The 144,179-nt window shown below is 41.3% G+C and overlaps 4 protein-coding genes, 4 non-coding genes and 1 pseudogene across 9 annotated transcripts; 2 read left to right on the forward strand and 7 right to left on the reverse strand.

Annotated features, from left to right (window-relative positions):
- Nucleotides 1–22,582: 22,582 nt before the first annotated feature.
- Wdr43 (WD repeat domain 43) lies at nucleotides 22,583–60,199 on the reverse strand. Its single transcript, XM_027424420.2, has 18 exons — nucleotides 59,933–60,199; nucleotides 54,223–54,360; nucleotides 51,267–51,388; nucleotides 46,979–47,099; nucleotides 44,893–45,029; nucleotides 43,252–43,354; nucleotides 41,540–41,604; nucleotides 39,864–40,035; nucleotides 38,446–38,532; nucleotides 37,365–37,499; nucleotides 36,075–36,206; nucleotides 30,862–30,948; nucleotides 29,670–29,701; nucleotides 28,419–28,482; nucleotides 26,543–26,656; nucleotides 26,077–26,146; nucleotides 24,202–24,251; nucleotides 22,583–24,117 (listed from the first exon to the last, which is right to left on the reverse strand). The coding sequence occupies exons 1-18, from the start codon at nucleotides 60,155–60,157 to the stop codon at nucleotides 23,932–23,934; spliced, it is 2,040 nt and encodes a 679-aa protein (XP_027280221.1). The 5' UTR covers nucleotides 60,158–60,199; the 3' UTR covers nucleotides 22,583–23,931.
- Nucleotides 37,117–37,194, reverse strand: LOC113830811. The gene has a single exon (XR_003487012.1). It is a non-coding gene; the product is annotated as a small nucleolar RNA SNORD53/SNORD92 (small nucleolar RNA).
- Nucleotides 37,826–37,903, reverse strand: LOC113830809. Its single transcript, XR_003487011.1, has one exon. It is a non-coding gene; the product is annotated as a small nucleolar RNA SNORD53/SNORD92 (small nucleolar RNA).
- On the reverse strand, nucleotides 45,840–45,924 carry LOC113830803. Its single transcript, XR_003487013.1, has one exon. It is a non-coding gene; the product is annotated as a small nucleolar RNA SNORD53/SNORD92 (small nucleolar RNA).
- Nucleotides 60,200–68,058: 7,859 nt separating the features above from the next.
- On the reverse strand, nucleotides 68,059–68,130 carry Trnac-gca. The gene has a single exon. It is a non-coding gene; the product is annotated as a tRNA-Cys (tRNA).
- A 689-nt stretch (nucleotides 68,131–68,819) lies between these two features.
- Nucleotides 68,820–73,302, forward strand: Trmt61b (tRNA methyltransferase 61B). The gene is given in 8 exon segments (XM_035447611.1): nucleotides 68,820–69,129; nucleotides 69,132–69,191; nucleotides 69,194–69,256; nucleotides 71,790–71,876; nucleotides 72,075–72,090; nucleotides 72,179–72,303; nucleotides 72,306–72,386; nucleotides 73,298–73,302. Coding segments are annotated over 8 exon segments (747 nt in total).
- Nucleotides 72,398–101,149, reverse strand: Spdya (speedy/RINGO cell cycle regulator family member A). Its single transcript, XM_027424421.2, has 7 exons — nucleotides 100,533–101,149; nucleotides 98,151–98,400; nucleotides 96,297–96,355; nucleotides 93,769–93,854; nucleotides 87,889–88,060; nucleotides 80,717–81,014; nucleotides 72,398–73,437 (listed from the first exon to the last, which is right to left on the reverse strand). Exons 2-7 carry the CDS (start codon nucleotides 98,380–98,382, stop codon nucleotides 73,346–73,348), a joined length of 939 nt encoding a protein of 312 aa, XP_027280222.1. The 5' UTR covers nucleotides 98,383–98,400; nucleotides 100,533–101,149; the 3' UTR covers nucleotides 72,398–73,345.
- A 6,303-nt stretch (nucleotides 101,150–107,452) lies between these two features.
- On the reverse strand, nucleotides 107,453–142,718 carry Ppp1cb (protein phosphatase 1 catalytic subunit beta). Of its 2 annotated transcripts, XM_027424422.2 has the most exons (9): nucleotides 142,576–142,718; nucleotides 142,284–142,420; nucleotides 123,277–123,408; nucleotides 119,978–120,208; nucleotides 117,512–117,616; nucleotides 115,064–115,135; nucleotides 114,131–114,282; nucleotides 112,860–112,994; nucleotides 107,453–109,247 (listed from the first exon to the last, which is right to left on the reverse strand). In XM_027424422.2, exons 2-9 carry the CDS (start codon nucleotides 142,333–142,335, stop codon nucleotides 109,143–109,145), a joined length of 984 nt encoding a protein of 327 aa, XP_027280223.1. In that variant the 5' UTR covers nucleotides 142,336–142,420; nucleotides 142,576–142,718; the 3' UTR covers nucleotides 107,453–109,142. The 2 variants fall into 2 exon arrangements, with proteins under 2 accessions (XP_027280223.1, XP_035303260.1); XM_035447369.1 differs by lacking the exon at nucleotides 142,576–142,718 and having other exon boundaries at nucleotides 142,284–142,470.
- On the forward strand, nucleotides 121,403–121,752 carry LOC118239131 (annotated as a pseudogene).
- Nucleotides 142,719–144,179: the final 1,461 nt, after the last annotated feature.

Genomic DNA, 144,179 nt, shown 5'->3' on the forward strand with positions numbered 1-144,179 from the left:
TTGCTGGGCCTGTGTCAGGGTGTCAACTGGTCAGACAAAGAAAGGCATTCCAAATCCAGGCATGGAGAGACGCATGTAGTTCTGGGTCTGTCTGTGGACCCAGAGGCCAGCCTGGAAGGCTGTGGTGACCATGGCACAGATCCTGGAGTGGGCCCCTGGAAGCACATACTCAGGAAGCAACGGTTTTGGCAGAATCAAGGAACAGAAGTTTATAGACCCTGTACTAGGACTCTGGCTCAAATGCAGAAAATTAAAAATAAAAATAAAAACAGAGGATGAAGACTTGCCTGATAGTATGGACAGGGCATAGGCTGAATTGAAGACTTTTCCTTGCATCAAGCAAGGGGGTGAGGAGCAGCCACCCTCTGATGACATATACCTCAAGCTGCTTCTCAGAAGCAGCCCAGCCGCAGTCCTCCAGAGAAAACCCTAGTGTCCTTAGGTGGCCTGAGGACTCTACTTTCCTAGCTGTTGCTGGAGGTCTGGCATCCACTCCAGTCCACCACACCCCAAAGACCAGGATACAAAGATGAGGCCTCTATACCCCAGCGTCTGTAGAGAGAGGTAACCCCTGACAAGCCCAACACCTATTCAATAAACAGAGATGGCCACTTAATGCGGTGTCTGGCCCCTGGTTAGTGATCATTGCAGCTGGGCATTACTGCACCTGCAATTAACAAAGGCACAGCAGCTGGATGGGACGATGGCTCAGTGGGCAGAAAGCTTGCTATGGAAGCGTGAGGACCTGAGTTCCAATCCCCAGAAACTACATAAAAACACCTGGGCATGGCAGCACACACCTGTTATCCCAGAGCTGGGGAGGCAGAGAGAAGGATGTCTGAGGCTTGCTGGACAACTGTCTAGACAAATAGAAAGCACCGTGCTCTGTGACAGACCCCATCAGAAGAAAACATGGCAAGTGACTGAGGACATCCAATGTCAACTGTGCATTTGGGGACAGGGAGTGATGAGCCGGTGGGAGAAAAAGAAGCTGATGTGGTAAGCAGACAATTCCTTGAAGTTTGCATGAGAAAGTTGCGGGGGGCACAGAGACAAGGGGAGGGAGGGAGCCCTTCAAGGAATCAGGCATTGGCAGGCAGTAGTTCATTGAGGGAGTGACCTTGAAGGGATATTGGGACCTCAGCTCCTTTCTCACAGTGTCTTCTGGTCCCCATCTGCCATGAGGTAAGCAGCTTTGTCCCACCCTATACATAGTGCCATGAGGCTCCCTTCACCACAGGTCCAGAAACAACAAAGCCAGTGGCTGTGGACTGAAACCTTGGAAACAATGAGCCAAAAACCAACCTGTCCTTCAAGTCAGTTTCCTCAAGTATTTTGTCATAAGGATGGAATGCTAACTAACACAGGTCCCAAGTCACCTCCACCCTCACCAGGGAGACTTATGCCCTCACCCACCACACCCTGTGTGGAGGCATCCCAGGTCAGACCACCCACTCAGGGCTCCTGGATCATGCTGAGACTGGCTTGCAGACCAACAAGAAGATGGTTCAGAGAAAGGCCCCACACACGACTGTGGCCCCCTCCTCTTCTCTGCAGCCACTCCACTGCCTTATCTCTCTTATCATGAGAGAAGATGGAACTGATACTCCTGTAAGCCCTCTGCCATTTAGATGACATGAGGTGTGGGTCAGCTAGCAGCCTGCAAAGTCTAAACAAAGTCCTGGGGAGATGGCCTGGTTGGGAAAATGCTAGTATCAAGCCTGAGCTATCAGCAGAGCATTTATAATTAATAATAAGTCTAGTTATTATTTAGTTATTATTAACTATTATTAAATAGTTAGTTATTCAGGAGCCACTGCTGTGACACAGAGAAACTCTGCCTACAATGAGAATCCTAGTTCAAACCCCCAGAACTCATTAAAGGTGGGGGGCAGGCACAGTGACTTCATTATCCCAGTACTGGAAAAGCAGAGACCTGTGAATCCCTGGCACTAGTAGTCACCCAGCCCAGCCTACTCAGTGACCTTTAGGCCAACAAGACCCTGACTCAAAACACCAAGGTGGACAGCACCTATAAAATGAAACCTGGGGTTGGTCTCTGGCCTCCACATGCACCCACACACAAGAACACACCTACACACACTTTCACACACACACACACACACACACACACACATGTACACACTCACCAGAGCCAAATGCAGCACCTGGTGCTTAGTAATAACTCAATAAATGTTAGTAGTGTCACTAAATGAATGAATTCATGGTAGAAGTGTGCCATCATGGACAGTCTTGCAAGGAAAACTTAAATGAAGGAACTGAATGTCCCTCAGCCCCATGTTGCTGTGCATCAAGGCTTGTACTACCATGCCTCCAAGAATGCTATATACCCTGAAATAGTACAAGAAAGTAGACGTTATGACACCCACTTTATAGGTAAGAAGACTGAGGCTCAACGAGGCTAGGTCATGAACCAGGGCCACAGTGCTGCATCGGAAGAGTCAGTGGTTTCTGTGGATGCTGACACATTGAATTTCAGACTGTTCACTCAGGAGCCAACAGACACGCCACCCGCTGACCATGTGGCCTCAGGAACATTAGTAAACCTCTATGAACTTCTGTTTCACAGCAAAATGGACTTAAAAACATCTCTTTCGCTGGGTTACCAGGAGTACTCATAGGGCTGGAGAGCTGGCTCAGCTACTAAGATAAGAGTGCTCACTGATCTTACACAGGACTCAAATTCAGTTCCCAGAACCCACAGCTGGCAGTTCACAACAGCCTGTAACTCCAGCTCCAAGGGATCTGACACCTCCTTTTTGGCCTCTCCAGGCACGAACATACATGCACACAGAGATAGACAGACAAATAGACACATACAACCACACACACCCCTAAATAAATAATAATAAATCTTCAAAAAACAGAAAAGTACTCAGGAGATACAATAGGTCTTGAGTGCTCAACCCTAAATGAGACACCCACGGCTCAGGCACATCAAAGAAGGAAAAGGAAGACTGTAAGAGCTGCAGGATGGGAGAAGTACTATGAAACACATTTCTGTAGCTGTTACACTCAAGAATTCTCTATAGCTATGGTCACCTGAACAAGATCAAGTTGGCAACAGCAGTCAACATTCCAGCACAGAGTGGACTCAGTGGGTCATTGGAAAGGACATGAGGTCAGGCAGTGGTGGCACATGCCTTTAATTCTAGCCCTCAGGAGGCAGAGGCAGGAGGATTTCTGAGTTCGAGGTCAGCCGGGTCTATAAAGCAAGTTCCAGGACAGCCAGGACTGTTACATAGAGAAACCCTGTCTTGAAAAACCAAAAGAAAGCCGGGCGTTGGTGGCGCACGCCTTTAATCCCAGCACTCGGGAGTCAGAGGCAGGCGGATCTCTGTGAGTTGGAGGCCATCCTGGTCTCTAGAACAAGTGCCAGGATAGGCTCCAAAGCTACACAGAGAAACCCTGTCTCAAAAAAAAAAAAAAAAGAAGAAGAGAAGAGAAGAGGAAAGAAGGACATGAAGCAGGCAAGGGATATATGCTGGGAAATTGGGGGGAGGAAGGAGGTAGTTGGGGGTTATCTATCCCCTCCCCTTGTAGAGGGGCACCAAGTATTGGCTGTCTGCTCTGGTGAAGCCTGCAGAGAACAGCCTTAAACAACAGATAGAATTTCACATGGTTTCCACTGCAAAGGCCAAGGTCAAGGAGGTAGATGACTCAGGGCCTGTTAAGGACTTGTTGAGCTACAGATAGCTCTTCTTGTTGTGTTCCCAAATAGCAGAGAAGGAACAAGCACTCTGGTCTCTTGTGGGGGTACTCGTCCTCTCATGGGACTCCACTATTGTGACCTTCTCTGAATTTAATGACCCCCACAAAAGCCTTCCTCTAGCACTAATTTATGGGGAGGGGTGTCAGGGACTCAGCGTGAACTTCAGAGGGAACACAGCATTTGGTTATCAATGCAAACACAAAGCTATGGGCAGCTGATGCCTATCCTGGGCATACTCCCTGCCAGACATGGAGTGGTCACCAGCCTGCAAGGCCTAAGTGGGAATCAGGGAACATCCTTCTCTAGCTCCCACCAAGGCCACTGCAATGATCACCATAACACAGCAGTACCTGGCATGCCTTCTACATGGTTTGGCTGTCCAAGTACCTCATCCAGTCTCTGGGGCTCAAATCATCCAGCTGTGGCCCGTGCTGGGGCTCAAATCATCCAGCACGGCCAGAAGCTTGGGAGAGGATGAGAAGGGATGAAACATCTATCCGAGCAAAGTCAGAGCAACTTGCATCAATTAATGATTCTGAATGTCTGCCTGTCATAGCCCAGGACTCTCCTCAGGACCCTTGGGGAACTTTGAACTACAGCCCTGTTCTTTAACCAAAGGCCAATCATGGGGAAGAAAGTGTTGAGTCAACTTGATGGCTCAGAGGATAAGAGCTCTTGCAGCACAAGGCTAACGACCTGAGTTTGATCCCCAGAATCTACAGTAGAAGGAGAGAGAGCTCCAGCAAGTTGTCCTCTGACCTCTGCACATGTGCATGGCACATTGACACTCACAAGTGTATCATATACATACACATAGAATAACAATCATAAACAAAATTTTAAAGGAGAATACCAACTGTCCTAGCAGGGGCCCACTTGTCAAAGGCTGGGGTCTACCTGGAACACTGAAGGCACTTTCATGGAATGCTGCTGTTTTCTAACCTAGGATGGAAGAGAAATCCCAGAGTGAGGAGGAAGATGAGTGGACCCAAGAAGCAAAGGGTTTGAACCAGGCCGAATGGAAATCGAATCTTCCAGGCAGCTACCCTGGAGCCCAGGCCTGCAACAGCAAAGAAGCAGCAACACTGGCTGGTGATTGGCCCTCCAGGATGGAAGAGCAGGTGGGGAGGAAAACATCAGCCCACAGCTGCACACAGGGTGGGGCTAAGACAGCAGAGTGGAGGAAAGCAGGACCTCCAGGCAGAGGAAAAATGGGGAAGAAGAAAAGCTAGATGCACATCCCCCTGGTGACCATGGAAACGCTAGAAATGTGGTATGGCCACTGCTCTACATTAAGATGAGAAGAGGTACCCAATGCTGGCATGAGTGGAGAGTGGTGGGAACCCATGCTGGCTGCGAGCAAGTTGCACATGGGCCTTCACCTGGACTCTGGCTGGCTTTCTCTACCAAAGCTCAAGACGTATGCACACCATGCCAGCAACTCCAGTCCTGGGTGTCTGTCTACCCACAGGCAATCCTGTGCCTACAATCCAGGGGACAAGTGGGAGAGTGTTCACAGCCACCTGAGAGGTGGCTCAAAACCGAATCTGGAAGCAATCCCAATGTGCACCATTCACATGTCAGAGCAGTGAAAACAAATGATCACAGGATCCAGTACCAAGGATGACCATAGCAACGCGTTTAGTGGAGGAAGCCATTGGGAAGCCAAAAGACGATGGGCTATGGCACTGTCCACAAAGCACTAGGAGGAAGGCAAGAGTGACCCGCGTCCTTGGGTCCTCTGGAGTGCATATGTGGGTAGTGGGGCTTTGTAGTAAAACAAGGAGAAACTAGCAGAGTAATGAGCCCTGGGAAGGAGGTAGCTGTGACAAGGAAAAGGTTTCATGGTTCTGGGATCTGTGATGTCTGTCTTGACACAGGCAGTAGCCCCATCAGCATTCACTTTGTTACTGCTTGTGGATCATAAGCTATATCTCTCTATCTACAATGACGGTGGCCCTGGGGAATGATGGGTGGGCTATTGCTGCTTCAGAGGCAGGTTTCTCTAGATCCCAGGTCCATGTCCTTTATCCTCCACCTCATTCTCCCTGTTTCAAATCTGCTGCTCCCGGACTGAGCTTCAGCCAGCTGTGCAAACAGCATAGGACCTGCCTAACTCAAGACGTCCCCACTATGGGCCTGTTGCTTTCCCGCCTGGAGCCAGGTGCCTGTATGGCCTATGGTGGCCTCACTGATGCTGGAACAGATGGAAGCCCTGTTAACCCTCTCCTTTCTGAGAAAGACCCAGCCTTCCCAGAGTCAGGCAGAGTGGCACACACCTGTGTTCACAGCACTCTGGAGGTAGAGACAGGGACACCACAAGTTCAAGGTCATCCATGCTCAGAAATTTCATAGAAATTTTTAGGCCAGCCTGGACTACATGAGCCCCTGCCTCAAAAAAAGACAAAAGAAAAATAAACAAATCACCCTTCCAGATCCCCTACCGATGTGGGTCTTGTTGAGAGACCAAGATGAATCCAGCAAGAAATGAGCTGATTGCCACTCTTATGATGGCATCAAAATTAGAAGTTTCATCCTGTCCATGACCTAGCTAAGTCCCATCCCCCCACTCCCATCGCCATTCTCAAAAGCAGGGTCAGGAGAGGCTTAACATGCAAGGAAACTGAGGCTCAGAAGGGCCAAGCCAAACCCCATATATCCAGCAGATTGCATCTGGTGTTAGAATTCAAACCTGGAACAGAATCGTTCCAAAACCCTCACTGTAACCTGGTGCCCTGGTCCCCAAGCTCAGCACTGTCCCCACCCCTGCTGGCACCATCATTCTCAATACCCCCAGGGAATCTAGCCCAGAGAAGAACCAGCCACTGCCTAAGGTCACGACCCTGGGGAAGGGAACAAACCCAGGGCACCCCTGCTTCTGTGATTCCTAGTCAGACAGCCTGGCCTCATTTAGCAAAACCCAGAGAGGGGCAAGGACCTCCTAAAGTCCACAGCTCTCCTTTTCCCTCTCGACACGCTTTGTGCTTGCTCCAGGTCAGGGTCTGTCCCTCCTTCCAAGGACTTCAGAAGCTCATACCCCGGTCCAAACCGTTCAGTGAACACCATCATCTCTCACCTCTCCATCCAGAGGCCAAACCCCTGTCAGTGGCGGAATCCAGGGTCCTTAGGCTCCCTGGAGACCATGCTGTCCCTGCACCTAGGGAGGCAGGGTCGGGCAGCACCCACCTGGCCTGCCTTGGCCCTGGCCCAGCTTAGGAACCCTAGGCCACGGATTCGTGTCCAAGCAGGCTCAAGGCCACTGCGACGGGTACACTCCTGCTTTCTGCCAGGTTCCTCTTGAATAAACACCGCTGCATGGCAACCGCTCTCTGAAGGAGTCCAAGTCCCTGTGGGGAAGAAAAACAGAGCTGAGTCTTTCCCCTTGGTCTCCTTTCTCCTGTGGCTCCCCCAGGTGCTCCCATGCCCCAGTGGCCAACCTGTCTTCTAGGCCCATGGGGAATGGAGGGAGGGGGTGCCACACGAGCATGCTGGAGCCAGCTGGTCTCCACTGTGTGGTGGCTGCATCAGGAAGTGTACAGCAGAGTGAGGCAGGAGCCACAGGCAGGTGAGCCTCTACACATGGTCCTGGGCCCCACGTGCCATTGCTCGCTAGCCTGCCTCCACAGACAGAGGCCAAGTAGGGTAGGCAACAAGCAGAGCCAGGTCCCACCCTGATTGGTGTCTTGTGCCCCTCTTGTGCCAACTTAACCTTGCTCAATCTCAGTTTCCCCATTTATAAAATGGTTATAAAATGGTACTTGCTCAGTAGAGTTGATGTCAGGGTTAAATAGCTGCCAGGAGGAAGCATGGGGTTTGTCTAGATCTAGTATGAAGTCAGCCCTATGTCAATCTCTCCAGAAATATTTACATAACAGAAAGCCATGGTCTCCTCCCAGTCACAGAAAGTCCCTAGTCCTGTGTGTGCTTCCTCACTAAGCCCCCACACTGGTGTCAGCCTCTCAGACTGCAGCTAACTGCTTCTGCCCCCTTGCCTTGCCCACTTCTGACCCTCAACACCAACCCCACCCCCAAGCATACAGAGGAGGAGCAGAGGTCTCATACAGCTTATCAGAGAGCTGCTGGCCCAAAGACTAAGGGTTTGTTGTTTTGTTTTTTTGTTTTTTGTTTTTTTTTTTTTTATTTAGGCGAGCCCCTTCAAGTTCTCAGGGAGGAGTCAGCTTGGCAGACACAAGAATACAGAAGCAAGGGAATCTGGAGCAGGCTGCCTCGCCTCTGCCTCCGGGAAGCCTAGCGGCTGAACAGCTTTGCTCCCGGTGGCCTAGGGGCCACCCTCGGGCCTCTCTAAGGAGCAGCTTCCTGAAGCTTGCAAGCTCCAAGGGAGGCCAAGGGTGACTTGCCGAGCTGGGTCTACCTGCACAGAGCGCTGGTCCCGCCAGAGGGCGCCAGCGGGCCTCCTCTAAGGGAGAAACCTGCAGATGCCCCTAAATGAGGCTGAATTTGGGGTCTCCGTGGGAGGTAAATATGAAGGAACCCAATGTTACACATTGGGAAACTGAGGCCTGGTAAGTTATGCAATTTGTAAGTGAAAGAGCCTTGAACATCCAGAACCGATGGGCACGGAACAGGAAGGACTCTGTGTCCTGTAGGTGGAAGCCAGGTATTTACCTCCCCAAACTCATCCCACACCCCAGTCTGGATGGCAGTTCTAGAGCTCTGGACCGACCGTACCCCATCCCCACCCCCGCCAGGATCCTTCAAAGTCCCAGACCTTGAAGGCAGGCCACACAGCACCCCTGGCTCTACTCCCCTTCCACTCTGCTCCCTTTGTCTTCTGGGAGCACTCTCCTCTGCGGACCGGAGCATCAAGTTTCCCTAGGGTGGCCTGAGCCACCGGGTGTTCTGCAGGCACAGAAGACATGGAGAGAGCACAGGCTGCCCCTGAGCAACCGAGAAAGACCCAGAAGGTTTTCTATCCGTGCAGACCTGCATCACCTCCACAGTACCCGCCCGCATCACCACCGCAGTAGCTCCTCCCCGCCCGACCCCTTCTTTTTTAAAAGACAGGATCTTTCTATGTAGCCCTAGCTGGCCCAGAACTCTCCATGTAGACCACTCTGTCCTAGGATTATCTATGTAGATCACGCTATATTGGGACTCTCTATGTAGTCCTGTCTGTCCTGAAACTTTCTTTGTTACCAGACTGGCCTGGAACTCTCAATGTAGCCCCGGCTGTCCTGAACTCTCTATATAGTCCTGGCTGGCCTTGAACCCACAGAGAGACACTCATAGTCCTTCTTCCCACATGCTAGGATTAAAGGTGTATGCCATCAAGCCGGGCTCACAGTAACTTCTGTATGAATGAAATAAATTAAGAAAGATCTTGAAGCTCACTGCCACATTCAAGAAGAACTTTGTCCCTTCCTACCTTGGAAGGCTCTCAAGAAGGTCTCAGTGATCAATACCTTGTCACTTCCCAGGCTGACAACTCTAGTCAGTGGCAGACAACTCAGTGCTGACCCCAGTCCAGTGGTTCTCAACCTTCCTAATGCTGCCACCATTAATGCTTAATACAGTTCCTCATGTTGCTGTGATCCCCAAACATAAAAGTATTTTCATTGCTACTTTATAACTATAATGCTGCTACTGTTATGAATCGTAATATAAACATCTGAAAAGCAGGGTATCTGATATGCAACACCCAATGGGGTCACAACCCACGGGTTGAGAACCACTGGCAGGGCTAATCCTTCAACAAACATGTCACCAAGGAGCCTCTTAGCCAATCTGGGAACTGGGTTAGTATCCATGTCTAGCGACAGGAAGATGTGCCCTACTGCATGGCAAGCATACCACCTGGAGTACAGTGTAAGACAACCTGTGAATCACACAGCCATGCTCAGCCTAGGGACTATGCTCTGCCCGGCTGTCTCTGGGGTATCACTGCACAGCATCCTTCCTTCCACCTGAAGACCCTTCCTACATAAGGAACCTCCCCTCATCCGTTGGCTCCAGGCACAGCCAGCCAACCACACGTGCTATAATATGAATCATGGGGCCTGTGTCACCTCTTGTATCTCTTGAAGCCATCACTCACTATCCAGGCTCTCATAAGAAAGTTCCAGGACAACCAGGGCCACATAGAGAGTTCCAGGCTAGCCAGGGCTGTATAGAGACACAGATCTGATTCCAGTGGGAAAGGGGACAATGAAACCCAGAGAAGTCTTCTCTAGACACAGTGCTGTCCCCAAGAACAGACTGTGTCTCCAACCTGCACAACCTGGGCTCTGAACACTGTGGGTTGTGGAGTTCTGACTCACTTGACTTTTCCCATCACAAACCAGGATGTTCTCAGCCATGGCTGGAGAGGACATGAAACACATGGTGCAGAGGCATAGAAAGTGTGGGATATGTCTCCTCACGCCTTTGTCTCATGTGATACCTACCAGGGACAACTGAGGACAGATGAAAAAGAATATACAAGTGCCAGACAAGGGGACAGGAGGGATTCTACTCCAATTCTGTCACTGATTTTACTCTGTGGTTTCTGATGAAGCCCCTTACCTTCCATAGGCTTCCAAACTGCCATTCATAACTAAGAGCCTCGGACACTGGGTGACCTCCAGTGGCTGACCTTCTTCACTTCCACATGCCACTTCTCAGGCAGAGAGAGACAGAGACAAGTGGCACCTGGCACCACCTCAAGACTGACTTTGTCACTCATGGTCTCCAAAATCTCACTCCTGCCCCCAAACACAGCCCCTTCCTTCCGAGCCTGGCCTATGAAGATAACTGCTTGTCTCTATGGGGTGTGTGGGATGTATCTGTTCTCCTTTCTTCAGACCCTCCAAATGGGGTGTCAGAGAGGAGCAACGTCCATCCCACAGCCACAGGAAAGGGTGTGAAGGAGGAAGCGTCCCTCAGCTTCACACAGGGCTGGGGATAGCGTGGGATGGAATGGACTGTGGAATAGAATAGGAGAGAATGGGATGGACAGATGGATAGGGTGGTATAGATATGATAGACATGATATAATAAATAGATGAGGTGTGATGAGAAGGAAGAAGACAGGAGGATTGTGTTCATCAGAAAATTATGGGTGGGAAGAAGAAATGAAAAGGAGGGATACTAATATGAAATCATAATTAATACATAAATGAAAGTTGAACAAAAGTAAAGAATGAAGGTGGAAATCAAGAGATGAAACCATTCTGAGCCACTGGATCAAGAATGACTGGTGAACAACTAACCATTGGGCCAAGCTCCTGGAGTACAATCGGAGTAACGATAATATGAGCAAAGGAATCAAGACCATGATGGTAAAACCCAAAGAATCAGCTGACCCAAGCTAGTAAGAGACCACTGACTCCAGTCTAACAAATGGGGAACCTGCATAAGACCAAACTAGACAACCCTTAACATTGGTAACAATGGTGCGACTGGGACAATATATGAGGCCACGGGCACCGGGTCCAAGCTCTAACTCTAATGCACAAACTGACTTAATGGAGCCCATTCTATATGGAGAGATACCATGCCCAGCCTAGACACAGGGATGTGGGGGTGGAGAGGTGCCTTGGTCCTGCCTCAACGAGATGATGGGACAGTCTTAGTAGACTTCCCAGGGGAGGCCTTACCCTCTCTACGGAGCAGATGGGGGATGGGAGGAAGTGGGGAGAGTTGGAGCAGAGGAGGGAGGGGGAACTGGGATTGGAATGTAAAACATAAATAAATAAATAAATAAATAAATAGTGAAGGCCTTCATTACCGTGGTGAGGGAGGTGGGCTTGAGTCGAAGCTTACAGCTTTCTGAGTGGAGCGATCAACTCCATCAGTGACACTGTGACAGCCTCAGGCACTGAGAGGAGTATGTGGTCACTGACATGGAGCCTGGCACATCCCGCTCTCTGCACTGATGACCCAATCTGACCCACGTGAACCCAGATTACATCTTCGGTGTGGACTTCAGTGAACCTTTCCCAACACAGAAGAGAGCTACTCTCTGAGTAAGATGGTTAGCAAGAAAGTGAGACTTGACCCACATGGACCGAAGCTTGGGGCCAGGTACAAAGGGAAATGCCACACCTACTTAAAATCCACTTCTCTTCAGCACCCTAGAGAAGGATGTCAGCAAGCCACATCCATCCAAAGGGCATGCCATAATCAGGGCTCAGAAAAGTAAAGACAAAGAAAGAACCCTGAAAGCAACTGGATAGGCCGCTGTCTCTAAAGAATCATGCAATGAATGATAATGGGTTTCCCATCAGAAATTCTGCAGGCCCAAAGATGAGCTTCCAGAACACATCTCATAAGCAATGATGAAGACAGAGAGTAGGGACACAGAGAACTGTTAGAGCCCCATTCAGCCATCAACAGTAGCAACCCATGATGGCCAAAGGCTCCAGGAGCTTGGAGGGGAAGAGAGTCAACTCCTTATCACACAGCTCTAGCTCAGCCCTCAAAAGAAAGATCCAGTCCCCCTTTCCCCCGCCCCTGCTCCCACCCTTAGAGATGCTCAAGAAGCCAGAGAACCTTCCAAATTATTCTCTACAGATCTGGGCTCTTCCCACACCAACCCTCATGCATCTACCAACCCTACCAAGAGCCTTTACATCTCAGAGATTCTGGAATGAGAAGGAAATGGAAGACTGTCCCTGAACTCCAGGTAATCGCATGCTGTCTTCCAGCTTGTCTAGAAGCATGTCCTTGGCCAGGCCTGCCCAGGGCCAGTACTCCGGCCCAGCAGTTCCCCAGCTGAGCTTTGTAGAACAAATGTGAAAGCAGAAGTGAAAGTTTGTATGGAGAAGGAAGCATAGACAACATGAACGGAAATGCCACTGTGTTTGTTTCTTACCTCTCAGAGCCTTTAGCATGCTCTTGGAACTTGGGTGGGGGAGGGGGTGGTCAGCTGATCACCAATAGGGTTGGAACATGAAGCACCCTCCAAGTCCATAAATTATGGAGACCAGTTTGTTCATGAAAGACCAGAGTTTTAAAGAACCCTTGTGAATCTCAGCTCTCATACATTTCAAAGTTTTCCAGGCAATAAACCAGAACTTGATGTCCACAGATGCAATTAACAAATGCATTATTTAGTTCAGATACAAATATTGTACCACTTAAGGCCATAGGAAAAATCAGATCCCCAGGAAAATGTCCACATTTGTCCAGGTCTCTCTCTCTCTCTCTCTCTCTCTCTCTCTCTCTCTCTCTCTCTCTCTTTCTCTCTCTCTCTCTCAGATCCAGGAACATCCTCATTGATCCCCTCAAGCCACCACCAGAAGAAAAAGAAGTTCTCATCACAAGGAAGTTTGCTAAAGATGTGCCCATCCTCACTGATCCAATTTTAAAACTATAAACAGACACTAACACCAGTCTATTGGAGCGCCTCCCCCAAGTGACTGACAAACACTCCCAGGTTACCAGCCTTGCTGCTTTCAGGTTCCTTTCCATGCTGCCAGTCCCCAGTGGTTCAAACCCTCAGGCTCCTTAGGAGAGAGTGGTGAGTGGGGATGATAAATGCACACATGCTCTAGGAGAGGACAAGCCAGCAGCCCGATGGTTTTTAGGCTCTGGCTCTGACTGATGTGAAAGGGAAAAAAAGACTCTTGTTTCTCATTGTTCACCACGGTGACAGTAACCATGGATATAAATCAATTTTTGGAACCTGTCAGTCGCCAGCTGAATATAAAGAGCATTCTCTCTCGGAGCCATAGGCAGGCAGAGATAGACACAGCAGCCCAGGTGAATGGACACAGAATAAACCTGGTGTCCTTATAACTCATCCATCCTGAGGGATTGTATTACAAGTAAACAGATGACGACAGCAGCCAGGTCTAGAATTTATCATGAAAAAAAAATCATATGTGTGGGGGGGAGCAGAGGCCCTAGATGATGGAGGGAAATAAATATTATTAGAATTAGAAAGCTAGACATGGCTGGATACATCTGTAGGACAAGTGCCTGAGAAGCTGAGGCAGGAAAATAGCTTGGGCATAGAGCACCTGGGCAACAGAGACCCTGTCTCAAAAAGCAAGCAATAAGCAATAATATTAATAATAGCCAGATGGTGGCGGTACACACCTTTAATCCCAGCACTAGGCGGAAAGCAGAGGCAGGTGGATCTCTGTGAGTTTGAGGCCAGTCTGGTCTATAAGAGCTAGTTCCAGGACAGCCAAGAATATACAGAGAAACCCTGTCTTAGAAAATAATAATAATAACCCATACACAAAATCAAGTAAATAAGCCTTTTAAATATATGGCAGTTGGGAACACATATTGCTCTCTCAGAGGGTCTCAGTTTGGTTCACTGAGCAGCTCACATCCACCTTCAACTCCAGCTCCAGGGGATCCTACAGATCTGGCCTCACTGGGCACACATGCATATAGCCACAAACAAATACACAATTTCAAAATAATAAAAACAAGTCTTTTCTAAATGGATTAAATTAAATGTCCTTGGGACAGGAAGAAGAATCGGTTGTGGACCTGGTGCCTACCTGGTCTAGTCTCGACCCTGTGCAGGGCTGGTTCCTGGGCACATTGCAAGCTGCTCTAGCTCCTCCCGCAGCCTTCATCTGAGGTGCTCTATCCAGTCTTCGTTTTGCAGATGGAAAAAGTAGCATTCATAGAAGGTAAGAGGCTTACCAAAGGCCACAAAGGGGTCTGTGGACTAGACCAGCACACCCCAGAGCTTTCAAAGCTCTCAGTTCCTTCACAGGGAAAGGCATGCTGGGTCAGCCCAGGGCCATCTATGCTGGAGACAACAGAGGATAGTTCAAGGCAAGAGCCATCAAGTTTTAATTTGTACTTTTTTTTTAGTAAAGTTATATATTTGTGTTGCTTAAAAAAATAAAACTCACATTAATAAATAAAACTCCAAAGTCTTTGAAATCTGATAATCCATTTTAAAAAATTGTCTGAGGGGCTGGAAAAATGGTTCAGTGGTTAAGAGCACTGACTGCTCTTCCAGAGGATCTGCACCCATATTAGGCAGCTCGCAACTGTCTGTAACTCCAGTTCCAGGGGGTCCATTACCTGTAGTCAAAGCACCAATGCATATAAAATAAAGATTTAAAAAAATAAAGTTATCTGGTTTTGCCCATTCACATAAGCAATGCTTTTTTAAAAACAAGTCACTCAGGAGGCAGAGGCAGGTACATCTACCTCTGTGTTTGAAGCTAGCCTGGTCGACACAGCAAGTTCCAGGCTAGCCAAGGTGGCATAGTGAGACCTTGTCTGAGCCTAATTAATAATTAATTAAAATTAATAAATAAATATGACAGACCCGGAGCTAGAGAGATGGCACAGCAGTTGAGAGCACTTCCTGCTCTTCCAGGGAACTGGAGCTCTGTTCCCAGCATCCATTTTGGGCAGCTCACAATTGCCTCTAAGTCCAGCTCCAGAGGAGCCAACCCCCTCTCCTGGCTGAAGTGGGCAACTGCATACACGTGGCATACACGCATTCAGCACACTCACATACACATGAAGAAAATTAAGTCAAAAGTGTACTCCTGCAATCCCACCGAGAGGCAGAGGGAGGATGAAGCCAGTTTGGACTACCTAACACCTTGCCTCAAAAAGACAAGACCAAAAAAAAACAAAAAATAAGCCCCTTGTGAACCTGAAAATGTATTGTGAGTTTCTAAAACTGAATGCCCTTTTCTCATAAACTTGTACATTTGCAAACCTGGAGACTTTTCAACACAAAACAAATGCAGGTCCCTGTAATACAAGAAATTTCTCTGCCCATTTTGACAATTACCTCTGAAGTGCAATGCTGTCCTGTGAAACCCGTGTGGTGCCACAATTCAGTGGAAATGGGTACAGTCGATGCAGTAGAGCCCCCCTGCTACAGCAGGACAGCCTGGCCTCTCTGTATTTATGTGCATACGGTCACAGAGAACAATCTGGAAGAACGAACACATGCTGTAACATTGGTTTTGAAGCAAATGGGGTGGGGATTATTGGTGATCTTATTTCCACCTGTATTTTAAAACTTTGTAAATGGTATCTATTTGTTTGTTCATTAGTTTGTTTTGAGACAAGGTCTCACTTTATGACTCTGACTGGCCTGGAGCTCTCTTTGTAAAGCAAACAGGCCTCAAACTCACCTCCCTCTGCCTCTCCCGAGTGCTGGGATTAAAGGCATGTGCCACCACCACCCGGTTTAAGACTCCTCCTCCTCCTCCTCCTCCTCCTCTTCCTCTCCTTTTGTTTGTTTTTTGTTTTGTTTTGTTTTTGTTTTTGTTTTTGAGACAAGGTTTCTCTGTGTAACAGCTCTGGCTGTCCTGGAACTCACTCTGTAGACCAGGTTGGCCTCAAACTCACAGAGATCCACCTGTCTCTGTTTGTTTTTGAGACAGTCTCTCTATATAAATAACCTTGGTTGTCCTGGAGCTTGCTTTGTAGACCAAGATGGCCTCATGCTCAACATATCTACCTGCCTCTGTCTTCTGAGTGCTGGGACTAAAATTATGCACCATCACACCTAGATAATTCTTCTCACTTTTCTGTATACTTGAATTTTTCAAAACTTTGGTAAAGAAACCAAGTGAAAACCCAAACTCGACCCCTCACGCTGCCACTGAGCGAATGTGAAATCCCGGCTCTCATGAACAAAGAACAGGAGATCCTGTCCGTTGCTGCACAGCACAGGTGTTTCCACTTCAGGAAATGAGGGGAAACGTGAAGTCTCTGCTGCTTGGCTGTGAGACACTAAGAGTTGCCGACTTGGAATTAGCTGAGGTTAGACCGGTGGGAGTGCATCCAGCTCCTGGATGAGGGAACATCTGCTTCCTCGAGGAACTGCCCACCTCAGAGCAGCTGGAGGGACAGCCATCACCGGAACACCCGGTGTCCTCCAAATGAGGGTGCATTCCTGAAAAGAAAGCCGGAAGCACCACGGGATTTCTGTGGTCAGTTCCAGAAGGCTGGTACCCAAAAATATTTACCAGGAAAGCGTTCTCCTCCAGCCCCACTTCCTGAGGGTGCTGGCCCTCGAATAGACAAGTTGCCCGAAGCAAGGCTGACACCTAGTGGCTCACTTTGGTTTTGACGATTTACACTTGGACCTCCCCCGAAAGAAACCATAACCCGGATAGGCATAGAGAAGCCAGGGAAAACTTCATCGGAACTCCTTGGCTCTAGGCCTAAAAGCACTTCCACAATGTTTCCTTCCTTCCTTCCTTCCCTCCCTGCCTCCCTCCCTCCCTCCCTCCTTCTCTCTCCTCCCCCCCTTTCTTCCTCCCTCCCTCTCTCCTTTGGTTTCTTGCAAGCAGAAATCTCTCCGTAAAACTTAACCAAAGGCCTCAGTTCTACGGAGTTCCATTTACAGTACTCTGGAAAGCATCTATCAAGCAGCTATTGTCCCTGGCTTTCCTTTGAACATCCCTACTTCCTAAAAGACTCTCCTTCAAATGCTAGGACAAAGTAATCTGTATTGGCGTCCCCCATCCCCAAGCTGATCTCTACACAGTTCAACACACTGAAGCAGTTTCATTATCGCCTAAAAAGGTTAAAACTGCAAAATGCTACATACAGTAGCACCCATGTCAGTGGTCCTCAACCTTCCTAACACTGTTCCTCATGTTGTGGTGACCCCCAATCATAAAATTATCTTGTTTCTTCTTCATAACTGTAATTTTGCTACTAGTTATTGTCAAACTAGTTTTGCTACTAGTTTGCTACTAGTTTGTGTATATGCTCACACAAAGAGGAAAATCGCAATGTAAATATCTGATATGCAGAATATTTGATACGTAGCTGGGCGTTGGTGGTGCATGCCTTTAATCCCAGGACTCGGGAGGCAGAGGCAGGGGGAACTCTGTGAGTTCCAGGCCATCCTGGTCTTCAAAGAGAGTTCCAGGAAGTCTCCAAAACCTACAGAGAAACCCTGCCTCGAAAAACAAAAAACAAACAGAATATCTGATATGCAACCCCCAAAAGGGTTGGGACCCACACTTTGAGAACTGCTGATCTGTGTGGAGAAAAAACAACCAATTGTTTCTCACTGGCACATCTGTCTGCACACAGATCCACAGAGAAAATATGGAGGGACCAAACTCCAAAAGAACTGTTAGCTCTGCATGCAGCTGTTCCCAGCTGGGATTCTGGAAGAGAGTAAGAGGCAAAGGGCAGCGGGGCTCTGCAGTAATCCACAGCTTTCATCTCTTTAGAGTGGTTCTCGCCCTTCCCAATGTTGTGACCCTTTAATACAGTTCCTCATGCTGTGCTGACCCCCAACCATAAGATTGTTTTCATTGCTACATCATGACTGTAATTTTGCTACTGTTATGAACCGTAATGTAAATATCTGTTTTCAGATATTTTTTCCCACAGGTGACCCCTGTGAAGAGGTCATTTGACCTGGGGTCATGACCCACGGATTGGAAAACACTGCTTTAGAGCCATGCGTTCTACTTTACTTGCCTACTTTAACACTAGGCTGGGAAGATGGCTCTACAGGTGAAGGTACTTGACTCCAGGCCTGGCAACTGAGTTTAATTCCTGGGATCTACCCACAAGTTGTCTTCTGACCTTAATACACGTGCCATGCCAATACAAGTGCATACATACACACACACACACACACACACACACACACACACACACACAGAGAGAGAGAGAGAGAGAGAGAGAGAGAGAGAGAGAGAGAGAGTGTGTGTATATGCTCACACAAAGAGGAAAATGTAAAGATGATCTACAAGAATGTGATGGTTCACTGCTGTTACAGCTTTGTCTTCCTTCTCTATATCTTTTAGTATTTTCCAATAATGCCATACTTGTAGAAAAATGTTTTTTTTCACTTTACATCTTTTAAGATTATAATTTAATTACATTTCTCCCTTCGTTTCTTCCCTCCAAACCATCACCCCCCATACCACTCTCCTTCAAATTTGTGGCCTCTTTTCTGTTATTGAATGCATGTATGTATACACACACATGTGGTCCATATGTTACCTCTGTTTTCGGGGCAGACTGTTAGGCACTGGACAAGAAATTGGTGTCTTCCTGGGGAAGACCACCTATCTCTCTCACTCCTGCCATTCCACAGTTGTGTATAGTTTTTTTGTGTAGAGTTGAAGGCTTTGTGGTTTTTTCCCTGTCTACTTGGGCATGTCCTTTGTTTTCATCCTTGTTCAGTTCTTGTTTGGGTGGTCATATTAGTGAGACTTTATAGATGTAACATCTGATATTACTAGGAGACACAATCTCACAGCAAAGTCCCTGATCCTCTTAGGATTTTTCTGGCCCCTCTTTGGAATGTTCCCTAAGCCTGAGATGCAGGAGTGTTTTGTATCCACTGGGATCAGGCTCCACAAATTCTGCATTTTGATTGGTTATGGTTTTCTGTATTGATCTCTATCTGTTGCAAAGAGAAATTTTCTTGAGGGGTGAAGACTAGACTTACCTATCTATAAGAATGTTTACTGATTGTTAGGGATTATGCTGGTTTAGTAACTTAGTAGGTTCTCCTTCAATAGCCGTAAGTTAGGTTTCCAGGATCCTCTTTTTGAGTGGGTTTGAATAGCAATTAGAGAGCTGTTGATTATCACCAAGATATGCTTGCCACTATCGTACCTTTACAATCATCATGCCATATGGTAAACTTATTTTTAGCTTTTGAGAATTTTCCACACTGATGTCTACGGGGACTGCACCAGGTTGCACTCCCACCAACAGTGAATGAGGGTTCCCTTTCCCACAGCCCTCCAGTATTTGTTGTTGCTTAGAACACTATGATTTTAAAAACTGAAGTTCACCTTTAAAAAAGAGAGATTTTTGTCTACTCAAGGGGTTAAATTTCTTTAACAGAAATTTTCTCTAAAACCTATCCCTTACCCTTTCCTTCCCATACTGGGAAAATGTGTTAACAAATCAATCTGGAAACATTTCTTTAAGCAGGTCTACACTTGATCCAAGGTTCCCTCAGTTACTGTAACACTGGGTTCTTGCAGCCTCCTTGAGGCAGATGGCACTCTCTTGACTCACACCAAAAAGGGGGGTGGGCTGGGGGACTGATGGTTGTCACACCATGGTGTGAACCCAGAATTTGCACTCCAGCTTCCGTCCCTTGGTTTAATCTCTCTTGATGAATGGAATTGTATTCTGCTGATCCACCTTTCTTATACCCAAATCTTTCACACAGCACCAATTAACAGGCTGCCAGCTGTATATGACTGCCGATACACAGAAATTTACACCTAAAGTTAGAATGTTCATCTTTGTCATGTGTATTTTACCGCAATCAAGAGACAGGGTTCCACCAGACTAGGAATGATTAACAAGATCAAATTCTAGCTGAATCTACTGTCTGTTGGGGGGGGGGTGCTACATGTACTGTTGGGGTACCCATCGTCATACGCCAACTAGCCAGACTCACAACCCTAACCAACAGTCTTAAATAGTACCTAAGGAGACCCAACATACCCAAACAAACCTCAGTGAGGTCACTGTCCTGTTAGGAGAAAAGCTGGGGTTTGAGGGAGAGGACCTAGGATAGTCCTTAATGAAGCCAAGTCATCAAAGCCTGCCACTGGAGAAAGATCACAGCTGTCCCTGGCACCAGCTTTGAAGAGCCCCCTCCATTTCTCTACAATGCCACACTTGGTTCAAAATCAACCATCTAAGGATAAAACTGAGTTTGTGTGTCTTCCCTGTGTAGAAAGAGGACTAAGCTTGCAATCTGCTGAGAGGCCTTTTTTTCTCATAGTGAACTCCAAAGCTTGTTAATCCATTAACAGTCCCTGTGGCTTCATTCCACCGATGCTCTCTGAATTGGTGTCAAATTTTGTCAGCCTAAGCAATACTGCTGAGGTACCACAAAGTCAAGACCACTAGATTAAAAGAAAACTAAATTATATGACTGAGATGCCTTCAAAGAGGGGACCAACAAATGGTCACTTAAATGGGCAACATAAAAACCATTGCTGCCTGGGTGGGTTCAGTAGACCTGTCAATCACAGTTCAAAGAACCTACACCAAGATATAAACACAAATCTGAAGAGCACCAGGACTGGTCAGTTCCTTGCACTTGTGTTCTTCTTGGTGTCCCGTTTTCTTCTTTTTCCCATTCCTATTACTCTCCAGGGAGACTCACAGATGGCTCAGGAGCAATGTCTCATCCATGTCAAGGCCAAATGGCTGGTAGCATCACCTGAGAAGTATCCCCAGTCATAGAAAATAACATAACCAGCAGTGATAACTGAGGATGCTAATTTCAATAGTCATGGTCCTACCAAAAAGTGTGAGCAGTGGTGGTGGACCAGCTATTTGATGCAGGTCACACTTTGCAGCAAACACCAAGTCTAACTTCAAAGCAACAATCCTTCCTAACTCTGTAACTACCATCCTGGCCCAATCACCATCAGGGATTACTTCTATTAGAGTCCTGAAAAACTGGATTCTCAACTGGAAAAGCCAAGGGCTCTGCTCAAACATAACAAGCTCCTCCCCTCAGTTCAGAGGGTAAGCCAGCGTCTGCAATGGTCTACAGGGCCTGTGCTCACTCTTCTGACCTAAACTCATGCACTACTGTTTCTCATGCTGACCTTGAAACATGAACTGCCCTTAGGCCTTTGCTCACCTCCCAGATAACACCCTTGACCATCTCCTACAATGTCCACATCTCTCAATAATTATACTACATTTTACATAATCTACCCCTTCCCTACTCTTGCTTTTATCCCATTTATGTATTAGTTTCTTGAACACGCACACACCCCGATCTCCCTGGCAGACCACAGGCTCTTCACTGTGACAAGGACCTGATGTGACTAACTTGTCTAACTACTTTGGTGTTACACTGGAGGTGTCAGTCCAACTGTGAGGACATTTTGTCAAGGTAAGCACAAAAACAGATGGGAGCCTGGGGCAGAGCAAAACATTTACCTCTTCAACCAGGAAACAAAGCCAAAGAGGAAGAGCCCAGGGTGAGTTCCTTCAACGGCTAAGAACAGGAGTGGGGGTGGGGAAGGGGTAGAGAAACCCTGGCCTTTAAGGCTTCAGCTATTAAGGATATTTCCAAACCATGACAACCAGATGCGTGGGATAGGGGTTCCCATTGTTCAACAACATATACATCAGGCACCTAAATAACTACCAGCATAGTGGACAAAGAGTAAATGTATCATGTTGGCAACTGTCCTTCATAGGGATTATGTTAATTTCACACAAACTAATTTCCAAACCTCAGACCTCTTGTATTAAGAATTCAAAACTTCCAAATAAAGCCTCAACATCTACTCACATAAAAATATATTTCACATCCTCAATGGTTGTTTCTACCTAAGGCAACAATCACAAATCAACAAATTACGGGCACTGTACAACTCATATGAACTCACCAAATACCAAAACAACACACAAGATAGGAATGGTCTAGCTTTAGAGTAAACATGACAACCAACTAGGACATGTGATCATTGACTTAACAATGGTTACAAGCTTCAAAGTTTTTGATGAAAAATCAGGAAAACTCAAGCACACACACACAACCAATTTTCATCGTCTCAACTGGTAGAATACAACAGTGAAATTCTCTATCAATAGGGAAAAAAAATATTGTAGGCCTAACTGGATGTTTCTAAACAAAAAACAGTAAAAGCTTCCCTTGTTGCTATTGTTTTCTCCATGATATCTAATTAAACATAAATGCCTCCTGTGTATGTTTAGAGCCTTGTAATATGGATTTTGCAACCCAACCAGAAATAACCAGACATCACTAACAGATTTAAAATGCCTATTCCTTTCACTGCTGCAAACTTGATTACACAGCAGGCCTTCAAAGTGTGTACTTGTGAATGCTGAGTGAAATCACCTTAAACACCTTCACACCATAATCCCAAACATCCAGCTACATCTTTTCTACACATACAACGAGACACACGCTGGATAAAGATGAGTATTTATTCACTTTACAAAGAGAATGGTATTAAATTGCCATAAACAACTCCATTTATAGACAAATAACAACTGTACATCGCACCAGCAGCTTGCCCAAGATGCTCTTCCTGCTCCAGCTGTGCAGCCTGCTCTGCCTGATAGAGTCCTCCCAGTAACAGGGTTCTTACACATTCACAGGTGGGAAAGTCACCGCATCTGCTCAGCCCTTCTGCAGAAGTGAGCTCTCCATCTGCCCCTTAGTGAGCACTAAGTCAGTATTAGCTCACTCTTTTAAAAACAAGACAAATTACTGGTAATTTGAAAAAGCTGTGTAGCACACCAAAATACTTTTTTATACATACATAAAAAAATCTTGAGTAAGATTTACCATTTTTAAAGATAAACACATACCCTAGCCCTGCCAAGAGTGGGTAATGAAAAGGAAAGAAGACGTTAAATTACTGAATTATAAAAATAGTTTCTTTGGAAAAAAATTCCAGCAAAGGTTATCATATCTAAAACCAAAGAGAAAAAATAAACAATTGTTCTCTGATCCATTAGTAATTTAAATAAAAATGGCAACCTCTTCAAAAGCAGCTGGGTGACGTTTTAAAAAGTCGCAGATAAGAGCATGTCTCATCTATACACGGATAATTCTTTACAATCTACAGACAAGAACACCCTTAATATGGCTAAACCTTTGCTTCTTTAATTACCATTATTTTGTTTTGTTTAAAAAAATATCTCATGACACTTTAAAAAATAAGTGTTATTTTGGGGAAGCACTCCAAATATCCAATCTGACCCAAATCAGATTACCAGTTAGTAAACAAACTAGGAACACTGTGATTTTATTTCTGTAAATCACAACCATTTTCATTTGAATTTTGTTATTCCTTCATGTTTTATGAAAATGTATCAAATCGGGTAAGCCAGATTAAAAATAATTCATTAGTGCTACTTTGGCATCTGGACTAGATGAAAGATACCAACCTGAGATGAGAGCCGACTCCTTCACAAGCGTCCAGTTCCTGTCTTCACCCAAGTCAGTTTATGATAGAACCAATCATACTAGAGTATTATATTATAAAAATATACCATATATTGGACACTCAGGTCAGTACATGGCAAAGTGTATCTATTTACTGTGTAAAGTTTATTAACATTTGAATGAAACACTCTTATTTACACAGTTAAAGTCTGGGGCACTCAGGACAGGAAGGTGGTGTGGCCTCTGTGAACTTGGAAGCATATGACGGCCTCTTGTCTCCTGGCACAGGGCGAGCCTCCCTGGGAGGATGCGGCAGCACTGGGCAAGATGAGCCAGGGTTCACAGTGTGACTGGCTGCTTGTCTTCACTCTTCTTCACTTTCATTTTCAGGATCTAAATCAGAATCTCCATTTAATTCTTTTTCACTTGACCCATCTCTGTCCTCCCCATTCTCTTCTTTATCGTCAGTGTCCTCATCTTCTTCATTGTCTTCATCAACTCCCTCATCCTTTTCACTGTCTTTCTCTTCTTCGTCTTCATCCCAATTATCCTGTCGGAAATAGTAAAGAAAAGTATTTATGAAGGGCCCCTTATAGTGAGAATAAAAGGCAGTTGATCAGAGAACACCACTCACATCGGAATCCTTTTCTGCAATTTCATCATCAGACTCCTCTTCAGAAGACTCTGTAAAGGAAAAGCAGAGTACAGTGCTGAAACACTGTCCAGTACTTATATTAGGCTGTCTCTCACCCATGTGTACTAATCAAGGGATTTTTTCTTTGTTGTTTGCATGGGATCTTATGTGGCCCAGGCAGGCCTGGAACCTGTAGTCTCCCTGCCTCAATCCCCCAAGTGCTGAGATTACAGGTGCTAGATATACTTTCTAAATCTAGCTTCTAATTTTACTATTCTGTTTTTTTTAACATTTACTTTAAATTGTATGTGTGTATGCCTGTGCACACCCATAAGTGTAACTGAGAGTAGAAACACAGGGGTACCAGGGAGCTAAAGTTACAGGCAGTTGTAAGCAATCTAATGTGGATGGTGGGAACCAAACATGGCTTGTCTCCAAGAACAAGACACACTCTAAATTCTTGAGCCATCTCTAGTCCTAAATTTAAAACATATGCATATAAAAAAAATATTATGTTTATCATTTCAAAGTAAGTACCAAACCCCTATAAAAATCCCATCTTAAAAGTATTCAGCCATTTCTAGGCAACAAAATAGACACTGTGGGTGTGTAAAAGAACACAAGAAATGATTCAGTTTCTTGGTTTGTGACCCGTAACTAAAGTACTGGTAACAGAAAAAACTGCTATGTTAAAATGTACAGTTTTGAGAAATGAAACATTCAAATGTGTAAAACAATAGAGGTAAGATTATTACCTAAGTACCATGAGAAATATACGAAAGAACAGAATGAGGCTCTCATATAGGACAGTAAGAAAACTGACCTGCACTGATGGACCCCACACAAATGTGGTGTGAAACTGAACTCAGCCTCACATGTTGTCACATCCAGTTCAAAAAAATGTCAGCTTTTACAAGACACACTAAATGACCCAAGAGGCAGCACATCCACAACCACCAGAGCACTCTGCAGTGTCAAATGGCCTCTCATTAGCCAGTCTCCAGCATCAGAGGCTCTCAAAGACTTTCACAAACCAGACTTATAACACACCTACACTGTATCCGAGGAAGGGAGTATCTATCTATTATCCCTTGAAGGCTTAATAAAATCAGCCACAAAACTTCGACTAGATATTTGTCAGGGGGTTGATTGCGTTTATTTTATTACATGTATGGTGTGTGTGCTCGTGCACGAGTGTCTTAGAACCCATATGCAAGTTAAGAGACATCTTTGGGAGTCAGTTCTCTCCTACCACCATGTGGGTCCTGAGGATTGAACTGGCCTCTAACAAGTACATTTTAGAGCAAATGGCTTTGAAGTCAGTTTTGGTCACTGACATTCCTAATCACTAATGCCATAGTCTCCTACTTTCAGGCTCTTATTCGACTGCCACCCCAGTCAGCAGATCACACATTTGCCTCATCTCCTTCTGGTTTGTCAGGGCCTTGACTGTTTCAATAAGGGAGATGTGACAGAAGACGTCACATGTTCTCATTTATATGCAGAAACTAGGTTTAAATGCATGTGTACAAACACAAACTACATGTGTTGTACAAGTCACCAAAATGGGAACTAGAGACAGTGGAACATGTGATCACAAAGCAGAACAGAGGACTAACCAGCTAAGGGGAGGTGACATGGAATAAGGCAGCAGGGTGTGGAACAAGAGAAAACTATGACGACACATAGATTTGAAGATTCCATGACAAAACCCATCACTCTACAAGCTAACCTAAAGCATTAAGAGGAGGAGGAGAAAAAAAAAAAAAAGAAAGAAAGAGCTTATGTAGGCATTTCTACAGAACCGAATTGCTGGGGGAAAAAAAACCAACAACAAAAAAACTATCCAAGCAGCCTCTACCCCAACTTTTTTACCTTCTTCATACACCAACTTTGCCTTCTGTCCAGGGGAAGGCATTTTTTTCGTTTTTTCTGATGCTGTAACCTGGAAGACAATTATGAAACAATAAGTTTATCTCAAGTATAGCCAACATCATAACCAGCTCCCCAACATTCAGCTTGTTTACCCTCCCCCACTGGACTTTCCCAGAAGAATGGACGGCCCAAATAAAATTTGGAACACAGAAAAAATATAAAAGGGAAACCACATGGTGTGCTCAAGGCCAGCCTAGGGGAGGGGTGAGAGAATGACCACAAATGGGGAGGGGTACAGTTAGTGTTCCCACTGTCACTAGGAAACACTTCCGGGTTAAAGCCTGGATTCTGATTTGACAACTTCTTACTGAACTTGAGTCTGTTACTACTTGAGTCAATCCTCAGCCTCTCTTCTCCACTCTATCACACCCAAGTCTGAGGCTAGAAATCATTGGATTTTGCTCACTTGTGTGATGAGAAGAATCAGCTTTCCATGCAGGTGTGAGAGTTTCTGGAAAGTTTTGACTCTGCTTTCCATGAGCTGGTAGAGGGTCCCCAGCTGGTGCACCAGGTCAGGCAACTAGAAAAACAAATGGGCAAACAAATGACACCACTTGACAACATCACCACATTCTGAAGAGGGACACATACAAATCATGTTCAGCCTTCACAGGAGCTAGCGCCTACACAAGAACCTGTCAGAAGCACTTCTAGGGACATAGTCTAGTAACATGACAAACTTTCAAAGGCCCTTGATATCCTGGCAGGAAAAAAATAACTTCAAAAACAGCATAAATCACCACTACTACCAGGAACCTTTGATCTCAGAGCTTGGGAGGCAGAGGCAGGTAGATCTCTTGTGAGTTCGAGGCTAGCTTGGCCTACAGAGGAAATTTCAGAACAGCCAGGGTTACACACAGAGAAACCATCTGGAGGTGGGAGTGGGGAGCGAGGGAGGGGATCAACTCATCAGCTAGAACAGGTGGCAGGGAGAACTCCTGCATACTGAAACTATTTCAGATAAGATCAACACAGGGTAGATAATAAAAATCTTCCAGCACAATCTTAGCTGAAAGGACTACCTCTGAATCTTACCCATTTCTAGTACATCACCTACACCTGCCATAGGCTCTGGAGCACCAGAAGCTTCCCCACACATGTGCTTGTGGTTTCACACATATGAATGCATACTATTTACATGTTATGGGGGGAGGGGACCTACAACATAACTGTGGGTGGTCATTTTTTAAAGTTATATGCTACAATCTTTTGGGGAAAAACGCTAGGCAAATAAAATGACAATTTTATTTTTTGTTTAAAATGTAACTGATAGCTAAGTGTGGAGGCTCATGCTTATAAATGCAGCACTTAGGAAACTCAGGCAGGACTGGCTGGGGTACAGAACCAGACTAATCCACAAAGTGAGTTCCAGGCCAGGCCAAGCTACAAAACACTGCCTCAAAAAGAACCTCATAATGGGGGCTGCAGACATCAGTTAGCAGTTAGAGAACTCAGGTTTGGTTCCCAGCACCCACATGGTGGCTCACAACCATTGGTAACTCCAGTTCCAGGAAATCCAATGCTCTCTTCTGATCTCCACAGGCCATGTGGGAGATGTCTCGATAGATAGATAGATAGATAGATAGATAGATAGATAGATAGATAGATAGATAGATAGACAGACAGACAGACAGACAGACAGACGCACACGCACACGCACACACAACTCATAACACAGGTCAGTGAAATGGCACAGTAAAGGTATTTGCTGCTAAGCCTAATGACCTGAGTTTGATTCCCAAAACCTGTATTAGGATAGAGTCAAGTTTTCTTCTGACCTCCACTCATGCCGTGGCATAGGCAATCCCCAACACATATACACCAATAAATTATTTTCTTAAAATAAAAAACTCAAGCTGAGCGGTGGTAGCACACACCCTTAATCCCAGTGCTCGGGAGGCAGAGGCAGGCAGATCTCTATGAATTCAAGGTCAGCCTGGTCTAAAGAGCAATTTTCAAGACAGCTAGCTACGCAGAAAAACCCTGTCTTGGGGGAAAAGAAAAAAGGCGGAAAAAAATTATGTTCCTTATTAGGCACGGTAATAGTCCTGACACTCAAGCAGAGGCAGACAGATCTTTTTCAGTTCAAGGCTAGCCTGGTCAATCTACATGGCAAGCTCTAGTCCAGACAGAGCTATATAGTGAAACCCCATCTCAAAAATATATATGATTGATGATGGTGACGACGATGAAATAATAAAGAAACTCTCTAAAGGAAGCAAAGGGTGGTTTTACTTTCTAGCCCATACCAAAGCCCAACCATTCACCCTCACAAGACTTACCGTGGATAGGTATGATGCATGAATCGTCAGCACACACTTCAGCCACTGAACCATTAAAACAGCACTAACAAAAAAGAGAAACCCAAGTGAAGGTCAGTTCACTGATTCACAAGGGCACACAGCTAGAACAGGAAATCTGGGAAGGTAACCATAAAGTACATTTCCCAGGTCTTTCATTCTGCCATGGAATCTAGCAGATTTCAGGAAAGATTTAGCTTTTGCATGTTAAAATAGCAAGTAGGACAACCTTCACCTCCCAAAAAAAGAATGAATATTTCAAGACTAAAGGCCAGGCTTTACCTCATATAACTAATTTATAACAGGACAGTATCAATCATCCAGAAAGGGTGGAATGATTTTCCATGTTATAACCACATCTCAGTGCAATAAATTTGTTCACTATTGGGACAAAAAGCAAAGCCTTCCACACTAACAGGCAAATAGGACCAAACTCTGTAATGTGACCCTAAGGACTTCTTTAGATTTCCTCCTTTGTGAGATCATAAGGCTAAGGGAGCCTATATAAAAAACAAATGAGAAAAAACCTGGAGGAGGCTAGAGAGATAAAGTACAGCAGTGCTTTTGTATAACCCCTAGTCAGCTAAGCTAACCAGATCTGCAAGTTCAGTGAGATACTACATCTCAAAACATAAAGACACCAGTTTCTGGCTGCCCCAAACACGTGGTGTTGCATCTATATATATATATACATGTACACACAGCTAATGTTATAAACTAGTCAATGCTCTTAACCTCTGAGCCATCTCTCCAGCCCCCAATTGCACTGCATTTTAAGACTCTGTGTCTGCTTTTAGTCACTTTAGCTCAGGTTTCCCTTCAGGTACAGTCTAATAAATTCTTTCCTGTTTTTTACATTTATATTTTAGACTCATTTAGCTTACGTATATGGATGTTTTATTTGCATGTACAAGTTTTTGTTTGTTTGGGTTTTATTTGTTTTTTAAAGAAAACCACAATAAAAATCACTTAGCAATAACTTAAACATTGGAGTGAGGCAATACATGATACAAGAATTCTTTTGGAATCTGAGGTTAAGGCCTTAGAATCTAGGGTAAGCACTCAACTCTGGACACTGCTATTTTTATTTCATCTATAAAACAGCAATTCAGCTCAGAGTGATAACACACACCTTTACCAGGGCAGGAAAACACTGAGCTCTAGGCCATTCTAAATTACATAGTAAGGCTCTGTCTCAAACACAAAGAAACTTAAGTTGCAGAAACAGCTTACCTATTGGGGTGTCCTTGCAATCTCTTTGTAAGCTAAAGAAGAAAAAACACTGTTAACATCAGCAGTGCAAAGACCACCTTTCTCATCAATTACCCAGATGCAATAATGGCTATACAAGCCATTCCACCTAGCAGTACAGTTTTATTCAACACAACATATTTGAATTCATTCTCATAACAGTAATCACAAGACAGAAGAAATAGAGGCTAGGGTTCTGTAGGCAGGTACATGGAGATCAAATACAGACTGGTGATTTCCCTGTAAATAGGAAGGTATTGGAAGGGGCATACAGAGTCACTGCTAATGAGTACAAGATTCTTTTTGGAATGACAATTGGACAATCTATGAAAAGCAACTGCATTGTACACTAGAAAAGATTAAACAGCATTTCCATTTAAAAAATGCATAAAAAATTTAAAATATAGGAAATGCAAGGAGGGAAAATTTTAATTTGGAATAGACAATAACCGGATACATGAATAGACTTTTCTATTTTCTAAAATTTTCCTACCAATGATATAAAAACAGGATACACTGTTACCAAAACCAGTCTCATAAAACACTTCATCATGTCAAACAAATATAACTCAAGTACAATGTCTACTTACCAAGTATTCATTCTGTCTTTAGGTCTAATATTTGATAATGGGTACCCACTCTTTCAATGTTTCAGCACAATCATATTTTTGTATAGTAAAAGTATATTGTAATATGTGCTTTTGAAGGAGAAAGTTGCTTCCCTGCTGTAACTAATGACTAAAAACTGAACTGAATTCAGCATATGCACAGTCTCAGCACTCTACCTTCTCTGACACCCAGAATGAATACAGACTCTGAGTCTCACCTGGTACCATTTAGTGTTTGGGTGCCGCCACACTGCATTCCCTAGCTTAGCCTTGCTGCTCCTGCCTTGTTAATACTTTGCTTATTGCCTTACAAGCAAAGGCAGGACCAGCTCTTGCAGGAACTATGCAAGTTACTTCTGGGGTCAGAGGCTGGACCACTGGGTAATCTTCCTCTCCAATGCCACATTCCAATCAGAGAAAATAAAACATGTAATAGTTCCAATATTATTTTAAGAGTAGCACACAAGGTGGGAAACAACGGGGAAAAAAAAAAGGTTTGGGGCTCTGTGTTGGGGTATTCTACTGTCCACAGTATTCTGTGTCTCACTTGAAATGGCAGCAGTTACCTCTTGCAACAATGGGATAACAGCATGCAAGGGCATCCTTAGCACGGTCTTCTTTATTAGGTTTATATTCCTAGTTTGAAGCACTTTCTGCAAGAAAATAAAATGGCAATTAAGATGAGCATATTTCTAATAAGGACACTGAAAAACCTTATGTAACTGAAAACAGATCAAGGCAATAAAGTACTGATTGAACTGGGCAAATCAGGTTGGAAATCAGGTTAAGTTGCCTTCAGATAGCACTCAAAAGAACATCTAGACATTTAAATCCAAGAATGTGCCATTTAGGGGTGTTCTCCAACTTCCGCCTCACTGTCTCCTTATAGAGTGAGTTGAACAAGTTTGTTTCAAAAGAAAAAGAAACTCTTTTAAATTGTCACCATTTGATAAAAATTTAACTCAATCAAATGATAACAACAGATGCTTCAACCAAAGCCCTTGAAAGCCAGATTCGTCCCTGGGTTGTAGAAAAAAGCAACTGAACGGACTAGAACTAAACCTATGTCCTCTGGGCAGTATTCCCAGCCACAGTCAGACTGCTTCACAGAAGCAGGAAAGGAGGGGATGGGAGAAAAGAGTCCGTTACGTCTCTGATACACCCGTCCTCTTAAAAACTTTTAAATCTAAGCAACAGAGAGGTCCCAAAGGTAAACATTAGAAAGAGGTTTCCTGTTTTCTCCAAGTTCTTGGAATCCGTTCAGAATCCTTAGCAGATTTTCTTAGAAAAATGACTTTTACACCAACCTGATTCTACCAAATAATAGTTAAACTCTCACACAATTACAAGATTTCATAGACTATAATATATATTCTAATTTTACACACAATCACTGGGAAATTGAGACACAGAATGTCTTAATCTAATAGTTCTTGATTAAGCTAATTTTATTTTCAAATAAGCAATATATAAGATTCAAAGCAAAATATGAAGTTGGCATGCACCTGCAATACCAGCTACCTGGGGGCTGAGGTAGTAAGATCACAAATTCCAGGCCAGCCTGGTCAACTTACCAAGATTCTGTCTCAGATTTTTAATGTTCTAAAGGGCAGAACACTTGACTAGTACACATAAAGACAGGGACTTGATCTCAGCACTTCTTAAAAAACAAAAGAAACAAACAAAACACCAGCCAGGCAGTGGTGGCTTATGCTTTTAATCCCAGCACTTGGGAGGCAGAGACAGGTGGATCTCTGTGAGTTGGAGGCCAGCATGGTCTATAAGAGCTAGTTCCAGGACAGCTTCCAAAGCTACAGAGAGACTCTGTCTTGAAAAAAAAAAAAGAAAAGAAAGAAAGAAAAGAAAAGAAAAAAAAAGCTGCAATTATATAATTCCCAGACTTCTGGAAGCTGAGGCAGAAATATCACAAGTTTAAGGCCAGCCTGGACCGAATAGTTATATCCTGACTCAACAACAAAAAACCTAAGATGTGACTCAGTGAGAGTACTTGCTTAGCACTTACAAGCCCTGAGTTTGATCCCTAGCAGTACAAAAACAAACAAGAAAAAACTACTCCACTGAAAGCATAATGTGCTGATTATAACTTTTAACAATAATACTGAAGATATTTGATGACTTTAAATATTCCTAAAATAATCCCTTTATTATAAATCTGTGATTTTGAAATTCTAATCATCTAGAAGCTACCAGAAACATCTGGGGATAGTCACAATTTTGTCACATTTCAAATGTCTACTCACACCAAGCTTACTGCCTTAACCATGCAAGAGGCATGGTGGAGCTTTAGGAAACATAAAATACTCCAGCCTGTCATGCCAAGATTTATACTAAGCTCGATCACATTCTACTACTGTCTGTTGCTTTCTTTGTGGTTTGGTAAATAAACCTATTTTCCTATTGGGGGGTGGGGGTGCACTGCAGAGAGAGAGAGAGAGAGAGAGAGAGAGACAGTGATGATATGCCTGTAATCCCAGCCAGCACCTAAGGGACAGAAACAGTTATGTATTTAAGAATATATATACATAACAACAATTAAAGAAATAGAGGTCTCGTATCTGAGACAGATGGGGTGGGATGGGGAGGGTGATGCATGGGAAAGGCTGGAGGAAAGAAAGGAAAGGGAGGAAATGTTTAAAAAAGAAAAGCAAAAGAGAAACCCTGTCTGGAAAAACCAGAAAGAAAGAAAGAAAGAAAGAAAGAAAGAAAGAAAGAAAGGAAGGAAGGAAGGAAGGAAGGAAGGAAGGAAGGAAGGAAGGAAGGAAGGAAGGAAAGCAAGGCAAGAGGGTATCTGCAAGTTAAAGACCAACCTGGGCTTTACAATGAGACCTGCCCAAATAAAAACAAAACCATTTTTTTTAAAGCTGGGAATGTGGTTCAGTGGTTGAGTGCTTGCTTAGCACGAAGAAGGCCACAGGCCTGTAATCCCAAAACTGGGAAATTCAAGTCATTGCCAACTACATCATGAGGTCAGCTTGGGGGTGGGAGGAGGAAGAAGGGGGAGATAGAGGAGGAAGGGGGGAGGGAGGGAGGGCCAGGCAGTGGTGGCACACACATTTAATCCCAGCACTCAGGAGACAGAAACAGGTGGCTCTATGAGTTCTGGGGCAGCCTGGTCAAGAAAGAGAGTTGCCCCAGGACAGCCAGGGTTACATAGAGAAACCATGGGAGGAGGGAGACACGACCCCACACATAAAACAAGCAGCTATAATAGTTTTCTCAAGGCCATGTTTAAAGAAATAGCCCTATAAACCAGTTATAACTACCAAGAAGATGACACTAGCAATGACTTTTTCTTCCTCTTACAATTTCACTGCAACACAACTGAGCATAAATAAAACACATATAAAGGTACAATATTTCATCAATGTGACAAGCACATTGTCCTAGGAAACAGTTAAGTTCTATCAACCTCAAGTTTCCTTGAGCATTTTACAATCTCCTTCCTTTAAATTCCACCCCACCACAGCTACTGTACTATGTACTGGTACTTGTTTTCCAGAATCAATTACACAATAGTCTCCCTTTTTGCCAGACTTCACCCTCAGAGCACACACTTGAGTCATCCATTGTCTGCACTGGCAATGAACATTCTCATGCAAGACTCTGCAAGAACACACTTGATAATCTCTTGATGAATAGGTGGGAACAGAACATGGGGATTGCATGGGAAGTGCATTCTTCATTTTTAATAAACTCAAACTGTTCTTCCACAGTGGCTGTTTCACACTGCCAACAGTAGGGCATGGTTTTCAACTGCTAAATACCCTGACAACACAATGTTATCTTTTTAATTTTAAACAACCTATAGCAGATATGTAGTATCATCTCACTGAGAATTTACTTTGCCTTTCTGTGACTAATGTCATATTAAAACAAACTTTTTACATGTGGGCTGCTAAGATAGCTCAGAAGGCAAAGGACCTTAGCATCAGGCCTGACAACATAATTCAATCCCTAGGATTCACACGGTGGAAAGAGAACCAACTCCCAAAAGTTGTCCTTGACCTCCACCATGTCCCCTGTGGCACACTCTTGCATATAAGACAAACAAACCAACCTAAAAAAAACCACGAACATTTTCCATGTTCTTATTGTCCATCTGAACTCTGTGTTATCTGTTCAATTTTTTAAATGAAATCGTAAGTGATCTTTATATATACTAGGTAAAAACTTTGATATATAAGTAACCATTTTTCAGCCTGCAGCGTGCTGTTCCATCATGCTGTTTTGTTTCATGGCCCTAGCACTGTCATTTAGTTTATTTGCTGGGACAGACTCTTGCTACGTCACAAACAGGATAGCTTGAAGCACTCGATCCTCCTGTGTGTACTACTACACCTGACTACCACTGTCCTTTTTTGAGACGGGGTCTCTATGTAGCTCCAACTGTCCTGGGCTATGCAGACCAGGATGGCCTTGATCTATGGCTCGCCTCAACTGCTGAGATTAACAGAGTGCCCCATCAGTCCCGGTATCCAGCATGTCTTTTCAGGGGCATGAGTTTCTTGTTTTAAAGGTGTCGAAGTGTCCCTGTTTTCCTTTACTGTATCTGCACTCACACATAATAAGAAAACAATTTTTAAAAGCATTATTAACTTTTGTTAGGTATGTTTACAGATTATGGCCCATCTTTTAAGGGAGTTTTGAAGTTAAGTGGGTCTGTCAAGGGATGAAGCAAAATCCCACCATTTCTAAGCTTCACTCCACCTGCAGAAGCATGTGGCGACTGGCAGGCATCTGTGGGGAGCTTATGAAACTGAGAGATGGGTTATGGTGACCTTCAGTACTGTTCTAGAACCTGCTTGATTACAGAGCATATTCAACTAAGAATCAATATGTTTCAAAAAATACAGCTGAATCAATATTTTGTACAGATAATTTTCATCAAATACTCCTAGGTTTCAAAGTCACGTTAATCTAAAATTCAACTAAAACAAATTGTCACAAACTACTTGGAAAGTAAATTGAAGTTTTGAGATCTGCTGGCCTGCTCTCTCTATACAAGATTACTTTAGACAGAAATATGAGATAATCGCATTGCAATCAACTGAAAATCACAAGTTCCAGGTTGTCTATACTGACTGAACTAATACTGCCACGTCATGAAGAAAGCATTTAATACATGAAAACTGCACTAACTGGCCAGGCAGTACTTAAGTGCTATTTGTCAGGTTTTCTGTGTAGATCACTGTGGATTTAAGATAGCCAAACTGAGTAGTTTCTTACAAGCAATCACCAACTTACACAGACATTTCTAATGCTTCCTTGAGTTTCTAGAACTACACAATAACATAGCCCCCAACCCTCTTGAGTCTCCCCCCGAACTCCTACCCATTGCCAAGGTTCCACCTCACTGACCCCTCTCACGGCCAGGGGAAATAAGTTTCTGGAATCCAGAGTAAAAACTCAGGAACGCATTTTCCTACAGAAAAAAATATAAATTGTGATCTAGAATGCTGAGTATTATAATTCAGCTGCACTTTAAATGGGCTTTTGTAAGCTAAAGCCTAAGGAACCCAACAATTCAAAATATCATTTCTATGAGAAAATGCATTCCAGGTTCAAGAGACTAACACACTCCCATGATAGGTTAGTGACTGTCTATATATTGACACCAAGCATAACATTTGACTAAATTCACTCAAAAAAAGAAAAAAGAAAAATTACAGTTGCTATATGACGTGACCATGCATTCTGTGAGTTCCAGTCCAATAGTTTCTACTTTCTAAGTCCATTGAAAATCTGTTGCAATACTTACGTTTAACATTTCAAAATCATTGCTTTCTAAGCCCTGTGTGAGAAGGACTGGAAAGCTGGTTGTCTGCAGAAGGTCGTCCTTCCTTCCTTTTCTATCTAGACCCATGGCTCCAAGGCGTTCCTCGATGCTGGCCTGAAGAATACAAACATCTGCTAAGTTAACCAGACAGGGATTTGGAGGCTGCAAACAAGCTCAGAGTCACACCTCAGCCACAGAAACACATTCCCAAAGAACCTCATCACCACAGTAGTACTGTGGAAGAAATATGAAAAGAGCTACAAGCCAAGTTCCCACAAGTCTAGCAAAAACAAATGCCTGAAGAGGTACAGAGGGGACTTAGGAAGTGGCTCTGGGGAGCACTGGCTGCTTTCCCAGAGGACCCCAGTGTGGGTCCCAGCACTCACATGGCTGCTCACAACCATCACTGAACACCAGTTCCAGGGGTTTGATGCCCTCCTCCAGCTTCTACAGGCACCACACACATACAGTACAGACATACATGTGGACAAAACACCCGTACACGTAATTTTTTAATTACTTTTTTTAAAAAGAGTCACATGCCCCAACATAAAAACACAAGTCCCTGTTGTAGGAAGATTAAAAACCAAAAGGATCTGGCATCTTACTATTAATACACAAGGAAAAGAGCTATTACCACGTGTTTTCCCTAATACAACTATTCCTTGGCATCAACTAAGATTTGTCAAGAATATAAAGCTGGGGTGGCAAGATGGCTCAGCAGGTAAAGGAGCCTGCCACCAAGTCTGCCAACCGGACTTTAATCCCAATCCCCAGAACCCAAAATGTGGAAGAGAATCATTTATGCCAACTTGTCCTCAGCCTCCACACACATGGCAGGCAGGGTACAACTGTTCTATTCATGCCCAACCCTCCCAGCCAGACAAACGCACACATGCATGCATGCATGTACAAACAACCAACCAAATAAATGTGATAAATGTTTAAAATACCACGGCTTTTAACCCATGTAAATGACTATGACCATCATTTACAAGACCAACTGGCACATAACCAGCCAGGATTGCTCAGACAGCCAAGAGAAAGGAGGCATCATGGGAATTCATCAGTATGCAAAACCCAATAAAAGTCATCACAGCAAATCTTGACTTAATCTATTCAACTTGATCTACCCAGCTACTAAGAAATGACAAAAATCTGATTTTAGTCAAGACTGGAAAACAGCAGTAACCGCTGAAGAACTAGCTCCAGCTCTACCCAATATACTCCCCCCACCCCACCAAGCCTCAAACCCATGTAAGCGGTCATTACCTCATTACTGCCCAATTTCCTCTTGTTCTCCACCTCCTTAGGCTGTGAGAGTGGAGCCGGCTTGATCGGTGCGTGATGTCCAGGAACCCCAGGCACCAGAACTTTAGCTTCTGAACTCATCACTGGTGTTCTCACCTGCCACACACAGTATCAAGGTGTGGGAAAGATGAAACTTAGTTCTCATGCTGCCTACTAGAGAAAACAAGCAGCTCTCTCTCCAGAGACTTCTCCATCAGACATGCAATATAATGTACTCACCACAACAGAAACGCGAGACAAAAATGTGAACTAAATGTTCGCAAATAAACTTAAAATATTGGTTAAAAGTTCACCGTTTTAAAGTTTGCAGTATATCTCATTAAGAATACAAACCAAGATGTCACAAATACAAAAAGGCTGTGTGATTTAAAACTGCTTGAGTTACACACCTGACAACCTCCAAAACTAAATCTTTGCCAACCATGCTCAGACAGCCAAGAGAAAGGTGTCATCACTGAAACTCAGCCAGATGCGAAACCATGTGGGTATCATCACAGCATGGGTTGACTTTTCTTCCTAGTTCATCACCAACAAGGCAGTTACATGTCAACAGCAAGTTATACTCAAAACAGAATGTCACAATTATGTCCCAGTGGCAATGAACTCCAGCTCTACTGTGGTTTGACTTTACCTTGAAATACAACATACAACTAAACAAAGCTGTGCTCTTTCAAGTTCTGAGACTGATGAGCAACACTGAAATCTGTTATTAACACACACTCTGTCTACAGAGTTCGAGTCCAGATCACCATGCACCACACTGACAGCACAGATACAAGTTTTATAACCTTTATGTCTAAAAGCACAGTCTCACATTTCTAAGAGCTTAAAGAGCAATTTAGAGAATTTAATTAGGAGTACTGCAAACACCTGGAATCCCAGCATCAAGGCTAAAGAATCATGAGTTTCAACTGAGGCTAAATAGCAAAACTGTATCTCAGGAGACAGGATAAAAAAAATAAAGTCACTCTAACCTGGCACTATATTCAACTCAATTTAGCCAAATCTATTATTCTTAACATCAAGCTTGTAATATGCTCACCTTGGTTATAGCTGTTTCTACTGTTGGAGCCCAGCAATTGGAAATGTCTCTTTCCAAACATATATGAGTATCTTTGGAGTTCAAAGCCTAGAAAGGTTTTTCAAAGGGAGGAAGGGCAGAGAAGCAATGTCAAACAAAGCAACCACCAATGATGTGAGAAACAAACAACTTCATATCCATAAAGTATGAAAAGTATGGAAGACCTCCATGCCACCTGTTAGCCACAATCTCCATTCAGACAGATGGCAGCTGAGTAGACAACATAAATTGAAGGCACTGTTGCAGTGTGTTTACGGACCACAAGAATTTTTCACTTAAGTTTTAAAAGGCCAGCAGATAGTTCTCATTTACAGGAAAAGGTATGTAGTCCAACATTCTTACGAATAAAAGACCCACACACAAAACTAATTGAGTCCTACCCTAAATTTCCCTAAGCAAGTTTTCTACAAACAAGCTGAGGACGGCACTGTTTACTAACAGACTGCTGAAAGGGATATGTGAGTCCAGGCACCATGACCAATAAGGGGGAAGGAGCCACATTCAACAGGTTACTCATGTTCCCAGAAAGCCTCTATGTAAATAACTCCATATGCCTAACACCTAAAACCAAAGCAGCTAACATGGTCTGTTATCTAGAAAGGGGCATCCCATACAGCCTGCAGCTGACTTTTCAGCTGCATCTTTTTCTCCTTGTTTAATCAAACTTAATGTACACAATCAATTTTTCAAAGTACTTATTGGAACTGATGGTGCCTGAAGTTCCAGCACCCCAGGGGGCAGAGGCAACAGAACCCCTTACAAGTTCACAGCCAACCAAGGCTAGCAGGCAAGAGTCTGTGTCATGGTACAGTGCTTGTCCAGCATGAGGCTGAGTTTAATCCATGGCATTACAAGGAAGAACAGAAGAATATTCTTTTAATAAACTCAAAAGAAAGGTTATTTGGTTCCCAGGAGCCTTACTAAGTAAAAGTATAATAAAAGTAAGCTTAAATACATTGGACACGACTAAGAATTTGCAAGCACTTAGAAAAAATTCTGTAGTAAAAAAATGTCAGGACACTAGCCATTACATTTCCATTTAGGAAATACAATGGGTGCCACCACTAAGGGATATTAATAAGTAGTGCATTTTATGTAACTGGGCAAAATCCAACTCAAGTCATACCCATGCTGTCCCAAAAAAAAAGGCATCCAGTGGGAACATGAAACTAGGACTAACTCAAAGTGAAGACCATACACAGGAAACATCAGATCGAAGAGCTGACACTCTACTTGCTGGGTTTAGAGAAAGAATTAAACCACCCACTGAAAGATTTTTAATTAAAGGAGAAGGTTGTTTATTTTCTGTGAAGTATTCCAATTTAGCTCAATGCCCCCCTTAAATCTGAATTCTTGTCTTCAAAGAAGTGTCTACTCACCACTCGCTCAATGGTAGGCTGAAACCAGTTGCCATACACAAGCAATAAGGATGTCTTGTCTAAGCAAAACCCAGCTGCTAGAATAGGGATGGGTTTTGGTGTTGACTTTTTGCCTTTTCCAGGTGTTGCTATCTGTATTGTGCAATTTGAAGTCAAAGGTTTTTTGCAGTGTCTAGGAATAAAAGGAAAGTAAAATTAGAAAATTTGAAATTGCCATCAAGTCACAAGACGAAACTCTCCCTTCATCTCCACAATACATCACAAGTGGCCAGAATGATAAGTCTTTTAAAATTTCATATGTCCCTATCAACACCAGACCTGAAACTCTAATGCTTCTCTGTCCCATAACACTGGATAGTAAAAGGAGACTGCAGACTCTCAGAAGATTTCTTACTGCCCTCAACTTCAGCCTTCATACATGTACCCTTTTCCAGGAGTTCCATCTCCAGTACTCTCAACCCTCAAAGCCTCACCACAACCTATGGCACCCAACTTGAGAGATGGCTGGCTCATCCGTGCAGTCCTGCGTGGCAGCTGTTTTCTTACCACACTGCTTGTATCAGGGACTTAAGTGTGCTTCTTTTCTCCACTGACATTTTAAGATATCAATCTCCTTTCATCCCCCAAACCCTTGAATTGTCTGCACTACTTCTCCATCCTGCTGCCACCTTTTGGAACAAGAGCACATTTGTTCAAGAGTTCACTGGCTCACGGCCATCTCTTCCCAACTCTATTCCTGATGCATTGTTTTCTGAGGCTCCCATATGTAGTACTGACATTGCAGATCCTTCTGACTCCAAGGACCAGGCCCTTCATTGCATCCCAATCACAGATTTCCTCACACTCTATTAATCTCATTCCCAGTGAGCTCACACTGTTTACTTCAACTTTTATGTGTCATTTTATGCTACCTTTTCAACTCCCTCCTCGTATCCTGACTTCACAGCTGTTTCTACACCCAGGACTTCACACCTGTTTTGCCCTTTACCTCTCTTTAATCTATTTTCAACAGCTTTAACACAATAACTATCATGAACCTTAGGCCATCAATCCTCTACTTAAAACTTGATGGGGGAGGGATGTGCCGCCTGACTTAGTGCCGTGGTTCTCAACCTTCCTAATGCTTTGACTCTTTAATACAGTTCATGCTGTGCTGACCCCCAAACATAAAATTATTTTCATTGCTACTTCATAACTGTAATTTTGATAGCTATGAGTCGTGACATAAATTCTTTAAGAAAGCTACATGGTAGAAGACTCAAAATTCTTGGAATTTTTTTCCTTCCTGGTATGCTGGAGACCAACCATTGGTACTTCGAGTTCTAGCCAAGATCATGACACAGTTACATCCCTTACCCTCGAGAGTGTTCCTAACTCTACCTACTTCTCGGTATCAGGAAACAGCACAGGGACACATCACTAAGTTACTTTTATTACTGTTATCAATAGTCACTATATACACTTCATAAAAAGCCACTCTCCTAACCACAGAGAAATAGCTTGGCCCATGACCTCAAAGCCTTGAATTCTTCACATACTCAGGTAGATAAGCAATCAGGAGTACTTCCACAACAATCTAATGGAATGAGCAGGGACATTAATGCAAAAAATGAGGTAGACTACAACACAAAGGAACACAAGAATGAGCATTTCTTACTTAGGAATTTCTTACTTACCCATTCAGTATGTGTTCAAAAAGATGGACTTGACCATCTCTGGAAACAACAGCTAACTTGACAGGCTAAAAGAAAAATGTGGCGGATTAATTCTAGTCAATTATATATACCCAATTTCAATTTCACCCCTGAAAACTGACCTCTTCCCACTTTAGTAACTAGAATTAAAAACAAAATTAACAGCAACAGATTTAAAAATCATTATTTGGAGCCGGGAGGTTTTGGCACCCACCTGTAATCCCAGAACTCAGGAGGCAGAGGCAGGTATATCTTTGTTGAGTACAAGGCCAGCCTGGTCTACAGAGTAAGTTACAGGACAGCCAGAACTGGTTCACAAAGAAACAATCTCAAAACACTGGGATACATGCTCAAACGCACACACACATATTTGGGGCCAACTAGGGGGTTCAGCTAGTAAGTAAAGACATGTCATGAAAGGCTAGCAACTTCAGTTTGGCCACCCAGAATCTATATAAAGATGGAGAGAATTGACACTACAAAAATTGTCCTCTGGCAACACTCCTGCAAACACTTTTTTTTGGGGGGCGGGGGTTAAGGCAGGGTCTCAGAACAACAGTGTTGGTGCACACCTTTAATCTTAGCACCTGGAGGCAGAGACATGTGGATCCGAGGCCAGCCGCATCAAGAGAACAACTTCCAGGACAGCCAACGCTACACAGAAACCTTTCTCAAGGAGAATAAGACAAAGAAAAGAAAACAAGAGTCTCTCTCTCTCATTCTCTCTCTCTTCTCTCTCCTAGAATTATGTAGACCAGACTGGCCACGGACTCACTGAGATTCATCTGCCTCGTCTCGAGTGCTGGGATTAAAAGTGTGTGCAACCATGCCCAGTTTGACACACACTATCTTTTAAAACAGTTATAAAAGTGTTGTTCATGACAAGATTGTAAATACATAATGTTTAGGCCAAGAACCTCCAAGGTAAACGTGCTCTTTCTGACAAGAAAGAAAATGGCTGCATGGCTCTGAAATGCCCCAATCATAGCAGCTGGGACTGAAGAAAACACAACACTTCTCATTCTGTGAAGGAAGAGGAGGAGCCCATGTCTCAAGTCTTGTCTGTCTTGGGGCTGGAGAAATGAATGGCTCAGAGGATAATAAGAACATGAAGACTTGAGATCAAATCCCCAAAAACTACATAAAAACTCAGGCATGATCACATGCACACATGCAACTCAGCACTGGAGGTAGGAAGAAAGGGAACACAAGGATCCCAGTGGCTCACTCACCACCACCCTACCTCCAAACCTAGTGAGACTTTGCCTCAAAAGATTAAGGAAGAATGACAAAGCAAGATACCCAATGTCCTCAGTGTGGTTTCCACATGTATATGGGCATGTATACTGTCAAAGACATACAAGCACTTAAACCACATACAGACACACACACACACAAATACTGTCAAAAAAATGTTCAGCAACTTAAAGAGAAACATTATGTGTGTTGGGTGGGGGGCAGAGAGCTGTTATTATTTTCCTCACTTAACTCTCAGATTCATTTACTAATGCAGGATCTCTTGTTGAATCTCTACCTCCCAAGTGTTAGGATTACAGGCAGCTACCACACTGCACAGCTTTGACAGGGGTTCTTGAGATGCTATACAGTCAACACTTTTATCCACTAAGCCATCTCTTCAATCCCATAACTTTTGTAGAACCTAAAAATCAATTCTCACACATCAAGCCACTTACCTCTTCTTTGTTCTCTGACAAAGTCAAATCAATATAGACAGGTTCATCTGTGACTGTAAAAGACATCACTGCACTCTTCTCTTTGTTTTCTGACCGGACCTGCCTAGATAACAAACCAGCCGTTAGGTATCATGACAGATTTGCCAAAAAACTATGTAAGTTTATGCACCTAGTCCATGCCTATTGCCCACACAAACCAGAAGAAAGAGGGTGTCAGGTTCTCTGGAACTGAAGCTACTGACCTGGTAGCTCTGCAAGTGAAGCAAGTAGTTGTCTGTAATTGTTGAACCATCTCTCCAGCCCCCAAAGATTTTTTACTTTATTTTATGCATCTGTGAGTGTCTGTGTGTACAAGAGCTTGCACCACACCACCATTTTTTAGTTTTAATTCATTTAATTTACTTATTTTTTTGTTTTTTCAAGACAGTTACTTTGCATAGCCCTGAATGTTCTGGAACTCACTCTGTAGACCATGCCTACCTCTGCCTCCAGAGTGCTGCAATTAAAGGCTTGCACAGCCAACACCTAGCCATACTCTACTTATATTTTCTAGAGACCAAACTCAGATCCTTATGTTTGCATAGCAAGCACTTATAATCTAAACTATTTCTCCAGACTCACTCCAGACTCAATCTGTACACTTTGAGTTCTATAGCGATAAAGGTAGGTACAAATTAAACGATAAAGAATAAGTTAATATGTGATTTTAAAGTATGCTTTGGGGCTGGAGTGGTGGCTTAGTGGTTAATAACACTTGCTGCTCTTTAGAGAACCAGGATTTAATCTGTAGCACCCATATCATGGCTTATAACTGTCTATAGGCATTCTCTTCTGGCCTCTGAATGCATTAGGAACACAGGTGGTACACAGACCTACATGCAGACAAAACACCCATACACATAAAATACAAAATTTTAAAAAGAAAACCATGTGAGCTGGGGGTTGGTGGCGCACACCTTTAACCCCAGCACTTGGGAGACAGAGGCAGGAGGATCTCTTGGAGTTCGAGGCCAGCCTGGTCTACAAAGCGAGTTCCAGGACAGGCTCCAAAACAATACAGAGAAACCCTGTCTTGAAAAAACGGAAGAAAGAGGGACTAGAGAGATGGCTCAGAGGTTAAGAGCACTAACTGCTCTTCCAGAGGTCCTAAGTTCAATTCCCAGCAACCACATGGTGGCTCACAACCATTCCTTATGAGATCTGGTGCCCTCTTCTGCAGATATACATGGAAGCATAATGTTGTATACATAATAAATAAATTAAAAAAAGAAAAGAAAAAGGGAAGGAAGGGAGGGAGGGAAGAGGGAGGGAGGGAGGGAGGGAGGGAGGGAGGGAAAAAAACATGCTTCAAATTTAGTTATAACTAGTGAGAATTTATTTCCTATTAAACAATTGAATGTTTGAGTCTAGAAGATTATTAAGTTAATATGGAGTAAATGCACAAACAATTATATTTTGAAATATATTTCTAAAAATGTTGGGAATTATATAAAAAGGCATTTAAATTCTTAGTAAGATCCATTCTAACTTGAACTTATTCTAAGTCAATACAATAAATGAAACTTAGCATCTATATTGACCCCATAAGCTGTGAGATTCTTACAAACAACGTTATCTCCCCAATTCCAAACAGCTACGTACCAGACATTAAGTAACCGGTCATGCACTGCTCCAGATAAGAAATAGAGACCTGTAATCCCATCGAAAGGCTGGCTCTCATTAGGTCTGATGGTAGTGAACCTAAGTGATGAAACAGGTGTCGAGTGGCCTGTGAAGTGCTAGAGAAAGTTAAATCTCATTTAGGAAAGGGTGGACTCAAAACAGTGCAAAAATAAAAGTCCCTACACATTGTAAGCAAGCTACATCGTACATCTTACAGCAGTACCTGTGCTGAAATTCATTCTAAGCAGGCTACTTGTGCTATAATCCTTTCCCTTCTTAAAAAAATATACCCATCAAGGGGTGGCAGTGGTGACGCACACCTTTATTCCCAGCACTCTGGAGGCAGAGGCATGTGGATCTCTGAGTTCAAGACAAGCCTGGTTTACAGAGTGAGTTCCAAGACTACATAATGAAAGACTGTCTCAAAAAACAAACAAAACACCAAACATTAAAACAAAATTAGGCCGGGTGTTGGTGGTGCTTGCCTTTAATCCCAGCACTTAGTAGGCGGAGGCAGGCAGATCTCTGTGAGTTCGAGGACAGCCTGGTCTCCAGAGTGAGTGCCAGGACAAGCTCCAAAGCACATAGAAACCCTGTCTCAAAAAACAAACCAAAAAAAAAAAAAAAAAAAAAAAAAAATTAAGATACCTCTTCTATTACTCTACCCCACAGCAGTTTCTCTCACTTCTGTATTAAGACTTGCCTAATTTTGTTCTTTTTCCTCTTGCTGACTTGCCTCTCGACTCCCCATCAGCTTTTTTTTTTAAGAGGCGGACAGGGTCTTGCTATATAAGTCAAGTTATCCTAGAACTATGCAGTCCAGGCTAACCTCAACCTTGAACTCCTCCTGCCTCAGCCTCTCTCACATATGGGGTCACAGGCATGCGCCACCATTTTGGACTTAGCACTACTATTTTTTTTAAAGGGTGCTCAGACACAGCCAAGGAATTGCAGGTCCTCATGGTACTCTCAGAGAGTTGAAACCACAATTTTAAGGCATCATCACAGCACCATAAGTTCAATACCTGGAGTGCTATCCTGAGTGCAACTTATTTAAAACTCCTGATAGCAAACCCCACCATATATACTGTAAAGAGACAAAATGCTAGTTAACACTAGAAATACAACTATAATCATTGCGTGATGAAGGTTTAATTCAATTTCCCCTTGTTTTATTCATTTTCAAATACATAAGAGCATTACTGAACTCAAGATTTGAAAAATGTTTTCTATTAATTCTATTATTTATTTTTTAAAATCATTTTGTGTGTATGGGTCCTTTGCCCGCAAGTATCTCTCTCTGTGTTCCAGGTGCACAAAGAGACCAGAAGAGGATGTAAGATCTCCTACTCCACAACATGGGTGCTGAGAACTGAACCTCTGGAAAAGCAGTAAATTGCTCTCAGTCTCTAAGCCTACAACAAATTACTTGGCAATTGTTAACTTTGTTTTTTCTTCTGAAAAGATCTCCTGTAGTCCAGGCTGGCCTTGCCACACAAGGAAGACCTGCGACTTCTGATCCTCATGCCTGTTTTTACTGTGCACATGTGTACAGGCGTGCATTACCTTGTATGGTTTACTCGAGCTAGGGACTAAACCCAGAGCTTCATATATGATAGGCAAGAACTCGACCAACTGATCTAAAATCCAGTCCTGTTAATTCTGTTTAATCTATCTACAAATAAACAACTTGGGTTTTTGTTAGTTTTGTTGGGACTGAATCTTATTTTGTTATCTAAGCCTCTAGAGCATAAACTTATGCAATCCTCTACTTCCACCTCCTAAAAGGAATGCTGATAACATGCTTGTAGTGTGTGTGTGTGGTGTGGTGTGGTGTGGTGTGGTGTGGTGTGTGGTGTGTGGTGTGTGGTGTGTGGTGTGTGGTGTGTGGTGTGTGGTGTGTGTGTGGTGTGTGGTGCTGGGATTGAGCCCAAAGCTTTATTCATGTGAGGCAAGCCTTCTACTAATTGAGCTAGGAACCATATTCTTAAAACAACATCCTATGACTCCAACTTCTTTATACTTGCTCTATAGAACTGTCACTCTTACAATGTGGTTAACTCACTCTGTAGACTTCTTTGGTCTCCAAAACCCATAGTTTGATTGTTCGACCAGCTGAAAGTAACATCTTTCCATCTGGGCTGATACACAGGGAACTGACACTGCTATTGTCTCCTTTCCATTTGCTAAATTGTGGAGAGAACCAAAACATCACAATGAACATGGGAAACTTTATTTAGAGCAGAAAATAACAAGTCAGACATTTAAAAATGTTAAGCAAAGTCCTATGCCAAGTGCCTTCCCTAAAATCTTACATAGGTCATTAAGCCCAATACAGCACCAAGGTAAATCATCCCTGAAGACAGACCTCCCTTTGGTAAACACAGAATAAAAGTTCACTGACATGCCAGGAAATGGATGGATAAATGTTGAAAGAACATAATATAGGGAGCTGTGTATCCTGGGACCCAGGAGGTGGATTGTCAATGCCCAGGAAACCACTCTGCTAGGCGGACTTCCACACGTTGATCCTATTCCCATAGAGATTCCTGTTGTCTCTGACAACCAGTCTTTAATTCCCTTGGCAATGCATGGTTTCTCTGAAACCCCCAAAGTTATTCCTATCCTAGATCTTTATCAATGAAGTCCTAAAAAAATGAGTCTAATTTCTTGTACAAGTGTGATAAGCAATGGGGAGGCTGCCTGTTCACACGTCAAAATTATACATTATAAACAAGGGATAAAGCTTAGAATGTAGTAACAGCGCCTTTGTATCAGTAAGAACTCAAAATGAAAACAAAGTGATGGGAGATGTTATGCTGTATGTTTCTCTAATTGGTTGATAAATAAAACACTGATTGGCCAGGCAGGAAGATAGGTGGGACTGGGAGAGGAGGAAGATCTGGGAAAGGTAGACAAGAGTCTCGATGCTGCTGGAGGAGTAATACCATGCCGGGAATTACCAGGTAAGCACAGCCTCATGGCAATACATAGATTGATAGAAATGGGTTAATAATTAAGACAGAGCTAGCCAATGAGAAGCCGTAGTCATCAGCCAACATTTCATAATTAATATAGCATCTGTGTGTTCATTTGGGGCTCAACGGCCAAGAGACCTGCTGGGTCAGAAAACTCATGCTTACAACAAAGGATATAAATGGGCAATTCATAGGACAAATATTGCTGATGAACCGAAAACACTTGAACTCACTAGTAACCAAGGAAAAAGGATAAAAACCCTTCCTTTTTTCTTACTGACTTCTAAATGTTTCCCAATTTCTTATCAATTTCCATCACTTTAAGGCTTTTTTTTTCTTTTACAGACATTATTCATTATGTATGCACCAACTTGAAACATACTAAAAAAACATGCTGCTAAGAATGAAGAGACAGGTTGGGCAGTGGTGACGCGCCTTTAATCAAAGCACTTGGGAGGCAGAGGCAGGTGGATCTCTGTGAGTTCGAGGCCAGAACTCACAGAGTTCTGGTCTACACTTCCTGGTCTACAAAGAAGTTCCAGGACAGACTCCAAAGCTACACAGAGAAACCCTGTCTTGAAAAACAAAAACAAAAACATCCATGTAACGTGACACCTAAAAGGCCTTCAGATTTCTATAGACTCCAAGGCTAAAGGACCAAACACAAAAACATCCTTAGGATTTCCAGCTTGCTTTTAAACAATTTCATTTCAAATACCAGTAAGAAGCCAAGAATCTTCAGCAATTTGAAGAATGTCTGCAACATGTAAACAGGGACTATGCCCAACAATTCAAAGCATGCCACCTCCAAAGAGATAATATCAAAAGAAAATGTTGAAATCCTACAATATCATATAAAGAAATGTAACACAATAAAAAGAAAATATAAAAAACAAAAACATAAAATGGGAAGTCAGAGGAAAAGGCCTGAATATAAGACCAGGATGTTCCAAACAAGCATCAAATGTATTTCCTTAAATACACAGGGAAGTGGGCATGTGGTACACATCTGTAGTTACAACAACCAAGAGCTAAAGGAAGGACCACCAAGAGTTCAAATTCCTGAAAACTCAAAGCCAGCATGGACTGAAGAAGTCCATGTCCCCAGCTGTTCATCTCTCTCTCTCTCTCTCTCTCTCTCTCTCTCTCTCTCTCTCTCTCTCTCTCTCTCTCTCTCACACACACACACACACACACACACACACACACACACACACACACCATCAGGTCTACAAGACACCTTAGTGGGGAAAAGTGCAAGCCGCCACATCTAACAGCCTAAATTTAATTCCAGGACCCAAGAGAGAATCAATTCCCAAAAAAAGTTGTCTTCTAGCCTCCACACACATGCCATAACACATGCACACAATACACAATGAATAAACAGGCAGATAAATAAATGGGATTTTTAAAAGACAATAATCTTGGGAGTTGAAGAGATGGCTAAGTTAAGAACATGTACTGCCCTAGCAGCAGGTCTTGGCATCCAGCTTTTGAGCTTCCCGAAAGCTCAAAACCACAGCTCCAGGGGATCACACACCCTTCTCTGGCCTCTGGGGGTACATGCACTCATGTACACATATTAATACACATACACATAATTAAAGACCAATTAAATTTTAAAAAGAAAAGAATCCTGAGAAAGTCATTTCTAACCTAAAGTTCTTTTCACACAAATTATCAACTGTGAGGACAGAATTAAGGACAGCTGTTAGCAAGCAGTATCTCAGTGCACGCAAGCGCGCAGTTTTTCTCAGGAAGCTACCAATTAGCATTTCCAAAGAGAGGGAAATAGGATTAAGGAAGTAGGCTTAACTAACAAGAGAAAACCAGGCTGGTAGCTGCTCAGCCAACTGAAGATGTTGGAAGTCCTCTGAGACACACCAAAAGCTGACTAAAGGACACTTCTAAATGTAACTGAGCCAAGTTACATTACTGTAAGGAAAGAGGTACTCGAGACCAAGCAAAACTTTCAGCAAAGCCAGGTGTTGGTGGTGCACGCCTTTAATCCCAGCACTCAGGAGGCAGAGGCAGAGGCAGAGGCAGTGGATCTCTGTGAGTTCAAGGCCAGCCTGGTCTACAGAGTGAGTAGACAGGCTCCAAAGCAATACAGAGAAGCCCTGTCTCGAAACCTCCCCACACAAAAAAACAACTTTCAGCAAAGAAACATACCTAAAACCTCAATAAATTATACCTAAAGCCTCAACTCTAACAAAGTAGTCATGTTCTTAAAAGGAAAGAAAAAAAAAATAAACAGTGGTTAAGAACCCTGTGGGTAAAAAGCTGGAAACTTGGGCTGCAGAGATGGCTCAGCGGTTCAGAGCACTGACTGTTCTTCCAGAGGTCCTGAGTTCAATTCCCAGCAACCACATGGTGGCTCACAACCACCTTGAATGAGATCTAGTGCTCTCTGCTGGCCTGCAGGCAGAAGACTGTATAGACTGTATACATAATAAATAAATAAAATCTTTAAAAAAAAAAAAAAGCTGGAAACTCAATTATCTTGTGAAACAGAAGTTTCATAGGAAAGAGGTCTAGCTTTCATCTAACCTATTTCTTATGTACATCAGGGACACATTCAGGCTCTTAAAGTTATGATAAAATAGAATGGTATGTCTAACATATTCAACAGTTTGAATGACCATAACTCTCATCCAGAGTACATGTACACTGCAAGCCCCACACCAGACCACTGTCGTCGAGACTTTTCCAGAGGTGTTTCTGGCCAGTCACCAGCATGGTTAAGTGTGACTGCCAGTAAGTTCAGTGTAAACACTAGTCCTTGCACCTGCACCTCCAGCCCCAAACCTATCTCTGATTTTAAGTCCTCCTTGTTGTGACCATGTACACTGGATCTTGTCTTTCACTTCAAGTTCTATGAAAGCTCCCAAACCTTTTCTCTCTTCAGACCATAATTTCTCTAACTAAATGTTATTTCTATCCAAATCATCTATACACCCACCTCTAATTTACTCTCTCCCAAGTTAATCTTTCACTTTTCTATCCCCTGGCTTTTGCCCACACCTAAAAGGGTTTTTTCATCTTTCCCTATCCAAACATACCTATCTATCCTAGGTCTAACCTTAACCACCATAATTCCACCAGCCCTTTTCAACTCTACCTTGTTGACAGTAACCTCATGCCACCTACGTTTCTTGTACATGTTTTTCTTCATTCTAAATCATTTAGTTGTTTCCCCTCCACCCTTCTCCTTATGCTTCTCTATTTCACTTTAACATAGTAAAACTCTGAATGACCAATTTGACTGAGAGATCCTCAAGAACCATCTACATAAACTTATGAACGTATATATTCCCTACTGGGTCCCAAAAGATGCTGGGTCAACCTCCACTTCCAGGCATGGCTGGTACTCACCACTTTACTTTGCATGTCTGTATACTCCACTCCACAATATACTTATCATCTGAACAACTATATATGCAGTCATTGTCTTGATGCCACTGTATGCAATTGACTCTGTTTTCATGCCCACCACTCTACAGATTTAAAAAAACAAGAGAGACAAAGTCTTACATAATAGTATGAATCCTGGAATTACCACACATTTACCCCAAAACCTTAATCCTCATGCTAACTAAAGCCTTAACTTACATCTCACCCATCTTGGTATTCCAACATCAAAAATTAGGTAAACTAGCTAGATCTTAAAATGTTAATTTCCCCCTTTTCTCTGTGGAAAAAACGTACTTCTACATCCTCAAGGGGCACTAGACCAAATGTTATTGTTTTGGACTGAAATGACAGCACAAGGTATGAGCAATAATGGAAAGAACAAGTGAACTCAAATCATGGGAGTCCAAACAACTTCTTTTTAAGACAGGGGCTTATTATACAGATGATAGCCTTAAACTTGCAGTGATCCTCCTGACTCTGCCTCCCAAACTTGAATTCTAGACATGCACCATTGTCTAGCTGAAATCAACTTTTAAGGTATTTAGTTGAAAATATCACAAAAAAACCTACCAACCTAGGTGGTGCTGGCCTCCAACCATAGCACTGGAAGCTGAGGGAGCTCAAAGCCAGCCTGAGCTTGACAGCAATGTGCTATCTCTGGGGGGAGAGGGGTGAGGGTGTCCTTCAGGTAAATCCATATTGTATGAACAGTACTTTTATCTTTGTTGTTTTCCAACAGAGGTGGAGCTCACACAAAGAACCACCTTCTACTTGGTATATGTCAATATTTTGTATCTTTATAATCTTTAATGTAGGCAATTTTGGGGGTGTGTATGTATGTTCATGCTCGGGACACTGTAGTTATGTATGTGTACATACATGTAGGAGTGCTACCCAGAGGACAACTTCAGGTGTCATTCCCCAAAAACTGTTATTTTGAGACAAGGTCTTTCCCTAGTCTGGAGCTTGCCAAGTAAGCTAACCTGGCTGGCCATTCAGCCCCGAGCACTGTCTGCCTCTTTCTTCCCAGTGCTGGCATTAAAAGCACTCTCCACCATGGCCAGCCTTTTTACATTTAATGTGGGTTCTGGAGACTGAATTCAGGTCCCTCAGTCTACAAGGGCTAAGCTATCTCCCAGCCCAATATAGACAATTTCTAAAGGAAAATTTAAAGCAGATCAATTTTTCAGGTTGTATTTTGTTGTTTTTTTTTTTTGTTTTCAAGACAGGGTTTCTCAGTATAACAGCCCTGGCTGCCCTGGAACTCTCTTTTTATACCAGAGTGGCCTTAAACTCACAAAGATCCACCTGCCTCTGCCTCCCAATTGCTGGGATTAAAGGCGTTTGCCACCACTGCCCAGCTTGGCTGTATTTTTTTTTTTAATGTATGTGTATTCGTGTCTGCCTGTTTGTCTACATGTGCACAGAGAGACCCATGGAAACTAGACATTTCTCATCCACCAAACACAGGGATTTTCCTGTTGCGTCTAAATGGGCTACTAAGGATGGCAATAGGTATTATCCTTCCACTAGCGATGACAACAAATAAGGAAGACTTCCAGAAACCATTCTTAATTCTACAACTCTGACTCCTTAATTACATTATAAATTCAAGGGACTACAAGAGGAGGAGGGTGTCATTCTTTTTTAATAGAAAAAAATGGAAACTTCCAAATGCTCAATAAGTTATGTACTAAAGGGACTATACAATTTAATGCAAACTTATGACTGTTATTAGAAAGATTACATTTAGTTTTAGACAAAATAAAATCTGCTTATAACTCAATGAAAACAAACAAAAAAAAAATGACCAGAGAGAAGTAATCTATATTTTAGACTATGAATTAAGAATAGTAATACATAAACTATTAAATGAGGACCTCTCTTGGTGACAGATGTATATGTAAACTTTTCCCATTTTCAAGTTCATGTCATTCCAAATTTTCTATGGTAGATGCTGTTTAAAATGAAAAACCTACTTGTGCTTTCACACAATAACCATTCTTCTATACAGAAACCCACCCAGTGAACTTAAAAGTACACTGTAAAAGACACAGCCTGAGCTGGGCGGTGGTGGTGCACGCCTTTAATCCCAGCACTCATGATACTTGGGAGGCAGAGGCAGAAGGATCTCTGTGAGTTCGAGGCCAGCCTGGTCTACAAGAGCTAGTTCCAGGACAGCCTCCAAAGCCATAGAGAAACAATGTCTCGAATCCCCGCCCCCCCCCCCAAAGACATAGCCTGAAACCAAGTACACCAGGGAAGTGACTATCTTCCAGCACCTAACCCACACTTCTATAGTTTGAGATACTGGGCTGGGATTCTACAACACACAATTCTGCCTTGCCAGCTGGATTCACTACCAATGTGTTTTGTGAGGAGACATGGCTGGAGGGAAAAACTATTCCTCCTGTCCTTCTTTGCATCACCCCAACAGTTGGCTTCTTCACCCTTGATGGTGTAAACTGAAGGCAACAGGCAGTCTGAAGGAACCAGCATCACCCTTCCCTTCAGAGACATCAAGAAGCAGAAGCAGGAGCAGGAGCACCAGCCTCTGAAATATGCACCCCAAGCCCACAGTAGTGCTGGCAAAGTCAACTCCTAAGGTCTCAGCTTCAGCAGCAATTCCAAGTGCCTCCTTTGTTCCCTCAAAGGGTGAAAGCATCTTCCTTAAGCTATCACCTATACTAACTTGAAAGTCCCTCTGATCCCTTCTGACTTTACCTTTAGTCAACAGTTCTCCATACTCTTAACTCATACAGGTGAGCATTATCTACTACAGCTCTTAACAAATATTCTGTAATTGTAATGCAATTGAGATGGGAAACTGCTTCTACACAGAAAAGGCTCATCAATATCTTGAAGTATTTCTAATAATCTGTCACATCTTTTATATAAAATATGTAAATATACTTACTATTAATTTACTGTGTAATTCTCCTTTTACTGTGCTATACAATAAAATGCTACCAACTGCTGTGCCAAGAGCCAACAAATCAACCTGGTCACTCGTTCCTATAACTTCTGATTTCCTTTTTTTCCTTTGATGACTTTCCTGGAAAACAAAAAATAAAAATAACATTTTAACTACTTAGTATTTCAAATACACACATACACACCAAAACATCATTAATATATAAACACCAGTGCCCATTAGCCCTCAAAGACACTTACCCCTTTAGAAAGAGGTCAGACTGCAAACTACCACTTCCTATGTGTCAACACTCTTTCTACTTCTCAAACACTATCAAGTCTTCCTAGCAGGTCCCAGGAAAGCCTCCCCTCCCCAAGCAGAGATCCACAAGGGTTTATGAATCCGTAAGTCCAGGCCCAAATTCTTCCATTGGAACAGTCAACTCTTCCATTTTTCTCCCAAAGCTTGTTCCTCAAGCTTGTTTCATTTTCAAGAAGAAATAAACATTTTTATATCAATATACATTAACTTGGATCTAAGTTAACAAACAGCTTTGACTAGCAGTGGGATCCAGTGGCTGACTTGAGGGTTGATGTGGTGCTTTCATGCTTCTTCACTGCTTCTGCATACTTTGAAGACACAGGCATCCAACTAGTGGGGGGAAAGGCACTAAACGACCATTTCAGTAGGAATGCTCAAACAGAAAAGGGAAAGCAAATATTCAAAAACCCCAAACTTCTCAGGTCTGCAACACCCTACAAACTCTACAGCCTTAGCAGTCTCTCCTCTGTGTGGGCACACCTCTAGTCTCCATTATGTAAGAGCTTGAACCCAGCCTGGACTATCCGAAAGCAGCTGGGCAGGCAGTGGTGGCACACACCTTGAATCCTACCACTAGGGAGGCAGAGGTAAGTAGATCTCTCTGAGTTGAAGGCCAGAAAAAAAAAATAAAACATTACCAAACTCCTATTTGTCCCATCTTCTGAATCTATTTCTGGTGGACAGAAAGGCTGGTGGAAGAAATCACTTGGAGGATTTTTTTTTTCTTTTTTCTTTATTTTGGTTTTTCGAGACAGGGTTTCTCTGTAGCTTTGGAGGCTGTCCTGGAACTAGCTCTTGTAGACCAGGCTGGTCTCGAACTCACAGAGATCTGCCTGCCTCTGCCTCCCGAGTGCTGGGATTAAAGGCGTGCACCACCACCGCCTGGCACTTTGAAGGATTTTTGTACAACATCAAGGACATTAGTCTAAAGCTAAGCAATACTCTACTCAACAAAATATAATGGCTTAAAAATATTAGTGTGTGTACATATGTATATAAATGCCCAGAGGCAGGGGTATTAGATCCCTTGGAGCTCTAGTTATAGGCATCTGTAAGCCACCCAATGTGGCGCTAAGACTCAAACTCAGGCCCTCTGACTGGGACATAAGTGTTTATTCACCACCCCCAAAATCTAGTGTTGTAAATACAATTCCACACAAAACAGTCCTCAATCTAAGAGGTCAGTGCTATTGATTCTAGCTCCAACTTACACCATATTCTCTAAACTTTACACACACACTTTTCCTCCAAAAACCTCTTGCTTCTCTTAAGAACTCATACTGTGTCATAGACCAGTAAATTCTGATCTGTCCATTTCTGTTAGTCATAGCTGTTTCCTCTAAAGAGGTAAGCATCACATGAATACAGACTACACATAAAGCTTAAGGAGTGAGAAAGGTTGGCTGAAAACTGATTCAAGTACTTGTAACTGGAAAATCTGCATGGAACCACTAGAAGTGAAAACTAACAAAAAGAATGTGATTTCCTGAGTAAAGAGATTTTGAACCTGAGCTAAGTGATAACACCAGAAGCCTTTCTGATGGACGCTTATAATGCATCTGATCAAGGGCATCAAGGCTGGGGTTGTCACACGTGTGACTTCTAAAAGCAGCAAGTTATAGACAGGTGAAGACAAGGGTTTACAAAGCATGACCAAACTGCCAGAGCTCTGACTGATTCTAGTCAGCAATTAAGCAATGGCTTTTCAAACTGAGACTACAGAATCAGAGTTTGGGTACATACACAGAGACTTAGTCTTACCATTTCCTTACCTGTCCATTCTATCCACTAATGGATCAAACTCAGTCTTAAAAAATGACCTCTAGACACTGAAAATTTATGTTCAGTTTTTAGTAAGTAGCTTAAATCCATTTCTTGGCCTGTTTTAATGACACTAACTCTGACATGTATTTCATAGATAAGAATTTTAAAAAGCATATACATAGTCACAAATACATCAAAACAATGTTCTTCTGTTTCTGCGACTAGGATCTACTCTGCAACCTTTACCTTCTTTTGACACTTAAATACTTGAGGCCTCTTGACAGGAACACAGCAGAATTGTGCTAAATCACCAGTGTCTCAGTTCCATTCCCACCTAGTGCCTGCAGTGCCATGTCCTTCAGTCATGTTTACACCAAGCAGAATTTACCGTAGTAGCCAACATGAGAATGGCATGCCTGACTGCCAGGGTTCCACAACCAGAGGAAGAAGAAAGACATGTCTTGGAAAGGGGTGGGGAAGCAATAAAGATCAATTCCTAGGTGGCTTGATTGTGTGGCTCCTAGCATGACAGCTTCTGATCACAAATCTAAACCAGAGAAATGCTAAAACTGTCATGCCATAAACTTAAAGTCCTTATGATCATTCTGGAAACAGGGTAAAGTAATCTAGCTTCTTCAAACATTTATGAACCATTACTATAACCCACTACCCAAGAAACAAATGAAGCATGAATTTATCGTTCTCTGCTTATAGGAGTATCACCATACATTGTCCTTGTGGCAAACTGCTGACTACTAAACCAAGTGCAGGAAACTCTTATGAACTTATTTACATTGGAGGATACAGCACTGTGTGAGTTCAGACAGAACATTTACTGATTCATATAATGAGTACTGTCTATGGACCAGGTCTTACAACAATCATATACGTGGCCTCATTTAATGCTAAGGGCTCTGGAAGTATGGTGGTATTATCTCTACTTCCACATTGGAGAGTAAGTTCCATGCTAGACCTTTACCAAAATGCTGGGAACATGGGATTCATGATAATATATTTTCTACATCTCCATCTTATTACTTAAAATAGCAGGGCACACAATTCAGGGAGCCGAAAGCAAGAGGCTGAGCAGCTGCCACAAACTTTGATCCATATCCTACCATAAACCCGCATCCCATCACAAAGCCAGACCTGTTTGAAATATGTACAAATACAAGAAAACTGCCACTCTAATTTTCCAAGTAAAACTGATGCAGTAGTCAGTCAGCAGATAACATACCCAAGATAGGAACTGATTATCTCTGCAGTCATCCTTGCTCTCAATTCCTTTACTAAAGCCCAAGGTTAATAGTGTAAGGGCACTGGACTAGGAGTCAAGAGTACAGGATCCTAGTACACTGCTTATTAGTGATCAAGGCTTTGGTTAAAGCCATTTAGCTTTCTGAGGCCTGACTGTCAATCAAGTGTTACCAGCTTTTCTGCTTTATTTTTTGGAGCCTGAGATTTTTTGTTTGTTTTTCGAGACAGGCTTTCTCTGTGGCTTTGGAGGCTGTCCTGGAACTAGCTCTTGTAGACCAGACTCGTCTTGATCTCACAGGGATTCACCTGCCTCTGCCTCCTGAGTACCGGGATTAAAGGCATGTATCACCACTGTCCGGCTGATGCCTAAGATTAAACCCAGGGCTTCTCATGTACTTGGAAAGTTTTGTTTGTTTTTTTCCTGGGACGGGGTTTCTCTGTGTAGCCCTGGCTGTCCTGGAACTGGCTTTATAAACATTTAGGGGCAGGGATTACTGGGGACTGAACACAGGATTCTGGGTATGCTAATCACACATTCTTCTGCACTTTGAATCACGAATCTCCAGCACACCACACTGGCTTCTTAACCAGGATTCAACTAAGATGTCCTATCTGTCATATAAAGTTGCTTTAATTTGAGGAGCTTTGTTGAAAAAAAAAAATTAAAGTTGGGCTTGTTTAAAAAACTTTCATTCCTACCATATTATAGTGGATGGATATATAAAAAGTCCAAACCACAATTTTTGAAACTTGGGTTTTGTTCTGGGGCATAAGGATTGGAAGTCAAGGAAAGCCAAGTGAATGAAGTTTCAGCCAATCTAGCATTAACTATCTGTAGCAGATAGTTACTGGGTTTTCAAGACCTGAGTTCCAGGTCTAGTTCCTTTTGAGCTTTATTGAAATTGCTTACTTTTATGTACCACGTAGGACTAGCTATACAAATGTAAGATATTAATACCAATGATAATTAGCATTGCCCTTAAAACACCGGATACTAAGAGATTTTGCATTATTAAATATACTATCTTTCATAACTACTCTATGAAGTAGGTATGACTGATGTAGGAACAAAAGGCACAATTATTACAGAGGCTGGACTCAAGCTTTACAGCCTGTGTACATGCACTTACCTACCCACTGTTCTGTCTGTATTTCTGAGTGTTAGTACTCTCACCTCTTTTACAGCATTGTTAAAAGTGCAAAGAAAACTTCAAAAAGGAAAAATATACTCCAATTCCAATAATGACAGTTATATAGCTTTTTCACAAGTCTATGATTATGTTTTGATTTATAGGGTCTGATAAGTGCTCTTTGTCACCAACGGAAACTGAAAATGTAGCATAAAATCTGCTAAATGGCTAAACATACTCACCCAAAGTACAGCAAGTTAGATGCAAGCCTAACAACTTTCAACCCAAACATTTAAGGGTAAACATTTCTTTGGTGATCCGAAGTAAGCTATCCCAAACACTAATTTTGTAACTTTTACAGCAGTGACAGCAAAGCGTCACATACTTCTGGATACTTTGCAGTTCCAGATCACACAGAAGTGATTCCTTCTGCCTACCCACTGCCTAGTTGCAACTACCACGTGCGGGTTTGGTTTAGAGATGTAACCGAGTGACTCAACAGTGAACAGCATTTACCTGACAGCTAAAAGGATTCCCTAACTCGGCAGTTTCCCAATTACGGGAAAAATCACTGGGGCGTGCATCATACGCATTAAATCAAGCGGATCTACTACTTCATTACTTCACTTTGCCTCTGCATCCTATGCAAACCTCAGGGTGAGGGGAAAATTAGAAAGGCAGAACTGAGCATAAGTTAAACAGCTTAGAATGAAAGGAATCTAGGAAACTAAAGAGTGTGCGGGCGTGAGGATCCCAAAACCTACAGGCAGAAGAGAACACGTGTTGAACACTCATCCGAGTAAAGGGGCTCCCATCCCGGAAGGAAAACAAGACTTGCGCATTCCAACTGCCCAAAGCAAAACCAATACCCCGGGTTTGGGATGCGGAAGAGCGGGACTGTTCCAAGGTACTCAGAGAGCAGCTCTGATGAGGACACGATGAGGGACCAGGCCTGGGAGTGTGAAGCCGCCCCCCCCCCGGCTTCGGTGAACATGGCGGCCTAGCGAAAGCCGGGCACAGACCTCATGGAGACCGCGGGACCCGGCCGCACCCTCCGTCGCCCCCTCCAGACAGGCCGCACTCTCGGCCGCAGGGAGCGGAGGGGCGCCGCCGTCCCGCTCCGCGCTTCCTCGCCCCGAGCGCCCCGGGCCACGCGCGACCAGGCTCCACGCGCCACGCAGCCCGGGACGACGAGCGCGGGCAGGAGGGCGCCCTCCCCGCCGCCGCCCCGCTCGCTCTACCTTGGCCTGCAGCCGCGCTGGCGCCCAGGCCAGGCAGGTGCAGGTACCGCTGAGGTGCGCGGAAGGCACGTACTCCTGGTGCAGCCGGTTGTTGGCTGTCTCCCACACCCGCAAGTGACCGTCACTAGAGGCTAAGGCGAAGTAGGCCTGGCCGTCCGGCGAGAAGGCGCAGGGGACCCCCGCCGGGGCCAAGGGGTCGCAGCCTCCGCCGCCACCGGCCGCCATTGCTGCTCTGGCTCCGCGGCAGCCACGTGTTCGCCCATGCGCAAGCGCACCGGAGGGGGGCGGGGCCTGAAGAAAGGAAGTGGGGCGGAGGGAACGCTGGGAGCCCAGGGAGTGGCTGATCGTGACGCAGAAGAGCCTTGAGCGGGGCCCACCCTGTGGACGGTGGCTCGGTGGGGCCTCTCTTAACTTGCTCTGAGAAGGAAGCAGGAGTGGGGAAGTGATTGTATACTGCAGGACAAGCCAGTATATTTTAAAAATATGTCCCGTGAAATGACTAGACGAAATGTTTAAATGAAATATTTACTTACATCTCCAAGACGGTCACAACTGTTTCCATCTTCCGTTAGTCTCTCCAAGGATGTAGCCATGTGCATAATTATCCAATCATAGTACTATACAAGTCACTGTTGGGGCTTGGAGAAGAAAGATGTCTATTTTGGCTATGTTAACATACAGATGCTATTGGGAACAAAGAGAGGTAGAGTTGAATGTCACCAAACAAACAAGTGGTGCGTGGTGGCACACGTCTTTAATCCCAGCGCTAGAGATGCAGGGGCAGTCGGAGTTTGAGAACACCCTGGTCTACAAAGACAGCTCCAGGACAGCCAGGGTACACGGGAAAGGCCTGTTTTGAAAGTACCCCCCCCCCAAAAAAAAGAACGTGGCTAAATAAGAGAAGGCGCCAAGATAAGCAGTCAATAAGAGAATATGGATCCTCCAAAGGAAATTGAGAAGAGGTAGCAGTGAAATGGGATAAAAGCCAAAAGAGTAAGATTCACTAAAAACAGCAATTTCAGAAGCAAGGCATTATAAAGCCATGTCAGAGGATGTAAGAAAATGCCTGAGAACCAGTGAACTTTGCAAGACCCAAAGACATTTGTTACAATACAGCATGTAGGCTCAGCATGAAGAAAAGCCTAAGACAGTTCTGGCAAGCACTATTGTCGGTGTTTGTGAGGTAAGGTAGAAACTATCAGTATTATCCATTTCTCAGATAGGAAAACTGGGGTATGTGGCTGGGAAAAGAGAATAGCTGTATTTCTTCTTGCCTTACCTGATGAGGGAGTTGCAGGGATCACCCAGATGGCCCTCCATCCCCAAGCTTATTAACCCTTAGACCCATTCCCCTTCCTGGCTCCTACCCTGCACGGACCTCTCAGACCACTGTTCTTTATTCTTTACTTAAATCTATCTTTGTAACCTTTAATTCCCTCTCTTTCTCAACATACATCTTTGGCAGAACTGCAACCTGGCAAAGTCTAACTCTCCACCCACAAACACCTGAAAGGAACTAGAGAAAAGTCATGCTCTGGCTTCTACTTTGTTTAAGTTCACAGTTACTAACATCACTTGAGAAGACAATATTTCACCAGGTGGTGGTGGCACACGTCTTTCATCTCAGCACTCGGGGCAGACGCAGAAGGATCTCTGTGAGTTTGAAACCAGCCTGGTCTACAAGAGCTAGTTCCAGGACAACCTCCAAAGCCACAGAGAAACCCTGTCTCGAAAAACAAAAAACAACAAAAAAGAAAAAAAACAAAACTTGCATACTCACTGGGCTGTGGCGGCGCATGCCTTTTATCCCAGCACTGAGGACATAGAGGCTGGTGGATTTCTGTGAGTTCGAGGCCAGCCTGGTCTACAAAGCCAGTTCCAAGACAGCCAGGGCTGTTACACACAGAAACCTTGTTTCACAAAACGATAATGAAGAATTCTCTCCCGCAGGGATGGGGATAAAGCTCAGTATACAGCAAGCCTAGCATTACCAAGACCCTGCTTCAATCCTTGGAACTGCAAATAATATTTTATACTAAAGTTCTGCCCTAGAGCCTTTGGAGAGAGCCTGGTCATATCAAAGCCTTGGACTCCTGGTGTCCAGGCTGTGAGCAAACACATGTCTGTTGTTAACACTGCCATGTTTGGGGCTGGAGAGATGGCTCAGAGGTTAAGAGCACTGCTTGCTCTAGCAGAGGTCCTGAGTTCAATTCCCAGCAACCACATGGTGGCTCACAACCATCTATAATGAGGCCTGGTGCCCTCTTCTGGCATGCAGGCAGGACACTGTACACATAATAAAAAAATTTAAAAAAACACTGCCATGTCTATGGTAGTCTGTGGCAGCAGCTCTAAGAAACAAAGATTTCTGAGGGATTTCTCAAAGTCAACACACTTAAATCAGTCCCCACCTGGAGACCAGGCTGGCCTCTAACTTACAGAGATCTGCCTGCCTCTGCCTCCTGAGTGCTGGGATTAAAGGTATGTGCCACCAATGCCCAGCCAGTTTAAACAACTTAAAAAAAAAAAGATCTTATTTATTATGTATACAACATTCTGCTTCTGTGTATATCTGCACACCAAAAGAGGGCACCAGATATCATAACGGATGGTTGTGAGCCACCATGTGGTTGCTGGGAATTGAACTCAGGACCTCTAGAAGAACAGTCAGTGCTCTTAACCTCTGAGCCATCTCTCCAGGCCTTTAAACAACTTTTAAGAAAAGATTTTTTTCCAGAAGCAAAGAACATGAAATTCTAAACTGGAAGTACTTGAGAAACAAAGTCCATCTCATCTTAAAATGTTTTGAATCAACATTTTTTCCAAAACACATGGTCACCAAGCACATGAAATCTTCAACATCACTAATTATCAGGGGAATGAAAATTAAAACCACTGTGTCACCTACGTCGGCTTGGGTGGTTATTTTTTTGGTTTTGTTTTGTTTTGTTTTGTTTTTTTCCGAGACAGGGTTTCTCTGTGTAGCTTTGGAGCCTATCCTGGCACTTGCTCTGGAGACCAGTCTGGTCTCAAACTCACAGAGATCCGCCTGCCTCTGCCTTCCGAGTGCCGGGATTAAAGGCGTGCACCACCAACGCCCAGCTTGGGTGGTTATTAATTGGAAAAATATGAAACACATATTGGCAAGGACATGTAGAATAAGGAAGCCTTGCACACTGCTGCTAATAATGTGAATTTATACAACCTTTGTGGAAAACAGTGTGGAAAGAAGAAGAAAAACAGTATAGAGGTTCCTCAAAACAAAAAAGTTAAAAATAGAACTATCATATGATCTATGGATCCCATCTGGGCAGATATAAGAAAGAAGTGAATTCAGGCTCTCAAAGAGATTGTCAGCAGTCCTGTGTTCTCTGAAAATTATCCACTGTAGGCAAAATACAGAAATAATCTAAATCTAAATGAGGAATGAGGGAATACAGGAACTGTGTATATACATTGAGAGTGATGTTTAACCTTTAGCAAAAAGTGTCATACTGTCTGCCACACATGGATGGACCTGGAGGCCTTATGTCAAGTGTGGATGTCAATCACAGGACAAGCACTGCAAGGTTTCACCTGTGTGACATCTAAAACGGTCTATTGTGTAAAAACTGAGTCGAATGGTGTTAGAGAGGCAAGGGGAGAAAAACTGAATAAAAGAAAATAAGGACTAGAGAAGTGACTCAACAACTCTTCTGGAGTATCCAGGTGCAATTTCTAACACCCACATGGTGGCCCACAGGTATCTGTAATTCCATCTCCAGGGGATCAGATGTCCTCTTCCAGCTTCCATGGGCACCAGGCATGCAAGTGATGCATAGACAAAACACGTATGCACATAGAAACACTAAAATTTAAAAAAGCCCCACAAATGATGAATACAGTAGATGAAATCACACTTAAAATACATCAATGTAAATAATTCATGAGGAGATTCAGAGATAGAGAACAGAAAAATTACCAGGAATCAGATGGAATCTTTCTTATCAGAAAGTGAAAGCTAAAAGATAATTAAAGTATGTCATAACCCTAAGGAAAAATAGAATTTGAACCCAGGGAATCTAGCTATCAAGAGTGAGAGTTCAATTACCTGACCATTGAATATCAATGTATCCAAAACTGTGATAAGATCGTGCTGGGAAAATACATGCATAGTTGAGGGTTAGAAGCAAAAATGGGTGAGAAAGCTAAATCTCAACTCTACCATGGGAAGTCAATAATAAATGATTCATATTATTGAAAAATCCTTAACTACCAATTAAAGAATATTATTGAGTAATATAATAACTTTAGAAAACTTAAATGTAAACAACAGGATTTTATTATTCAAGAAAACCTCTCAGAGCCAGGCGTTGGTGTCGCATGCTTTTAACCCCAGCACTTGGGAGGCAGAGGCAGGCGGATCTCTGTGAGTTCGAGGCCAGCCTGGTCTACCGAGTGAGTTCCAGGACAGGCTCCAAAACACTTACAGAGAAACCCTGACTCGAAAAACCAAACAAAAAGAAAAAAGAAAACCTCCCAGAATTCATTTTCTTATAGAATGTTTTTGAGAAAATTAAAAATAAGGATTGAGATAAAAAGCTTCATGATACTTGGGAGGCAGAGACAGGAGGATCTCTGTGAGTTCAAGATCAGCCTGGTCTACAAAAGCTAGTTCCAGGACAGCCTCCAAAGCTACAGAGAAACCCTGTCTCGAAAACAAACAAAAAAACAAAAACAAAAAAGAAGCTGCATGACAGCCTTTAAGGGACTTATACATCCCTGAGTCCAGCTATGCAGATCCTATGCTGTTAGAACTTGTCCAAAGAACAGAGTCATGCAGAGTAATGTCCCCAGCACATGGCATGCTCTCCACAAATGACATCGAATCTGAGTCTTTCTGAAGCTCACTGTTCTCCACATCCTCCTACAGCACAGGTAAAGTGAAAGCTACTTCTCTTCCTAGTTGGGATGATAATGGATTTCAGAAATTTGAAGAAAGAAAATAGGAAATACTTTCTAAAAAGCTAATGATATTTACACAGATCTGTCCATTTAAGGAATGTGAGAGCATAAATTTTGGGATCCTCTCCTCTAATCTATGAGCAGAGGAAATGTTACACCCAGTAAAGTGACTTTGGAGAGCTCTTATTCTCTGTCTCTATTGGTTTGTTTTCCTATTTCATGATGCATCACAAGTAAACATATTTTGCAGGCAAGTCACCCAGAGGAAAGAAATACTATGACTCTGTTTTGTAACTTTCCCTCATCCATTCCTTCAGGACTCATGACAGGACCTCAGTAATACAATAGAGTCTGGTCTTGGAATTCAAAAGCAGACTGAAGCCTAGGAGAGAGGACGCTGTAGCCAAACAATCTTACCTGCAGAGATGAGGAAAAGCCCAAGTTGAACAGAAAGTAGTCTGGAATGGAGGGACATCAAGGAAGTGCTCTCTGAGGAAACTCATGGAAGACATTTCAAAGGACCCTGTGTCTTCTCATAGAGCGTCTTATGTGGTTCTTCTTTTTAAATTTTTACTTGTAAGGACAAATAACAAAATTAGAAGTTATGCAACCCATCAATGTTTACTGGATGGTTCTATCCTCAAACCTGAATATGATAAACACAAAAGAAATGTAAGCAAGAGATAGAGGGATGACTCAGAGTTTCGAAGCACTTGCTGCTCTTATAGAGAACCCCAGTTCAGTTCTAGCATCTATATGGTGGTGGCTCACAACTGTCTGTAATTCTAGTTTCAGGGGATCTGATGCCATTTTCGGGCCTCTGAATACACCAGGAACACATGAGGCATACAAGGCAAAATATTCATATACATAAGTCTCAGTCTCTCTATCTTTGTTTTTGTTGTTTGTTTGTTTGTTTTTCAAGACAGAGCTTATCTGTGTACACCCGGCTGTCTTTAAACTACTCTGTAAACCAGATTGGCCTGGAACTCAGAGATGTGCCTTCCTCTGCCTTCCAAGTGCTGGAATCAAAGGCATGGGCCAGTATCATCTAGCTAATCTTTTTTAAAAAAACAGTAACATAAGAAAATTATTACAGAAATTTAAAGGATGCTATCTTCAGTTTTGAGACACAAAATGAGGTAAATTTAAGAAATATGAATAAAACTTTCCCCAGTGGTGGTGAGGCTTGAACTCAAGGCCTGCAATCAACTATTGAGCAGCTACATTCCCAGATTATGTATTTATTATTTCCTTTCTTTTTTTGTTTTTTTGTTTTGTTTTGTTTTGTTTTGTTTTTTCGAGACAGGGTTTCTCTGTGTAGCTTTGGAGCCTATCCTGGCACTCGCTCTGGAGACCAGGCTGACATAGGACTCACAGAGATCCGCCTGCCTCAGCTTCCCGAGTGCTAGGATTAAAGGCATGCGCAACCAATGCCCGGCCCACTCCCAGATTATGAATGGGGTTTATTTTTCATATTTAAAAGACTTTTTATTTTTATTTTTGTGTGTATGGGTGAATGCTTGCATATATGTCTGTGTACCAAGTGCATGTCTGGTGCCTGAGACATCTCCTGTCCACTGGCCTGGAACTTGCCGGGTGAGCTAGGCTGCCTGGCCAGTGAGTGCTGGGGGGATCTGCCTGTCTCAGCTTCTCTTGATCAGAATTACATACCCATCATGCCCTGCTTTAAAGAAAAATATCTGGGGGAGAGGAACACTTGCTACAATATATCAGAGGATAACCCAGGAAAAACCTGTTCTCTCTTTTTCTTTCTTTCCTTCTCTCTTAATTTCTTTCTCTCTCTCTCTCTCTCTCTCTCTCTCTCTCTCTCTCTCTCTCTCTCTCTCTCTCTCTCTCCCTTTTCTTTCTTTTCAGACAAGGTTTCTCTATGTAGCCCTGGCTGTCCTGGAACTAGTTCTGTAGACCTAGCTGATCTGGAACTCACAAAGATCTGCCTGTCTCTGCCTCTCCAGTGCTGGGGTTAAAGACATGGGCCAGCACTGCCCGGCCTGTTCTTTCATCATATGGGTTCCTGGGATTGAAATGTAGTCATCAGTCTCTGGGGTGGGCACATTTATGTACTGAACCAACTCGATGCCCACCTGTCTTTTAAATGTGGATTCTGGAAATCAAACTCAGAGACCCCTGTTCTTACAGCAAGCATTTTACATACTGAGCTATTGCCTCAGTCCTTGGTTAGTCTTCAGAAAATGTGTCTGGTACAATCAACAAAGGCTATTGAATTTGGTTGACGTAGTTGGAAATTTCACATTCTATTTTTCAACTATCTTGTCAGAGACCTTGCTGAAGCCACTTAATCTTCCTCTTGAATTTTCAGTATACCAGCATGGTTCTGCCTGATCTCAATAAACATGTGCCTAGTGATTAAACAGACAGGCCAATGATATTTAACTTTGGGTGCAAACTAACTTCAGTTTTAAGAAGCATCTATTTAGGATGGAACTCGAAGAAACCATTCTGAGCGAGGTAACCCAATCACAGAAAGACAAACATGATAGTACTCACTCATATGTGGATTTTTGACATAAAGTAAGGGATTACCAGCCTACAATCCACATTGCCAGAGAAACTAGTAAACAAGGAGGACCCTAAAAGAGACAAACTTTGTGCCCTGGAGAAGGGGAAAGGGTCACAATCCCCTGAGCAAATTGAGAGTATGGGAAGAAGGGGGAGGGAGCTACGAGAATGAGAAGGGAAGAAGAGGAAGGATGCAGAGGTCATGAGGGAGCAGAAAGGTTGAGTCAGGTGTAGATTAGAAGAAAGGATATGTGATAGGTAGGCTTTTAGTTGGGGGGGTGGTAAGGGAGGACGGGAGGGAGAAGAGAACTGAGATTGTCATGTAATTCAATCTTGTTTGTAATTCAAATAAAAAAAAAGAAGCATCTATTTAGTTTGGGGGAGGGTCGGCTAAAACAATTGTGTGTTTTTTTTTTTTTTTAAAGAATTCTGTTGTATAAGAACATAAACGAATGGGGTCCCTTTTTACTTAGTTTGTCGCTCTGGTCTTTGGCAGTCCTACACTTCGCTACATAGACCAGGCTGGCCTCGAACTCAAAAGATCCATCTGTCTCTGCCTCCTGAGTGGTGGGATTAAAGGCGTGCCACCATATCTGGCTTCAGTTGGTTTCAAAAACAAAAAACAAAAAGTCCTAAAGAGAAGGGGGCACCTGGATTTGAACCAGGGACCTCTTGATCTGCAGTCAAATGCTCTACCACTGAGCTATACCCCCGCTGACCACTACTGTCTTCCTCCGCATTTGTGGACACTCTAGCTCTCGGGCTGAAGACGGACAGGCAGTCCCTACCCATTCGAAAAGGACTTGCGAGTTATCAGCAAGGTGTGCGGGTCACCAAGCAGTGAGATCTGCGACGTCTGACCAACGAATCGCAGGGCTAGTTTACTTTCGTCTCTTGGGGGTGATAGGTGACGTTCCCGCGAATTAAACCTGGTAGAAGACTTTCCAGGTTTCACAATCTCTACATTTCGTCTTTCCTGGTCCTCCTGTCCCCGAGCCAGCTGGCGGAGGTTGCTGAGCCGAAATCTCCGTACTCTCGCCACACTGGAGAAGAAACGAGGACTTGAGCTGCCCGACCGTCCCTCATCCCCCAGATCAACGAGCCCCAGACTCCGCCCACCGGGTCTGCTGGACGCAGGAGTAGTGACGCAACTCGGCCTGCGAAGCCTGTGAATGCTGGCGAGTCCGCAGCCTAAGCGGCCCGAAACGAGGCGTCGGGCGGGCAGGGGGCTGTGATTGCGTCACTCGTGTGCGACAGCACCTGCGCGGATGCTTTTCGTTGTTGAGGCTGCGGCGGGCGTTTCCAGGGTCGGTCGAAGCTCGGAGTCGGTCGATTCATTCCTGTTGGACCCTGCGTTAGTGTCTTAGGAGGGAGCTCGGTTCCGGTGCTGCGAATCCTGGAGATGCGCGGCACGGCGTGCGCGGGTCGTCCCCGTCTCCCACTCTGGGTGTCCGGAGCGTCGGGACTCGGCGTCTCTAGTCTGCGGAAAACCTCAGGCTGTGGAGGGGCTGGGGTGGAGAGCAGAGCTGCTGCGACCCCTTCCTCCCTCCCTCCCTCCCTCCGTCGCGCTGTGGCTGCGGGGAGCGCGTGCTGTCCTGTCCGCGGTGGCTCGGTGGCCACCGAGCCCGGGAAACCTCACGTTCCCTCTTCTTGCTCCCCTTCTAGAGAGGGACCCTTCCCGGCCGGGGAGCTTATTTTAGCTCAGACGGGAAAAGACAAACGCAATTTAAGAAATGATTTCATCAGTGCAGCGTCGGACGCTTTAATAATAACTGGAGGCAATCCCGTTCAGCGAGATCGTGGGCAAGCTCCCCGGCCTGATGGTGACCGGCTCCTCTGGTAAGAGTTTTCTGCTGCAGAGGCCGGCTTTGGGGGCGGTTCATGAAAACAGGGCTTCCGATAGCGTGCCCAGAGCTATTGCGATGGGTGGGTGTGGGTTCCAGGAAGGGCAAAGAACCGGCGCAGTACCCAGTCTGTCAGATGAGTGTTCTCATCATGTCACCAAATGTTGGAGTTTCTCAATATGTTGCGTTTTTAAAATATGTTCAGGTGTTGATAATTTTAGAAACTGAGTTTAAATTTGATAGTCTCCACTCCTTTCTCTAAAATGAAGATTTATTCAGTTTTGTATTAGAGTGATGTGGGCTCGTTAGCTTAAACAGAGATGTACTCGTTTGGCCCCCACAGCTCTTAAGTGAGTTCAGTACTTAAGAGAATGTTGACTAGGGGTAAATTTTGTAGTACTATTGTTATAATATATATATATAATATATATATATATATATATTATATATATAATATATATGTATATTTAATATTTGGGGTGTATTATCAGGCATGTCCACGGTTATGCAGGACCTGTGGCGGTATTTTAATAATACTTAGTAAGGTATGTTACTGGAAGTATATTTTATCATACATATTTATATTAGGGTTAGGGATGTAACTCAGCTGTAGAGGACTTGCCTAGAATGCATCAAAAATCCTGCATTCTGTTCCGTGCTTTTTCTTGGGAGATGCACAGATGCACGTAAATGGCTATTCACCCCACATGGGACACCAACAGACCAAAGAAACAATTCCTGCCAAGCCTAGTTTGGTGAGCCAATAAGATTATTAGGATTAGGTGTCAAAGATGGTCTTCCTGGAAAAGCCCCATCCAAGCATGGCGACTACTTTCTAAAGCCACATCAGTGGAGTTCCAGCCCCAGGAAACCTTTCACCTCTTACATGCAATGCCACCCCTAATAACCACGTGAAACCGTAGTTGGGATGTGGGCAAGTTGGGTTCTTGTGGGTGAAACTCACCCCTACCCCACTTCAAAGATTGATTGTTAATAGGCCCATCCTTGGGATATTTTTTGAGGTGTCATTGGGTAATGACAGATATATTGATTTCAATACTACAAAGGTCTTATCTACCTAGAGGATGGAGTTCTACTAGCCTGGCATGGTGGTGCATGCCTTTAGCACCTAGCAGGCAGAGACAGGAAAATCGCTGTGAGTTTGAGCCAGCCTGGTCTACATAGCAAGGTTCCAAACGCTAATAATTATAAATTAAAAGTTAATCATTTCTCTCTCTTTTTTCCCCCCAAGACAGGGTTTCTCTGTGTAGCTCTGGCTGTCCTCGCTCTGTAGACCTCAAACTCAGAGATGTCTCCCAAGTGCTGGGATTAAACATCATAAACACCGGCTTCAATTTCTTGATAAAGTTCCTTTTTTTGCTTACATTAAAAATTTTTCAGCATTTCAAGAAAAAGGAGCCTAATAACTTCATAACTGATTTTCTGGCCTCACGTATTCCTTTGCCTTACCAATCTTCATAAAAAGCCCTTTCTGTAGCCTCAGTGACATGCCCTAACTTCTTACCAGGCCTAGCTCAATGCATCAGGCTGACTTTTAAGTCTCTCTCTTCTGTCCTAAAGTGCTTATCCTCCTTGTACTATGCTTAAAGCTGTCCTACTGTCTGCTGCTGGAAGGTGGTGGAGTTCGAGGACAGCTAGGGTTACCTGTCTCTACCCTGATTATTTTCTTTAACTCTCCATTCTTGTCTTTAAGCAAATAAATAAATAAAAAAATAATAATTCTCTGCTCTTGACTTTAAGCTAGGGTGTTCTGCTGCTTTCTGCTACCTCTGAGTCCAGTGGCCTTTATCTGTAATTTCTAGTTGCTTCTGAAGTGCTGCTGTATTTGCTAATTGTGGTTTGAAAGAAAGTAGCCTCCAAAGAGAGTGGCAATAGTAGGAGGTATCGATTTGTTGAAGTAGATGTGCCATTGTTGAACAAAGTGTGTCACTGCAGGGGTAGGCTTTGAGGTCTTCTATGCTTAGGATACTGCCCAGTGTTTCAGACAATTTCCTGTTGCCTACATGTCAAAATGTAGGACTCTTAACTCCTGCTCCAACACCATGTCTGCCTGCATGCCACCATGTTGTATCATGATGATAATGGACTGAATCTCTGAAAATGTAAGCCATCCCAATTAAATGTTTTTCCTTTATAAGAGTGCCATGGTCATGGTGTCTCTTCATAGCAATAGAAACCCTAAGACACTAATTGATTTTTTAATTTTTATTTTATCAAGCAAAATGTTAGTTCTTGGGCAGGGCCAGAGTCCTATCTACTTTTGATTCCTTTCTGATTCTTTCCCTGACAGTAGTGTAAGGTAAGAACGGGTCTTGCCGGGCGTGAGAGGCAGGCAGATCTCTTTGAGTTAGAGGCCAGCCTGGTCTCCAGAGCGAGTGCCAGGATAGGCTCCAAAGCTACACAGAGAAATCTTGTCTAGGAAAAAAAAAAAAAAAAAAAAAAAGAATGGGTCTTGATATGTATTTATGAGCCATTCACACTGTATTCTGTCATAGGCTATAAATGATCTACTGATGATGGACATGAGCCCAGGGACACTGTTTTGGAAACAGACTCAGGCTGTGGTGAAATGAGCTTATTTTTATCCAAAGCAGGTAAGATTAGAGTAAGTAAAGGAGGTCATGGGCCAGGGGAGACATGATCTCCAGAGAGCCCACGGCCAGCCAATCTAGTAGAAGCCGTGAGCTCTAGGTTCATTGAAGAGACCTTGTCTTAAAAAATGGGTGGAGGGTAGTAGAGGAAGATACCCAGTGTCAACCCCTGACCTTCACTTGAATGAGTATAATCTCCAGGAACATATACAAATATGTATAGCCCCACACACGGAATGCTGAGCCTCAGCTACAATTTAAAAAAAATGAAATAGTTCTTCCCTACTATTTCACTTTTTTGAAAGCATCACACAGGTTATGGAACTTTTGGATGGGATTGGAACCTGTGAACTTGCTCTCATGTGAACAGATAAGTGAGATTGGCTCATGTGCCTTACAAAACAGATAAGTGGAATTCTGCCTCCAAAAGTCAGACCAAAATCAACGCAGATTTACAATTACATTTTCAAAAGGAAATTGGAGTTGGAAATGAAGTGTTTCAAGAGAACTGTGGTGAGCTTCAGTTTTATTTTATGCTTGTGTTTTTAATAGTAAATATTGTAGATTCTTATGTTGACCAGCACATTTACACAATAATACATACACTCACATAACTATCAGATACTCTTCAGGGATTTTGGGGTTTGTTTTGTTTTGTTTGGTACAGCAACTGCAATGTAGTGTTTTTCTATTCTGTTAATTACAAAATGTAAGTCCTGAAGTGCTTCTGGAGTTCTTCCAGGAAGCAAGTTTAGGTCCTTGTATGTGTACATTATTTAGGCTGTGGAAAGGGTTCCAGATATATTGATTTATGAAACAGGCTTATCCATTTGGGTATAAGCTTATCTGTAAGGTTACTATGTGATCACTGGCAAATGTTTCTGTATTCTGACTAGCAACATAGCTCTAAAACATATGCAAAAAAAGAAAAGAGCTTACAGGAAAAGAACAGTGTTTAATATTTCAATACTTTTTGTGAACAAATTATAAAACACTTATACAGTGTAGTATGCATTTTGTTCTGTTACAGAAGAATCACATTCTGGTTTTCTGTACAGACCATATCCCTATAGTGCTAGACTGGTCACCCATGTTAGTAATGTTTTCAGAACATATTAAATGTTTCTTCCTTTTAACTAATGCATTGTTATGACCTTAATTGTTTTCTCTTTTAAACTAGTTTTTCTTGTCAGGTTGAGGAAGGTCAAGCCACAGCTGAACTGAGTACCCCTGATGACAGCAATCAATTTGAAGGCAAAGAAGTATCAAATTACAACTTTATATTGTCAATCACTGTCATAAATTGGTACTTTTAGTTATTACTATGATTTGTATAACTTTTACATATGCTTGAAGAATAACAAAAGCTAAAGAACATTGTACAACTGGGTAACTGTCCCATTTTGACATTGTCTTGCATTTAGTTTGACATTTTGTAGCTAATGATTCCAGGTTGCTTTAGTTGAGTCATGTCATTCTTCACTTCCTGTAAACCACTCCATAGCTTTGTCTTTCTTCATAAAATTAGTTTCCTTTTCTCTGTTTGATTGATGGTCATTGGCTACTGAAATAAAATATGCATTTTAAGGTAAATTGTATGTATTTAAGACAAAAATTTATATATTTTAAAATACTTTTAGACTTTTATTTTGGGACAGAGTCTCAATCTGGGAGTGGTAATCATGCTTTTAATCATTTGTGAGGAGGAGGCAGGAGGATCAAACTACAAGATGCTGTATCTCGGGGCTGGAGAGATATCTCAGAGGTTAAGAGCATTGGCTGCTCTTCCAGAGGTCCTGAGTTCAATTCCCAGCAACCACATGGTGACTCACAACCATCTGCAATACAACCTGGTGCCCTCTTCTAGCCTGGGCAGAACGCTGTATACATAATAAATATTTTTAAAAAAATACTGTTTCTCAAAAGAAAAAGGGGGGGGGCGATAGAATAACAACAAAAAGATTGAAATAGGATTTCATTATGTAGCCCAGCCGAGCCTTGAACTTCTGATATTTCTGCCTCAGCCTCCTAAGTTCTGAACTTAGAGGAATTCACCACTGCCTGAGCTAGCACATATTTTATTATTTTTATTTATTTACTTTTTTCTAGATTTTCAAGATAAGGATTCTCTGTGTAGCCCTGGCTGTCCTGAAATCACTCTGTAGACCAGGCTGGCCTCAAACTCAGAGATTCAATTGCCTTTGCCTACCAAGTTCTGGGTTAAAGGCCCTAGTATATATTTTTATTGCTTATATGGAACTTTAAAGTAATAATGAGCCAAACAGCACTTGGGAGGCAAAGGCAGGTGGATCTCTGAGTTCCAGGCCAGCCTGGTTTGCAGAGCGAGTTCCAGGACAACTAGGACTGTTACACAGAGAAACCCTGTCTCAGGAAAAAAAGAAAAAAAAAAAGAAAAAGAAAAGCTGAATGCAATGGTGGACATATGTAATCCCAACACTTCTATAGCAACATGGGAGGTGGAGACAGGAGATTCACCTGTGAACTTGCAGGCTGGTAAGCTAGGCTGAAGTGCTTGGTGCAGCAGCAAAAACAATGAGATTACCTCCACAGGTAGAATGCAACCTCCAAAAAGCCACACAAACATAAAAGGAAAATAGGGCTGTAGTAAATAGTAGGGAAGAACTGATGAGGATGATATAATCTTAAAAATTACAATAAAGATGTAATGTTGCTTTTGGCTGGGTATTGACACCAAGACCTTGAACCTGGTACATCTTTTTTCTTTTTCTTCTTTTTTTTCTGAGACAAGGTTTCTCTGTGTAGCTTTGTAGACCAGGTTGGCCTCCAACTTACAGAGATCCACCTGCCTCTGCCTCACAAGTGCTGGGATTAAAGGCGTGTGCCACCACAGCCCAGCATCAGTGTGCTGCTTTTTTAAATGACAACATTTAACCTATTTCATCTCCAACTAAGTCTACTTAGTTTCTGCTTAGCATATTGTATCCAATGGATAATGAATTGAACAATATATATCATTGTATATCCATCTTAATTTTGAATTGAATGATAAACAAATTAGCATTTGTTTTCAAATAGTTCATCAAGTCCCAGTTTAAGGCCTTCCTCCAACCTTCCTCTCTCATTATGTTTGCAATCTAGTTATGAGCCAGATGCTATCCCCAGCTCTCTGTCAGGATCTTACTCCCTGTGTAGCTCAGACTAGCCTTCAACTCATGATCTTCATGCCTCAGCATCCAAGTACTAGGATTATATGCATGCTAAGACAAATGCTAACTAATGTTAACTTTCTCTTTACTTTCTTTTTCATTTTCTGAGACAGGGTCTCATGTAGCTCAGACTGTCCTCAAACTGTCTATATATCCAGTAATGACCTTGAACTCCTAATCCTCTCCACATCACAAGTGCTGAGGTTTTTGGTGTGTGCCACCATGTGTGGCTTCATGATAGCTTGTGTCTGTCTGACCCTCATGTATCATGCTCAAATCTTAAGAGATCTTGTTCAGAATTGTCTTCCAGTTGCTTTCTAGAGGCCTTCCCCTACTTTTCCTATCCAGGAATGGTCAGCAAGTTTGATGGTGGCTTAAATGTACACTGGATCATGCATTGTTTCATCTATTGACTTAGTTATAGTATTATATACATGATTAGGAATTGAAGGGGACAGTTATAAAAAATATATAGTGAAAAAAGATCCAGATCAGCTAGTGATTCCATGTAAGATAAACTGTATTTTCAAATTACTGTCTGCTGTTCCACTCTGTCCTTAATGTTTGCCAGTCCCTGGGAAAACAGGACTCAGTCAATGTCCTGTTCATACATTACTTGTTTTTGAAAATCGTTTACCAACTTTCTCATTCTACAGAGAGAAATCTGTAGTCTATTATTTATTCCTTGAAGACATGATTCTCTGCAGCTTTGGCTGGCTTAGAACCTAGTGATTCTCCTTCAGCTTCCAGAGTTCTGGGTTTATAATTCTGTATATCTTGTGCTCCTAAATGTTGGTCATATAGCATAGTCCCGATCGCATTATTAATCCATGTGCCCTACTCTGTTTATTTTTTGGTGCTGGGCTTGAACCCAGTGTTCAGTGCATGCCAAACATATGTTCATCCACTGAGCCGTATCTTTAGCCTTTATTTTTTTTGTTTTGTTTTCCGTTTTTCGAGACAGGGTTTCTCTGTGGCTTTGGAGGCTGTCCTGGAACTAGCTCTTGTAGACCAGGCTGGTCTTGAACTCACAGAGAACCGCCTGCCTCTGCCTCCCAAGTGCTGGGTTTAAAGGCATGTGCCACCAATGCCCGACTTCTTTAGCCTTTGTTATATCTTTGTTAAGTGCAAAGATTTTAAACATAGGTGACTGTGTCCAGAACAGTGAATGACAATATAACAAAAAATGAAGTTTAAAAGTGAACTTCTTTTTAAGAAAATTATTTGGTTATAGGTTATCTAACATAGAGAATATTCTGTACCTGTCAAAGCCAAAGATAAGGCTTAGTGGATTTTTCCCTTTGTTTTTATTTTAAAACCAGGTTTCCAGATAATTCATGTCCACTTGGACTAGCCTAGATGCTTTGGGGCTTAAAGCAGCATAAAGAGTAACAGTGATAGTTTGCTACAAAATACGCTGCACAGGGTTTGGAGGCATAACCTAATGGAAGAACATGAGTATAGCATATATAAGGCCCTAGGTTCAAACACCAACACCCAAAACAAAACAAGCAAAAACAGGAAAGTGGGGGCTGTAGAGATGGCTCAGTGGTTACAAACACTAGGCCACTCTTCCAGAGGATCTGGGTTCAATTCCCAGCACCTACACAGTGGCTTACAAATACATGTAAGTCCAGTCCTAGGGGATTTTATGTGTTCTTCCAGCTTCCAGGGGCATTGCACTCACATGATAAGGAGATATACATGCAAGCAAAACGCTTATACACATAGGATAAAATTTAAAATTTGCATATTTAGATAAAGCTAAACCCCATTATTTCTGTTGCTTTAGCTGGTAATAGTGTGACTTTTCTGAGTTTGTTTTTTTTTAGCAGTGAAATGAATATTAGAAAACCATTTAAAAAATCATTTTGAAGTTTCTTGAATTGGATTTTTAAACGTGATTAGTATAAAGGACTAGTATAATATTGGTAGTGATAATATGTCTGAATTTTTAAAGAGTGCCTCACCTATCCCCTTGAAAGTGTTTTGACAGTGTTTCCCTCTACCTTATCAAATTGACATTTTGTTTTTAAATGTCTCAAGCATTTCTGTGTTAAATTAGCTTTTTGGTACATGTTATTTAAAAATCAAGCAACTTTAGAGGCAACCCAGAGGCAGGTGGATCTCTGTGAATTTGAGGCCAGTCTGGTATATGTAGTGAGTTTGGGCCACCCAGTGATATACAATGAAACCATAAAAGAGGAGAGTGAGAGAGAGGGGGGAAGGCAACAAGTTAGGATGGGTGGAAGAAAGTTGCTTTGTTTGAAAGGTGCACTGGTCACTATCTACAATAAGTTGTAGCATAAAAACCTGGAGCCATATCAACTCCTTGTATGTTTCTCTTTGGTTTTCAAGACAGAGTTTCTCTGTGTATCCTTAGCTGTACTGGAACTTACTCTGTAGATCAGGTTGGCCTTAAACTCAAATTCACCTGGCTCTGCCTCCCAAGTTAAAGGTGTGTATCAACCACTGCCTGGCCTGGAATGAGTTTTTCATGACTATAAACCATCAAGTGACTCCAACCTTATGTACACTGCAGGGGAAATGTTTTGTTAGCAGAGGCCACACTATAAGGCATGAGCAGCTGCTAAGGCAGAAGAGACTGACCCTACTGGAGGTAATGCTATTGACTCCCTCTACACTGTATTGTTAATTTCATCCCTAGTTAGTTCACTCTGTTAATCCCAGAAAATGAGTTCGGACTTCTATTCATCCATCTATCTAATTGGAGTCTTTGTTGGTGGTGGTGGGTTTTTTTTTTTTTTTTGTTTTGTTTTGTTTTTGTTTGTTTTTGAGACAGGGTTTCTCTGTATTGCTTTGGAGCCTGTCCTGGAACTTGCTCTGTAGACCAGGCTGGCCTCAAACTCAGAGATCCACCTGCCTCCGTCTCCAGAGTGCTAGGATTAAAAGGTGTGTGCCACCAACACCTGGAGGTAGTGGTTTTTTATTGTTATTATTAAGTTTTATGTGTATAGGTGTTTTGCCTTCATGTAAGTCTGTGTACCACATGTGTGTGGTGCCTTCCTACATGTATGTCTGTGTATCACAGGTGAGGTATCAGTAAAGGCCAGAAAAAAGGACATCAGGTACCATGGGATTGGTATTACAGACAGTTGTGAGCCACCATGTGGATGCTGGGTATCAAACTGGGGTTCTCTGGAAGAGTGAGAGGTACTTTTAACCATCTCCCCTTTTCTTCTTGTTTTTCAAGACAAGGTTTCTCTGTGTAGCCCTAGCTGTCCTGGAACTCAATGTGTATACTAGGCTGGCCTCGAACTCACAGACATCCTCCTGCCTCTACTTCCCAAATGCTGGTATTAAAGGCATGCACCATCACCAACTGGCCACCTCCCCTCTTTAATGGGAAATCACTGTAGCCCAAAGTGGCTTCCAACTTGAAATCCTCCTACCTCAACCTCCTAAGTACTGGGATTACAAATATGGATGCACCATACCCAGCAATATTTTTTCTTTATATCACTTGCCCTCTGACATTATCAAAGGCTTTTAGAGTTAACCTTAAGGTTAAGGTTAAGATTCACAGCATAATGTTGGTTGGTAGTGCACACCTTTTTTGGTTTTTTTGGTTTTTGTTTTTCTCAAGACAGGGTATCTCTGTGTGGCTTTGCAGACCAGGCTGGCCTTGAACTCACAGAGATCCACCTGCCTTTGCCTCCCAAGTGCTGGGATTAGAAGCATGCACCACCACCGCCTGGCTCTGTGGTGTACACCTTTAATCCCAGCATTCAGTTCAAGGCCAGCCTGGACTACAAAAATAGTTTTAGGACAGCAGAGTTACCCAGAGAAACTCTGTCTCAGAAACAAAATACAAAACCAAACAAAAGATCCTATAATTCCTATATTGGGATTTCATCAATAAACAAGGTGAAAGAACAATCCCTTCTACCACTCCCTACTCTATTTTTGTCTATAATGTCTCAAAGACAACTTGCTTTAAATTTTTAAAAATTACATTGATTACCTCTCTCTCCCTTTCTCTGAGAACTGAACTCAGATCATCAGTTAGCAGGCTTTACCCATTGACACATCCCCTGCCCCCAGCCTTTTCAGTACAGTGACTGGCAAAATGCCTTACTTCTTGCATGCATTCCAGTTTCCTATTGGAATGTCAAGACCTGGAGTACAGAGTATACTCCAATGAGATCTACAGGGACTGGTCTAAAGAAAACATGGCAGTTTCTCTTCTGCTTTTTCTAGATATCTGTTCAAATTATTAAAATTTGCTCCCAACACATTACACAAGCATTTCAGAAGGTTTTTGTACCTCTGCTGTAGCAATCTTAAATGCTTCTGCTACAGCTTATTTTCACTGCTAAAAGCAGGAGTTCATTAACGGCCCATAGAGCATACTAGATAGGAATTCAGGTTCCAGTCACAAGACTGTGATTTTCAAATATTACTCTATCATCCTTGGGCAAATTAACAGAAGCCTTGGTTTCCTTATTTGCCAAGTGGAGAAAACAATACTTAACCTTCAGTGGTATTGAAGATTAAGTGCATTATGAAGGCAAGGGGTTTTCTGTATTGCCTGGGACTTGCAAGTATCCTATGAGCCTTACCTATTCTGAGGATCAAAAAATGTAAAAGTAAAAGAAGCCTGGGAAATAGGAGAGAGATAATAAATGACAATTCTTTATAGTTGAGCTAATGATCAGCCCTACTTACTGTCAAATATGAGTATGACCACAAAGAGTGTACTCAGAGATGTTGAAAAGCAAGAAACTACTGTCACTAAAATTTGTTAAGTAAATACTGTGTCCAAAGAAAGGAACAGGAACTAAGGTTCAACCTCTATCTACTTTCAAAGGACTAGAGTTTAGTTTCCTTTCTAGTAAAGCATCAGTAGTTATTGTCCTCATAGGAATATGGTAAAAATAAATCAGTAAAATTCTGAAATTGTGTCTGTTTTCCTTTTGTTTTTTTTCATGATATTTAAAAGGAACTACAAGAAATCTTTCAAGTGAGAGAAATATGTAAGAAGTAAACAGTATTCTGTTACAGAGTATTATTCTAGTACTGTTTCAAATCTAGAAAAGAAATGTCAGAGAAATGCAATATATAAAGATAATTTGATAGTTATGATATAGTTGTATTTCTGGGCAATATAATTATTTTCTAGTTAACATATCATTGTCCTAAGTAAACATTTATATCTCAACAAAATTGAAATATGCAAATAAATTATGATATAGCATATCACAATAAGACTAGATGACATGGGAAAATGATTTATATTAAACAATAAAAAGCTAGTCTGGCTAATATATGGTCTAATTTTGTTAGAAATAGAAAAGTATATAGAAGAAACCAATAGTTGGATGGTGATTACAAGTAAATTTATTTTCTTCTTGAAATCATTTTAAATAAAACATACATTTCATTGAAACCCTTCAAGCCCTATTACTTGGAGCTCACAGTGTATTGAGTTTCAGCTTAAGATATCTTAAAATACTTTTAGTGTTTATAAGGTACCACAAAACAGTTATAGACAAAGAATAAAAAGTGGTAACTCGAAGAGGGAAAACTTTCAATACTAATTTAACTTAGTTATGAAACGTATGTATCCCTGCCTAAAAGGTGTGAATAGATAATTATGCACTAGTTTAATTCTACTTTACCGTTAAATCATACCTTGTGAATAGCTATTAGCTTGAGAAGGTTCACCTATCATGTCCATTGATAATGAATTGTGAAATTCCTGAGAATTTTTTTCCATTAGCTCTACTGTGTCACTGGATGAAGATGATGATGAAGACAGTCCCAGTCTCACATATCTTCCTTTTTTACCACACAGTAAACAATCTACTGGTGTGGCACTAGGACCCCGGGGCAGATGAACTTCATCTCTGTTGTAGTTCCTAACAGCTCCACTGTGATGCACAGAGCGCTCTCGTTGCCAGATGTAATGGGTTGGTGCAATGGCCATAACCTATAGCAAAATGGTTACTTTGTCAATTTAATAAAATTTTAAAATTGAGTAAAGTACAGAAATTGTACTTCACAAACAACTTTTTCTAAATCTGACATTAAAAAAAACAAAAGGGGAAAAAGACAGTTGTGGAGCTGGGTGGTGGTGGCACACACCTTTAATCCCAGCACTCCGGAGGCAGAGGCAGGTGGATCTTTGTGAGTTGGAGGCCAGCCTGGTCTACAGAGCAAGTTCCAGGACAGTCAAGGCTACACAAAGAAACTGTCTCAAGAAACAAACAATAAAAACACTCAAGTTACAAGTTTAAAATATCTACAGCAGCATTTCAGTAGAGTTATTGCTTGGATCTTTAACATCATAATTGACAAAGTAAATTAATTCAAGCAGATAATAAAAATGAAGAAACTTTTTTAGTTGCTATTTACTTATTGAGTCAGTCAGTTTTTTGAGGCAGGGTCTCTCTGTGTAGTCCTGACTGTTCTCAAACTAACAGATCTGCCAGTCTTTGCCTCCTGAGTGCCTGGGAAAGGTGTGTGCTACCATACCCTGCCAGGGTATTTATTTTTAAAATTCTGAATATTTCTAAGTTTATAAAAGATAATATAATTCATCTAAAATATTACATAATTCTTATTTTTTGAGTGTTAGGTTAAAATATTTAGACCCCTACCCATGTTTGCTAGACTAATTTTTAAATAATTGCAGTTATATCAAGGGATATGGTAAAAAACAAAAACATGTAAGTTATTTGTTCCTTGGTTTCCTTATTTGTTACACAGATATAACAAGAGTATATTTTTAGAAGATTGTGGTGAGGAAATGATGCATTTTCTAAAACACTTACGACCTCACTATCAGGTGTTGTCATAAGGTTTGTTAAATAAAGCATGGACTTCAGTTGTAGATTTTCCCACTTGTCCTGGCTCTACTACTTGCTGATTATATGCAAGTTACTTAGCCCTTCTGAGGTTCAGTTACTTCACTGATAAAATGGGAGTCCTAATTACCCCAAAGATTGTTTTGAGATTCAATATTACATGTAAAGTCCTTACTACATAGTTAGTAGCTAGCAAGTGATAGCCATTTAAGACATCAAGCATGCTGACTTCATGAAATTCAAAACATCAAGTTTTAAGTCAAAACTTTTAGCTTCAGTTGTCAATTAACCACAGTAAGTGAGAATTACAATAATCCTAAAATGACAGCCAGACAAAGCCATACTAGTTACCTAAACTAGTGATTTTTCTAAAATATTTTAAAACTTCTAAAATTTCAGAGCTATATTGGGGGCCTAGGAAGGACAAGGGAAGGCAGCAGCAGAGGAGCTCAGTATTAGGGTTGTATGTATAAGGTGTATAATTTTGTTTGATGAGAAAGGACTCTTGTTAGGAAAATAAAATACTACTAGATTAGTCTGTTCAGCAAGTGAATGGTGGTGCTGTACCAAGCAAGTGCTGTACCACTGAACCACATGACAAATCTCCATGCAAGTCTCTTAAATTTTATGTGTGTATTTATATACATATATATAGATGAAATATAACAAATCTATAAACTAATAAATATATATAAAGATATATACATATATGTATACACACATGAAAATGGGGAGAAGGCAGAATATGATTCATAAAACTCGGGATGACTTTGAACTCACTATATGACTAAGGATGACCTTATCCTTGAATTTCTGGTCTTCCTGTTCACCTCCTAAGTGCTGGATTTACAGGTGTATACCATCATGCCCTGTTTATATGGTGCTAGGGATCAAACCCAGGACACTTGGCATGCTAGATAGGCACTCTACCAATTGAGCTGCACATTTCTAGCTCTTAAGTATACTTTAAGATTCAATTTGTTCTTAGTTCTTCAGGACTGTGAGTAAATTAGCTAACTTTCTAGGTCCTGGAGTATTTTTTTTTTTTTTTTTTTTTTGGTTTTCCTGAGACACGGTTTCTCTGTGGCTTTGGAGGCTGTCCTGGAACTAGCTCTTGTAGACCAGGCTGGTCTCCGAACTCACAGAGATCCACCTGCCTCTGCCTCCCGAGTGCTGGGATTAAAAGCTTGCGCCACCAATGCCTGGCTCTGGGGGTATCTTTTATATACGTCAAGTGCTAAATCAGATTCCATGAAAGAGGTTTCTCTGAAATATTGGTAGTAGTTGACCTACTAGAAACAAGAAACAATTTCCTCCTTTTAAAAAATCATTAGGGATATTTTGTTTTGGTGCCTTTGGTAAAAATGAATATTGGGTAGTGTTTTGATCCCAAGAGGGGCTATCGGTAAGTGTAAAAAGCTCTGGCCCTGCAGTTGGATTGCTTGTGTTTCAGCACTGGCATACTGCCTTACTAATTGTGCTTTATCAGTTCCTTCATTTGCTATTACCCAGCTTTTACTTACTTTTTAAAATTTATTTATTATTATTATTATTTGAGACAGTGTCTCTTTATGTGGCCCTGCCTGGCCTGGAGACCAGGCTTGTCTTCAAAGTTTCACCTGCCTCTGCCTCTCACTCTATAAAAATCTAAGGTGCACAAAAGAGAGAGATATGTAGTATTTGTGTTTTTGAGGTCTACAGAGTAGTAAGAAAGGAAAATAAAAAAAGATAAAAGTATGAAAAGAAGTCAAAGTATCCTTATTTTTAGATAATGTGATTTCATACATAAAGCCCACAATCCCAAGATTCCACCAGAAAACTCTTAGATCTGATCAACACTTTCATCAGTGGCAGTATATATTAATAAAACAAACGTACAAAAACCAGTAGTCTTCCTATATACCAATAACGAACATGCTGAGCAAGAAAAAACCCCCAAAAACCCAAACCTTGAAATAAACTTAACCAAGGAAATAAAAGACCTCTACAATGAAAATGTATTACTAAGCTTTAAGTATCATTTATATGCTGATTCTCTATAGCTATTACTCAGTTATCACCCTAATTTCCTATGTTTTAAATACCAAATTCCTTAACTTTCCAATAAAGCAGTTTGAGTCTCTCTCCTTTCTTTTTACATTATAGAACTCCACATTCTTCCCATTAGATAGATCTGAAACCAGTAACTTCCTTTTCCACATATGCTATAGCCAACTTACTACTAAGTCATTACAATTATAATTTTGTAATGTTTCTAACATTGGTTTCACTTCCAGAGCACTGCTAACTAGTTCCTAACTATAACAAGTTTAGCTCTTTCCAGTACATTACAATAGAGGGTCTTTTGCATACCATCCTTGTTTTACTATGCCCAATACTATTGCTCCCTAAATTACTAATCTGAAATCAAGTAGTAGCTAACAGAAGTTAGCTATAATACTGTAGCAACTACACCAGAGTACATAAAGCATCATAAACAAAAGTTTCCCCTTCCATCACCTGTCACCCTCTATGATGCATGAAAGACACTGGGATGGAGTCTCTCTCAGTGGATAGGCACCCTCTATAATCTGTGAACCAGTCTAGAAATTAAGCCATCATCAATGTAAATTAATTTCACTTCAAAGGAACTATGTCCAAAAAGAAGCCAAGATCAGAGTTGGTAAGGAAATAGTCTTCATTCTTTCTAGAAAAGCCATTTACACACACACACACACACACACACACACACACACACACACACACACACACACACACACGTATTTGTATGTATATGTATATAGTGTGTTTTTATTTGCATATAATTATAGTTCACCTTTCTTCAAACAAGTATGTAAGAGAGCTGAACACAAAATTGGGGGGAGGTGCTGGAGAGATGGCTCAGTTGTTAAGAGTACTTGTTGCTCCTGCAGAGGACCTGGATTGGGTTCCTAGCATTTATGTGGTAGCTCACAACTATCTGTATCTCAGTTCCAGACTAATGTTCTCTTCTGATATGGGCACCAGGCACACATGTGGTGCACACAACACACATGCAGATAAAATACCCATATGCATAAAATAAGTCTAAAAAATTTAAAAAATAAAAAAAAATTCACTAGATTGGACCCAAAGGTGAGATTGAACTAAAGTGAGAAAAAGCAGACAGGGTTATAAAATGCAATGCAGTTAATATGGCTATAGATAATAGCTTTGCAAATGTGGCTTAAAAAGAAAAAGGGAGCCGGGCGTTGGTGGTGCACGCCTTTAATCCCAGCACTTGGGAGGCAGAGGCAGGTGGATCTCTGTGAGTTAGCTACAGTATTGTAGCTAACTTCCAGGCCACCTGGTCTACAGAGTAAGTGCCAGGACAGCCTCCAAAGCAATACAGAGAAACACTGTCTCAAAAAAAAAAAGGAAGAAAGAAAAGAAGGAAGGAAGAAAAGGAAGGAAGGAAGGAAAGAAAGAAAGAAAGAAAGAAAGAAAGAAAGAAAGAAAAAAGAAAAAGGGCTGGGTGGTAGTGTACACCTTTAATCCCAGCAGTCAGGAGGCAAAGACAGGCAGATCTCTGTGAGGTCAAGGCCAGACTAGTCTAAGTAGTAAGTTCCAGGATAGCCAGGGCTATGTAGAGAGAACCTATCTCAAAAAAACAAGGAAGGAGGGGGGGGAGAGGAAAGGAAGGAAGGAAGGAAGGGAGGGAGGGAGGGAGGGAGGGAGGAAGGAAGGAAGGAAGAGGAAGAAAAGATGGAAGGAGAGAGACAAATTACAAAACTCAGTATTACCAAAAGGGGAGTGTATGTTCTTTAACAGTAGTAACAGCAAGACAAGTCATAATTTAACCACACCTCTTAATCTGAGACATGGAAAGAATAATATGCTTCTTAATTCTCAAAATAAGATACAGATGAACTTTCTAAATTACCACTGAGAAGTTTATATGGCAGTTAGATGCCATAGAGAAAACAGAACAGTGGGAAGTCATTACATATAACCTTTAGATCTTTATGTTAAAGTCTTTTAGGACTATTTTAATTTTTATGTGAATCTGCACATGCCCAGTCCTATAGGCACTAGAAGAGTGTGTCAGATCTCTAGGAGTTAAGAGTTGCAGGTGGTTGTGAGCTGCCAGATATGGGTCCCAGGAACTAAACTCTGGTCTTCTGGATGACTAGGAAGTGGTTCTAACTGCTTAGCTATCTATCTCTCCAGTCCCTCTAAATTAATGTCGTAAGAATGAACAACTGAGCCAGGCATTGGTGGCGCACGCCTTTAATCCCAGCTCTCGGAAGGCAGAGGTAGGGGGATCTCTGTGAGTTCGAGACCAGCCTGGTCTACACCAGGACAGGCTCCAAACCCTGTCTGGAAAAAAAAAAAAGAATGAACAAGATGACTTACTAATAGGTCCCAGGTCTGAGCTCTGGGGCACCTTAATACGCTGAAGAGATAAAAGGGAACTGGAAAAATAAGAGGAAAAACCATCAGCCACAATATTTGGAAAACCACATGAAGATACTGTATCAGAAAAGTAAGTGTGCCAAATACTACTGCTAAGTTGAGAACTAAAAACTGACCTATGCTTTTGGCAATATAAAGCTATGAGGCTTTGATAAAGTTCTGTTGACAATAGAGGAAAGGCTTTATATAATAGTTCCAAAGAGAATGGAAGAGAACAGAATAGAAGCAGAGTAGTATGTACTTGGAAAAAATTACAGTGTTCCACTAATTTTAGAGGCCTCATTTATGCAATCTTTCTCACTGAATTTAACTTTGTAGAGTCTTAGCTAGCTATATAATCTTTCTGTTACTTTCTATCTTCCGTTATTTCTAAATGCTAGTATATGTACTAGGGCTGGGCAGTGGTAGTGTATGCCTTTAATCCCAGCCTGGTCTACAAATTGAGTTCCAGGACAGTTATCACTGTTTCACAGAGAAACCTTGTCTCAACAAAACCAAAATCAAATCAACAAAATACATTATTTATAAATAGAATGATTTATCTTAGTAAAATATAACATTAAGAAATCAATGTGGAGTTCGAAGCCAGCCTGGTCTACAGAGTGAGTTCCAGGACAGGCTCCAAAGCAATACAGAGAAAAACTACAACTAAAACAACAACAACAACAACAACAACAACAAAAAACCCGGCAAAACAAACAAACAAAAAAACCCAACCAAACAACAACAAAAAACCCACAAAAAACAAAAACCAAACCAAACCAAAAAACAAAACAAAAAACCCCCAAAAAACAATGTGCTGAGCGTGGCGATATATACCTTTAGTTTCATCTCCTGGGAGACAAAGGCAGAGTGATTTCTATGAGCTAGCCTAGTCTACATAGAGAGTTCTAGGACAGTTAGGGCTATAGAGAGAGAGCCTGTCTCAAATGAAATTTAAAAAAAATTAAATAAAAAATGTATTGTTTGTGAAAAGAGGTTTGTATTTTAAATTTATTTAAATTTATTTAAATTATATACATGTTGTTGGCCTCAGAAACTTGAAAATTCATATACTTTAGTGGAAATTATTATTCAGCTCTGGTTTCCTAATTTGATAATATTAAATAAGATGCTTTAATATGTCTAACTAGGATTAAGGGCTACAAACCCTTTGTTAGCATACTGGTGATCTTTCAGACAGGAGGGAGACACTGCAATAAAAATACTACAGAAGTAGTCTGCTCTGAAAAATGAGAATTACAATTTTTAATAATTCTGATAAAATTCAAACAAACAGAATATGTAGTGACTGAGGTTAATGATCTTTGTACATGTACAAAGAGAGAGAGAGAAAAACAGAAAAAGAGCATTAAAACCAAAGTGGGCAGGACATAGTGGCACAATATACTTGTATCCTAAAACGGAAGAGGACAAAATAAGACTGAATTCTAAACCAGGCTCGACTAATTTTGGGAATCTATCGCCAAATAAGGAAGCAAAACAAAACCAAGTCAAAAATAAATAAACCAAGGAAAATTAGGTAAACAAAGACTTTAAGTAAAAAGTGTTTTAAATCCTTACCTCTTCACAGCACCTCCTGCTCACAATAGCCCTATAGTCAATTCTGTCCCAGAGTTGGTCCCTTAACTTTAAGAAATTAGGAAACAATTTTCTCCAGTTTTTCCCTAAAGCCCATGGGAAAATTTCATACTTGGCTTCTTCTTCATCTTCTTCAACTGTATTAGCCAGGTACCTAACAAAGAGGATCAACAACCCAAGAAAGAAATGGGTAAGGACAAGAACAACAGATAACAAAAAAAAGAAAAGAAATACAAATGACTTATCAACACATAAAGGAACACATAATAAATACATAATAAAATGGTGGGCCTTGTTATTCCTATAAATGTTGACCTTTGTTCTGGGATGCAGTAAGTTACCTTGAAACAGTCTGAGGCTTTTCTGATTTCTTACGTGAATCTGTGGCATGTTCCGTCTGGAGCTAATCAGCCAACCCAAGACAAGACTTTTAGAGTACCTCCTTACTACTCCAGGGACTGTGGCTGTTTGCCTGACTGAGAACAGGTGTGTTTATTGTTCTAAATGAACGACTGTGAGCCACTCTTTCTGTCTTTCTTTGGGCTATCTTCAGACAGCTCCTTCATACACATTTAGAAGCCAGTAGTTTGTCAAATACCTGAGGGGAGGGGGAACCAGGCATACAACGAAGCAGAAAAACAAAAACCATGGTAAAGATAATAACTAACCAATCAAAACCAACCCCAAACTGATATATGAGCTGGGCAGTAGTGGTGCACACCTTTAATCCCAGCACTTGGGAGGCAGGGGCAGGCGGATCTCTGTGAGTTTGGTCTACAAGAGCTAGTTCCAGGACAGCCTCCAAAGTCACAAGGAAACCCTGTCTCGAAAAACAAAACAAAAAAAAAAAAAAAAAAAAAAAACCAAAAAAAAAAAACCCCAAAAACCCAAAACCAAACAAAACCAAAAAGGAACCCCCAAACATCAAAACAGCTGTAACTATTCTATATGCTCAAAAAGCAGATACAAGGAGATACATTGAAACCGTGCTTCCAGAGATGAAAACTACAATGTGTAGGATGAAAAACACTGAACTAGATTAATGGAAGATCAAGTACTGGAGAAGAGATTTGTCAATTGAAAGTACAGTAATAGAATCTACCCAAACTGGAATATAAAGACAAAAATTAAAAATCAGAAATAGAACATTAGTTGAATGTGTGAAAACTTCAGGAAGTGAATTCAAAGTAAACTTGGAATCTGAAAAGTGGCAGTTAATCAAAGAATATTGATGAAATAGATGAATTTTTCCATAGTTTCAAGAAAATGGGACAAGGGATGTAATATAGCTGTTACCATGTTTACACAGCATGCAGGAGGCCCTAGGCTTGGTCCCAGCACTGCATAAGTAGGTATTTGGCATACATCTATAATAACAGCCATTGGGAGGTAGAGGCAAGATTAAAAGCTCAAGGACATCCTTAGCTACACAGAAAGTTTGAGTTCAACCTGGTCTACAGGAGACCCTTTAAAAAATTTGACGAAACTTATAAATCTACAGCCAGGTGATGATGGCATGCCTTTAATCCCAGCTCTTGGAAGGCAGAGATAGGCAGAGATCTCTAAGTGTAAGGCCAGTCTACAAAGCAAATTCCAGGATAGCCAGGGTTACACACACAAAAACCCTGTCTTGAAAAAGAAAAAAACAACAACCACCACCCCCCAAACCACCACCACCACCACCAAAACCCCCAAATCAAACAAAAAACCTACAAATCTACGAAGAGGTTCAGTGAATAAAAAACAAGAATTCACATGAAAATTATACCCTGGTACACCCTAACCAAGTTGTTCAACAGCAATGAAAAAATCTTAAAAGGCAATCAGACAAAAAAAGACACATTAGGCCAGTGTGTTGGCACATATCTGTAATCCTAGTACTTGAAAGGTTGAGACAGAAGAATCAGGAATTCAAAGCTATCCTCAGCTACATAGTAACTCTGAGTCCAGCCTGGGCTGTATGAAACTCTGTTCCAAAAGAGAGAGACAGACAGAGACAGAGAAGGAAGGAAGGAAGGAAGGGAGAGAGGGAGAGAAGGATGGAGGGAGGGAGGGAGGGAAAAAAGGAGGCAAGAAATTAATACAGGAATAAAGTTAAGGATGGGGCAGATTTCCAATCAGAGGCAATGCAGACTCGATAGGTTAACAACAAAACATTACAAAACACACAAGGAAACAAGACACCACGAACAGAAGCAAATCCCAAATCAAGATAGAATATAAAAACAAATGTTTAGGACCTGGAGAGGCTCTTACAGAGGACTTGGCTTCAGTTCCCAGCACCTGAAATCTCAGCATTTGAAAGGCAAAGGCGGGGAGGAGGATCAGTTCAAGATCACACAGGGAGTTTGGGGCCAGCCTAGACTACAAACGCCTTGTCTCAGAAGATTTTAAAATATAAGAAAAGAAAATTAAATTCAGTTCCAGGAAAGCCTCCAAAGCCACAGAGAAACCCTGCCTTGAAACCCCACCCCCCCCAAAAGAATATTGTAAGGAAACATTACATGACTACATAGAAAATGTGAGCTTTAAAACAGTGGCTAACAAGAAATGTTTAATGAAAAGAAATACCAAGTTAGCCTACAGAAAACATATGATCAGACACAGAATGGAAATTATAATTCACGTTGCTTAAAATATAATACAATCTGCAATGCACTTAAAGATTACTACCCAGTAGACGCTAAATAGTACTTTAATGGCTATAGCCACAAAACAAGTGAAACAAATTCAATTTCAGGCTTCTACCTGGATTGGCACTAAAGCCCTTTTTGGTTTAATTGTCAGGTGAAGAAAACTACAGAATATGTATGATACTGAATGGAAAAATATACTGAAACAAGTAGTAGTGTGAAGGCTGAATCTGACTCTTGGAAATGTCTTACATGAATTTGAACCTCAACAACTCTGCTCCATTTTTTTTTTTTTTCTGTTTTAGCCCAGGCTGCCCTCACGATCCTCTTGCCTTAGCTTCCTAAATGTTGGGAGTATAGATGTGAACTACTATACTGGCCTCCTTGCTAACTTCTGTGATCTTGTAAAGTGCTTTAATTTCTAAATTGTTTCCTTGTCTGTAAATCAGGATAAGAAATGCATTTCATTTACTTCCAGCACTCAGGAGGCAGAGGCAGGCAGATCTCTGTGACTTAGAGGCCAGCCTGATCTACAAAGTGAACTCTAGGACAGCAAGGGAAATCTTGTCTGCAAAAACAAAAACAAACAAACAAAAAGAAACACATTTCTTAAGAAAAAAATATATATATATATATTGGCGATTGACACATAATACTCACTATTGGCTATTACTACTAAATTCTTCTAGGTTAGCAATCATCACCAAATGTTAAATTCAGCTCATTTTTCCTATGTTCTGGAAAAATGTCTCTCTAATTAATGCATAGTTAAGGCTCCTCTGGCCTTATTTCTTTAAAAACCCTGATTCTAAGTAGACTTTGAGTAAAAACTTATTCCTCAGTACTGACAGCTATTATGATACTCCAATTTCAGTATGTTATGCATTAATAGCAGCAACAGCTTTTCCAGGTTCTGCAGTCATTTGAACAAAATTGTAGAGACATCCAGCACACTCCATTAAAAAAAAAAGTAAAAAAACCAAAATCCCAGAAAACAGCACAGTTCTGTTACTCTTGTGGTACCTGGCACCCTTTTTTTTTTTTTTTTTTTTTTTTTTTAATTAGCTTCTCAATCGTCATCTGGAAGGAAGCCATTCTGAGCAACATCATTAAAAACAGCTCTGATAGAGCATGGTCACTACTATATATCATAAAGCAGGTGATACTCCAATTTCTTTCTTTCTTTTTTTTTTTTTAAATGTGTTTGAGTGTTTTGTCTGCCTGTGTGCCATGTGTGTACCTACTGCCCAGAGGCCAGAAGAGGGCATTAGATTCCCTGGAACTGGAGGTACAGATGGTTGTGCTGGTAACTAAATCCTAGTCCTTCAGAAGAGCAGCTATCTTAAACACCTGACCAATCTCTCCAGCTCCCAATATTGAAATGCAATGATTTTGTATACAGTTCTAGTTTAACACTTAAAATTATGTACATAAATTCTTGCTGCATTGTTGTATCCATGTACAGGGTAGAAAAAAAACATATTATTTGTTTTTCTTTGGATGGGGGAAGGGTTGCTAATAATTGAAGCCAGAGCTTCATTCATACCAGGAAAACACCTCGAACACAATTTCCAAAATGTATTCTTTTTTATTTGTTTGTTTTGAGGCAGAGTCTCTCTGTGTAACAGCCCTGGATGCCTGGAACCAAAATGTATTCTTAAATTTGACCTTTCCCCTTTATTGTAAAGCAGTGCTGAGGACTGATGCCAGAGTTTTGTGCATACCAGGCAAGTATTCCATCACTGAGTTTTATATTTTTCCAAACTAAATTATGACTTATAAATTGGAAAACCACATCATTAAAACAACAGAAACAAAGTTATCATTAATGAATGTGATATCAACAGAAAATCTGGAGAATAAACAATATTCATCAGTATTTGATGAGACCATCAGTGAACACAAAATATTAAATGTGAATAATTCCTACCATTTATTATTATTATTTTTTGAAACAGGGTTTCTCTGTATTGCTTTGGAGCCTGGCCTGGAACTCTCTCTGTAGACCACGCTGGCCTCGAACTCACAGAGATCTGTCTGCCTCTGTCTCCTGAGTGTTGGCCACCACCACCTGGCCAATTCCTACCTTTTAAATACAGACCTACAAATAATATATCCAAACCTGGTGCACACCTTTACCAGCACTTGGGAGACAGAGGCAGGTGGATCCCTGTGAGTTCAAGGCCAGCCTGGTCTACAGAGTGAATTCCAGTACAGCAAGGGCTGCTGCACAAAGAAATCCTGTCTCAAAAAGTCAAAAACAAAAACAAAAACAACCCCCCCAAAACAAAACAAAAAAACCCCAAACAAAAATAATATATCCAAAACATTTTTCACATACTAACATACTAACTGGCAGTTTAAAAGGTAATACTCTGTCTTTTAAAATATATAAATGGGGTGGGTGGGGGGGACTGGAGAGATGGCTCAGAGGTTCAGAGCACTGACTGCTCTTCCAGAGGTCCTGAGTTCAATTCCCAGCAACCACATGGTGGCTCACAACCATCCGTTATGAGATCTGGTGCCCTCTTCTGGTGTGCAGATATACATGGATACAGAATGTTGTATACATAATAAATAAAAATATATAAATCTTTAAAAAATATACAAATAGCTGAGTGTGGTGCCACACATCTTTAATCTCAGCATTCAGGAGACAGAGGCGGGTAGATCTCAGTGTTTTCAAAGCCAACCTGGACTACATATAGTGAGTTCCAGGACAGCCAGGGCTACATAATGAGATCCTGTCTCAAAAAACTAGTGTTTGAGATGAGCAGGGGTAGTGAAACCCTTTAATCCCAGCATTTGGGAGGCAGAGGCTGGTGTATCTCTGTGAGTTTGAGGCCAACCTGGTCTACAAAGCAAGTTCCAGGCTGTTACACAAAGAACCCCTGTCTCAAAAAACCAAAACCAACCAAACAAACCAAAACCCACAACAAAACAACAACAACAGCAACAAACCAGTGGGGGTGGGAGAGGGAAATGTATATGAGAGCATTGTGAAAAAGGTAAAAGATAATACAACCTGAAGTGGGATACTGAACAATAAATCTCTGGCATATAATGTAATACCAGGGAAAAGAACATAAAACTATCCTATTAAAATATATGTAATTTTCACACAAGAAGGCCTATTAACAATATCCATAAAAATACTGTTCTGCTTTAAATTACAAATCACATATATTGTAAATACCAATAAAATTCATTTAGTAGAAAGCATACTTACAGAGCAATAAAGAAATTTATCCTGGTATGCTCATTTATAGTAAATTTAGCTCTCTTGAAATAAACAAAGGTCATAGCCAAAAGATACTATAAGGAAAAGTTAGAAATTAATATTAATAGTTTGCTTTCAGTAATACAACTGCTATAAAATAGTTGACTTTAAACCTTACAGCATTATTAACCTTTATACAATCACCTGAGTTTGTTTCCTGTAATTAATCCACTTGGATAGTGTGAGAGTTACTGATAATTTATTATATTTAGGTGGGTTTCTAAATTTTATTATAGCTGATGCATTCTAAAATTAAAACTTCATTTTTCTAACTTAAATTTAAAACATTGAACTTAAAATAGTTCAATGAGTAAACATCTTTCACCTAGATTCACCAATAGTTATTTTTAAAAATAATATTTAAAAATGACTTCTAAATAACTTCAGAAATTAGGATAGCAAGGCTTAGTTTTCATTGAGAAAACACATTTTAAATGTATTATTACAAAGATACACAATTATCCTATTAGAACAGATGCCAAGATCTAACGGTTCAAATTTGAAACAAGCTAAAATAGGAATCTTTTCTCTCTCATACTTATTATCTACTAAAAGCACTGTACAAGAAGACGATTCCAAGTGTTCCTTTCCTTTCCAAGTAAAGGATTCTAGAAATATGTCAAGTATTCTGGGTGAGTTACTTTTCAAACATTGCCCCCTGCTGTCCACTAGCATTAGAGCACTTAAACTGTACTGTTTAACACAACTCTAAATAAACAGCATTTGGGCCTTTGATTACTGTTTATTTGAAAGCTGAGACTGCGACTGTTTTTAACGATTTCATTTTTGGAGACATATTCTATTTTTATACTTATTTTATATATTTATTTATGAGTGTCATGTGTTGGGCCACCAGCCAGGTGTGGAGATCAGAGAACAAATTATGAAAGTCCATTCCATTCTCTCTTCCACCAAGTGAATCTGGAGATCACCTCAGTCATCAGGCTTAACATCAGGCACCTTTAGCAGCTGATGTAGTATATATGTATCCTGCCAGCCTCATATTATCAAATGTTTATGGTAAAATGTTAGCATGACTCAGATTTACCTCAAAATAATTTACATTCCTGGGAAGAAGGGTTAGAAAAAATAAGAGCGAACACATTAATGATGACTGTTCTTTTAAGAGCCACATGGAAGGTCTTTGTGTTTAAGTTGTGTGTGCTTTGGTTTTTATTAATTAACAGCACTGTCTATTCTTCCAGAGGACCCGGAGTTTGATTCTTAGCACCCACTGGGGGCTCACAACTGTCTATAACTCCAGGTCTTGGGGATCTGACATCCTTTTCTGATCTTCAAAGGCACCAGGCATGCAAGTGGTGCACAGACATACATTCAAGCCAAACACCCAGACACACAAAATTGAAGTTTAAAACTTTTCAAAATTATTTATTTTAAAAATATTTTGGGTGCCTGTGTATGTGTGTGTATGCACTCATGCACCCTCCAGGAGCTGGAGTGACAGCTAGTTATAAGCAGCCAGATGTGGGTGGAAGGAACCAGACCTGATTCCTCTGGAAGAGCACCGAGTGCTTTAACTGCTAAGCCATTTTTTTTCCAGCCCCACCCACAAGCCATTTGTTCTACAGAATAATCCTCAATTTTCATTTGTCCAGAGTTTCTCAAAGTATGTGACAGGTGCCAATCTATGGTTGTTATCCATCAGTGAGGAAGCCAACATGGAATAAGAGGTTATTTATGCTATTAGAAATTACATTACATATAGTAATTGAATGCCTGTTGAGTTATAGTAATAAAATTGATATAAAAGATAATTTAAATTATCTGGTCTGAATTACTTATAAAATATTCAAACTTATAGGAGACCACCTTAATGGAGTGAGTCTCAAGAACTTTTTCTCCATACCAACTAAAGGTAGTAATTCCACCCAAAATGTACTGAACCTGGCTGACCATAGTGATATATGTCTATACTCCTAGCTCTTAGGAGGCTGAGGTAAGGGGATTGTGAATTTATGAGTTTGAGGCCAGGCTGGGCTGGAGTAAGAATGCATCCTTGCCCTCCACCCCCACCTCCTACCCCTACCCCTGCCACCAAAGTATTGAGTCTGTATTCTTGATTCCAAATAGATTTGGTAAAAAATTAAGTGTAAGAATTCTGCTTTGGAGGGCCAGTGAGATGGCTCAGTGGGTAAAGGCACATGCTGTCATGGTGGAAGAGAGAAACAACTCTGTAAATTGTCTTCTGGCCTGCACATACTGGCTATGGTATACATGTTGTGATATACACACACACACACACACACACACACACACACACACACACACACACACACACAAACAAATATTAAATAAATATGACAAAGGAATTCTTCTCCAAAGGAAAAACGTAGGCTAGGTGTTTTTCTAAACTAATGAAGGAGAAAATTCTTATAATTCTTATTGGGTATCATACAAATTTTAATGGTCTAGTAACGTAACAATGATGGTTTATGATTATACTATTTCCAGTTTACCTTGTCTGCAATTTTACAGCAGCAGTCCATCCACAGGAAATCTTGAATTAAATCGTCATCTACAACAAAAGGTAAGTATGACTTATCTTCTTTAAAATGTTTCCTTCTAGCCGGGCGTTGGTGGCGCACGCCTTTAATCCTAGCACTCGGGAGGCAGAGGCAAATGGATCTCTGTGAGTTCGAGGCCAGCGTGGTCACCAGAGCTACACAGAGAAACCCTGTCTCGAAAAACCAAAAAAAAAAAAAAAAAGTTTCCTTCTGAAGAAATACTTTCTGTATTTGTGACATTTTAAAGTGATATTTAGAGATTAAACAAAAATGGTTGCTAAGGTTGCCAGTTTTTAGTATATTTATTATTGCAAGGGCTATCCATTTCCAATCTGATTTTTTTTTTATCAACTTTAAAGGTGAATAATATGAGTCATTTTCTGAGTATCCAACAGCCTGTTGGGTAACTCCAGCTCTTCCTTTTTTTTTTTTTTATGGTTTTTCGAGACAGGGTTTTTCTGTGGCTTTGGAGGCTGTCCTGGAACTAGCTCTTGTAGACCAGGCTGGTCTCAAACTCACAGAGATGCACCTGCCTCTGCCTTCTGAGTGCTGGGATTAAAGGCATGTACCCAACGCCTGGCTCAGCTCTTCTTTCTTTTGCCCCCCCACCCCAGGCAGAGTTTCTCTGTAGCATTGGAGTCTGTCTTGGAACTCAGTCTGGAGACCAGGTTGGCCTCAAACTCACAGAGATCTGCCTGCCTCTGCCTCCTGAGTGCTGGGATTAAAGGAGTGTGCCACCACCACCACCCAGCTTGCTGAGTCAATTTTAAGAGGCAGAAATGGAATCCAATGCATTTCATCTTCTAAAGATGTAATTCATCTTCTAAAAATAGTACCTTAATACTGTTCTAAGTGTATTACTTTTTCTATCACTTTCTCCTTTTTCATTTGGGTATTATTCAATTGGGTAGTTTTCATTTTGGATCCTTTCCCCTACTTCCTCTCTAGTCTACTTATTATTCAAATAAAACATAAATATGTCTACATAAATAACTTCCAAGTTTTACTTGGATTTATAATTAACATTGTGAGAAAACTGATTATTAGGATAAAAAGGTCAACAAAATCTTGAAGAATAATATCTACTCCAGAGTGGTGGTACATGCCTTTAATCCCTGCACTTGGGAAGCAGAGGCAGGCAGATCTCTGTGAGTTCAAGACTGGGCTGTTCTACTCCACAGCAGCCAGGGTTACATGGTAAGACCCTGTCTCAAAACAAAATACAACAAAAAACAACATCCAAAAAGTAAATTAAAAAAAAACTTGTTTTGATTTGAAAGCATTAAAATGGATAATCTCAAAAGATGTTGAAACCTATCAGAATATGATCTAGGAAAATCCTCTTCATTTTAATAACAAAAAGTTATTTTTATTCATTTTACATGTTATGAATTTCATGAATGGAATTAATATTTGGAAAAATTCTAAGAATAATTTGATTTTCTGAGAATTAATTTGTTAATTCTGTTTCTATTTCATAAGCTACCTAAAATGATAGAATTAGGTGTTTTCTCATGACCAGAGAAGAGTTTCAACTTTTCGTTTGATGATCTTACCAAGTTTGCTTGCATGCACATAGCCTTCCTCTATAAGCAAGGAGGTCTGTTACCCACAACTACTAGACTATGGTATCAGGAAACATCTACACTATCTCTTAGTCTAATGTCTATCTTGCTACTATGACTGCAAAAGCAGGCTCCTTTTCTTGGCAGGTATAAATACTACATTATTGCAAAAACAACTGACAAAAGAGATTTACATTCTGATTCTTAAGTACTTTATACCATTAAAATGTCTTACACCTACCAAATAATTTAAAGAAAGCAGTCATTTCCTGACGCTGTATAATTAGACAGGGTCCTTTGGGCCGTTTAGATTTGTTATTATGTGCATTTTTTTCAGATGCTTGCCAACTATCTTTAAGAATAGGACGCTTCAGATTAATAGGTTTTCTAGTTTGATGTGATCTATTTGAACCTGATTTTACATGAACAGTGACAGTAGGTGGTGTCTCACAACACATCTGATTATGCCGCATTTTGGCTTCCCAAGATTCCTATAAAAATAAAAATACAAAATTATTGATCACATTCATTCATTTCTATATAAAAACTATCTGGATACTACCAGATGCAGTCACAGAAAAGGTTGATCTTACTATGAAAACGTTATTTGTACACTAAGTCATATTAGAAATTGTTCTTACAAGTGGTCAGAAATGCTATGCCTCCTCTGGGTAATAATATATTCTCTTTTGTTCCATTTTGCCTTGGTTATTCTGGAACTCAAAATCAAATATGAAATGTTTATTTTCTTTTTTGTGGTGTTCCTTCTTCCTGGTAAGTTTTCCTTGTTCACAAAAGTTTCCATAGTCAATAAGCCATTATTGTATTTTCTGAACAGTTTCAGCAAATAAATGACACGTGAAGTGTAAGATTTTCACATATATTTACTTATATGTGAAGATATGTACCCATTATTTCACACAAATAAATGACACATGCGCTTTGCAGGATCTTTGTTGAGACAAGGGTCTTGGGAGGGCCTGGAAATCACCAGGTAGACCAGGCTGGAACAGCTCCAGCATCCTAATGAGAATCTCTGAATCCATGACTCATAGTGACCAAAGCAGCTACACTTCCCTTGGCATTCAACGAGTTATGTACAGATTCTCCTTCCTCCTCACAGAAACTTCCCTGCTGAAGGTGAGGCTACACTCAGACTAGCTGGGTACTACCAATACTTTCCAACCTGAGAGTCACATACATAGTTTTCTATTTGTTTAAGTCATATTTAAGAAGAAAACATGAGGGCTGGGCTATAGCTCAGGAGGAGAGGAGACTACTTGCCTAGCATGCACAAGAACGGGGCTCGATCCTCAGTGCTGAAAACAAAGTTAATTTTAATAAACCCAATGCAAAAGATCAAACATGTTATTTTAACATCTAATAAATATAAATTAATAAAATATTTTACATCCTAAATCTCTTAAGTCTGGTACAGTTTTGATACTTTACACATATCTCAATTTTATACTAGTTACTAAATAGTTCAAGATGTAGTCCTATAAAAAATGAAGTAGTGTATGAGAATATTTTACACTCCTTCCATTTCATATTTATATTAAGTAAATATTAAAGTTTTCTGTTGCACCGAGACAAATTCAAGTGTTTATGGTCACATGTGGTTAGTGGCTACAGTATTAACCAGTGTAGGGTTAGATTATAAAGAACTAGGCAGAGGGGGCTGGAGAGATGGCTTAGTAGTTAAAAGCTAACAAGAACTGTTCTTGAGAGAACCCAGGTTCCCAGCCATCACCCATGCTCCGGGTGGGCTCTTCAGTAATGCAGCCTGTATTCATTCATCCATGCTTTTGTAAGTAACCCCAATAAACACTCATTGGTTCACCAAATTGGAGTTGGGTGGAACCCCTAATTTTGTGTCATTGGTTCCCTGTCTGCGGTAAGTAGATACTGGTTTGCACCACTCAAGGGAAAAGTCCTGAAATTCAGCTGCATGCATTCAACCCAACATTTGAAAAATGATAGCAAAATTCATAAAAACGATGTCTGGGTTTGTGAGGTTTGGGGTTTTGTTTGTTTTTTAAAAAATACACCTGAATTTTGTAGGCATCTGAAGCAAGCTCTCTCCGGGTGTAGTATAAAGGGCATCGGGCGACAGAATCATAAAGTAGAAATAGTTTTTCTGTATGAAAACCGAACAGTGACTGGGGCAGGTAGGCGGGAGAACTTTTCGTACATTTGGAGAAACGGGCTAAAAGTGTGCGATGAGACGCGGCAGCTCAGAATTTAATACTCTGGTGCGACTCGGGGTGGGGGCGTGGGACCCGGGATCTCCTTCAGCCCCCACCGTGCAGCCCGCGCTACCTGCCGGGCGGCCCGGTCCCTCCAGCGGCTCCCTACCCTCAGCCCGCCGGGGTTCCCTCCTCTCACCCGCCCCGCGCCGCCAGCTCCCGTCCCCGCCTCCGCGATGCCCACCCGCGTCCCGGCCCTTGGAGCTGGCTGGACGCTCGAGGCCGCGAGACCGCGGGGATGCGGCGCTGAGGGCTGAGGGGCCGAGGCGCCCTCGCCTCCTCACGCAGGACTGCGGGAGCGTGAGGAGGGCACAGGCGCGGCCGACACTCGGGACTCGTCACCAGGCCCGCCAGCCCCGAGAGGGCGAAGGTACCTGCGCAGCCTGGCGAGGGGCAAGCGGCCCTCAGCCTCCGCTTCAGGCAGCTGCCTCAGGCGGTTGCGCGCTGGTCCCTCGCAGCCAGCAACACCCGCTTTTCAGCCGCCAGCTGCCCGCCCGGAGCGCGCGGCTGCCGGAGCCAATCAGAGCGCGGGAACAGCCGGGGGGCGGGGCTGGCGCTGTAGCCCCGCCCCCGCGCTGACCCTTGGTCTTCTGCCGTTATTCGGCTCTAACTCTACGGACCTCCCCGGTGGGATCGCGCTTTCCCGCGAACGTGTCTGTGTGGAACCGTTGAGAAGCCCCGGACGGGACGAAGAGACGGTGCTGTCCTGCAGGCCCGGGGCTGCCGCCGTCTCCCCCGCCCCCGCCCCCTTGCGTCTCCTCACGCGCCTCGCACCACGGAGCTTCTGAGAGAACGCTGCTGACCCAGAAGCGGGTGTGCACAAGTGTAGAAAAGGAGGAAGAGCCCGCCCAAGCCGGCTCAAAGGGTGTGAATAATGCGGCTTTTAGTGAGGAGAGAGAGGGTCGTGTTCTCCTGCTCACAACTAAATCCTCTTCTTCATCCTGTGCCGTTTTGAGAGGCCTTGCCAGCCCCAACCCTCTGATGAAAAATCTTTTTTTTTTTTTTTTTTTTTTTTTTTTTTTGCTGTTGACACACTGCATCCGTTTTTCCATGCTGTTAGTCTTTCATGTCTTACTGCCTGCATATTTCCAGAAAGGATCATGTTTAAATTATTCGGATGGTTGACACCGCTTTTACGGTTTTCTGGTAGTTACAGCATTTAAGAGTATCTTAAATGCCTGTTTGCGGTACTTCCCAGCAACTAGTTTCTCAGTCAGCAACCTGAACACAGACAGCAGCTTACACTTTAACTCACCTACAAGTTAAGGGGCACTCTGAGAACTAAGTTTTCCTGGGGGAGGAGGCCTGAGGTCCCCCACCCCCCCAAAAAAAACCAAACAGGGTTTCTCCCTGGAACTCGCTTTGTAGCCCAGGCTGGCCTCGAACTTGAGAGTTCCGCCTGCCTCTGCCTCCAGAGCGCTGGAATTAAAGATGTGCGTCACCACCGCCTGGCTTTTCATTTTATTTATTTTTTTATCCAGGGCCCTTGGGTGCATAAGTGTGTCAAGAAAATGTTTAGGGAAGTGGTTGTTCTAGGCTTCATTCCTCTGGCTTTTCCTGAAAATCCTTTCCTTGCTCTTAAGTGTCAGGGATTCTTTTTTTTTTTTTTTTTTTTTAGGCTATGAAGTATCTTTTATTTAGATAAAAATTTTCAAGTATTGTTCTTTTTGTACTTCTAGAACAAGTGAAATACCAACTATGTACTGTGCATTAGCACAAATCTAAGTGGTCTAGAGCATCAAGCTTCAGCAATTCCAGATCCCTTGACAAGGAGCCTTTATAGTCTCCCCACCTGTATGATAGAGGGTACCTGTGGGCTGGCCCCTGAATACAGAGTTTTGCACAGAGGCCCTGTGAGGAGGATGTGGCACACCCTCGTGTCAGGGATTCTTATACTCACTAATTTCCCAGTCATTACTATAAAATGTGATTTACTGAGCAGTGAATTTTCAGCACATGAACTTTTAGCAGTATGTTGTAAAATAGTTGTGGACAGACAAGAGAAATAACTAGAACATAGAACACAATGAGCCCTTGTATGTGAGAGACAGGGTTTTGTATAGTCAAGGCCAACCTCCACTCAACCCATATGCAGCAGAGGATAACTCTGAACTAACTTCACCTCTCAAGTGTGCCACCATGTCTGACAGTGTTCCTATTAAATTTATATTTTATTTTTGTATTAAGGTCAAAGGTATTGAAGTATTTATGCTAATATTTTGGCTTAAAAGGTAGCAACCAGGGAGGCCTTCGTGAATGTACCCACTCCTTCATTCTTGTTTTTACTTATTAAATTATTTTTGTGTGTAACCTGAGTGAGCTGGTCTGAGTTCTGCTTTCAATTCAGCATTTTTTTTTTTTTTAAGTCAGGAGTATAAATGCAGGCAGATGATGTGACCTCAATATGTTGAAGGAAATGTGAGATGCCTGTGTCATCCTGGGACAAACCTCGTATGGTGAGCAGGTTCTGAGAAAGCATTCTTTGTTTCCTTCTTGTCTCTCTTGTATCTGAGACCTGGATTTGACTCAGTATTTAAAGCAAGTCTCTGAGAGCTGGAGAGATGATTAAAGGCAAATGGCTGCTCTTCCAGAGGATCCAGATTCAATTCCCAGTTCTGACATGGCAGTTCACAACTCTAATTCCAGTCCCAGGGAATCCAGCACCCTCTTCTGGACTGTGGGCACCTGGCACACCAGTGTGACACACACACACACACACACACACACACACACACACACACACACACATGCAAGAAAAGGAAGTCTCTTGAATATTAAGCCCTTTCCCTCTTCTTATCCATCCTGTTTTCCAATCTTTGAACTATGTCTTTGCTATTCACTTTCTAGAAAATTAAGATTGCCTAAAATCTGTCCATTTCTTGCACTGTCTAAAATAGAACCAGTCTGTCCACTGTACTTTAAAAAAATGCATTCACGATCACAATCTTTTGTCAGACCAAATTTTATTGTTTCCTTGAACACATCTGAAACATTTCCAGTTGCTTTCTTTTGGGGGGGGGTTGTTTTGGAGACAGAGTTTCTCTGTGTATCCCGGGTGTCCCTGAACTTATTCTGTAGACTGTGGTGATATTTGTATGTGATCTAACAAATAAGGCTTACCCGAAGATCAGAGTGCAAAGCTAGTCACACTAGTTAGCCATAGAGGCAGGCAGTGGTGGCACACACTTTAATTCCAGCACTCGGGAGACAGAAGCAGACAGATCTGTTCAAGGCTACCCTGGCTAAATGAAATTTATCCAGTCTAGAAGAGAAACAGAGCTCACATAAAGGTGATCCCAGCACTTGGAGTGACACGCCTTTAATCCCAACACTAAAGAAGTGGAGACAGGAAGGCATAATATGGCTGGGTGGAGAGAGGAATATAAGGTGGGTGGGAGGGGACAGGAGTTCCTGGCAGTCTAGGCAGTCAGTATGAGCATTCATGGAGACAGGATCATCCATTTGGTCTGAGAGGTAAGAGCTGACTGGCTGCTTTGCTTCTCTGATCTTTCAGCTTTTCCCTAATATCTGACTATCTGACGCTGGCTTCTTTTTTAAAAAAATATTTTCATTTCATGTGCTTTGTGTTTTGCCTCCATGCGTGTAAGTATGAAGGTATCATATCACCTGAAACTATGAGTTGCCATGTGAGTGCTGGGAATTGAACCCAGGTCTTCTGGAAAAGCAGCCAGTGCTCTTAACTGCTGGACCATCTCTCTACAGCCCTTTCTCTCAGTGTAACAGTCCTGGCTGTCCTGGAACTCACAGAGGTACATCTACCTCTGCCTCCTGAGTACTGAGATTAAAGGCATTTGACACCACCACCCACCTAGTTTTTTTTTTTTTTTTAAACTTAGCATATAATGTGCTCTCTTCACCATTTAGATTTCTACTAATGCCCATGTTTCCAGACCCTGCTTAAATAAGTGAGTCTGAGTGTTTGCTACAAGCAGGGAATTGCAACAGTGCCACAGGGGTGTTGTGTGTCTTGAGTGTCAAGCATGGTCCAGGGCTTACGGAGCCTCTTCTGACTCTTGGATCTCACATTTGTCTCTAGAGAGCTCAATGACAAAGTAGAAATAGCTGTTTGGAGATTGCTATGCAACTCTTGAATTCTTGCAGCATTTTTGACAGTTCTCACTTAGGTAATTTTGTTAACCAGGTTTTAAAATAAAACTTTTGTGTTCATATACAATTTTGCATAAAGAAAATAGTATTTTAGAAGAGAATATGTATAAAGAACGTATGTTAACTGTGTAGGTTAAATCAATGTGACATGAATGTAAGTAGGCATCACCCACCAAACACTTCCATTTTAAAGATTTATTTATAAAATATGTATGTGTGTGTGTGCGCCCGAGTACAGTACCTTTAGAGGCCAGAAGTGCTCTTAACCCACTGAGCCATCTCTCCAGCTCCATATTCCAAATTTATATCCAATACTGTTTAGATTCTGTGGCTCATCCTTTTCCCATTGCAGTACCTAACAGATGAGTAGGTAACTTTGTGCCCATTCCCTTTTCATTCATTTTTTTTTCCTTTTGGCACCCTCAGTTGTCACAGATAGCAACCATGTTCACAAAAGACATACCTCTCCACTTACTGGGAGACACAAGCTTTGCCAATTTTTTTTTGGCAATTTTGTATTGAAACCAAGCATTCAGCCTGGACTAACTGGTCATTTAACCCAAAGCAAAAAAAAAGAACAAAACACCTGCATTTCTGTAGTTTCTTTCATAGTACCACTTTTCTCCTTACTGAAAATATTTCTTGTTGGACTTTCTTTGTATCTTCTTTGGTTTTGTTTTAAGACAGGGTTTCTCTGTGTAACAGCTCAGGATATCCTAGAACTCACTTTGTAGACCAAGCTGGCTTCAAGCTCAGAGATCCACCTGCCTCTGCCTCTCAAGCACTGGGATTAAAGGTGTGTGCCACCACACCTGACTTCTCCAAATTTTCTTGAACACATAACACAATTCTTGCAAATGAGACAACAACCTTTCTGCTTTCAAGTCTTGATTGCTTGTCTAAAATGTTCATATTGATTAAATGAATGTACAAAAATACAACATTTTACACCATTTTCCTTAAAATATATGAAGTGGCTCACTATAAGAAGACTTCAAGATAATGAAAGAATGGAGACTCCAGAAATCGAGGCAAGAAAGTAACTGGGAATGTTTGCATTTGAATATGTAATTTTCCCAATGTGCCTGAGATGAACTAGCTACAGAATCTTCCTTCAAGTAACGGACTTCATATACTTACCCACCTATACAATATAAGTACTGGTACACAAATCTGCTCTTTTAAGATAGTGAGCACGCACAACCACAGCCAAAGTCCCCCTCTGTGGCTCTTTCCCAGGGAGATAAGTTGTGTGGTAGTAACTAAGTTATGGTCTAACCAGTACTTGGCTTTCTGTGCCCTTTGTCACATGCTATGTTGATCTAAATCACCTGGTGTGAAATAATGTAAAGAAGGTAACCCTTTTCTTTGGGGGTGGGGTGGTTCTCTAAAGATACTTCTTTGGCCTTCCCTTCAACCCTTCTCATGCTGGCTTCCTTTCTCCCTCTCTTCTCATCCTGAAGGTTTTAAAGGGAAGTTTCTCTCCGTTTAAGGCCCAGTATGTAGTTTTTAATACACTATAACCTTTCTTCTAAGGCTCTCTCTCCCTCCTTAAGGAAGATCATGACCTCGAGGCCCTTTCTCCCAATAAACCTCCCTGTTGTTGTTTTTTTTCCCCTTCCATTTTCAAAATAGGGTTTCTCTGTGTAGTCCTGGCTGTCCTAGAACTCACTCAAACTCAGAGGTCTACCTGTCTCTGCCTACTGATGATAAACCTCATTTCTAAAAGGTTAAGCATGTGTCAGCTTCCTTCCACAAACCAATTTTTTTTCCTTATATTTAACTATTAGGACCACAGTTTTCACAAGGAACCATTCACTTTGGCATTGCAGACTCAAAACCTCCCAAGACAACTCCAGTATTTTTGTTTTGAGACAAAAGAATGAAAGGAGATTGGAACCATGTTATAAATTTCTTCATAGGGTCAAAGTGCCAACAGTAATGCGAGCAGTCATTTTTGGAATCTGTAATTTACTAAATGCCACATATTTGCATCTGTCTGACATGCCAAGCATCATTCCAGGAAATAATAAAATAAATCATTTAAACATTTTCTTTTTATGTGTATAGGGGTTCTGCCTGCATGTCTGTCTATGTACCCACCTGTGCCTGGTGCCCAGCGAGGGCATATGGTAGCAGATCCCCTTGGCCAGGCACTACAGACAACTATGAACAACCTGTGAGTACTGAGAATTGAACCCAGGTCCTCTGCAACTGCTTGTAACTTTTCTTTTTTTTTAGATTTTATTTATTTATTATGTATACAACATTCTGCTTCTATGTATATCTGCACACCAGAAAAGGGCACCAGATCTCATAACGGATGGTTGTGAGCCACCATGTGGTTGCTGGAATTGAAGTCAGGACATCTGGAAGAGCAGTCGGTACTCTTAACCTCTGAGCCATCTCTCTAGCCCTTTGTTTTGTTTTGTTTTTGTTTGTTTTTCGAGACAGGGTTTTTCTGTGGCTTTGGAGGCTGTCCTGACTGCCTCAGTCTCTCGAGTGCTGGGATTAAAGGCGTGTGCCACCACTGCCCAGCTGTAACTTTTCATCTAGTGACTGGACACTGTAAAAAAAAATTTTTTTTTTTTCTCAGAAAGATCTTAATATGTAGACCTGACTTCATAGATCTTCATGTCTGCATCACAAATCTTGGGACTTAAGGCAGCCTGTATTCTATTTTTTGTCTTTGAGATTTTGCCAGCAAACTAGCATAATAATCTGTGATAGCTGCATATGTTCAGCTGTGATTACTGTATTATTGTTAGGAGCACATAATGTACTGAGTGCTTATCTATGAGAAGCTGTAGAGTAGTTTTTAAGAGATCTGAAATAATTTTTCTACATAGTATAATGTCTATCCTTTAATAACCAATACTAATTTGCTTACTTTTCCTTAGTTTTAATCTGAATGAATATTTATAAAAATCTGGTCTATAAGATACAAATTAACTAATATTGAGATTAAGGCTTACTTTCTTGAGCTACCTTTAAATATAGACAACTAAGAGATAACAACTAAATTCCTATTAGCAACTATTTGATTTATACCCCAGCAAAGTTAACAAATCACATTAGATAAATGTGTGTGTCATCTAATGAAACATGGCTACAACTATGTCAGTACATGTCTCATTGTAAAACAACACAGAATGATCACTCAGGCTTTGTATCAATTAGACAACTTTTACTAAATGAGAAAACTACATTTAAAATGTGCTTTAAAACAAAATTAGAAAAAAAAAAAGATGAATGCGTTTTAAAGAACTTTTGCACTGTGCTGAAAATCAAATGTTTCTTGCAGTAATACAATGTGCCAATCCATAAAATGTTAACAGAGTTCTCAGTTTAACATTTTCAAAGACAATATAAGGTTTCACATCTATGGTAACACATAAGAAGGGCATTATAAATATTATGTCCATCCCTATGAAGCTTACAAATTTGACATGTTCAATAAAGACTTTAGAATCACATCCAATAGTGTCACATCCAAAGAACCACAGATCTGTGCCTGTTGTTAAGTCTTCCTTCTAAAATCTGTGTTGACCTTGCTACTCCTTGACATTTGTTAATGCTAACCCTTAAAAAAAAAAGAGAACAGGAAAAGAAATGCTGCAATAAACTCTTGATCATGTACAGAAATTATTGCTACTATACTTCACTACAAAGCATGTCTATACATATTATGACCTTTGATTATGAAAACGCAGAGTAAAATCTTTAGTGACAAAGCCTTACAGTCAAAAACAACATTCACATGGCAATTATTAGACAGTGAAGCACCCGATACTCAGAGCTGACAAATGTCCCACTGACCAGCATTCATTTAAATACATCCTTCACATGGAGAGGGAAAGAAGAGCGCCAGCTTTCCAAGGCTTGTCAAAAAAAGGATTCTCATGTTCTGTGGATCTAAAAACAAACAAACAACAACAAAAACCCCAAAAAACAAAACCAATGCAGGTGAGGGTAATTACCAGAAAGTTAAGCATGCCAAAAGGTGTTTCGTGCGAATTAAAACCTAAAGCCAAGGTACCACATAATCACATTACCAACTAGTTTTGGGTAATACTATATGAGCCTTATCTTAAACAAAATGCTACTGCACAATAGAGCATCAATAAATTAAAAATTAGAGTGCACAAATCCAAATCAGTGGCAATTTTGTAAAAAGCGAAATATTCATTATCAGCTGCAAAGGTTGCCCAGTCAAACTGTTTGATTAAAATCATTGGATCAGATAGTTTGTATATTTTTAAAACCCATCAACCCTTAAAATTCCTTTTTGTTATTTTGAGGCATAAGTTTTCTTAGTAAGATCAAACAGTTACATAAGTAGCTAAGTGAAGAAAACTAATAGTTGGTGAATGTCTTTAAAGCTCTTCCCATATTTCACTTTTTAAAATGTTTAGGGAAAAACAGGAAAAGTAGTTGCCATTATTCTAGCAAAAACAAACAAAACAAAACAAGCCCAAAATAATTAAACAACCAAGCAACACTAAAACCACATTACACAGATGGAACGTCATGCTTTCATCGGGTAACTACCACAGCTAGTTTAACTGGGATGCTTGTCATCTTTAAAAAGTGTGATACCAGAAGATATAACTTCAATGGATACTTTTGAATTTGGATTTAACTTTGTTGAATATTATAACAGAGTATACTTATTACAATACAGTGTAGCACATCTTTCTATTAGAAAAAAATTTAAGCTCCTTTACCCGTCTCCTTAAGTTAAAGGTGTGACCTCATAAAGGGTGTCGAATGGCTGGATGGTTTTACAGTGCACACTTTATATTATGAAGTATGTCCTTAACAGATCTGATGCTTTCTTTACAGAATTCCTTTCTTCACCTTTTCTTCGGTGGATTAGCTGTTCGAGGTGGAGTGACAGGACGTCCAGAATTCAGTCCACCATACTGGTACTTAGCTTTCTTTTCAGATGGTTTCAATATCTTAAAATAAATAATTTATTAACAACATTATTCTTTCAATAAATGGCATCAATTGTTAAAGTCCAATGAAAACAGAAGCTCAGCAACATTGCACAAACATTTCTTAGATTTTAGGACTGGGTAAGTTTGTCAGAGCAACTCAGTGTGTGCTCAGCATGAAAAAGAGCCTGGGTCCTGCCTCCAGCACCACCCTTCTCCAAGGAGGGCACTTACTAGTTATCATTTCCTTTGTATTCTAATAACAATGGCTTGGATGCACAGTCTCAGTAACTAAGTTAAAATTTTCTTCATTAGTTCATCTCATTAGAGAGGAAAAAACACTGAGTCTGAGTCAAAAACTCCAGGTTCTCGACTTACTTCTGAACACGCACCCTGAGGAGTGGTGTAGTTGTTGGTGTAGGCAGATTAGCCTCATATTCATGGCAAGCCTTCTGCCCTAGCATTTTGAGTGCTGAGATTACAGGCATAAGCCACCACACAGAACTTTGACTTTATTTTCCCCGTTACAGGTAGATCTTACTTTAAATTTTTTTTATGAAGCCCGGTGGTGGCGCACACTTTTAATCCCAGTACTTGGGAGGCAGACACAGGTGGATCTTAGTGAGTTTGAGGCCAGCCTGGTCTACAAAGAGAGTTCCAAAACAGCCAGGGCTATAGAGAGAAACCCTGTCTTGAAAACCCAAAACTAAACAAAAACATGATTATTTTCCATATCATAAAGTTTAACTGCTTACAGTGTACAAGTTTTTAGTAATCTTATTTATTTAGTATGCTGTATATTTACTACAACTATCTGATTTTAGTAGTTTTTGTCCAATCCTAAAAGAAACTTTGTTCTTAAGTCACTTTGCATTCTGGTTCTCTATCTTCCCATAAGCATTAGCAATCACTTGCCTACATTAAGTCTTTATAGACTGGCGTATTCTAGGTTATTTCATATAAATGGCATCAAATAACATATGGTCTTTTGTGAATGGCTTCTCCATTATGGATTTCAAAGTTCTTCCATGTTGTACTACGTATTAGTACCTTTAGCCGCCCCCCTTTTTTTTAAACAACTTTTTAAAAAGATTTTATTTATTATGTATACAACATTCTGCTTCCATGTATATCTGCACACCAGAAGAGGGCACCAGGTCTCATAACGGATAGTTGTGAGCCACCATGTGGTTGCTGGGAATTGAACTCAGGACCTCTGGAAGAGCAGTCAGTGCTCTTAACCTCTGAGCCATCTCTCCAGCTCCACCTTTAGCCCTTTTTACAATTGCTAAATTATATTCTATTATATGGACAGATAGCACATTTAATTTATGTTATTATGACCATTATTAAGAATGGTCTTCAGCTGGGCTCTGGGGTTGTTTCCACTTTTAGCTATTATGAATAATGTTACAAGATTTTGTGTGGACCTGATTTTTCTCAATCATCTGGTAACACTTTGTCTAACTTTTAAAGAATTACGAAACTGTGTTCCTAGGGCAGCTGTAGCAACCTGCATTTCTGTTGTTAATGTATTAAGTTTCAAAGTGTTCCATGTCCTTGCAAGCATTTTGTTTCTTAGGACAGGGTCTCACTACGTCACCCTGGCTGGTCTCACACTTGCTATGTAGCCTAGCCTGTCTCTGTTTCCTGAGTACTAGGATGAAAGGTGTATGCAACCATGCCCTGCATAAACGCCTGTTACTTTTCTTATACTCATTATAGGGACATAGCATAAACAGAGTGTTACTTGTTAGAAATAAAAAAAAATAAATAAATGCCATCATTTTACAAGGCCAAATGTGGAAAAGATTTATATAGTGTTTCTTAAAACTACTCTGTACACTAGAGTATCCCAGTAAAAGAAATACATTAATCCAACTCCTCCTCTATGGCAACTTCTGAAGGACAAGACCTGGTTAGAACCCTTAAAATGTAGTGAAGACACCAACCATTTAGCTTTCAGTTGTAGTTGACAGATATGGTTTAATACAACAAAGACTAACAGCTACGGAAGCTATGGTAGAGTGAATGTAATCAGCCTCCCTAATCTGATAGGGAGTGACACTATTAGGAGATGTGGTTTTATTGGAGTGGGTATGGCCTTGTTGGAGAAGTGTGTCACTGTAGGGGTGGGCTTTGAGGTTTCCGATGCTCAGGATCCAGCGTGTCTGTTGATTTCCTGTTGCCTGCAAGATGTAGGACTCACAACTATTACTCCACCACCATGCTTCCTCACCATGTTGATAACAGACTGAACCTCTTGAAACTGTAAGCGAGTAACCCCAATTAAATGTTTTCATTTGTAAGAGTTGCTGTGGTCATGGTGTCTCTTCACAGCAATTGAAATGCCAAGATAGAGAAGCCTTGCTACACTTAGAAACAGAGTCAGTTCTACACACCAGTGGGTTTCAATCAGTTCAATCCAAGAACCACACTAATATTAGAGTGAAAATATTCGGAAAAAGAGGTTTCTGGCCTGAACATGTATGGACATTTTTGGTCCTTCTCTAAACACTATATTAGGCATTGTAAACAATTCAGAAGCTAACCATACAGAAGGAAGGATATATATGGTCTATATCTGAACATAATGCCATTCTATACAAAGAATTTATGCATCCTCAGATGTTGGTAATGTACATGTCAAGATCATGAAATCACCTTTGTAGCAGTAAGCTTTTCAGCCAGTGAGTAACAAGTTTGTACAAGAAGCACGAGAAAGCAAGAGCCTTTTAAACGTGCATATTTTTATTGGAAATTTTCCTTCTTAGGTAAATATTTTATTTTTGTCTAAATTTATAATTCTCTCTTCCCCAATACCTATCTCATGCACCAATCTTGACCCCCCCAAAAAAAAAACAAAAAACAAGCAAGCAAACAAACATCCCCCCAAACCCTAATGTATCCACTGCATTCATTCTTCACAGTGTGGGAGAATGCATACATACATACATACATACATACATACATACATACATACATACATACATACGAGAAAGGTCAACAAATGTTAGGTATCTTCCTCATCTCTCTCTCTCTCTCTTTTCTTTTTTTTTTGATAAAGGGTGATCAATGCACCTGAAATTCATTAACTGGCTACTGTGCTGTCCAGCAAACTCCTGTCCTGGTACCCCCTGTTTCTACCACCTTAGCCTAAAATTACAGGCACATGCCACTGTTGTACATGAAGTGGAGTCCAAACTAAGGTGATGCTTATACAGCAGGCAATTTACTCAGTCATCTTCCCAGCTTGCCACTCATTCTTTTAGTAGTTACACACGATCCAGTACATCACAGAAGAATTAACAACTTAAACATATGGACCAAGAATGGTGTAGCCTAAGCTTTCCCTTTCTTTTCTTTTTTAAGACAGGGTTTCACTGTGGCTTTAGAGGCTGTCCTGGAACTAGCTCTTGTAGACCAGGCTGGTCTCAAACTCACAGAGATCCACCTGCCTCTGCCTCCTGAGTGCTGGGATTAAAGGCATGTGCCACCACTGCCCAGCCTAGCTTACTATCTTGATATTCAGGAAGGAGAGGCAGGAAGACTGCAAGGTCAGGGTCTGCCTGAGCTATACAAGGAGATCCTGTCTCAAAAAAGACAGACAGACACTTATATTTCATGTCTTACCTGAAATGAACACATCAAAGTCTCATCCACACTCATCATACCGCCAGCATTGTCAAACTCGCCACAGTAATTCGGGGCAGAAAATAAGGTTACCAATTGTCGTTTAGCAAAAAATTCATATCCATCTTCTACCACCTGTCGAAGGAAATAAAAAATAAAAACACTCACTAGTAGGTAATTTTTAACTGATTAATGAAGCAAAGGCCAAATCCTCTCAAGTGCCAAGACCCTGGCTTTACTCAAAAATATAGTAAGAAAACAAAACAAAATGAATCTACACACACACACACACACACACACACCCTACCTTTCTTTTTTAAACCCACAAAACCAACCAGCAACAAAAAAGGAGGCTGAAGGGGCTGAGGCAATGCTTATCGGTTAAAGAGCACATGTTGCTCTTCCAGAGGACCTGAGTTCAGTTCCAAACATCAACAGTTAGCTCATAAACATCCACATTGCTAGTTCCAGAGAATCTGACACTCTTCTGACCTCTGTTAGGCATTAGGCATGCTTGTGGTGCAAGCACATACATGCAGGCAAAACATTCTCACACAGAAAAATAATACACACTTTAAAAAGCAAAATTAAGAGGGACAAAAGATAACTTTCAGAGTGTCTTCCAGTCAATGTATTACAAACCAATTATGTTTTACAGATCATGAGCACTGAGTATGCATTACTGAGAACAGTGAATACTCTTTTTACAGTATCAATAATGATTTGATCACAGCTAAAATAATTAACAATGTACTATTAAACAGTTGGTAATCACATCCCACAACTGCCTCAAAAATTTTTTCATAGCAGTTTGCTTTTGTCAAAAAACAATACCCACACATTTGAGGAACAGACTATGTGCTGGCCTCCTCATCCATTCTTTTCCCTATATAAACCACATTATCTTTTAAATTTTCAATTAATTACTCTATTTTTATGTGTATGGGTGTTTTGCCTACATGTATGTTTGTCCACCATTTGCATGCCTGGTGCTATTGAAGGCCAGAAGAAGCCGTCTGATTCTCTAGAACTAGAGTTTCAGACAGTTTTGCACTGTCGTTCGTGTGTGTGTGTGTGTGTGTGTGTGTGTGTGTGTGTGTGTGTGTGTGTGTGTGTGTGTGTCTGTGTGTGTGTGTGTGTCTGTGTGTGTGTGTGTGTCTGTGTGTCTGTGTGTGTGTGTGTGTGTGTGTGTGTGTGCGTGCTCTGTCTGACTATGAGTGAAAGTGTGTGAAACTAACAACAAAATGTTCAAGAGTCTTAACACTACATACCTGATGAGCTCGACAAATCAAGTCTAAATCATGACGATTCAGAAATTTACTGACTACATCAGCTCCAAAAGTAAAAGAAACACCACGATCATTTTCTCCCCAGCCTTGTACATCCTTATCTGGGTCAGACCACAGTAAATCACAAAGCAAACCTTTAGAAAACAGAAAAAACAAATCAATGAAATAGAAGAAAGTACAGAATAAAGCACATATATATTTCTCCTGCCTTGTTACATTTTAAACCATTCTTTGTTAAAGCAACCATATAAATATAGCCTCTCCTGGACTCCCAAGGCAGCACTTTCTGATGATTTCTGCATACACGAATAGTGTGTGGCACACTCAAGTATAATATCTGGAAGTCTCTGTTTAGTTTCTCACTATCATTCCCTGAATGTCAGCTTATCCATTTCTTACAATTACACTACTAAGCACCAGCCTCTTGCATTATTTATCATTAAGCCATGAAAACATAAACACTTTTAAGTTAAGATTTTATATCTGGCAGGCAGGGCTAGTCTTTCCCTGTAGTTTTTTCCTTCAGAATTATCCTGATCACTTTAGATTCTTTGTTTTCCCACTTTCTATCCTGCTTTTCTAATTTCTACAGTAATAAAACAATATGGTGAAGAACAAAATCAAATTAGATCCTTAATTTGAGAAATGTCTGTTTAAACCTAGGAAAAGATGTAAGGACTATATTATTCTATTTCTGAAGGCTGAACTCTTTGAACATCAAACACTGAAATAAACATTTTCAAAATCTCAGAAACTTTCCATTAAAATATCCCCCAAACCAAAACTTAGTATCAAATGTTAACTGGTGAGGGATGATACTAAAGTTTCTGAATGACTTCCACTAAATATAATTAGGTTCAAGCATGTCAACATTTTACATAAAGCAATTAACTATAAACCTCTGTATATACTTACCTGTATCAGGGACATCAGTGGGTCTCATAATTCTCCGAATCTGTTCCATAGACTGTAGATCTGGTGACAGTCCTATAAATAAAAAGAGAAAAACCTGATAATCTAGGAGAACATTGTAATAGTGTTGTCTTTTCTATCCTTCTACCAAGAAAATAAATTGTTACACCTTAAGAGATTCATGGAGGAACTCCACTATTTTCTTTCCAAATGCCCTTACCCTTCAAAAGTACACATTCAGTTGCAACCCTTCCTCCCTTCCTACTACTTTTGTATCTTCATGGCCACCAAATCTTAAAGCATATTTACGTTCAAGTTAAAACACCTCTCTTGGTCCCCTGAGAACTTCTCCCATTTCCTATCAACATGCTCATTATCTGCAAAAATGTGTAGTAAACTATTAATCAGGAGGATAAACAAGAAAAAGCATAAGAAAATACTCTGTAATCTTTCTCTCGTAAGTAATTAAATTATCATCATAAGGAATGAACCTAAATACACATTCCAAACTGCTATGTTCCTATCTCAGCTATACTAATGCCCAAGAACTACAATTCCTTAAGTGTTTAGTCTATGGAAAACAACATTTCAACTAATACAGTGACATTGGCAGAATAAACCACGCACTATCTCAGGCTTAACTACCCATCTTTTCAGCATTTTCCAGTGTAGAGCTACTCACAAGATACTGCCATGGGTGATACTGAGCAACCAAATTTTCACATTATTTCATTAGACTTCTTCCCTATATGAAAATCCATTATTGTTATTAAATTGTTCTACAAATGTGTGTGCGTGCACTTTTATTTATTTATTTGTTTGTTTGTTTTTAGTTTTTTGAGACAGGGTTTCTCTGTGTAGCTTTGGAGCCTATCCTGGCACTCGCTCTGGAGACCAGGCTGGCCTGGAACTCACAGAGATCTGCCTGCCTTTGCCTCCTGAGTGCTGGGATTAACGGCGTGCACCACCAATGCCCGGCCACATTTTTATGTGTAGAAGCCAGATGTCAACCTTGGATGTTGCCTCAGGAGCAATCTGCATGTTTGTTATCTCTGTGTTTGTTTTGAGAAAGATTCTCACTGTGAAGCGCTGGCTGACATGGAACTTGGTACATAGATCAGGATGGCTTTGAACTCACATAGATACAACTGCCTCTGAGCATGTCTTGCCTCTAGCTTGCTCTAAGGAAGGTATTTCACAAGCCCAAAGTTCATTGGTTAAACTAGGTTGGCTATTTCACATGGGCTCTAAGGATTGAATTTAGGTCATCAGGCTTTCAAGGTAAGCATTTTACCAAATACCTTCCCTAACTCTTGAAAATCTTTTTTGGTATGTGTGTACATAATATTATAGGAAACTTTACTGCATATTCTCAGGTGAGTTCTGATGTATATGAACTTACAAAAGCATCATCTGCAGTGTAATTATTTGTGATTACACACTGGGGCTCTTCACAAAGTCCCCAGCCATTTGTCAAGGTGATTTACAATCCTCAGAACACAAATCAGGAACACAGCTTCTTTGTGAGAGATACCCAAAAGCACTGAGGTAAAGCTGGGTGCTGAGGCTGGAGAGCTGAAAACTTTGATATGAATTCTAATCTTTATTATTATCATGTCCTCATTTCCTAACATGTACTTATGCTGACATATTGCACAAAATTTAGAAGTCACACGAATATTATGTTGTGTTACAGTTTGACAAAAGGTATTTAATATAGACAGATAATTTTTATTAAAAATTGAGGCATGGGCTAGATCCCCAGCACCACACACAAAACAAAACCAAAAAACCAAAAAACCAAAACTATACAACCAGCCAACCAGGTCTAAACTGAGGCAAAGTGAAAATACTTTTAAAAACCATCTACTTATCTTTCTTTTTTTCCAGATAGCATATATGGCCCAGGATGGCCTTCAGACCCTTCTGCCTCAGCCTCTGGATACTGAGATTACAGGTGTGTACAGACCACTCTTAGGCCAATACTTTTTTGTTGTTGTTGTTGTTTTTCAAGACAGGGTTTCTCTGTGTAGCTTTTGAGCTTATCCTGGCACTTGCTCTGGAGACCAGGCTGGCCTTGAACTCACAGAGATCTGCCTGCCTCTGCCTCCTGAGTGCTGAGATTAAAGGCGTGTGCTACCAATGCCTGGCTAGGCCAATACTTTTATATGAGAAATTCTTTATAAGGACCAGTGTTAAATTTCCATTATTAACATATTACCACAAATTTCTAATTACCGAAGGAGGTCTTAGGCGTGCTTAAAGAAGTTTGTTTATTCAGAGCATGATTTTGTTTTTGTGAGTCTTCCATTGTAGCCCTGACCCTGCCTGGCCTGGAATCTGCTAGGTCAGGCTGGCTTTTAGCTGCTGTGCACCTCCTGCCACACTCATATTTCCCACAGCATTTTAATTATTGTAGGTCTCTTCTAAATGGCAAATTTATTACTCTACCTCCATGACAACAGAAGATTTTCTCATCCACGATGGCAGCTATAGGCAGACAGTTAAAACAATCAGTGAATGTCTTCCACAATTTAATATTAAATCTTCGTTTGCCTATGAAAATAAAAAGCACAGAGAATTAAAGAATCAATAACTGTTCTCACTAGGTATCTTAAAGACAGAATATGATGGTTGCTATGTTCAGTCTCATGTGCTGAAGATGTAGCTCACGTTTCAGTACTTGTCCAGCATGCAGGTTTATCAATATACTTAATTAAATCTCTCCCCATTCCATATATTCACCTAGCCAAGTAAGTAGACAAAAGTGAAAGTGGTACCTCTGGGGCTGGTCCATGTTAACCTAACACATTCAGTAACGAGGTATAAACCTACTGCCAGGAAAGGAACATTTCCAAGTACCTAAGTGGTAGCCACTTTAGAGCAAATTACAACTTGGCACTATAACCAGTGAAAAGATGCAAGGCTATAATTTTCCCATAGCCCAGCGACAACAAAGACAGCTTCAACTAAGTGTTACCCGATTTTCTTGATTTGGCATTAGTGCAACTACCAAGCCAGAGAAGGGATGAAAGTCACAGCTATTAATTTCCTGTTTTTATATCCAAGCCTACTTTTTAATGAACAAGTGTAACTTATAGTTTACAAGCTGTTTTCCCACACACTTTTCCATCTGGTGTCATTTCTACCCTAAAGGACATTTATATCTCACTTTATTTTCTAAGAACATGCCAATATACCACAGTTTCTGTTGTAGCTTAGAAAGATGGGTAGAATTTGATTTCCTTCCTTCCTTCCTTCCTTCCTTCCTTCCTTCCTTCCTTCCTTCCTTTCTTTTCTCTGCATGTACTATATACTATGTGTGGAATTACAGATAGTTATGGGTTCTGGGAACTGAACCTGGGTATAGTTCAGTTTGGAAAGAGCAACAAGTGCTATTAACCACTAAACTATCTCTCCAGCCTCTCTGTAGTTTTTTTTTTTTTTTTTTTTTTAAGAATGTATTTATTTGTATTTTATGTACAATGGTGTTTTGTCCACATGCATGTCTAAGTGAGGGTGCTTGATCCCCTGGAACAGGAGTTACAAACAGTTGTGAGTTGCCATGTGGGTGCTGGGAATTGAACCGGGTCTTCTGGAAGAACAGCCAGTGCTCTGAACCACTGAGTCATCTCTTCAGCTCCCGTGCATTTCAGCTTACTTGTACAAGTCTAGCTTCATTCAGATCACAAAAATATAAAAATCAAATTTGGAATCATCACAATTATAAATTCCATGTTTTTGTTTATTGAAGAGTAACTTATGGGCCGGGTGTTGGTGGCACACGCCTTTAATCTCAGCACTTGGGAGGTAGAGGCAGGTGGATCTCTGTGAGTTCGAGGCCAGCCTGGTCTACAGAGCTAGTTCCAGGACAGCCGCCAAAACAATAGAGAAACCTGTTTCAAAACACAACACACACACACAAGAGTAACTTGCCCTGAGTATCACCACATTTCAGTGTCAGAAGTGACTGGCATATATAACACATTTATAGAGATTTGTTATATTACAGGAATCAAGGAGCTATGAATTTGATGATGACTCTACCATATTTAAGAAAGGAAAAAAAAAAAAGTAGATTCAAATGGATAATTTAGCAGTCAAAAATATACTTAATTAGAAAACTATAAATGACCAAATGCTTTTACTCCCATATTCAATATAATTAAACTGAAAAATCAAAGCTAAATGTAGGCTAACAACACTGGAAAGACCACTACACACAGCAGGTCAGATTTCCTACTGATTAAAAAACAAGAGCACAATAACAACGATAACCCTAGCTCTCTAGGTCTATAAACAAATTAAAATTTGACTTTTATTTATTTTTATTTATGTTATATATGTGTGCTTGCTTGCTTCTGTGTATGACTACATGTATGAAGTGACTGCCAAGACCACAGAGAGAATGAGATTCCCTAAAACCGGAGTTAAAGGCTGTGTTTGTAAGTCTCCTGATGGGGGTTCTGGGAAACCAACCGGAGTCCTCCGGAAGGTCATCCAGGGCTCCTAACTGCTAAGACCTTGAGGTACAAAGAACCAACTGCAAGCCATCCTCTGACCTCCAAATGCATGTCATGATACCATGCATGAAGTGTGCCTGTGCACATTCTTGTACATACACATGAATTAATGCCACTGTCTATAGTGACCTGTGCTTGTTTCACTCAGGTATCTTACTGGGTAAACTAATTAAAAGGACCTCCTTCAGCCAACTAAGCTGCAGCCAATCTGAAACATGACCAAGGAGATGCCAAGAAAACAATTGAAGGTATTTCCTAGCTTTACATTTTTCTTTCTAGGCCTCTATCTAAGACCAAATTAAAACATCACAGCTCCCCTGAATTGAAGAAATTCATTTGAACTGTAAAAGTATGTGGAATCTTAGCACTCTCCTAAGTTTTAAATCCCACTTACACTCATCGTAGAATCCATAAATTCGATTGATGCTGGCACACTCATGGTTTCCTCTTAGGAGAAAGAAGTTTTCTGGGTATTTGATCTTATAAGCCAACAGCAAACAAATGGTTTCCAAAGACTGCTTTCCTCTGTCCACATAATCGCCTAAGAAAAGATAGTTGGCTTCTGGTGGAAAACCTCCATATTCAAATAATCTCAGTAAATCTGTATACTGTCCATGAATATCTCCTAAAAAAAAAAAAAAGTCAGGTAAGACAAATGGATTAGTTTTATGAAGCTTCTATGACAGTTAGGAACTTTGTATACTTCCTTCCCCTTAAAGCATAGGTCACTATCTAGACTTATTGCTAACAAACAGTAAGGCCAGTCACTTCTAAGTCTCATTTACAAATCACTGTGACTTTTGTCATGCTTGCAACCTCACACCTTCTCTCCCATGCTTGCTGATAAAGCTGCTGTCTTACAAAGAATGGAGGAGACTTTGGCCAGCAGCTCATTTGGTTGGAATAAAGGCCTGAAGTCCAGTAGCCTACACAGAACTGAACATTTTCACAGCTCAGCCTGTAGATGTCTAAGACCCAGACCACTTGCTGAGTGGAGTGTCATGAGAGACTCAGAATCTGAAGAGCTAGCAAAGTTGAGTCTGAATTCCTACCCTATAGAAACTGAGATGAAAAACTAATATTGTCATACATCACAAAAATTTCAGGCAACTTCTTATAAAATAGTAACTGACACAGTTACTCTCATTAGCTAGTAGCTAACTTAAATCATATTGTTATACCAAATATCAAGAACTAAAATACAAAGAACTTCTATTACCTTCAAGCTATTGCTAATATTAAATAACATTCGAAGGGGTAATTGTATGAAATATAGACAATCACTGACTTAAAATGTTTTAACTTAGAAGGTTCTGATTTCATGGTGGTGCAAAAGCACTGTGTAGTCAGTAGACTGTAGTTTGAACTCTGAGCTTTTTCCAAGCTAGTGAAACGTGGCACAACACTCGGGAGATGCTAGGTGGCAGCAGCAAGCTGTAACTATCCAGCAGCCACACTGATCATGACAATAAAGGACTGATGATTTACAGTGTAATGTATCAAACCACAGTGTTCGGCATCAGTGCTTCAAACATATTTTGGCCTTATATTATTATCAACTTAATGTTTACTGGGCTATAACCCCACCATAAATCCAGGAGAATCTGTAATTTTTAGAACATCTACAAATAACTAAATAACTTAAAATTTATAAATTTTAAGAGAATGAACATTTCCAGAAAAGTTTTAAACAACTGCTTTTGATGTAAAGATGGACACTGTACAAAGCACCACACACAGATTTAATAAAACCGCACAGAGAAAAAGAATACAAAGTACTTAAGTACACTGAATCTGTAGGGCCCAGAACCTAACCATAATGATTCTGCAATAGGCCCTGAATCAAGGTCCTCCAAGTTGGGACAAGTGAGCCAACACTGGGGTGACTCAAGGCCTGGATGCCAGGGAACCCTTCCACAAGCAGTTCCAGTCCAAGGAGAACACGGTCGCCCACTACTCCCAACTCAACCATACATAATGACCACCGCTCTGCAGTCCCTGGTGACTTTCCCCAAACCCAGGGACCAATTAGGAGCCATTGCCCAGAGCTGCTTCTTTGGCACTATGCTGGGAGTCTTAACCCTGAGGCCTTCAGGCTGCTGAGGCTAGGAGATACCCCAACCCCTACTTAATCCTGCAACTCAAGCTTGGGACATCACAGATCTCTGAGTGCTAATGGCACTCACTCAGTGTCTGCCCACCCTTGTTCCCAACAAAAAGGACCAGCAACCCCTAAAAAGGGATGAGGTCCTCCTCTAAACCAGGTGCCCGAGCGCCAGCTCCTTCTTCTAACAGGCTGATAATGAACTCAGTGGAACCCTGAGATAGAAGTGGCAGCCTGGGAAAAGGAAAGTATTGCCCCATTAGTGAGTATCTGAGTAGTTTAAAAAAGCACACTGAACACTTTCAAGTTACATGGCTTCAAGGTAGATTACTCAGAAACAAGCAGAATGGGAAAAAAAAATCTGGAGTAAGAAAAAGTTGGTTTAAAATTGAAAATTAAAAAACTTTTTAAAAGAAACAAGCATAATGAAGGGCATTTTTGCATATGGCAAACTACTGAAGCTGTCTTAAGTATATAAAAGTGTTTTTAAAAACACATAACCAGGGCTGGAGAGATGGCTTAGCGGTTAAGAGCACTGACTCTTCTTCCAGAGGTCCTGAGTTCAATTCCCAGAAACCACATGGTGGCTCACAACCACCTTGAATGAGATCTGGTGCCCTCTGCTGGCATGCAGGCAGAAGACTGTATATATAATAAATAAATAAAATCTTAAAAAAACAACAACAACAACAAAAAGAAAACCACAACCATTACAAAGAATACCTGCATTATCAAATGAAAAGCCAGCATGCTGTATTTATACCACTTCCTGTTTTGTGTGAAATCCAGAAAAATGCTACTTTCTATGCAATAATTTTCCTTGTTATAACTAGATTATTCAATCTTAAAGTCCTAAATTTTTGTCTTGGGCTAAAACCAATATAAGACTTAAAAGAATATATAACAGGCCTTTAATCCCAGCACCGGGAGATAGAGGCAGGCAGATTTCTGAGAGTTTGAGGCCAGCCTGGTCTACAAAGCTACGAAGAGAAACCCTGTCTTAAAAAAAAACAAACAAAACCACATACAGATTATAAACTAGTATCTCAAGAATTAATACAAGCTACAAGGCCACGGACACTGCCATACTGGCACTCAAGATTCTATAACTCTTTTACTCAGCAGAGATTTTGAATGCCCATTTCCCCACATCCTAAAAGCACTAAGTTTCCATATCTGTCATTTTTGTTTGTAATCTGATGAGTTATGGATGTGTTTCACTGATTTTAGCTATTTTCTAAGATCTGCCCATTTTTCTTAACATACTATAGACAGCAGCCTTTTCACCTTCTGTAAAGTAACTAAATGTTTCTGTTGCGTCTAACCTGTCTGTCATTATTATAAATTCCAACCCTTAGTAAAACCTATTAAGTGTTTTAATTCAAATGTGAAAGTTTTCTCTAAATCACCCTCAATATTAATACAGGAGAAAATGTGCTTCAGAAAACTCATTTCTTGCCAGGTGTGGTGCGCACACCTTTACTCCCAGCGCTCTCTCTGGAGGCAGAGGCAGGCAGACCTCTATGAGTTCGAAGCCAGTCTGGTCTAGAAAAAAGAAACCTCATTTTGAAATTTGCCCATTTACATACCACAAATCTTCAGTGGAGCTTCCAATTCCAAAAGGATGGGCTGGCTGAGGAAGATTTCCCGAGACTTGATACATAGTCCTCGAACTTCCGCTTCAGTCATCTGTACAATCTTTCCAGGGCGACATCCTCGTACTGATAAAACAATGAGGAAACCTATCACTTTTCTAGAATTATCCATAAAAATGCTTTCCAAAGAGATACACTCATATTTTAAAGACTAGAAAAGTCACACATGGAACTGGGTTGTATGGCTAACAGTGAGTTTATGTCATCAACTGTGGCATTAATTTCCAATGTTGCTGGTTTCTGAGGATACTCCCCAAATCTGGACCAATTAAATGCAGTTCTCCAGTGGCCAGTAGCATACTTAAACAATTGCAAGGCTAGCACCGAAAGGCCTGGCCTACTCTCATTAAATCAAGTCTTTCACTAAGCAAGAAGCAGAAGGGCATCACTAAGAACCAGCAACCATGAAGAAAGGAAGATGAGGTGATTCCACTTCCAACAGTGCCTTGAAGTACCAGCTGCACCAAGGTTTACCAAACTGCACTTCTAGCTGCTGATTAGAATAAACATCAAAACATGCCAATATTGTTTATCCCTGCTAGTTCCCATCAACAAATTAAACACACATTTCCCCCTAACAATTGCTATAATTCTTTCGTCAGATTGACACAGGCTTAAAAATTCAGTGACTCATATATTAAAATTGCACATTCTAAGATCACATTAACACCAAAATACCAAGGAAGAGGTAAAAGCACACAATGTATAAACATGCTTTGGTAAATCTACCAGTTAATAAGATTACCTTAAAAGCATAAGGATCTAATTTCAATTCCCAGAACCCATGTTAAATAAAAAGCAGGGTGACGCAATCCCAGCACTGGGGAAGCAGAAACGGGAGGTAGCTCCCTGGTGCTCCCTAGCCAGTCAGCCTAACCTGCTTAGAAAAACCCAAACCAGTACTTGGGGTACTTATGTAAAGCTGTGTTAGGTTTGTATAAGAAAAGCAGTCTAGCTGGTTGTTACTTTGAATTTCAAGGATGAATTCTGGGCCAACAAGAGACTGTCTCAAAAGAAAAATAAATAAATAAATAAAGTGGACAGTAACTGAAGAATGATACCCAAAGCTGTGCTCTGGCCTCTGGCCTCTACACATCATACATGTATGTACTACCTGCACTTGATCCAATGTAGTACACACACACACACACACACACACACACACACACACACACACACACACACACACACACAAAAAAAAAAAAAAAAAAAAACCTACCCTTGAAATAACATTCTGGAAAACTTTAATGCAGCAACAAATTTTTATTAATCTTGGCATTGGTTTGTTGTTTGCCTGTTTAAAATAGGAAGGATCTCATGTAGTCCGGCCTTGAATTCCTGATTTTCTTGGTTCTACTTCCCAAGAGCAGGGATTACAAGCATCCACCACCACACCTGGCTTTGACATTAGGGTTTTGTTTGCTTGTATTTATTTTTCTCATTGTCTCACTGTGTAGCTCTGGCTGAATTGAAATCACAGATAGTCACCTGCCTCTGCCTCCCAAGTGCTGGGATTAAAGGCATGGACTACTATGCTTAGTTTGGCATCTGTTGTAAATTGGAAGACTTTTTGTTTAAGAGGGGAAAAGGTCTCTGGATGAGTAAATGCAGAGCTAAACATGACTGTTCAGAAGTTATCAATTCAGCAAATACTTGAAAGTCCACTGTTGTTAAATAACAGCAACAAAGTCAATGAAAACATTTCTGGTTGTCACAAAAACATTAAAAATTGGCACAACGGCATGTGCCAGAGGTGAAAAGACCCTAAATTCAAAGTCAGCCTAAACAACAACCCCCCAGTAACATCAATGAGGTTTACAATTTATGATAATTTATAAGCAATAAAGCACCAAGTTTCAAAACGAGTTGAAACTTAACAGCAATTACAGTATGTTAGATGAGCGTGGGTCATGTCACTGTGTCACTTTATGGTGGGTATTTTCTTTCTCTGTTATTAGTAAATTATGTGTTTAATTTTGTATGTGTGCTCCTCTGTGAGTCATGCAGAGGCCAGAAAAGGACACTAGGTGTTCTGCTCTAGCACGGTTTCATTCCCAGGACTTCTTACTGAACACGAGCTGGGCTAGTAGCCATCGAGCCCTCTGCCCAGGTGGCCACACTTGGCTTTTACAATTGGTGCCAAGGATCTGAACTCCAGTCTTCATTCACATTTGGGCATGCCATTTCCCCAACTGTAGGTTGAATTTCGAATTCCCAAGTAATTATGTGACTTTGACTAACATATTTACAAAGTTTAAAATACTTTAACTTTGTTAATCTGCAAAACTAAAAATTATATCAAACAAAACCATGTTGCAGTGATAATTACTGAAGTTACTTTCTGACCAACAACTTCTTAGGGTTAACAGGTTTTTCTCCCTACCTAGTAGAACATAAAGGTGCATTTCAGACGAAATCCTATCTTAGGAGCTGATGAAATGCTACTATCAAAACTCAATGTTCCAAAGGCTTTACCTAGAGCTCTCAAAACTTAAATGGTCAAATGTTAGAAAACTAGGGCAGTCCTCAGAGCAACCCAATCCTTTCACTGCAGAACTATGTGCTGAAAACTCCTAGCTCTACCAGCACTTCCCATTTCTCAGTCATCCTGGGTGGGGTAGGTGGCATTACAGTCAAGAAATCAGCTGTTCCTTTACAAGGAGTAACTAGACTATTCCATAGTATTGCCAGGTTTCCAGGTATAAGGTCACACCACATTGTGAAGGCACAGTTAAGTTGGCAGACTTCATCAGGCTCAGAATACTATCGTCTTTCCTTTAGTCCTTTGGTAGCCCAGAGACTCCAAGTTATCTTCATTGTACAATATGAGATTAAACAACTTAAGATCACAGCACTCAGGAACAGTTCAGAAGCAGTCGCTAAACAACCAGTATTCTTTCCACTTTGTAATATAAAATTCCCTGGTAAAAACTTCCAGTCTGAAATAAAGTCAAACAAAGTAAGATCCCAATATAGCGAACATCTACTATGTTACCGCTAAACAAAAAATATTCTAAGGTATTATATACAATAACTAAGCTAAAAAGTATAACTCATCAATGTTTAGTTATCATATACCCATAAGCCACTTCTCAGCTCAAGACGTGATGCTTCCTGCAACCACAAACATTCTTTCATGCCCTAACAATGTCCCAGATCACAATCCCTTCACTATAGAGTAATGTGACCTGATTCTGACTTTCAGAAAACAGAAAAAGACTCTGGTTCCTAATCTGTTTTTTTAGATCTACTCATCTAAAGTGTTCCACTGAATGACTCTACCACATAGTTCCACTGAATGCCACCATCAATGTCATCAATACTTTCAAGCACATTTCTCTTGAGTATGTCTGTAACACTGAATAAAACAAAGTCATAGGGCTGGAGAGATGGCTCAGAGGTTAAGAGCACTGACTGGTCTTCCAGAGGTCCTGAGTTCAATTCCCAGCAACCACATGGTGGCTCATAACCACCCCTTATGAGATCTGGTGCCCTCTTCCGGTGTGCAGATATACATGGAAGCAGAATGTCGCATAATAAATAAATAAATAAATAAAATCTTTAAAAAAAATCGCAGAGAAAACTGAGTTTTATTTGAGAGAAGACAGCACAGTATTACATAGTGATTGTATCAATTTATAATAAGACCATCATTATTGTTGTCTTTGCCAACACTGGCCATTACCTGTATTTCAGATTTTAAGGCTTTTGCTGTATCTATAGTAGCATTCACTGAATTCTTAATGTGCATTTCCCTGATGACTAAAGTTGTTGAGTACCTTTCCCTATAATTAATGGGCCATTTGGATATTGTTTTGAGGCAGATTAAGTCTGCTTGCTTATTCTTTTTTTTTTTTTTTTGGTTATTCTTTAAAACCTGATGATTGATCTTTTCCCATCCATCTCTTAATGCTGTTTCAATGAAAAGAAGTCCTTTAATGAATATAAATTTAAAACAATTTCAATTAAGTTAGCCTTGTCTTTTACTTCTTGGTACTTTTTGCATCTTACCAAGAAATCACTACTCTTTCTAAGGACCTTTGTTCGCTTTGATGTTTGGTTACAGCTCATTTAATTGTATAATTCATCTTGAATTAGGTAGGTATACTGTTTGAGGTAAAAGTCGAGGTTAATTAAGGTGTTTTGCCTGCATTTTTATCTGTGTACCACATGTGTGTAGATGGAAGACACAAGAGAGTACACTGTCACTGAAAATGAAATTACAGTTGTGAGCTATTATTTGGAAGATCAAGCAGCAAGAGCTCTTGAATAGTGAGCCATCTCTCCAGCCAAGAGTTCATTTTTATCCAGGTACAAAGACAACTGATTTAGTAGCACTTGTTATAGATGACTCCTACCTCCACTAAATAGCAGTGGCAGCTTGGTAGAAAACTACACTCTCACAACTTTTTTTTCTGTAAAGTCTAAATGTATGGGATTACAAACATTTCAACTCTGATCTTTGAAATTCTTAATGTAAAGCCGGCGGTGGTAGCGCATGCCTTTAATCCCAGCACCCGGGAGGCAGAGGCAGGGGGATCTGAGTTTGAGGCCAGTCTGGTCTACAGGGCTACACAGAGAAACCCTGTCTCAAAACAAACCCCCAAAACAACAACAAAATTCTTAATGTAACATAGGATAGGTACTTTTGTGTTTTCCAACGTTTTAAAGGTGGCTTGTGTCTATGGGACTTCAGATTTGTAAGATTTATGGGGTTTATGGGAAATAAACTGAGGGGTCTGGCTGAATTAATGTCTTAATTTTAAGTATTCCAACCCATGACCTTTCCTCTCCTTTTATCCACCATTTACCCTTTTGTTTCATTTCTGGTGTGTACCTTTACTTGCTGAGACATCTTACTAGCTCTGGTCATTTTCCTCAGCAATGTCTTATTTTTCCTTCATACTGTGGCAGTCTTATGTATTTTTTCATCAAACTGATTTTGGGAGGAATAGTATAAATGTCTTCCATTTTCCCACTGTGCGCTCTCTCTCAGAATATACGTAGGAATAAGTTTTGTATCTTTGTGTACTATTATAAAAGCTTAGTTTCTTTAGATTTTTAAAAACAATCACATCAGTTACAAAAACACAGCTTTATTTCTTTTATAATCCATGGCGGGTTGAATTGAGAATGGTCACCATAGACTCATATTTTTTTTGCATGCTTATTAGTCCACAGTTGATAAACTGTTTGGAAAGGACGAGGAGGTATGTCCTTGTTGAAGTAGCTGTGTTGCTGGGGATGTGCTCCTAGGTTCCAAAATCCCAAGCTCAGTTGCTCATTCAGTCTCTGTCTCTCTCCTCTCTCTGTCATCCTGTGTCTCCTGCCACCCCCCCCCCAGATCAGGATGTAAAGCTCTCAGCTACTGCTCCTGCACCATGCTTCCCACTATGATGATAATCAACTGACTCTTGGAAACTGTAAACAAGCCCCCAATTAAATGCTTCCTTTTATAAAAGTTGCTTTGGTCATAATGTCTCTTTATAGAAACAGAAGAATAAATAAGACAGAAGTTGGTACCAGGAGTGGGGTATTGCTGTGACAGCCTGACAGTGATGCTTGCTGGTCTAAAGTGGACTTTGGAGGACTTGGATTAGGAAGCAGTTGATGCTGTAGGTGAGGCTTAAAAGTCCATCCTAGTAGGAGCCTTGGAAGATTTTAGTGCTTAAGGCCAAAGTGAACTATGCAGGCCCAGCTCAAGAATTTTCAGAGGGGAAAACTTTTCCTAGAGGCCATTCTTATGAAACTTGGCAAAGAATTTGGCTGTTTTCTTGCCCTTGCCCTAAAAATCTGCCTAAGGCTAATTGATGTTTTGGATTAATGACACCTGAAGAAGAGACTTCATAGACATGTCTAGGGCTGGAGAGATGCCCCTAACTCAGAGGTTAGGGGCATTGACTGCTCTTCCAGAGGTCTTGAGTTCAATTCCCAGCAACCACATGGTGGCTCACAACCATCTATAATGAGATCTGGTGCTCCCTTCTGGCATGCAGGTGTACATGCAGATAGAACACTATATACATAATAAATAAATAAATAAAATCTAAAAAGAAAAACCAAAAAAAAAAAAAAAAAGATATGTCTAGTATGAACTGTGTCTCATAGTTACTAGTGGTCACCCTCATGCAGAACTACAATGAAAAGGAAAGCTGGACAAAGAGAAATAAAAAACGTACAGTTTGAAGGAGAAAGGAGCGCTGTGACATGTAATATTGGAGCCAAGTCTTGAACTCAAAATGAAAATGTTAAAGAGAAGTCTGATGCTAAAATGAAATAAAGGGGAGTGGTACACTTTAGGTAAGGCCCCACACAGCTAACCCTGCAACCTATGAAAGGGAGAAGCCTGAGACTTTTTTCAGTCTAGAAACCATCAACAAGTCAGAACATATGCAAATACAAATCCTAGAGGGGGCCAGAACAAGCAAGCAGAAGAACTTGGAAGGTTCAGCCACACGATTCTGATTTTAGTGAAGAAGCATACGGGAAAGAGGTTATGGAACCTTCCTCAGTGGTTAAGGACAGACACTGAACTAGGTAGTTAGCAGGGGAATCCCTACATGGTGGCCCACAGAGGCCACTGCACGAAGCTGTTAAGATGACACCTGGATTGTGTGAGACCCCAAGATGCTGGAGAGGTCAGAGTCCTGGACTACCTGCCAAGGAGATCTGCTAACAGGGAGTGGAACTAGAAGTGTACTGCAGTCAATAAAGTTGAAAGAAGTTGAGATCTGAAGAGTGCTTTGACGTCAGATGCAGGTGCAAGAGTTTGGAGTTTGTTCAGCTGATTTTTGATCTTGCTTTGGTCCAGTATTTCACCACTATGCTCCCTTTCCTTCTTGTAGGAACAGTAATATATATATATTCTGCATCATTGATGTCAGAAGAATGTAAGTTGCCTTTTGATTTTACAATGGGTTACAGTTAAGAGATTGTCTTGGGTCTCAGATTGAGACTGTGAAAGCCTTTAAACGCAGTTTGCATTATGAGACCACTATAAGCTTATGGGAGTCAGGGAGTGGAATGTGATGGTTTGAATGAGAACAGCCCCCACTGACTCATATTTGCAAACAGTCTCCAGTTGATAAACTTTAGAAGGATTAGATATGTCACTGGGGATTCCAAAAGCAAAAACCAGGCCCAGTCTCTCTCTGCCCTGAGGATCAGGGTGCAAAAGTTCTCAGCTACTGCTCCAGGGCCATGCTTGTCTGCTTCCCACTGTGATGATAATAAACTAACCCTCTAAAACTGTAAGCAATCCCCCAATTAAATGCTTTCTTTTAGAAGAGTGCCTTGGGGCTGGAGCGGTGGTGGCCCACACCTTTAACCCCAGCATTTGGGAGGCAGAAGCAGGGGGATATTTATGAGTTTGAGGCCAGTCTGATCTACAGAGTTCCTGGACAGCTAGAACTATTACACAGAGTAACTCTTTCTCTAAAAATCAAAAAGAATTGATCTGGTCATGATGTCTCTTCACAGCAATAAAACAATGACTTAGACATAATCCCTGTTTATTTCCTCTTCCTTCCTTGCTGACTTGGCTAGAGCTTTCAGGAGGAGTAGAGCTGATGTTGTTTCTCTCCCATGGTGTTCCTGAACTTGTTTGGAGGAAATGGCACTCAACACCTCCATACCTTATCTTTCTTCAGAAAAGGCTTGCTTCCATTTTACTGAGAATTTCTGCTAGTGGGGGTGAGGGGAACTTCCACCAAATCTTTTTATCAAGATAGCCACTAACTTTTCCCTTCTATAATGTTAATGTGATTTATTTTAACTGAAGCTCTGAGTATTAGAGTAAACTTGAACTCCTAAAACAAGCCCATCAGTTCATGACAGGCAAGATTCAACCTGCAAATATTTTGCTGAGTTTTTAAGATCATAATTATTAACACACATTAATGGATGTGTGTCACAACAACACATTATTTTTCAAGATCCTGGGGTCTGTATTCATATGCAGCTTCTTGTTGTCAGGTTTTGGTATTAAGTGCTGTGCAAGCTTCATAAGACAAGTTGGGAAGTGCTCTCTTTTATTTTTAAAAGAGTATTTTTATTCATGTATGTGTGTATTAGCTTGCATGAATGCACCACATATGTGTAAGGGTCCAGCTGAGACTGGAAGAGGGTTAGGTTCCTTGGAACTGGAGTTACAGGTAGTTGTGAGCCATTGTGCTGGGTGACGGGAACAGAACCTGGGTCGTATGCAAGGGGAGTGAGTGCTCATAACTGCTCAAGCATCTCTCCAGCCCCTATCTTTTTTATATATCTCTAAGGTTATAAATAGGTGTTAATGTCTATGTACTTTAGACCACTACTAAAACAATCTGAGCCTACAATTTTCTGAGGTGTTTCAGTATGAATAACATTTTCTACTTTTCTGTCAGTTGAGCTAACTTTTTCATCTAAACTGTTACATCTGTTAGCATAAAATTACTTTTATCTTACTGTCCTTCAACTGAACTATTTACATAGATGGCAGGCATCAAGTTCCTTCACCCTTTAACATAACAATAGTTTAACACTTCCCCTTTCAGGGTCACAGTACACATCTCCAGACTTAGGATTAAACATGGATACAAACATTTAAACAGACAATAATCAGCTATTCCAATCATGTCTTCTAAAGCATTTGTTTTCCTCTAGCACAATTACAAATCACGTGTTTACTCAGCTCTTTACTAGTACCCTTAATACTGCCATTCCCTTTAGCTTTACTGATACTATTCTTAAAACTTCATTAGTCTTTCCAGATGCAAATCTTTTCATCAAGAGGCTATATACTTGCTTTCTGCTGTTTCCTTCTGCTGTAATAAAATGCTTATTCCATTGCCTGACGTGGCTCATTTGTGTGTGTGGATGGCAGAGGATAACTCTGGGTGGCATTCTCCAGGTGGTGTCCACTTTCCTCTGGCCTGGAACTTGCCAAGTAGCCTAAACTAATATGACTGGTGAGTCCTCATGCCTATCTCTGCATCCCCAGTGCTGGGATTACAGGCCCACACCACCACATCTGTCTTGCTTCTTATACTTTCTGTGTATCTAACTCAGATCTGCACAAAAGCTTACTGACGGAGTTATCTCCTCAGGCCAATTAGTGTGGTGTCTTTGGTCTTTAACTTCCCACCATTTGTATGTTTTCTGTTTGTTCTACCAGTTACTGAAGCTATAGTAATACACTATGGGGATAAGGTTTTCTCTAGGTCTTTTTAGGTCTAGTGACTTTCCATTGTTTTGAACATTTTTTGAGACTAAATATTTATCTCTGTCGAATTTATCATGAAAGCACCAATATCCTTCATTATCTCTGGTGACCCTGAAGCTGACAGCTTCACCCAGCATAGTCAACCCAGGCTTTACTTGGTTAATGTGTACAAGACACAGGGCTTCCCCATTTTTGTATTTACCTGTTTTTTTGTGTATGGGTGTTTTGCCCGCATGCATGTCTGTGTACCACTTTCATATAGAGGGCAAAAGTTGGATCCCCTGGGACTAGAGTTACAGATGATTATTATCCATTTCATGGCGCTGGGAACTGAACCTAGGTCCTCTGGAGGCGCAGCCAGTGTTTTAAATGCTGAGCCATCTCTCCAGACCCTTACCTGTGTTTTTAAATTCAAAATATGTTCTTTATATACAGTGTGTAAACTCCCAAGTTTTTCCCACCCATCCTAACTTGTTGAGATAGGGCTCACTTACTATGTAGGATGGCCTTCAACTCTGGTGGTTCTCCAGCTTCCCAAGTGCTGGGATTGTCTTCATTTCAATGTTTGTTTCTTTTACATTTACTATGGTTCCTGACAAAACCAGGTGAGATCTTTATCACTCTGCTATTTGTTTTCAGTTTGATCCACCTGTTTTTTGTTTTTTGTTTTTTTTTATGTCCCTACTTTTCTGTTTTTGCATTTCTTTGGGGAGGGGGGAGGTAACCAACACATTCTATTTGCACCTCTATTAGCTTTCTTTCATTTACTATTTGTTTTTGAGACAAGTTCTCCTGTAACTCAGGTTGGCCTTACACTTATATGTGGCCAAGAAGATCCTCAATTGATCTTCCTTCCAGCTTCACTTTTCACATGAAGAGAGGATAGGTGTCTGCCATCATGCCTAGCTTAGTTTTCACGTGTATGTGTGTGTCTGTGTGTGTGTGTGTGTGTTTTCACTTAGCGGTCACATGATGTACCACATTGGTGAAATTCTCCCGCAGAAGCAAGAAGAGCATGTTGGATTCTGGGACTCGAGTCTTAGGTGGTTGCAAACTGCCACATGGGTGCTGGGGAACTGAAGCTCTGAAGAGCAGTCCTGCTATTAACCACTGAGCCAGCTAAATTTTCTCAACTCTGAAGAGTCTTTATTTTTGCCTTTCCTGGTGAAGGGTAGATTTGGAATTCAGGATAAGCATTCTTTTGCCGTTTTAAAAAAGTCATTTGGTTTGGTTTGGGCTTTTGTAGTTTAGGTAATCCTTATTTCAGTTACTTGATAGGAATGACTTTTAAGCTCTGGTGTGGTGATATTTGTTTATGATCTAACAAATAAAGCTAGCCACACTAGTTAGCCATAGAGGCCAGGCAGTAGTGGTACAGATGGATCTGTTAAGGCCAAACAGAGCTCACACAAAGGTGATCTCAGCACTTGGGATTACATGCCTTTAATCCCAGCACAAGAGAGGAATACAAGGCAAGAGGAGACAGGAGCTCAGTGCAGTCTGAGGTTTGGTGTAGAGTAGTGCAGTCTGGAGATGCAGTCTAAGGGAAGTTATTATTAAGAGCAATTTGAACTCGGACTACACTCTAGTAGCCTCTAGCAGCATTTTTCCTATTTGTTTGTCTGATTTTGTTTTTTGAGTCAGTGTCACATTATGTAGCCCTGGCTGGCCTCAAACTCAGAATCTACAAGTGAAGAAAATTTCAAGTGGCTCAACTGTCTGCTAAGTGAGGCAAGCCACTTTACCAATGGTAAGTCAATTATATTTGGTTGGAATAATCTTTAAACAATAATTTTAAAGACAGTCTGATTAAGGACACTGGGGATGGCATCAACAACTTGAAAAATGAGAGAGGAATGATTTTGATAGGTTGTTTTTTGCTTTTGGAGACAGGGTTTTTCTGTGTAACAGCCCTCAGCTATCCTGGAACTTGAACTCAAAAGAGATCCACCTCCCTCTGTCCCAGGAGTGCTGGAGTGCTGGGATTAAAGTTGTGAGTGCTAGCTATATCAAAATCATGTGCCACCACCAGATTTACAATTCTTTTGTAATTTATCTTTTAACATTTTAGTTATTATGTTACATATTGATTATTTCCAAATATAGAGGTAGGTGGAAGCTCTTAGCTGCACAGTAAATGGGTTTTGATGTGGAAATTGCTTTAGCACTTAAGGTCTGAAGGAAGCTATGGCCAATGGGGAAATAACTTGCTGTAGGTTTATGAGGATAAAAATCTCACTTATTTTAACCTTTGATAGCACGGGAAATGAAAACACTATAGTCAAAGTGACTTACACTATGTTTCAAACTGTGTGTGGTGGGAGTTCTTACAACTTTAAACTGAACTTATTAAGTAGCAGTGAGTGCTGAGTAGTGAGGTCACATGCACACTCGTAGCTGTAGCACTCTGTAGTCTGAGTCAGGGGGATCTTGAATTTGAAGTGAGCATGGACTTCATGTCAAGACCCTGTCTAAAACTATTTTGTACTCAGTAATAATGATTAAGGAATAATTTTCATGGGTTGAAGAGCTCAGCAGTTATGAGTATGTGTGTTCTTGTACATTTGTTTGGTTCCTAGCACCCAGCTTCCCGTAGCTGCAGTGCTAAGGGTCCCATACATCTGGTCCCCATGGTACCTGCACTCGTGCTCATAGATACACACAGACACATAATTTAAAATTTTTAAATGATAATTTTCATTCAAAAAAATTTAATCATTAAATAAAATCAAAGTTACAATTTATTACTGACATAATCACAGAACTAAAAATGGTTGAGTTCATGAGAGCAAATGAAGATGGTTATTGATTCTCCTGGTTTGATAACATGATAGATTAAGGTATTTTTTTTTCTGCAGAAAATCTGTATCATAGACTTTAAAGACATCTTACAATTTCAAAAGCTTTATAAAATTGTTCAGCTAAGGCCGTTTTTCCTCCCTATTTTATGTGTATTTTTTTTTTTACCACCATCAGTTGTAACTTTTAGCAGATTCTGCTATAGGTTATATTGAATTGTTTTATTCTCAGCTTCTTTGAAAACATTCTTGCCTGTATTTCCACACTGGCTATCATACAAGCAAACTTTGAGTCAGTTTGAACCCTAGGTCCTCCAACAGCATAGTATGTTAGTAGCAAATGCTAACTAGCCAAGAGTAAGAAAAACCACTCAAGGCTGGGCGTGGTGGTACATGACTTTGGGAGACAGAGGCAGGCCAAGTCTCTTTGAGTTTAGGGCCAGCCTGGTCTACAAAGTGAGTTATGGGACAGCCAGAGCTGTTACACAAGAGAAATCCTGTCTCAAGCAAACAAACAAACAAACAAACAAACAAACAAAGCAACATGTAAAAATATGTTCTAAGAAATGAATATGCTCAACTAAAACCACATTGCTTAGTTGGGTGGTAGTGGCAGGTACTTTTACTCCTTTACTGAGGAGGAGGAGGAGGCAGGCAGCTCTCTGTGAGGACAGCCTGGTCTACAGAGCAAGTTCCAGGACAGGCTCCAAAACTAAAGATAAACCCTGTCTCAAAAAAACTTGGTGGTACACACCTTTAATCCCAGCACTTAGAAGGCATAGGTTGGTGGATCTCAGTGAGTTGGAGGCCAGCCTGGTCTACAAAGAGAGTTCCAGGACAGCCAAGACTGTTACACAAAATCAAAAACCAAAACAAACAAAAAACCCCAAACATATTTTAAGCACTTAAAATCAAATTTGGTGATCAACATTTTGAATCTTAAGTAAAATGTTGAATTCTTTCCAAAAGAATTTCATTCCAGTAATTACAAAAAACAACAACAATATCAAAAAAAACCAACCCAAAACATCAAACTATACTCACCTCTGTATTTATACTTTCATTTGTTTGAAAATTTTCCAATACAGGTTTGTCTTTTAAACTAAACAGATGTCAGATGTGTCTTTGTGAATTTTGTATGCACCCTAAAGTTTATCTTCCTCTAATCATTACCTGTAGTTTCTCCAAGTTACTCTTAGGATTCCCTTCTCTAAAACAGAAAGGAGAACAAGAAAGCAAAAAGAACCAATTCTATTACCTTTACATGTATGCCTCGTGATATCTCAGTAATCTTCACTAACTACTGATATTTTTCACTTCCATTTATGCCATATTGAGCACAAAAGTTTGTCTATTAGCAACAAAAACAAAAGTAAAACTTCACAGTGGTTTTCATGAATCCTCAAACGGACCTGTCCACCGTATACTGGCAAACAGCTGGTATGAAATAGCTCAGGAATAAAGAGCCCAGTTCAAAGTATGAACTCCTGTATTATGCTGACATCTATATTGAGGACAAAAGCAATATGCTTAGCACTTTGACACACACCAGATCAGAGCTACCAATCTACTAAGAATCTTGGGTGTTCCCTGCCATGCAATTCAGTAAAATACTGTGATAAAAGTGGTAAGAATGATCAAGTAATCCCAGCTCCTGCAATTACATCTTTAATCACCTATGAGAAAATGCAAACTATCATCCAAGCATAAAGTCTGCTGCATACCAGACCACAACACAGTAACTGTTTCCAAGGAGAAAGCACATGACTGACAAACTATTGCTACTAGACTTACATAATTAACATACTCTCAAAAACAAACAAACACCTGTCATTTCAAAGAAAATACTACTTTGTAGCCAATGATGAAATCCAAGATTTCAATGTAAAAACTTAAACACTGGAAACTTTGTATCTATTCTAATAGCTCATCCAGTCTTAAGGTCTCTTCTGATGAGATCTCCATGGTTTACAAATAAAATTATTGGATCTGTTTACATTTAATCAACTATATAATTCAGCTGAATCATTTTCCAAATGACCAATGTCTATCACCAAGTCACAAATAGGACTTCTCTTTCCTACCTTTATGGATCCTTTTATCTAGAGAAAATAAGTGGATGTCAGAGGTTATAATTTGTACCTGATCAAAACTAAATCCCAGGATACTCGAGTCCAAACATCCCACTAAACAATTTCTTGCCTGCTGACACTGAAATTAATTCTGAAACCTTAGTTTCAGAAATACTCAATGGGAGTTTAGTTGAATAAAAATACCGTGACGTTTCTATTTAATGGTATGAGTTTGCCATTGTGGCCAATGAGAATGAACACTCTGTTAAATAATAAAGAGTATGGTGGCACACACACACTTGTAGTCCTAGCTACTTGGGAAACTAAGTCAGAAGATTCAAAGGTCAAGGACAGTTTGGGATACAGGGCAAGCTCAAGGCCAAAATGGCTACTTTCTTAGCAAGAATTGTTAAAACAGAAATTAAAAGAGCTGAAGAAGTACCTCACTGGTAGCACATTTGCCTAGCATGTAAGCATAAGGTCTTTGGTTCAGTCCCTAGTACTTGGGGGGAGCGCTGTTTAGAAAAAGAAAAATCTTGCTAGATGTAATTTACCATTTTCTTCTCGGATACAAATACAGATAAGTTTCTCAATCTCAGTAAATTCTTATCTTGAATTTGGAAACTATAGAAAACTTCCAGGACTAGATTTAAGTAGCAAATTTAAAAATATGTATGGGCTGTTTTTCTCAAATTAGCTTCCTTTACTTGCTGAAACTAATTAACAAGGAGGTGGAGGTGATCTATGACTTCCAGAATAATACAGCGAAGGCAATCTACCTCCAGTGAGGAGCTTCTCTACTTTCCAGCCTGCTCTTGTTTTTAATGGACCCTGTCTCATAACCACACACACATGATGTCCCCTATGGATCCAGAGGTGGTGGGAGCTACTAGCACTTTAACCTGTCATTTAAACTGCTGGGCTTGAATTAAAGCAATTTAACCAGGAAACAAACATTCTGCAAATTTTTCAAAACAATAAACCACCGTGCCAGGGCAATTCCATTCCTAGCAATACACCCTAGGGAACTGAAAGTCTAAGTCCATGCAAAAACCTGAAACACCGAAGTTGTCAGCAGTATTTCCCACAATGGTCAAACAGAAAACAAGTGAAAAAAGCCATCAACCAGTGAGTATTTTTGTAAATTGGTACATAGACACAATAATATATTCAGCCATAAAAGGAATGAAGTACTAATTTATTTTACAATAACGAAACTTAAAAATTAAGAGAGGCCCAGGAGGCTTTAATCCCAGCATCATCTGAGTTTGAGGCCAGCTACACAGTGACAACCTGCCTCAAAAAAAGTTTTAAAAGAAGAAACTAGACACAAAAGACCACATCAGGGCCAGGCAGTGGTGGAGCACGCCTTTAATCCCAGCACTAGGGAGGCATAGGCAGAGGGATCTCTGTGAGTTCAAGGCCAGCCTGGTCTACAAAGCTACACAGAGAAACCCTGTCTCGAAAAACAAAACAAAACAAACAAACAAACAAACAAAGCACACATCATATACACGTTTGTTTACATAAAGTGTACACAAAAAGGCAAATCCATGGAGACAGATGAAGGAAAAAGGGAACAGGACTTTTTTTGGGATATGTGTGAAGACCCTCTAAAACTGACTGTGGTGATGGCTGCAAAACTCAGTGGGCACACTAAAAATCACTAACACAACAGCATTAGGCAAGCCCTGTGGTATGTGAATTGAATCTCATAAAGCTGCATTAAAAAGGAAGGTTTGGGCTGGAGAGACGGTTTAACAGTTAAGAGCACAAAACTCATGTTTGAGTCCCAGCACCCACAAGGTGGCTCACAACCATCTGTAATTCCAGTTCCAGGCCATCTTCTGGCCTTCAAGGGTGCCATTTGATTTTCCTCCCAAAAGCATCATAGTTCTGCTTATCCCCTTTAACTTCTTCCAAAATAAATAGCATTCATAATGTGACATAAAGCCCCTAGAGGATTCCCACTTCCACCTCAAATACCTAGAGAACAACTACTCTATCTACTGAGTTTTCTAGCTTACCTATACAAACTAGTTTTAATTTAAATAATCAATCATGATAAACCACAAGAATATTGTGAATATTCTATATGGTCACTACAGGTGACAAAACAGTAGGTCTTTTTAGTTGGAAGTAAAACTTAAACCAAAATAAAATAATGGAGAAGCATGCACTGTCCAAATAATGCACCAGTATTTTTGTTTCGTATTAAATAATAGCCTAATTTATTTAAATGTTCTTCAGGTTCTGTGACATCATAACCAATAAACTCATAATATGTACTTACTAAAAGCATATATATGCCTAGCTGGCAATCAGATATAGTTTCTATATGTTTTTTAAAGGAATATACTGTGACATAGAGTAAACACTTTAAAATGGGTCTAGATCCTGGTTAATTTTTTTTCCCTTAATACAAAAAGTTTTACAAAACAACAGTTTTGTTTTGTTTTGACTTAGTGGCCTAGAATTTGCTATGTAGACCGGGCTGGTCTCAAACTCAGAAAGATCTGCCTGCTTTTGCCTACTGAGTGCTGGGATTCAAGACATATGCCAGCCATGTCTTGGGCAAAAGCCCAGACAAAAGCAAACTTTACTTGACAGATTACACTGCATATTCTTAGGTACAACAGGATGTTTTTAAGTGTATATACACTGGAATGGTTGGTTGAATATATTGAATTCATAAATATATCTCACAGAACACATGTTCTCTTCATATTTTTCAATATGACCACTAACCTTGCTATGATACAAGTCTTTTGAAATTTATTCTACCTATAATTATGTATCTTCTACTGGTCCAATTTTAATGTTTGCTTTCATTTAGGACACACAAAAATATATATAACCACATTTACTCTGCTAGGCAACTTTGCACAGGAGCAACTTGATGAGTTAAATTAGCACATAACACCTCTGAAAACCAAAATAGACAAAAAAAAAATTAAGACTAAAATTACTCACTAGAAAATCCAAGTTTTTGACAGTTATTTGAACAGGTCTAGATTTGGGGAGGAAGGGAGGGACGGGTAATATTTCAGAGTAACAGGGAGATGTCAAGGTAAACAAACTTCAATTGCATACAGGAACAAAAATGTAAAACAACAACAAAAACCACCAGACAAACCACTAGTAAATCGTATGTTCAACAACGGAAGAGCAAGAAGGCTAGAAAATGCTTAAGTCACTTGTTTATACTGAGTGCCTTGAGTGGAGATTGTGTCTTATCTTTGGATTCCTGGTGCCTGGCACGGAGGAGTCAATAGACACTTGCTATATTAGAAGAATAGAACAATGTATCTTGACAAGAAATTCTTACCCAAAAAGGAGGGGGCTGGGAGTGGGGGTGACTGAAGCTAGAACCAAGTATTAGGCTGCTCTCCCCCTTTTCTCTACTAAAGTTTAAGTATCTGTAATCATATAAAGGTACATTTAATTGAAAGGGTTCTAGATCAGTTTAAAATACATGACTCTGCTATAATGTATTTATAAAAAATTAAATATGAATAAACTAAGATACAATCAAATTTAAAACTTAATTTAAGTATATGAAAACAGCGGTAGGCTTAAATTCACCTTCTCCTATAAGCACAATTCTTTTTCTAAACAAGTTTCTCACAGACACATAAAGATGTTCCCACCAGTTAAAGACCACAAAGTCCCGAGTAGTGAACACAGCAAGCACCAGGGGGCCTCCCAGGAATAACATGATACTAAAGGAAAAGGTAAATAAGAATTCCCGGTACAAAAAAAAAAAAAAAAAAAAAAAACTTCCTTCTCAGCCTTCAGGAAGGCTTTAATATCTGGAGCAAATATACAGAGATCTTTGCAAGGGATAGATACGGTGTACTTCAGTTGAAAAAAAGTCACCCCTCTCCATACAATCCTCTTTGGTAAATTTCCAAACATAAGTACAAACTGCTTCGCTGTAGTAAACAAAAGCAGCATACACGCATTCATTAGGTGTCCAATAAAGAGGGCTCTTAATCATCCAAAAAGACAATTCTTTTTTACACATTCCCCAAACAATTAGTAGCGAAGCGAATTTTTGAGTAAAAGGATTATTTTGACCAAGACCCGCTTTAACTTTGAACAGTGTCCCGCAACGGATCAATACATTTAATTACCGGTCTCTCCATCTAGTCTTCTCTTTCCTCCTTATGTTCCCACCAACACCAAACTAACTATAAAAAGCATGAGAACCCGGAACTTAAGTGCTGCGAAGACTAAGCCCGAGAGAGGCTGTTACAACAGGCATTTACTAAGTTTGTGCAGAATTTAAACTCGGCTCAAACATGTTATGATTTTAAGCCCCCCACATCAATCCCTTCAGCCCCAGGTATCCAGACGTTTCGTATTTCTAACGGACATCTCCAACCCGATCCAAGATTTTTCACTATTTTTGTACGCCAGATAATAAATAGTGAACTATGCATCCTGTCCTCTCCTTAAGCCCTTCTAGAGCATCCAGTAAAAAAATGCAAACGACCCGAGAGCCTCACTTGGGAAGGGCTTCTCTCTCTCTCTCTTTTTTTTTTTTTTTCCGTAAAATTCACTACCGGAACGACAATCGGAGGCAGCCAAGGGCAGCGCACAAAGAGCGGAGAAGAAACACACATTCCACGGACACACAACACGCAGCGGCAGGCATCGCCGCCGCTTCTTTGGAAGGGCTAGCGGAGGGAGGCAGCACAGAGGCCTCCGGGAAGGCTGTACCCGCCGACGAGCCCCGGGCCGCGGCGCCGCCTCTCCGCTGGCTCGCCCGTCACCCCGCGCTCCGCTCCGGGCCTCCTGGGGCCCCCAGCCCGGGCTGGGCTCGAGCGGGAGGGGCCCGCGGCCCGGCGCCGCACTCGCACTCACCCTCCAGCAGGCGGGTGATGAGGCTGTCCACGTTCAGCTCCCCGTCCGCCATCTTGTCGGCACCAGACTCTCCTCCCCGCAGCGGGAACAAGGGCTTCGCGGCGGCGGCGGCGGCGGCGGCGGCTCGGCGCTCTCACCTACGAGTCACGCGGCGTCTCGACCCCGGCCGGCTCCAACTCCCCCCGGGCGCGGGCCCTCCCCCCACCCCTCCCCGCCGAGCAGCGAGAGCGCGCGCACACGCCGGGAGAAGCCCACTAGAAATAATTAAATAAACAAGCCGGGCCCCACGAACCGAGCGCATCAGACCCCAGCAGCCGCCACCGCCTCCGCCTCCGCCTCCGCCTCCTCCTCCGGCGGCTCCTCCTGCTCGGCACCGCCCAGCTCCGCAATGCTCGCCAGCGCCGCGGGCAGCCCCGCCCTCAGCGTCACTCCCTTCCCTCCGCCCTGGCCCGCCGCCCCGCCGAGCCGCCAGAGCCGTGCGCACGCGCGCCACGTCCCCCTCCCGCGGCCCCGTCCCCGCCCTCGCCTCCGCCGCAGCCAACGCGCAGGTGCGGCTCCCTCCCGCCCCAGGTCCGCTGGCCGAGCCGTCACGACTGCTCAGGCGCAGGGAGGAGCCAGCCTTGCTGCGCAGAGCGAACGCGGAGCCCGCGTAGGCACGAATGACCTTCCTCTTCTCTGCAGAGTTAGCGATTGCGTCCCTCCCGCCTTGCTTTTCTTTTCTTGGCTTCATTCACTGCCCTTGCAAACAATTCCTCATGTTTCCGCTAATCTGGAACCGTGTGTGCGCTGCGGTTGCCCATCTTGGAAACCCAGGTTTGTTGGAAGCAGAACGAGACGACTCTGCTAAAAAATACTGATATAGCAAATAAAGTGTTCTTTATCGTTTTACCAGTGTGGCTGATTCTCCAGGTGGCCCTGGGTGAAACAAGCATCAAAGTGGGCCCCATTCAGCAGTAATAAGATAATACACGCTCTGGTTTCTGCCTCTGTAGCCCTTTTATCGTATCTTGTATCTATCTCCAAACACTCTAGATAGCACTTTTCCATAAGTGCTTTTTGTATATTGCTCTATTATATGCCTTAATCTTCTTATCTTGTGATAGTTGAACTTTTTTTTTTTCTGCTGTACTTGGTTCCTAGAGGATAAAATCACATTTGTAGGCATGAGATGCCTGTAATCCCTACACTTGGGAGATTCCGAAACTCAAGGTCATCATCAACTATGTAACAGGACGGGGCAGCTTATACTACAGTAGTTCCTGTCTCAAGAAACCAACCAACCACAACTCATTTATCTTCATGTCTGCATCACCCACCAAGTATCTTGTTTATACAATACAGGGAGAAATAGAAACTCGGGGAAATGGAAAGATTCGTTGCTTGCCTTTCCTTCCAACACCTAAAATTGCCACCAAAGGACAGTAGGGAAGAGTAGCCAAGGAAAAGATTTAGGTAAGGATTTGAGGAAGTCAAGTCAAAACTTTTACCTATTCCCAAACCGGTGCTTCTTCCTCACCCCACCCTCACCCCACCCCCAACTCAGACTTCATGATGCTGGCAGCGCAAGGCTGCCTGTACTTTCCTTGCTCACTTACTAATAGCTTACACTGAGATTGTATGTCCTGGCGCTAATCTAGATGTCATGCAACATCATCTCATTTCATTCTTACAGCAAGCCCTAGGCGGCAGGTACCATTATTACCTCTACTTGTGGGTAAGACTGAGACACTAAATGAGTTAGTTGCCTCACTCCAAACAAACATCAGAACTGGGATTCAAACCCAGGAATCTAGCGATAGATACTAAGTTGCAGTATTCTTTCTCAAATGTGGATATGCTTGACACAAACTTGGAGAGTAGAAACTAAGGTGTGTGTGTGTGTGTGTGTGTGTGTGT

This window comes from Cricetulus griseus, chromosome 7, assembly GCF_003668045.3.
Source record: "Cricetulus griseus strain 17A/GY chromosome 7, alternate assembly CriGri-PICRH-1.0, whole genome shotgun sequence".
In the NCBI taxonomy this organism is placed as follows: domain Eukaryota; kingdom Metazoa; phylum Chordata; class Mammalia; order Rodentia; family Cricetidae; genus Cricetulus; species Cricetulus griseus.

Bases quoted from the DNA above. Each gene is read 5' to 3' on its own strand.
- Wdr43 (XM_027424420.2), bottom strand. From the start codon at position 60,157: ATGGCGGCCGGTGGCGGCGGAGGCTGCGACCCCTTGGCCCCGGCGGGG. The intron at 38,533-39,863 runs GTGAGTAGACAC...AAACCTTTCTAG, and splicing joins AGCCTACCATTGAGCGAGTG to GCTTTGAACTCCAAAGATAC. The intron at 29,702-30,861 runs GTAACTGCTGCC...TTTCTTCTTTAG, and splicing joins TTATCCCATTGTTGCAAGAG to CTTACAAAGAGATTGCAAGG.
- Spdya (XM_027424421.2), bottom strand. From the start codon at position 98,382: ATGCGGCATAATCAGATGTGTTGTGAGACACCACCTACTGTCACTGTT. The intron at 96,356-98,150 runs GTAGGTGTAAGA...CTTTTGTTGTAG, and splicing joins TGCTTTCTTTAAATTATTTG to ATGACGATTTAATTCAAGAT. The intron at 81,015-87,888 runs GTAAGGATTTAA...ATTTTGCTATAG, and splicing joins GCAGGAGGTGCTGTGAAGAG to GTTATGGCCATTGCACCAAC.
- Ppp1cb (XM_027424422.2), bottom strand. From the start codon at position 142,335: ATGGCGGACGGGGAGCTGAACGTGGACAGCCTCATCACCCGCCTGCTG. The intron at 114,283-115,063 runs GTAAGTATATAC...TGTTTTCTAAAG, and splicing joins CACTGATGTCCCTGATACAG to GTTTGCTTTGTGATTTACTG. The intron at 112,995-114,130 runs GTATGTAGTGTT...TTCCTTCGACAG, and splicing joins TGATTTGTCGAGCTCATCAG to GTGGTAGAAGATGGATATGA.